At 40.6% G+C, this 131,840-nt stretch overlaps 3 protein-coding genes across 3 annotated transcripts; all 3 read right to left on the bottom strand.

The window, feature by feature from the left end:
* Positions 1 to 63,556: 63,556 nt before the first annotated feature.
* Positions 63,557 to 83,820, bottom strand: F11 (coagulation factor XI). Its single transcript, XM_043454639.1, has 15 exons — positions 83,502 to 83,820; positions 82,568 to 82,623; positions 79,939 to 80,101; positions 78,548 to 78,654; positions 77,492 to 77,651; positions 75,755 to 75,864; positions 74,886 to 75,045; positions 72,000 to 72,109; positions 71,744 to 71,906; positions 71,548 to 71,654; positions 68,603 to 68,771; positions 67,349 to 67,524; positions 66,458 to 66,553; positions 65,619 to 65,758; positions 63,557 to 65,069 (listed from the first exon to the last, which is right to left on the bottom strand). The coding sequence occupies exons 2-15, from the start codon at positions 82,620 to 82,622 to the stop codon at positions 64,908 to 64,910; spliced, it is 1,878 nt and encodes a 625-aa protein (XP_043310574.1). The 5' UTR covers position 82,623; positions 83,502 to 83,820; the 3' UTR covers positions 63,557 to 64,907.
* A 4,190-nt stretch (positions 83,821 to 88,010) lies between these two features.
* Positions 88,011 to 108,104, bottom strand: KLKB1 (kallikrein B1). The gene is made up of 15 exons (XM_043454255.1): positions 108,011 to 108,104; positions 107,361 to 107,419; positions 105,503 to 105,665; positions 103,810 to 103,916; positions 103,009 to 103,168; positions 101,426 to 101,535; positions 95,730 to 95,889; positions 94,567 to 94,676; positions 94,261 to 94,429; positions 94,054 to 94,166; positions 93,723 to 93,888; positions 91,827 to 92,002; positions 90,820 to 90,915; positions 88,921 to 89,060; positions 88,011 to 88,432 (listed from the first exon to the last, which is right to left on the bottom strand). The coding sequence occupies exons 2-15, from the start codon at positions 107,416 to 107,418 to the stop codon at positions 88,268 to 88,270; spliced, it is 1,893 nt and encodes a 630-aa protein (XP_043310190.1). The 5' UTR covers position 107,419; positions 108,011 to 108,104; the 3' UTR covers positions 88,011 to 88,267.
* A 2,552-nt stretch (positions 108,105 to 110,656) lies between these two features.
* LOC122432373 (cytochrome P450 4V2) lies at positions 110,657 to 127,283 on the bottom strand. Its single transcript, XM_043454254.1, has 11 exons — positions 126,771 to 127,283; positions 123,038 to 123,150; positions 122,568 to 122,653; positions 121,604 to 121,794; positions 121,134 to 121,203; positions 119,728 to 119,854; positions 117,936 to 118,127; positions 115,451 to 115,553; positions 114,336 to 114,470; positions 114,062 to 114,241; positions 110,657 to 112,943 (listed from the first exon to the last, which is right to left on the bottom strand). The coding sequence occupies exons 1-11, from the start codon at positions 127,006 to 127,008 to the stop codon at positions 112,771 to 112,773; spliced, it is 1,608 nt and encodes a 535-aa protein (XP_043310189.1). The 5' UTR covers positions 127,009 to 127,283; the 3' UTR covers positions 110,657 to 112,770.
* Between the last annotated feature and the right edge of the window lie 4,557 nt (positions 127,284 to 131,840).

Genomic DNA, 131,840 nt, shown 5'->3' with positions numbered 1-131,840 from the left:
GCAAACTCCGGGAGATAGTGAAGGACGGGGTACCCTCGTGTGCTGCAATCTGTGGGGTCTCAGAGATTCAGACAGGACTTAGTGACTGAACAACAACAACAAATTATAGTTTGTGGTGACAAGTTATAGTTGATGGTGATAGTGATGGGGGATATGTGTGTGTGTGTGTGTGTGTGTGTGTTTGTATGTTTGTAAGTTATCTCTAAAACTTTTCCCATCAAGTCATGTATGTGTTAAAGGTCTAGTCAGAGGTAAATTAAATAGTAAAGGTCATTTTAAAGCTAATGTTCCAAATTTCAGATAACTGAACATTCAAAAAGATTAACCATGGTAACGCCTTTTGAAAGATATTATACTTTGTTCTTGATGCTGAGGATTAATTACTGTGTTGGGAACTATGTGTAGTATGATTTCTTGCTCTTTATAGCATTTTATTTCATAATTTATACAATAGGAAAAATACTGCACAGAAACTATGCCTTTTAAAAATTATCTGCCAAGTAGAGTATCTCAACTGAAGATCAAGTATGTGACTTCAAAGTCTAGAAATGTTTTTCTTCTCTATCATCAAAATATTAGCTAGTTAAAAGAATGATAATGAAAAAGTAACTCATAAAGATCAAAGACTGATATTTTCCTCTATTGAAATCACATTGTAAAAGATTGTAAGCCTTCGAGACACAGATCAGCGGTGTTCTCACTGTAATATTAATAAATAGAAAATGTTTCTCTCCTGAAAAAAACCTCAGATAGGTAGGTAATATGCTGGGCCTGATTTCCCGAGTGTGTAAATCACTTTGTGAACTGTTTGAAAGATTAACTCTTTAAAGACTACTAGATTACTATTGATCCAATGATAAGTACTGTTGTATAGTACAAAATGAATAGCTGGCAATGTGTTGTGTTATTAAAGGGAACACATTTTCATCAGGTCTGCTATGTTAATTAACTATAAGCCTCTGATAAGGTAAACGTGTTTAATCTATCAGAATTACTTACCAGTGTAATAGTTTTTGTCAACCTTCCCTCTTTCTGTCAGAGTACTGGTGGTAATATGAGGGTTATTTAGCAGTGAAATGAAATGACATTTGAAGTGGCACAGTTTACAGATTTTATGAGTATTTGGTCTGTAGGTTGCATTTCACTGCCTAGGCTTGTTGCTTTGTGAAGCTGATAGCAACATCTATGTTGTAAGGTGAGGAAATACCTTTTTTTTTTTTTTTTTACCAGAATCTGGATATACAAGGTCTACACAAGACTGTTTGATGTAGGATAAGAATAGTAAAACAAAAACAAAACCCCAAAACTATCGTTGTCTTTTTAAAAAGTCAATTGCTAGAATCATGTGCAATTTCTAGCATAATATTATTTACATTCCTACACTAATATCCAGCTGTAGTGGACAGACTCCAGAGTCTGACCATTCTAATTTACATCAATCATTTGCATATTAACTCTGGAGTGTTTGCCTCAATTGTATTTCTTTCTGAAAAATTTAAATCACACAGAATTCTGGTTTGCCCCTGTTTGCCCCTACTGAATCTCACTTTTAAACATATGTTGTATTTCTTATACCTGTTGGAACATATTAGTTTGGGACTTTTATTGCCTATGTTTCTTTATGTAAGCATCATAATCACACAAAATAGGATTGTTTTTGTTTAAAACTAAGGAGTTAATATAGTATTGTGCTTTGAGGGAGGAATAATTTCAGTTTTCTACTTTATTTCAAGTTCCATTACCATATATTTGGGTATATAAATCATTTGTGTGCATAAACAACATTATTTCTTGACAAAGCAGCAGAACTACTTGATATTAAATATTCTGGGAAGCAGTGTGACACTATAACCAGTCTTGGATATTAAATCTATAATTGCTCATTGAGTAAACACATTCAACTTGAATGTTTTGTAATAATTTTGACCATTTTTTGGACTGCCTCTGATGCATTATCAAATATTTCATTGTGAATAAGCAAACACATGTGGCCCATAATAGATGCATATCAAATTTAAATGACTGAATGTTACATTTGAGAGTTACCTGAGCATAAGCGTATCTCAGTTATCTCAGCATAAGCATATTCCCAGGTATCTCAGTGGTAAAGAACCTGTCTGCCAATGCAGGAGACACAGGAGATGGGATTTTGATCCCTGGGTTAGGAAGATCCCCTGGAGGAGGAAATGGCAACCCACTCCAGTATTCTTGCCTGGAAAATTCCATGGACAGAGGAGTCTGTAGCCGGCAGGCTACAGTCCGTAGTGTTGCAAAGAGTCAGACACAACTGATCGTGTACACACACAATCTTCTTTAAGCAGCCTTTTTTTTTTTTTAAATAATTTTCAGAGTTTTTTTCATTGTTTTACTTTTCTTTACTCTTATGCTTGAAAGTAAATCTTTGTTTAAAAATTATTTTGTACAGAACAAAAAAAGCTAGATTCTCTACAAAGAGGAACAACAGTTTTGTTATTTTTTGTTGCAACTTTTGTAAATCTCTCAAAATAGCATGTTGGTGAAAATTTAGGGGAAAAGGGAGATTTCAGTTGGGTCTGATATTTATGTTACTGATGAGTGATTACTTGTTTTAGCAAGGGTCTTTTGGAACACCAAAGACTGAATGTAAAGGAGAACTGTAAAATATAGGAAAAGGCCAAAATATTTGGCCAAAGTCTTAATCTACATATAATGTAGCAATAACAAATAGGGTAAAATTTTAGGAATAAAATAAGCAGGTACCAGGAGATGGTCTGGTAATTGTAAGGTTTTTAGATAGATGTGATCTAAACTTTTGTGACAAGTTCCTGAAATGTGGAAGATATCCTAACTGGGTTCAGCTTACACTACCTACCCCTGAAGTCACTGCACAAGATGTGCAATCATCTTGTTTTGTTTTGTTTTATTCTCCGTAGCATGTGGGATCTTAGTTCCCCAACCAGGGTTCAAATCCACAACCCTTGCAGTGGGAGTGTGGAGTCTTAACCACTGGACCACCAGGGAAGCCCCTCAATCACCTTACTTTAAAGTGGCAAAGAGAAGTTTAAATTCCACTATGAGATATCAATCATAAAGGAATATATAATTACAATCACAAGACTTAATCACTTTTGTAGTATGTACCATCTTCAGAACAGAAACATTTTAAATTAGTAAAAACGATTATTTCAGTCAGTTTAGTTCAGTCGCTCAGTCGTGTCTGACTCTTTACGACACCATATGCTGCAGCACGCCAGGCTTCCCCGTCCATCATTAACTCCCAGAGTTTGCTCAAACTCATGTCCATCGAGCTTTCTTTATGGTCCAACTCTCACACCCATACATGACTACTGGAAAAGCCATAGCTTTGACTAGACAGACCTTTGTTGGCAAAGTAATGTCTCTGCTTTTTAACATGCTGTCTCAGTCAGTCAGTCAGTTCAGTCGTTCAGTCATGTCCGACTCTTTGTGGGGCCATGGACCACAGCATGCCAGGCCTCCCTGTCCATCACCATCTCCTGGAGTTTACTCAAATTCATGTCCACTGAGTGGTAATGCCATCCAACCATCTCATCCTCTGTCGTCCCCTTCTCCTCCTGTCTTCAATCTTTCCCAGCATCAGGGTCTCTTCAAATGAGTCAGCTCTTCGCATTAGGTGGCCAGTTTCAGGTTCAGCATCAATCCTGCCAATGAACACCCAGGACTGATCTCCTTTAGGATGGACTGGTTGGATCTCCTTGCAGTCCAAGAGACTCTCAAGAGTCTTCTCCAGCACCACAGTTTAAAAGCATCAATTCTTCGGTGCTCAGCTTTCTTTATAGTCCAACTCTCACATCCATACATGACCACTGGAAAAACTATAGCCTTGACTAGATGGACCTTTGCTTTTTAATATGCTGTCTAGGTTGGTCATAACTTTCCTTCCAAGGAGCAAGCGTCTTTTAATTTCATGGCTGCAATCACCATCTGCAGTGATTTTGGAGCCCCAAAAAATAAAGTCTGACACTGTTTCCACTGTTTCCCCATCTATTTCCCATGAAGTGATGGGACCAGATGCCATGATCTTTGTTTTCTGAATGTTGAGCTTTAAGCCAACTTTTCCACTCTCCTCTTTCACTTTCATCAAGAGGCTCTTTAGTTCTTCTTCACTTTCTGCCATAAGGGTGGTGTCATCTGCATATCTGAGGTTATTGATATTTCTCCTGGCAATCTTGATTCCAGCTTCTCATGATGTACTCTGCATACAAGTTAAATAAACAGAGTGACAATATACAGCCTTGACGTACTCCTTTTCCTATTTGGAACCAGTCTGTTGTTTCATGTCCAGTTCTAACTGTTGCTTCCTGACCTGCATACAGGTTTCTCAAGAGGCAGGTATTCCCATCTCCTTCAGAATTTTCCACAGTTTATTGTGATCCACATAGTTGAAGGCTTTGGCATAGTCAATAAAGCAGAAATAGATGTTTTTCTGGAAGTCTCTTGCTTTTTCGATGATCCAGCAGATGTTGGCCATTTGATCTCTGGTTCCTCTGCCTTTTCTAAATCCAGCTTGAACATCTGGAAGTTCATGTATTGCTGAAGCCTGGCTTGGAGAATTTTGAGCATTACTTTACTAGCTTGTGAGATGAGTGCAATTGTGTAGTAGTTTGAGCATTCTTTGGCATTGCCTTTGCCTTTCTTATGTAGTCTAGGTTGGTCATAGGTTTTCTTCCAAAGAGCAAGTGTCTTTTAATTTCATGGCTGCAGTCACCATCTGCAGTGATTTTGGAACCCAAGAAAATAAAGTGCTGCTGTTTCCATTGTTTCCCCATCTATTTGCCATGAAGTGATGGGACCAGATGCCATGATCTTAGTTTTTTGAATGTTGAGTTTTATTTAGGAATGTTTTTATTGTTGAGTTTAACATGAGAGAAAGTGTTTGTGTGTGGGTATCTGAGCGTATATGTACATACATATCGTGTGTTTTAACTAGTTGACTGCTTTTTGTTTCTTCTTTTAATCTCAATGATTTCAGAGAATGTGAATGTTCTCCACAGCTTTGAAAAGTGAAAAGATTATTTGGGTATTGTGCTCTGTTGTTAGTAATAATGAAATGATGCTTTGTCCGTAGGAAGCAGTACCTTTACTATGAGAACACATTACTGTTCTGATTACAAGAGGGCTATGATTAACATGACTGTTTCAAAACCAGTTGGTTATTGTTGCTTTGATATATTAGGTACTGATTCTGTCTTTTCATGGGTCATCCGGTGCTCTAATTCCTGATAAAACTGTTTCTTTGAAGTGAGTGATGTGAGCATATCTGTCTTAGTAACATAGAGGGGAGAAAATAGTTTTGTTCATTTAAAATAGAAAAAATTGTACCTTCTTTTGCCACGATGAGTGTTTAGCACTCTGACCATTGAGCTAAAGTTTAGACAAACTCAAAATAGAAAGTATCAACCTGAGTTCTGATATTTTTTTATACTTGTCACCATTTTCTTGTTGTTTGAGTATAAATTTAAATAAAAACCTAAAAAACCTGCTTTTTCAAAAAACAGTTTATTTTTATATTTTTGAAAAAGTAACCCATCATGTAATATACTTCATATTTTTCTTTACTTCTTTTTACCTGTCTGTACCTAGTAACTGCCAAAGATGAAATTCAGTGGGATGTTTGCTTGTGTTTATTTGTTCTAATAAAACTTATATGTGTATATATGCATATATATCAGCATATAAGATGGCTGATGTCTTGTCATTATTTTCAAGGTGGTTAGTAAGTGTTTCCTGTTATTTGTTGGAAATTATAAGCTGATTAATGATGGAGGGTCATTTGATAGTTATTTAAGATATATGCCTGTTTGTCAGCAATAAGCCTTTCTGTTTTTGGCATTTTACTTAGCAGAATATAAATTACATAGCTATTCATATGTGTGTGTGTGCTCAGTCGTGTCTGACTCTCTGTGGCCCTATTGACTTTAGCCCCCCAGGCTCCTCTGTCTATGGGATTTTTCCAGGCAAGAATACTGCAGTGGGTTGCCATTTCCTACTCCAGGAGATCTTTCCAACCCAGGGGTTGAACCCTCATCTTTTGTGTCAACTGCATTGGCAGGTGGATTCTCTATCACTGCATCACCTGGGAAGCCCAAGTGTTCGTATATCATATATTTATATATTCTTGTACATCATGGAAGGGAACTTAGATTAATTGAATATGATTTTCTCCAGCTTGATTTGTGCAACCAATAAGCTGTACTCTATTCCAAATATAAATTTGTTGCACTATTTAACAAATGTGTTTCTATAAAAAAAATTTTTTTTAAATCCCAAAACATTTTCTCTTGTTCCATATACATGCATGGGATTTAGTTCTTTATTTCTTCCTGAAACCTCTGGGGGTAGGGGAAAAACAGCTTATATTCTAGACCTTGGCATGACTGTTTCATAGAAACATCAAAAGGAAGTTCAAGGCCATGTTCAAGTTAGTCCTTGACTTGAATATATTAGTTATTTGTTACTCTGTAACAAACTACCCCCAGACTTACAGGCTTAAAGAAGCAACACTTTTTAACTCACAGTTTCTGTGGGTTGGTGATTCTGGTCTTTGGCTGGTCTGAGGAAAGCTCTTTAGGTTAGGGTCTCCCAAATGGTGCAAGTAGGTGTAAGCTGAGGATGCAGTCATCTCAAGGATTGACTGGGGGAAATTGACTTCCCAGCTTACCCACCTGGTTGTTGGCAGCATTCATTTTCTTGGGGCTGTTTGGACCCAGGACCTCAGCTCCTCATTATCTCTATTTGGAAACCATCTTCTCTTCCTCGTCCCATGTGCCTTTTTCTTAAAGCAGGTCCCAAGAGACCGAAGCAACCAAATAGAGCCAGAGAGCGGGAAGTGAAACCAAAGAAAGTCAACTGCTTTTAATAACTGGTGTCTGAACTAACATCCCATCACTTGTGCTGTATTGTTTCTGTTAAAAGCAAGTCACTGGGTCCAACTAATGCCCAAGGTAGGTGATTACTTTGGAGCATGAATGGCAGGGGGTGGAGATCATTGGAAGCCACTTTAGAACTACCTATCACATCCAGATACCCCTAGACCCTCTGGACATGAAGAAATGGTCCATTTCTCATGTGAAAGTCTGCTGTTCCCCCTCCCCCTTGCCTGAAGGTGAGGCAGAAGCCTCTACCTTGAAAGACAGCAAATGCCCTGCCCAGGCTCTATCCCCATCTTCCCTCCCCTCCACCCGAGTCATAATTAGAGTTAAAACACATCACCAGGCTAGGGAAGTGCTAGAAATAGTAAGAGAGGAAAGAGGGTGCAACCCAGAGAAATTCTAGAACATCGCTCACATGTGAATCACAGCTAGTTAGTGCATGTCAGGCTGGATCCTGAGGATTCTGGTTCAAGGGGAAGGAAACTTACAGTTTATCATATGAGAACATTCTCTGTTCTTCTGGGTGAACACTGAACACCCTGATAGGGGCTAATGGATTGGTAGTGTGGTTCTTAGAAGCTTGAAGAAAGTGATAGCCCATATGAAGTGTGAAGCAGAATGCTCAAATTTCCTTCGCAAATGCTACAAGAAGGTGTAGATAGATTCAGTGAGTGAATAGCTAGAGACACTGGATAGGGAATGAATGTATTAATGGGCAGAAAACCAATCAGATGACTGTGCTCCCCAAGACCACCACTTCATAGACCAAGTGTGTTAGCTGCTCAGTCAGGTCCAACTCTTTGCAACACATGGACTGTAGGCCGCCAGGCTCCTCTGTCTATAGAATTCTCCAGGCAAGAATACTGGAGGGGATTGCCATTCCCTTCTCCAGGGGATCTTCCCTAACCAGGGATTGAGCGTGGGTCTCCCCCATTGGAGGCAGATTCCTTATTGTCTGAACCACCGGGGATGCCCATAGGCCAAAGCTATCATAAATTCACCAGTGAGAAGGTCGTGACTGTGGTGCTCAGTGTAGGTGTCCAGTTCTATAAGCTCAGCCAATGTTAGGAAATGTCAGTACAGAACTGGACTCTGTGATAGCATTGGGAGTAACAGGGTGTCAAATAATAGTGCCTGGAGACTCCCCTGGCTGGTCTAGTGATTAAGACTTCACCTTCCAATACAGGGGGTGCAGATTCCATCCCTGATCAGGGAGCTAAGAGTCCATATGCCTGAATGCCAAAAAACCAGAATGGAAACAAAAGAAGCAGTATTGTAAGAAATTCAATAAAGACTTTTAAAATGGTCCCCATTTAAAAAAAAAATTTAAAAAAAAAACACACTGTTAAAATAAAAACAGTGCCTGGGTAGGAGCATTTAACCATTAGCAGCAAGGTGGGCAGAGTCATTGTAGAGCCTGGAAAGGTTGGGAAGAGCAGCTTTCTGCTCTGCTGACACTAACTTCTCTGTTGCTGCTTTTCTTCAACTAAGCTGAAATCTGTGTTATAATTCTGAACACCCATCATCTAGGACAACGTTGAGTACATCATAAATTCTCAGATGCTTGCAGTTTAAAGTAAAAAAGGAAAGAGCTCTCTTTTCTAGCTGCCTAAGCCAAAGAAGAGTTTAGAAAAAATTTAGGAAAGAGAGACAAAGTAAAAACAAATAAAGGAATATGCTGAGATATTTCCTAGAACCCATATCTCTAGTGCCTCCTCCACTGGCAGGCAGATTCTTTACCACTTTGGCCACCTAGGAAGTCCCAAATGAGTCAATAATCATACTTAAAACAGTACTTAAGCAGTGTACTTAAAACAGTGTTTGCAATGCAATAAGATTATAAGTTTGTTAAGGAAAACACTCTTTCCATGAGTTTTATGTTCTGTAAGTTGGAGACGCTATCCATTCTGAGGGTGTTACCCAGTCTCATTATCAAGGAGAATATCTGAGCAAGATGTTGTGTACAGAGTTTAGCCTTGATTGACTTCATCGCCCGTGGCTGAACGACAGACAGATCCCTGTTTTGACATTGATACCCGTGACCATCTGAAAAGTAAAAAGTGTGTTGTGCTAAGTCGCTCAGTTGTGTCTGACTCTTTGTGACCCCATGGACTGTAGCCCACCAGGCTCCTCTGTCCATGGGATTCTCCAGGCAAGAATACTGGAGTGGGTTGTCGTGCCCTTCTCCAGGGGATCTTCCTGATTCAGGGATCAAACTCATGTCTGTCATGCCTCTTGCATGGCAGATGGGTTCTTCACCACTAGCACCACCTGGGAAACCATAAACAGTGTAACTAGTTTAATTCAACTTTAACATGCCAATTCAACCTTTCAGTGTTTCTCTGAGAGGACTGAACTGTAGTAGATAAATCAGTGGGTGAACAAGCTCTTTCAAGTAAGAGCTGATATGTTGACTTGAAGTTTTCACTGAATTCCACATAGGGAGAGCCGCACGTTGTCAGCCATGCAAATGGCCAGGTCCAGTTTAACAGAAAGGACACTTAGAGGGTCCTCGGACAATTAGGATAATTAATGGGAACTACATAGAATAAACACACTCTTTTCTGAGAGGAATCATTTTCTATGGCTTTTTCCAGGTTTTCAATTTATATTTTTTATTATTTTTAATTTATTTTAATTGGACGATAATTACTTTATGATATTGTGATGGTTTTTGCCATGTATCCACATGAATAGGCCACAGGTATACATGTGTCTCCCCCGATCCTGAACCACCCTCCCACCTCCTTCCCTACCCTCGTCCTCTGGGTTGTCCCAGAGCAGCGGCTTTGGCTGCCCTGCTTCGTGCTTGAACTTGCATATGGTCATCTGTTTTACATATGGTAATGTACACGTTTCAATGCTATTCTCTCAGATCATCCCACCCTCACCTTCTCCCACAGAGTCCAATAGTCTGTTCTTTAGCCTCGGTCTCTTTTGTTGCCCTGCCTATAGGATCACCAGTACCATCTTTCTAAATTCCATATATGCGTTAATATACAGTATTTGTCTTTTTCTCATCTCATAAAGCAAAGAGTATAGTGTGTCTGCGTATGTGTGTGTGTTTAAAGTACTCATCATAGCAACTTCACATCTGAATTGCAAAAGTACAGCGGTTATCTACAAGTAGGTGAATTTCCCCTGTATCATAACGAATTTTCTTAAAATGTGGATTTTTGTCTCCTGATTCTTTCTGGGAGCTGGACTCACAGGAGCATTAGAAAGACTGAATCTAAAATGTACTGTATTATAACTTTTATAACCTAAGGATAAATATAATCAGACCATACCTTAGTCTTTCCTAATTCACCTCAAATATAAGACTTCTAAAAATAGTTGGCAACTGGCTTCCATTTCCTTTGTGTTTAAGTCTCTGTGTTGCAAGAGAGGGTAGAAAAATAAATTTAAATTAATTAATATGTGTTTTCATCATTGATAACAATTTCTCAATGTCCTGTAGGAATAGTCAGATTCTGAGAGCAGCTGAAATCAATATTTTAGGGTCTCATTGTTTCAGTAATCATGCTAACAAGAGTCACTATATATTAAGAATAATCATTAATTGGGGTGTGAGATAATAAAACATAATCTAAGGGGAAACAATAGTACTACACACAAAGCTTGTGATATATATTGTTCTCTAAGAAATGATATTGGTTAATTATGAAAATTCAGGTTTATTTTTTATTAAAAGATATTGTAAACTTCCCTTTTTTAAAAAATTTATTTATTTTAGTTGAAGGCTAATTACTTTACAATATTGTAGTGGTTTTTGCCATACATTGATATGAATCAGCCATGGGTATACATGTGTTCCCCACCCTGAACCCCTCCTCCCACCTCCCTCCCCATCCCACCCATGATATACTTATAACTCCAAGATGTGTCTCCAAGAAAAGAAAGAAGGTCTCCTTTGAAGGCCTTGATTGTAAGTTCTAGGAGAGGGAAAATTCTCTTTGCTGCGGTGTAGCAAAATGAATGCTGGACGTGTAATTTTAATACTTGTGTCAGATTTAAGTTATAGCTATATATTTTATTCATGTTTCTTTATGTGAACAAAATAAAATTATTCAACACTAGTTCCAATATAATTGTATGATTTCTTAGTTGCCAGTAAAAATAATGGTGTATGTTTCAGAGTGAAATCTTAGCTGTGCTAAACCATGAGGGAAAACATTGATGAGTAGTCTGTTTTGCTGGTTAATGATTTTTTCCTCCATAAAAAAACCCTTAAACTTAAAAATACCTAACCCCTTTTAATGAAAAACTTCTAAAGTCTTATATCATTAAAAATGAAGAGAATACACGCATGTGATTAAAATTTCAAAAGGAATGGGAAGGTATAAAATATCACTTCTACTCCCAAATGCTCGGTTTCATTCAGCTGTAATCACTATGAACAATTTATTGTGGATTTTTTAATGTGTTTTTATATGAATATAAGCTATAGTCTTTTTAGAAACATAGGAATTCATATTATAACTGTGAGTAAATACCAAGCCTGTCACTTGGTTCATTTTGAAGATTTTTCTATATCAACAGAGTTCCTATATCCTAACTTATACTCTAAACACCTGCCATTCCCATTATATAGTTCAGAGTTTAAACCAGTCCTCCACAAACAAAAATTTACAAATTTTTTCTATTTTTCACAAGTAGTGAAAATGCTAGAATGATCTTACTTGTACGTATTCCCACCCTAGGTGTGTGTGTGTGCATGTAGATAATTGCCTAATAACGAAAGTGGTATTTTTATCTTAAAATGATAGCTTTTCCCAACATTATATACAAATGCCTATTTCATGCCTTGTCAATACTAGGTTTTATTTATCTGTTCAGTTTTTACCAGCAGGAGCTGTAAAAGGCAGTAAATTACATTATCTTGGTTTTCATCTTGCCTGAATTTACATGGCCATACACTAATTGGCCATCATTACACCTTTTAATTTTCTATTAAATTTTGCTTCCTTTTGATGTGGAGGAGTACTGAGTACTTCTCTAAATGACTTTTTTTCCTCTAAATGTCATGTGTTTCGAACTTGAGAAAAGCCTGTGTTGTGCTTTGTTTGTAGGAGCAGGCTGTCGGGTGGGCTGACCGTATCTTCCGCCTTCAGTTGCTTTCATCCCTGTCTTTCCCTCTGTGTTAGTATTTCTGGTCCTTCCTTGCTGCCACCAATTTACTTTGCAGCTCTGATCGTTGTTTCTTGCTGTTTCTAATTTATTATGTTCCCAATGGCATTCAGTCTTCTATTTCCTGTCCTAAATCTCCAGTCTCCTGTTGACCCATTTTAACTTTTTGTTTGCTTGATTCCTGCTCTGTTTAACTGTTTTCCAGAGTACAAAAAGTGCATTAAATATATAATTCTTAGCTCCTTTGTATGTTTCCTCCTGAATGTGGGCCTATCCTGTATCTTGTATATACTTCTTCCTATGATGCTTTTGCATATTTACTACCCTCTAGTGCCTAAGAGGCTTATTCCTTGGAAGAAAAGTTATGACCAACCTAGACAGCATATTAAAAAGCAGAGACATTACTTTGCCAACAAAGGTCTGTCTAGTCAAGGCTATGGTTTTTCCAGGGGTCATGTATGGATGTGAGAGTTGGACTTTGAAGAAAGCTGAGCACCGAAAAATTGATGCTTTTGAACTGTGGTGTTGGAAAAGACTGTTGAGAGTCCCTTGGACTGCAAAGAGATCCAACCGGTCCATCCCGAAGGAGATCAGTCCTGGGTGTTCATTGGAAGGACTGATGCTGAAGCTGAAACTCCAATACTTTGGCCACCTGATGCGAAGAGCTGACTCATTCGAAAAGACCCTGATGCTGGGAGGGATTGGGGGCAGGAGGAGAAGGGGCTGACAGAGGATGAGATGGTTGGATGGCATCACTGACTCGATGGACATGAGTTTGAGTAAACTCCGGGAGTTGGTGATGGACAGGGAGTCCTGGCATGCTGCAATTCATGGGGTCGCAAAGAGTTGGACACGACTGAGCGACTGAACTGAACTGAACTGAGTGCCTAATACCCAGTAGCACAGCAAGATCTCCTTGAAATAGTTTTGAAAATTCCAGTGCCAGGGACCATTCCAGACCTCACTGACCAGGCATGGCCAGTTGCCCCAAGCTCTCCTTAGGGTTGGAAGCCAAAGGAGGGTTGAGAAGCTTGCCTCTTACAGTCCTCCATGCATCATTTTATATAAGGGTATTGAATATCTGTGGCATTTGGTATTCTTGGAGGGGAGGGGTTCCTGGCATCAATATAGGACCATATCCCAGAAGCATTTGATTTTTTAAAAAATATTTATTTATTTATTTTTGGCTGCACTGGGTCTTAGCTACAGCACGCAGGTTTCTCTCTAGTTGAGGGGTGCGTGTTTAGTTGCCCCACAGCATACGGGATCTTAGTTCCCCAACCAGGGATTGAACCCCGATTCCCTGCATTTCAAGGTGGATTCTTAACAGTTGGACCACCAGGGAAGTCCTCCAGAAGTATTTTTAAATCACTTAACAGATACAAACCACCTTTCGTAAAATAAACTATAAGAAGTTACTATATAGCACATGAAACTATATTCAAAATCGTATTGTAATTTACAATGGAAAATAATCTGAAAAAAAAAATATGTGTAGCTGCTCACTTTGCTGTAGACCCAAAACTAATCCAAGTAAATCAACTGTACTTCAATTTTCAATTTAAAAAAAATCAGTTAAGGCTCATTTTGTCTGAGTCAACTGACATTTCTTTAGCTTGCTAGAACATACCTTGCCGGAGTCTAGCTTGGGCTAAAGTAGAAACGAGGTCTAATCATGTGGCTTTTCACTCTTCTGAGGATTAATCTTAGGCAGTGTCTTTCCAATGTCTTCCCTTCCACTGGGGTGGCACATGCTCTGGGCTAGGAGGAAATGAGTGTCTTCTGTCTTACCCTGCCTGCAGAGTGGTCTCGTACCCTGGCTTATGTCCTGAGGGGTTGAGGAGTCCATTGTTCTTGTGGCTGTCCAGTCTCCTAGTCGTGTCTGACTCTTTGAGACCCCATGGGCTGTAGCACGCCAGGCCTTCCTGTCCCTCACCATCTCTTGGAGTTTACCCAAGTTTATACTCACTGCATCGGTGATACCGTCCAGCCATCTCATCCTGTGACACACTCTTCTCTTTCTGCCCTCAATCTTTCCCCAAATCAGGGACTTTTCCAATGAGTCATCTGCTTGCATCAGGTAACCAAAATAGTGGAGCTTCAGCTTCAACATCAGTCCTTGCAGTGAATATTCAGTGTTCATCTCCCTTAAGATTGACTGTTTGATCTCCTTGCTGTCCAAGGGACTTTCAGGAGTCTTCTCCAGTGCCATAATTTGAAAGCATCAATTCTTTGGCATTCTGCCTTCTTTATGGCCCAGCTCTCACAACCGTACGTGACTACTGGGAAGACAATAGCCTTGACTATATGAATCTTTGTCAGCAGAGTAATGTCTCTGCTTTCCAACACACTGTCTAGGTTTGTAATAACTTTCCTGCCAATAAGCAATCACCTTTTGATTTCATGGCTGCAGTCACTGTCTGCAGTGATTTTGGAGCCCAAGAAGAGGAAATCTGTCACTACTTCCACCTTTTCCCCTTCTATTTGCCATGCAGTAATGGGGGTGGATGCCATGATATTAGTGGGTTTTTTGTTTGTTTGTTTTAATGTTTAACCTTAAGCCGGCTCTTTCACTCTCCTCCTTCACCCTCATCAAGAGGCTCTTTATTTCCTTTTCACTTTCTGCCACAGAGTGGTATCATCTGCATATCTGAGGTTGTTGATGTTTCTCCTGCCTATCTTGATTCCAGCTTGTAACTCATGCAGCCCAGCATTTCTCATGATGTGCTCTGCGTATAGGTTAAACAAACAGGGTGACAGCAGAGAGCCCTGCCATACTCCTTTCTCAATCTTGAACCAATCAGTTGTTCCATACTCGATGGCATCCTCCTTTAGGGATCTGAGTAGTTCTGCTGGAAATTCATTGCATCCACTGGCTTTGTTAACGGCAGTGCTTCTTGAAGCCTACTTGACTCCGCACTCCAGAATGTCTCTGGGTGACTAACCACTCCATCATTGTGATCTGGTTCATTAAGATCTTTTTAATACAGTTCTTCCCTGTATTCCTTCCATCTCATCTTGATCTCTTCAGTGTCTACTAGGTCTCTACTATTTTTATCCTTTATTGTGCACAACTTTGGGTGGAACACTCCCTTGATGTTTCCAATCTTCCCCCGTCTTTCCCCTTTTGTTGTTTTCTTCTGTTATTAAGCACTGCTCATTGAAGAAGGCCTTCTTGTCTCTTCTAGCTATTCTTTGGAACTCTGCATTTAATTGGATGCGTTTTTCCCTCTCTCCCTTGCTTTTCACTTCTCTTTGTTCTTCCACTATTTGTAAAGCCTCCTCAGATAACCACTTTGCCTTCTTGCTTTTCTTTTTCTTTGGGATGGTTTTGTTCACTGCCTTCTGTACATTATTATGGATCTCTGTCCACAGTTCTTCAGGCATAATGTTAATTAAATCTAGTCCCGTGAATCTATTCATTACCTCTACTGCAAATTCATACAGGTTTTGATTTAAGTTATACCTGTTTGGCCTAAGTATTTTAAGCCTGAATTTTGCTATGAGAAGCTGATGATCTGAGCCACAGTCAGGTCCAGGTCTTCTTTTTTTTTTTTTTTTTGCTGACTGTCTACAGTTTCTCCATCTTTGGCTACAAAGAATGTAATCAGTTTGATTTCAGTATTGACCATTTGGTGATGTTCATGTGTAAAGTCATCTCTTGTGTTGTTGAAAAAGGGTATTTGCTATGACTAGTGCGTTCTCTTGGCAGAATTCAGTTAGTCTTTGTCCTGCTTCATTTTGTTCTCCAGGGCCAAACTTGCCTGTTATTCAAGGTATATCTTGACTTCCTACTTTTGCATTCCAATCCCCGATGATGAATAGAACATCTGTTTAAAGTGTTAGTTCTAGGAGGTCTTCTAGGTCTTCATAGAACTGATCAACTTCAGCTTCTTCAGCATAGTTGGTTGGGGCATAGACTTAGATTACTGTGATGTTAAATAGCTTGCTGTGGAAACGAACTGAGATCATTCTGTTGTTTTTGAAGATGCACCCAAATACTGCATTTCGGACCCTTTTGTTGACTATGAGGGCTCCTCCATTTCTTCTATGGGATTGCCCACAGTAGTAGATGTAATGGTTATCTGAATTAAATTCCCCAATTTTGGCCCATTTTAGTTTGGTGAGGAGTTCATTAGCGGTTCCTAAAGCAAGGTTCATTTGTCTGGCTGGCTCCAGGTAGGGGGATGAGGTAGGGTAAGATGTAGTAAGGGACAAGGCTGTCACCTCTCTCTGGGAAACGCCAACTGTGGTCCCAGCAGCAGCCTAGTGCTCCTTCTGGACGGGCTCCTTCACAAGCCTGCAGGAACATACATTTGCTTCCTTCTCCCAAGAGTCTTCTCCAGCTGCTCTGAGCTTCACTTTCTTAATGCACAGAGGCAATTAGGAGAACTCTTCCCAAACTCCCTAACCGTCCCTTCCCCGCCCCCTGGCAACCATAAGTTCGTGAGTTTGGGATGGACATGTACACACTGCTATATTTAAAGTGGATAACCAACAAGGACCTGCTATATAGCACATGGAACTCTGTTCAATGTTATGTGGCAGCCTGGATTGGAGGGGGGCTTGGGGGAGAATCGATCCATGTGTAAGTATGGTTGAGTCCCTTTGGTGTCCATCTGAAACTATCACAACATTGTTAATTGGCTATACCCTGATACAAACTTAAAAGTTTTTTTTTTTTTTTTTTAAAGAAAACTTAATTCTCAGAGCAATTGTGATAAATACCCAAGTTGACAGCTGGGTGTAGAAACGTAGCCTGCCCCATCTTGGAAGCCAGGAGGTAGAAACTATTTATCTGGCCCCACCATTAGTCAATAGTGAAAATGCTATACACTCCTTTCCCCTCTGCAATCTCAAATTCTTCATTTATGAAATTTAAGAGTTAAAGTCCTGTTTAATCCTCTATCTCTGAATTTCTTTTTGGAATCTGGGCTCAGTATACGTGAGTTTTTACTCCCTCTGCTGGTGGATGTAAGTAAAACAGCGAAACAAAATTTCTTGCAGAATTCTGGTTAGGTCTCCCAACCTAAGTTGGACAGTCCTCATGTAGACACATTGCTTGCTTGAAGTGGCTTTTATTGGCTGTGGCATGTTTATATCGATACCATCTTTTATGTTCTCTCTAGAATATGTAATTAAGATTTACTGAAATGTCTCAGCTCTTTTTATTTGACCATAATTTAGGCTTTTAATGAATAGTGTTTTAGGTCAGGGGCTTCCCTGATGGCTTCATGGAAAAGAATCTGCTTGCCAATGCAGGATTCGTGGGTTTGAACCCTGTGTCAGGAAGATCCCCTGAGAAGGAAACGGCAACCCCCTCCAATATTCCTGCCTGGAGCCTGGTGGGTTACATGGGGGTGGCAAGAGAGTCAGACATGACTTAGCAACTCAACAATAACAACTTTTAACTTAGAAGAGAAAGTAATTCAAATTTTAACTCTGTTCAATTTCACGGTTTCTTTAAATGTTATTTGACATTTCTTCATCAAAGAACTCAAAGAGAATACCAGCTTTGCCTCAGATCTAAATGATCATCAAGTAAAAAATAGTGGTATTCCAAATTATTAAACCATAAATGGCACCACAGTGGTTTAAATATAACTGGTAGTTTGGGAGCAATTTGGATTTATATTTCTAAAATATGTGAAAAGCTCTATTAAGTTCCTCTATAGTTTTATCTGCAAATGTCAAGTAAGTTTATCCAATTTTATTCTTCACCAAGTTTACTTGTTTTTTGCATATTAACTTAATTGTTTCAGTGTATTTTTGGGTTGATTACAACACTCATGTGACTATCTAGAATATGAATTTAAAGAGTTCATGACAGGATAGAGAATAACATGTTTGATTATGATGGCTTCAGAAGTAACAAACTATAATTGGAACTAGATAGACACATAAGAAAAGAGCTAGAGAAAATTATGTGACAGTCATTCTGTTAGATTCAAGGCCATTTTCATCAATAAGATTGCCTGGAATTGAGATAGAAATTTCAAACAGGTCATCTGATTGGTTTCTTTTTTTAGTCAGGTAGTTAAAAAGACTCAAGAAAAAAAAATCTTCCTTTGAAATGGGAAAAAAAGGAGAATAAAGGGATATGGTACTTAAGTTCTGTTACCTGATTTTACCTTTTTCACAATAATATATAAACCAGCTGTTCTCAAACTTTAATGTGCATGAAAATCAACCAGGGGGTTTATGTAATACAGATGACAGGGTTGTGCTTTCAGAAATTTTGATTCAATAGGAATGGGTAGGATTCAGGATTTCAAATTTTTTTATACCATCCTGATTCTCATGCTGGTGATTGTTGAACTGCATTTACAGAGGCTTTTACATCATAAAGCTGATGACCCATTATTATGCTTTCCTACCCTTTCATAAAACACTGCTAGGCAAAGTTGATATTTGGCTATATTAAGATATGTCAGAGCTAATTTCATGAGAAAATCTTAAGAAAATTTTAGATTCTTATATATGTAGTTTCATCTAATAATTCTACTAAATTATGACAGAAGCATTTCCTCATTTGTATACCATTATGAGTGTTAACGGGCTTCCCAGATGATGCTAGTGGTAAAGAACCTGCCTGCCAGTGCAGGATATATAAGAGACACAGGTTCAATACCTGGGTAGCGAAGATCCTCTGGAGGAGGGCACAGCAACCCACTCCAGTATTCTTGTCTGGAGAACCCCATGGACAGAGGGGCCTGATGGGCTACAATCCATGGGGTCGCACAGGGTCGGACACGGCTGAAGCAACTTAGCACACAGCGCACATGAGTGTTAACACACATTAAAGGTAAAAGTAAGTGTTACACTATAAAGATCTTTTCGTAGTTAACTATCGTAAAGCCATGGAAAATTCATGTCTAGCCCGGGAGCTTGGGAAGAGACTGAGGGTCTGCTATCTACTTTATTATTGCTTTTTCTCTTAATCAAAACTTTGTAGAGTACAGACAAAACTTCAGAGGTGTTGAGGGTTTGATTCTAGACCACCACAATAAGTTGAATATCGCAATAAGCAACTCATATGAATCTTTTGGTTTCCCAGTGCATATAGAAGTTATGTTTACACTTTATCATAGTCTAGTAAGTGTGTGATAGCATCATGTCTTAAAAAACTATGTTACTACCTTAATGTAAAAATGGCTTGTTGCTAAAAATGCTGCCCATCATCTGAGCCTTCAGTCAGGAGTTATTATTATTATTTTTTTTTTTTTTGCTGGTGGAGGGTGTTGCCTGGATATTGATGGCTGCTGACTGATCAGGGTGGTATTTGCTATAGGCTGGGGAGGCTGTGACAGTTCATTAAAATAAGACAGCAGTGAAGTTTGTCCCATCAAATGACTCTCCGTTTCATGAATGATTTCTCTGTAGTATGCAACCGTGTTTGATAGCACTTTGCACACAGTAGAACTTCTCTCAGAACTGGAGTCAGTCTTCCCAAACCCCGCTGCTGCGTTGTGGATGAAGATTATGTAATTTTCTCAATCCTTTGTTGCCATTTCAACAATCATCACATCCTCTTCACCAGGAGTCGATGCCGTCTCAGGAAAACACGTTCTTTTTTGTGTGTGAATGCTCCTTCATCTATTATTTGGCTGCCCTGGATCTTAGTTGCAGTACTCGGGGTCTTTCCTGGCAGTGCATGGACTCCAGTTGCAGCACACAGGCTCCGGAGCGTGAAGGCTCAGTGGTTGTGGCGTGTGGACTTAATGACTTATTTGCTCCACAGCACGTACGTTCTTAGTTCATGGGCCAGGGATCAAACCCCTGGCATTGCAAGGCGGATTCTTCACCCGTGGACCACCCAGGTAGTCCCAGGAAACCACTTTCTTTACTCATCTATAGGAAGCAATTCCTCATCTGCTACAGTTGTATTATGCAATTGCGGCAATCCAGTCATATCTTCAGGCTCCACTTCTAATTCTAGTTCTCTTGCTGTTTGTACCACATCTGCAATTGCCTCCTCCACTGAAGTCATGAACCCCTCAAAGTCATCTCTAAGGGTTGGAATTAACTTCTGCCAAACTCCTGTTAATGTTCCTATTTTGACTTCTTCCCGTGGATCACCATTGTTCTTAATGCCATCTGGAATTGTGAATCCTTTCCAGAAGGTTTTCCATTGACTTTGCCCAGATCCATCATAGAAATCATTATCCATGGCAGCTATAACCTTACAAAATACATTTCTTCAATAGAAATGCTTGAAAGTCAAAATTACTCCTTGATCCATGGACTTCAGGATGAATGCTGTGTTAGCAGTCATGAAAACCACACTAATCTCATATACCAGAGCTCTTGAGCAACCAGGTGCATTATCAATCAGTTGTAATATTTTGAAAGGAATCTTTTTCTAAGCAGGTCTCAACAGTGGACTTACAGAATTCAGTGAACCATGCTGTAAACAGATGTGCTTTCATCCAGGCTGTGTTCCATTTATAAAGCAAAGGCAGAGTAGATTTAACAAAATTATTAAATGTCCTAGAATTTTTGGAATGGTAAAAGAGCATTGGCTTCAACTTAAAAATCACCAGATGAATTAGTCCCTAACTAGAGACTTAACCTGTCCTTTGAAGCTTTGAAGCCAGGCATTGACTTCTCTCTAGCTATGACAGTCCTAAAAGGCAGATGGCATCTTCTTTCAATATATATCATTGATAACATCGATCTTAAAGGTTGAACTGACTTTGCACCTGCCATGGACAAATATTTACTGAGCATCTACTAATATTCCTGGGCAGTGTTCAAGGCAATAGGATTCAGCAGCAAATGAAACAGACCCTGTCAAAAAAAAAAAAAAAAAAACCAGTCCAAGGGAATTTAAGGTTTATCTCCAAACACTGCAAAGATGCTGAGGTAAAACAGAAGACATTGTATCAGAAAGTCTTTTAGCAACAAAACATAAACTAAAAACTCACTTTTTTTTGTAAGATAACATTTGGGTTCATATAAATGCAAAATCCGAAAATATACTTGATCTGAAGTTTTCCTCCGTATATCAAAAAGTCACAAGGACCCAGTTGGCATCTGTGTCACTAATCTGCTTTTCCTGTTACACACAGGACCCCTTGCAGGCTAAGAATGTCTCAACTGGCAGCAAAATGGTTACTATAGTTTCAGTTCTCCAACCTCACATCCAAGAGAGGATGCCTTTCAGAAGCTCCTCAAACCAGAAGAAAAGACTTTAGTTTTGCAGAATCCCCAGAATATACCACCTGGGTTTTTATTAGGTTATTTCCCCTCTCTAAGAAAATCTCTTTGGCAAAGGGATAAGAGATTTGGCTTCCCTGATAGCTCAGTTAGTAAAGAATCTGCCTGCAATGCAGGAGACCCCAGTTCAATTCCTGGGTCAGGAAGATCTGCTGGAGAAGGGATAGGCTACCCACCCCAGTATTCTTGGGCTTCCCTTGTGGTTCAGCTGGTGGAGAATCCACCTGCAATGCAGGAGATCTAGGTTTGATCCCTGGGTTGGGAAGGCCCCCTGGAGAAGAGAAAGGCTACCCACTCCAGTATTCTGACCTTGAGAAATCCATGGACTATAGAGTCCATGGGGTCACAAAGAGTCGGACACAACGGAGCAACTTTCCCTTTCACTTTTCAAGGGGTAAGATATGTTGATTGACTAAAACCCTTAACATTTTACCTTTGGAGTTGGAGGTGGGTTTTCCCCTCCACCCAAATCAGAGGAGACTGTCCTCCAAAAGAAAATTTTAAGAAAAACAATTAAAATATAAAGTGAAAGCGTTAGTCACTTAGTCATGTCCAATTCTTTGTGACCCCATGGACTGTAACCCGCCAGGCTCCTCTGTCCATGAAATTCTCCAGGCAAGAATACTGGAGTGGGTTTTCGTTCCCTTTTCCAGGGGACCTTCCTAAGCCAGGGATCAAACCCGGGTCTCCCGCACTGCAAGCAGATTCTTAACCATCTGAGCCACCTTCCCCGATGGCTCAGAAGTAATTAAAAGATACTATATATAGTAAAAATAGCATGTCAAACACTAGTACCTTCAGGCCACCTGAAGTGTGAATTATCATATTGTCAGAAACATGAATAGAGTTTGTCGGTTTTGATCTCCTTGGCCACTTACAAGAAAGACCTGGCCTCCGGGCTTATAAGGAGTATGATAGGTCATCTTAGACATTCTCAAAACATGTTAATATTTTTAAAAATATAGTAAATGAATGTTAGGACATCTGGAATCTTTTATAATTAACACAGTTATTCCTATCAGTTCAAAGGAAAAATGGGAAACATATTTAACAAGGATTAAAGTATCTCCTTTTCGTGTTCTATTAATTTTTAATAACTCACAGAAATTTCTTGGTGACATCAAGGTCTTCACTCTGTTTCAACAAGGTAAATTGGGAGAGAAAACTGTTTTCAAGGTAAGTGAGAAAATAACAGACAGTAAACCACTGCATAGATGCCTATGGTAGATTCTGGAGAAATATGTAGATTGAAGGCTGAAACTTACAATGTTTGAGAATAAACAGTGTTTAAGTAACTGCCATGGATTATGAGAAATGCAATAGTTAACATATTTTTTGAGTGATTGTGTAACTGACTTCTAAGTTTTAGGTTTTTTTCTCCAAACCTTTCTACACGTAACTTTTTTTCACATGTATAATCTTTTACTTTCAAGTGCATGTCTACAAAATAATTTAGGCCACAGTTCAAAAAACTGAAGGCCTTATTAAAATTTGTTTCTCTTCTTCAGAGGAGGATGAAAACAGGAGACTGACAAGAAGGGGCTCTGAATTTTAGAGTCAGCCTGAGTCAAGCCACTGCAGATCCTCTTTCTATGTCTCATATGATTATACTTTCATCTCTCGGATTAAGTGGCAATCTGTCTAGTGACGTCAGCAGTTTCATCTGTCATGTAGATGCTCCTTTGCCGTTTTAACCTAAATCCCACCAGCGTCTAGCGGTAACTTAATCAGGTTCTTCCCTCCTAGATCCTCAAGAGAATTTAAGGACAGCAATTCACCCAGGGATCTCAATTGCAACTCCTGATGACACACAGTCTCCTCTATGAGGCTGGTTGGAGCAGAGGTGTCTCAGTTACCTACTGCTGCATAACGGACTGTGCTAATATTCAGTGGCTTAAAACAACAACCATTTTATCAACCATCCTAACTGTTGTCGTTGTTCAGTTGGTAAGTTGTGTCCGACTCTTTCTGACCCCGTGGACGGCAGCACGCCAGGCTTCCCAGTCCTTCACTATCTCCCAGAGTTTGCTCAAACTCATGTCCATTGAGTCAGTGATGCTATCTATCCACCTCAACTGTGGGTCATGGATGTGGGCTGTGCTTCTGTGGGCGATTCCGTAGCACACAGCATTGACTAGGGACAGCTGGTGGCATTTTGTGGACCACTGGTCTGATCTGGAGGATCTAAAATAGCTTCACTCTCAGGGTTGGCACCTTGGTGGGCACAATGGAAGGCTGAGCTCAGCTGGGCACCTACTCCTTTCCATGTAGTCTCAGAGTCTCTTCCTGTGTCTTTCAAGCCAGGTGGTTAACACAACCGCTCAAGGCTCCAAGAGAGACCCTTGTTCCACCAGGGACCCTAATAGAAGCTACAAGACTTCTTCTGATCTCACTGTGGGAGCTCTTCTTCCAAGTTGCTCCTTCTGTATTCTACTCCTCAAGCAAATCACTAAGGCAAGGACAGTTTTAAGGGGGAAAAAATTAGACTGCATCTTCCAATGAGAGTAGAAAGGAATTTGCAACCATCTGTATTCTGCCTTAGGCAGCAAATCCATGGATTGCTAGGCATTCATCCAAAGCCATACTGAAAAAATAAATTAGGTGAATCACATCCTTCTCTTAGCAATCTGGAATTGGGAAAGTGATAAGATAGGACAGGTAGCAATGATGAAGTGAGGCACAGGTGGCTATTAGAGGACAACTTTGAGAGAAAGAGCATTTATAGATCCACCTTGCAAGGGATTACTGGGCTCCTGAGAGATGGGAAGATGGTGAGGCCAGCTGCCTAAGTCCTGCTGGCCTTTTAATACCAATCCTCTTGTACTTTTTTAAAATTTATTTTGTTTATTTATTTTTGGTTGCACTGGATCTTTATTGTCGTTCACAAGCTTTGTCTAGTTGTGATCAGGTGTGGTGCTTAGACTTTTCATTGTGGTGACTTCTCTTGTTGGGGAGCACAGGCTCTAGGGTGCATGGGCTAAGCCACCCTGCAGCATGTGGGATCTTCCCAGATCAAACCGGGGTCCCCTGCATTGCAAGGTGGGTTCTTAACCACTGGACCACCAGAAAAGCCCAATCCTCATATATCTTGATGATGAACCTTGCTATCTTGGAGGTTCGTTACATGAGCCACTATTTCTCAAAACCAAAAATTTACTGAACCAGCTCTTCACTACCTGTACACCATGTTTTTGCAGAACAAATTTGACTTTTAAAACAAAATACTACATCTTACTGCATCTTCTGCAGCAACATTTACTTCTTAAAATATTTCTCATGTGGAATCATACTAAACAAACTCTTTAGAGTTATGGATCTACTTTAGTGTTTTTATTTCTCTCCAACCAACGTTGTATCCAGTCTCAACCACATAATGTGTTTATAGTTTTGAAAAATGTTCAATCTGAAGAGAAAGCATATAACAAGTATAAAAAGCACACTGTCCTGTCGCCCATTTGCAGAGATTTTAGTGGGATCAACAGAATCCATCCTAAGTAAAATCTACATGGCAAGGCTGGGAGGTGGGAACATCTCAAATGGTTCAAACATCATCTCCGACTTAAAGGACACTATATTCAGGCAAATGGTGCTTCATGCACCCTTTCTGGAAGAGAAACCATCACTGCCATTACAAAGCCTTCGTGTTCTTTCTTGCTTATTAGATGCCATCTTAACTTGACACTGAAACAAATGTTTATCTTCTTATACAGAAGCACAAAACTGAAGGTGAAATTAAACTATGCATTTTTTATGTGCCACATACTTAGCTGATTGCTCTCTGAGTATTCTCTTTGATGCATATATGTGTGTTGAGAATGTGGGCATGTTGTGCTTAGGGATGATCCTTTTCTGTGAATGTAAACTGTTTAAGGTAGAGACCACGGTGGAGGGCTGGTCTCAGAAGAGGGTGCCAGGCCCTGCTTCACCAGAAAATGTTGCAGAAATTTGTAAAGGTGGGGAGGGTAACCCCCCCTGCCAAATGTGATTTAATGAATAATAGAGTCTAGCCACTGGGGATCAAATGAAATTAAAATTTTCTACATTTTTGCTACTTCTGCAAACAGAATCTTTGCTTCTGAGGCAAAGATACTGTCATTTCCACCTTATGATTGAACGTTTAATTAAACAGAATGTTACCCTAGTTTTTACACCATACTAGGAACATTGCAATTAGTCGTGAGGATGAGGTCTCAAAAAATTGTTCTATATAGCAACATAGTGTACTCACCAAAAACCGATTGCCACAGAAAATATTATTTCCAATAAATACAAATTAAAACATATGCAAGTAGATGTTTCTGGTCTGAGCATTGCTGTATAAATCATCATTTTTCTCCATCTCCTGCTGGAAATCATAAAGGAAAACCCTCCATTTCGAGCAAAACTGGGAGATGGATGTAATCACTATAGTCAAAAATACCTGTATCACATGTTAGACGCAGTTGGGATCTAGCAGAAATATGTAGGCAAACCTGAAGCATAAAAACATGAAGAATTATTGGTACCTAAGTGGCCAGATCTCAGGAAATGGCAAGAAAAGTACACCTCCTGAAAATGGTGACCTCAGCCTGGTCTTTTGGGTTTTCATGCAAATGGATTTCTCCCCAAGAACCCTGTTCTCTCACTGGCAGCTCTCTTATTCTCCCCAAGTGAGAAGGAATTACTTACCTAATGCGTGATTTAGAGAAACCTCCCCCCCCTTTCCTGCAGAGGGCACCAGCTCCCCGCCTCCCACCCCGGCAGGGTCCTAGGCTCTGTCTGTGGAGCATTGCCCGTGAATGGTGGGTGAGCCTGCCCAGCCCTGTTACTTGGTCTGTTCGGGCAGCTGTAGCAAAACACCACAGACTGGCTGACTTATGAACAACAGAAATTTATCTCTCACAGTTCTGGAGGCTGGAAGTTCTAGATCAGGTGACCCACATGGTCAGATTCTGTGTCTGGTGAGACCTTGCTTCCCAGTTAATAAATGTCTGTCTGTGGCTGTAACATCATGTCGTGGAAGCATCTCTTTTATAAGGGCACTAATCCACCTGAGACGAAGAGCTGACTCATTGGAAAAGACCCTGATGCTGGGAAAGATTGAAGGTGGGAAAAGAAGGGGATGACAGAGGATGAGATGGTTGGATGGCATCACCAACTCAATGGACATGAGTTTGAGTACACTCCGGGAGTTGGTGATGGACAGGGAGGCCTGGTGTGCTGCAGTCCATGGGGTTGCAAGGAGTCAGACACGACTGAGCGACCGACCTGAACTGAACTGAATCTCTCTTCTGAGGGCTTTGCTCTCATCCCCTAAGCACCCAAAGGATTCATCTAATACCAGCACAGTGAGCATTAGAATTTCAACATATGAGTTTCTTTGTGGGGGCTGCAGGGGAGGCACACAGACATATAGCACCCAGGGTCTGGGAGTTAGGAGTTTTTTGTGGTCTTAGAACCAAGTCATATTCTTAACGGCTCTATCAGTGACAAAAGTTGACCTTCTCTCCATCTGCTGGGTTCCTTTACTGATCTCTGGGTTGGTTCAGGACTGAGGAAGTGTGAAGCATGGCCTCCCTTTCCCTCTCGCCTCCCCCTCCCCTCCCTCATCCCCTCCTGTCCTCTCTTCTGCTTGCCTTTCCTCAGGGTCAGAGGGCTCAGTCCTCATGGCCTTCAGTCCCCAGCACCTCATCATCACTGGGCCACCTGAGGACTCTCTCTCTAATTTTATTTCTCACCCATGTGTGTGAGTGCTCAGTCACTTCAGCTGTATCTGACTCTTTGTGACCCCATAGACTGTAGCCTTCCAGGCTCCTCTGTCCATGGGATTCTCCAGGCAAGAACACTGGAGTGGATTGCCACGCCTTCCTCCAGGGGATCTTCCTGACCCAGGGATTGAACCTGTGTCTTCTGTATTGCAGCTGGATTCTTTACTGCTGAGCCACAGGGAAAGCCCTTCTCACCCACTGACCCCCTCAAATCCCAACCAAACTCATCACTTTACACAAATGTAGAATGATTTGTTCCTTCCTTCTTCAAAGTGGGAACTTTCATTGGAAGCTCATAGTGTGCCTGGAGGGAAAACTGACCATTTGCCTCCCTCTTAACCCTTCCCATAGGGACAACTCAACTAAACATGCAGGATATCTAGGCATTAAACTTCATTGAAAGGGAGGATAGAACAGGCCAATCCATGGCCATTTCTTTCACGTGTCTTCCCCTATGGATGTTAAGGTACAGCTTCTTTTTGGCCATAGCTTCTCTGTGTAATGCCCTAGATCAACCTCATACACAGAGCAGGCGGAGGATAGACCCAAAGGACAGTTTTGTTGTTTTGTTATTCAGTCACTAAGTCATGTCTGACTCTGTGACTCTATGGACTGAAGCACGCCAGGCTTCCCTGTCCTTCACTATCTCCCAGAGTTTGCTCAAATTCATGTCCATTGAGTCAGTAATGCCATCCAACCATCTCATCCTCTGCCACCCTCTCCTCCTTTTGCCTTCAATCTTTCCCAGCATCAGGGTCTTTTCCAATGAATCAGCTCTTCGCATCAAATGACCGAAGTACTGGAGCTTCAGCTTCAGCCCTTCCAATGAATATTCAGGGTTGATTTCCTTTAGGACTGACTGGTTTGATCTTGCAGACCCCCAGGCAGAAATACGTCGACTACCAATGCCAAGGCTCAGAGTAGAGGAGGGGTCCCAGCCTTTATGGCCCTTTTCTCCCACCTTCCCCTTCAGACCAAGCAGCCTGCTGTTGACTAGTCCATATACCTCAAAGTTACTTTATTCAACGTGTGGGTAATTCTGAATTGGTTCATGTACTCCAAAACTTTACTCATTGAAAGCCTGATCGAGCTGATGTAGTGCTTCCTTGAGCCCTAAATCTCTTTTTTCAATTCACATCTCCTTGGAAGGTAAACATCTCTAATACTAGCACACACCATTTTTTTTCATTCCTTTTTACCCCAAGGGTAGAAAATCATGACAATACTATTGAGAAGCCCACACCCCCCTGCATCCACTTTCTTGAACAATTTATAATATGGTATTTTACACAGGAAATGTTGACATCCATTGCTGTCACACGCCTAATTTCTTGTAGTTTCTGCTTTGAGTTTACCTCCTAGTGAAGTTAATGGGATGGCTAGCTTTCCCTCAATCATGCCAGTTGTCCATAGCATGAGACTTTTAGGACACTCTCTTCTATCTGTTCAAGTAGAGCCATTTCTGCTAGTTAAGAATCTTCTAGTGCACAGAGTCCCACTGAAAAGGAAAGTGAGACACACAGGAGAGAAGAGAGGAAAATGAAGGCTTCTTTTAGCGCTTCCTTTAATGCCTCAATCTGTGAACCCAGGTTTTGGAAAAGAGACGTGTCCCACTCTAAGTCTGCAGTCATTTCTAGTGTGATTGTTTCAGACAAAGAAGCTTTTTAGAGATTCAGATGGCAGGTACTTTGTTTTTATTTTTGTTTGGTTGGTTTTTGGTTTGTTTTGCTTTACTGTGTGGCCTGAGGGATCTTACTTCCCTGACCAGGGATTGAACCCATGCCCCTGGCAGTGGAAGCACAGATTTTTAACTACTGAACCACCAAGGAAGTCCCAAATGGCAGGTGCTTTCAAAGTTAAAAAGTTGAAAAGATTCCCCTCTAGTACAAAACTATCTTTTGTCAGATCTGGGCAAAATAGGAAAATAGTATTCCAGTTTGACCGGACATATCAACAATCAGATCTAGTTGCAGACGCATTGGTCCATGTTTTTCTAATTTATTCAATGGATATAGTTTGTAACTACTGTTATTTATTTGTTTTAATGCTCAAATTGCCCCCAGTTTAGCAAATAGAAGCCAATTAAAATTGGCTCTCTGTTCTTTTATATATCCTATCATTTTTGAGCACTTCTTCATATTCTGGTACTAGATGTTCTAGTTTCATCTTGCACTTTCCTACATTACACCTTGTACATATTCTGCAACTATTTTTTCCAATAACTAGTATATACTCAAAATGGAAATCATAAAATTTTTTCTTTCTCATCTTAAATCTCGTAGGCACATTTTAAAAATAAACTACTTGAACCAGATGTTCTTCCACTAAAATTATGATAAAATGTATAGCAAAAAGATATGAAAGAAAAAGCAGTAAAAGAGCAAAAGTTGTTTTTGCAATTAGGTGTTGTTTATAATAACTTAGTTCCTGTTATTGGTAAGGACCACCTGTCTGGGATAACTGCTCAATTTAAGTAAGTAAAAGCATAATCTTAAGTGAATAGATCAAATCAGTTACAGGAAGTAGCTCTTAAGGATATTGTGGTTTTTAGCAATGTTTACACATGTGCAGTGTTGAGTCATTACATAATAGTCATAAGGACATTTTTATTGTATAGATAATTAATATCTAGGCAGAGCATGAGAAGTTTGACTCAGGGAAATAAGAATTGGAAAAAGTAAAACTGGTATGAAGTAAAAGACACAAAACACCTGCATGAGGAATAAATGCATAAAAGAAATGTATGTCGTTCATTCAAATGTTTGTTGATTACCCAGTGTGTGCCAGGCACATAGTGGTTCTGGTTCTCTGGAGAATGCTGACTGACGCATTGGCTGAGAGGCAAGACTACTTTGATGGGGAGAGTGGAAGAGAGGAGCAGGGATGGGCAAGGGCATCCTTCAGAAGAACTGGACACTAGTGAGAACCTATGTACAACTCAGGAAACCCCACTCACTGCTCTGTGGTGACCTAAATGCAAAGGAAATCCATAAAACAGGGGATGTTTGCGTACCGATAGCTGATTTGCTTTGCTGCAAAGTAGGAGCTAACGCAGCATTGTAAAGCAACTATATTCCAATAAAAATTAATTTTAAAAAAAAGAACTGATCAGAAACATGACCAGCGGCCAGCATTACAAGACATGCAAAATAGGGATGCAATCATTTTTCATACTTTTTACTTTCGATAAAGTCACTTCTCATCTACCTTATCTCCCACTAACTTCATCTTTTTTCAAATAGAAGTATTTATCTCAATTCATTAACAGTAAAAGAGAAAGGTAACCTTGAATTCCTCCTATGAGAACATCCTTGTAGTTGTCATATCTACTAGGAAGACAGAGCTGAACTCCAGAGAAAGACCTGTTCTTGATCTAGCAATTTCTGATTTTTAATATTCGAACAGCCAGCCACACAGTTTGGGGTCATAAAATGAGGTCTACAAACTGCAGTGATTTTGAAGTGATCCAGAATCCCATAACAACAAAATGTCATAACCAGAAGTACGTTAGATATTCATTTATTTCTTTAGACTGAAGTCATATTTTAATGGAATTGCAGTTGGTTCAAGATGAACTGACACTTTGTTACTTGTTTCATCAAATGTTCTATTTCCTGAGTTTTGTTACTTCTTTCATCAAATGTTCTATTTCCTGAGGAGACAGAACAGCAAACATATACACATTTGTATATATACAAACATATATTCATTCCATCTCTTTTTTTTTTTTTTTTTTTTGCCACACCATCCGGCATGTGGGATGTTAGTTCCCTGACCAGAGAGCGAACCTATACCCCTTGCAGGAGAAGCACAGAGTCTTAACCACCAGGGAATTCCCATCTGTTCTTTCTCTTTTAAACCATATTCTTTTATTCTCTGACTTTATAGAAAATAATGGGATAAATTGCTATATGTATTTGCTATCACCCTTAAGGTAAAAAGTTTAAATCCGTAGTGTAGGACTCCCCTGAATTCCCAGGCTCTGCTCACCCTCTTCCCTCTGCCCAGAATGTTTCCATCCATCCTCATCTTCACCTGGCAAAGTCACGTCCCTGCTCCAAGACTTAGTGTCACATGAATCAATGTGACTTAAATGTCACACTGTCAAAAACCTCTCATATACCCCTCCTTCCCCCCAGCTTCTGCAACCAAGGTAAGTCACAGCCTTACACACTCCTCACACCAAAGTCTAACTTGGTCAATGAACGTGTCCAGCACTAACCACAGTCTTTGGCACATGTTAGGCACTCAGACGTTTCTGTCACATATCAATATAGCTCCAAAGGCTAAAAGCTGGAAACATATTTATTATACAATTAACACAGGTAATCTTTGATCCCAAATGTCTTTTTCACTCAAAGACCTCATGGTTAAAAAAATATGCTTGTGATGGTTCATTTTATATGTCAACTTGGATAGGCTACAGTGCCCAGTTGTTTGGTCAAACACGAGCCTCGATGTTGCTAAAAAGGTATTTTTGTAAATGTGATAAACACTTACGGTTAATTGACTTAAAAGTAATGCTAGCATTGAAATCTTGCCTGTATTTTCAGACTACTGGTCTGACTTACAGATTGCAGTTTCAACACCATCACTTGAGTTTCCAGTTTTCCAGCCTGCCAGGACACAAAGATAAATAAATAAATTTATTAATTCATAAATGAACAAATCCAAGTGAAAATTTATCCATAGTTCTTTTTAAGTAATAGCATTATCTCAAACATATGTCAAACTCAATCAATGTTATATATTTCCTTAAGATAGCATAGAAAGTAAAAGAATAAAGGATATTCACTTTCTATTTATCTTTCCATATATTTATATCTAAATCCTTTCTGTGATCTTTTAGGGTAATATATAACATTGACCAAAATAGAATATATTTGTTAACTCAGAGCAGCTCCAAAATCTGAAAATATATTTTGAATTATAACTCTTTGTACCCATTATGTGATAAATTTTAAAGCTTTTCTGCATTATTTTCATATCATTTTATTGCTGTCTTTCCCTTAATATGTAAGATGTCGGTGTGTACCTGGCAAAAATTATAGTCTTCATCCCCATTAATAAATTTTAGCTGACTCACCACCCTAGAAAACTCATAAAAACAACTTCATTAGCATATGGTATATGAAATTTCTTAACAATGTTATTAATATTTTCTTTGAAGCTTTTAAAATTCCGTGGTTCTAAGTGTAACATCACTATATTTCAATCTTATTACCCAATTTTTTTGAGGTCATGAAAATAATTTGACAACCACAAAAAGAAATCTGGTTTGTTCATATAGCATCACACAGTGTCAGTGTCTGTCTTGAATAGATTATTCTATGAGAGGTAAAACCTGAGAGTTTCCAAATTGCTGCTATTATTGTAGACTTTAAAACTTTTATTATGAAAATTAGTGTTTTCAATACCCTATATTGAAATAGCCATTTCAAACACACATAAACTCCAACTTAATGGTATAATAATCCCTGTATTCTCATCATCCTGTTTCCAAAGTTATAAGCTCAAAGACAATCTTGTTTTATCTACCCCCTTCCAAGTCTCTGCACTCATATTATTTTAAAGCAAGTGCAGACATTCTATAGGTTTAATCTGAAGTGTTTTTGTGTGTATCTCTAGAAGATAAGAACTCTGAAAATAAAATAACCACCAACTTCTCATTTTGTGTAAAAATGTAATAATTCTTTAATTCATAAAATGTCTTGTCAATATTAACTTTTCCACTTGTCTTATAAATGCTATTTAAAATTAGTTTGCTCAAATAAGGATCTAGTTGGGATCTTCTAGAGTGATTCGTTGAGATAGCTCTTAAATTTATATTAATCTATGGATTCTCCATCATCTCCTTTCCCCCTCTCATTTTATTTCTTGAAGCTGGATTATCTTTCCTGCAGCACTTCCAGTGGTCTGGATTTTGCAGACCATTGGACGTTTTCTAATGTCTGTTTTCATCTGTCCTCAATGTTTTTGCAAATTAGTAGTTGAGTATACAGTCTTGATGTGATTTGCTTGAGTGATTTATTTAATTTGGGGAGGAGAGGCAAGACCACTTTAGAAGTTTTCTTCATCAAGAAGGATTATTTGTTTTCTTTAAAAAAAAAAAAAAACCAAACTGTTATTTTACATTGGCGTCTAACCGATTATCAATGTTGTGATAGTCTCAGGCAGAAAGCAGAGCGACTCAGCCATGCATATGTGTGTATCTGTTCTGCCCCATTCTGCTTCCCTGGTGGCTCAGATGGTAAAGAATACACCTGCAAGGCAAGAGATGCAGGAGACCAGGGTTTGATCCCTGGGTCAGGAAGATCCCCTGGAGACGGGAACGGCTACCCACTCCAGTATTCTTGCCTGAAGAATTCCATGGACAGAGGAGCCTGGCCAGCTACAGTCCGTGGGGCCACAAACACTTGGACGTGACTAAGCGACCAACATTCTACCCCAAACACCCCTCCCATCCAGGCTGCCACATAACATTGAGCAGAGTTCCCTATGCTGTCCAGTAGGCCCTTGTGGGTTAACCATTTTAAATATAGCAGTGTGTACATGTCCATCCCAAACCGCCTAACTATCCCTTCCTCTCACCCTTCCCCTATGGCAACCATAATATGGAGAGAAAGCTCATTTCTGATTGTCTCTTTTTGTGGTGTTAATAACCATTTTAACTATCAATAACATTCATATTTGTGCCTGTGTGCCATGTCACTTCAGTCATGTATGACGCTTTGCGACCCTATGGACTGTAACCCATCAGGCTCCTCTGTCCATGGAATTCTCCTGGCAAGAATACTGGAGTGGGTCACCATTTCCTTCTCCAGGAGATCTTCCCAACCCAGGGATCCAACCCACATCTCTTTAGGTCTCCTGCACTGGCAGATGGGTTCTTTACCACTAGCGCCACCTGGGAAGCCCTCATTAATTCATGAGAAGTCGCTAAAGGGCTATAATCTAATTCTATCATTTCTTTCCATTTACTAGCTGGGATATTTCTATGAGTAAATTTTTTTCATTTACTGCTTGGACATTTGCTGATATGGTTGGTAAAGAAATGGCAGGATACATGATTGTTCCCCTTTATTTAGAAGTTTTCAGATTATTGAATTTATCACCCACCAATCATGACCCTTAGAATGTGTGTATGTTTGGGTGTGTGTGTTGCAGTCTGAAGAAAGACCGCTTGCAAGAAAGCCAAGTAGGCTTTCTTCATGCAGGAAAAGCTGACTGGCTTTACCCTGGCAAATCCAACACAAATCAGGGGTGGGGTTTTCAAAATGGAAGATTCTGAATCTGATCTGACAGCTGACACCTCCTGGTGGATAGACTTACCTTATTAAAGGTCATAGATTTGAAATATGAAAACCAGAGGGTGGTTCATCATTTTCAGTGAGAAAGAAAACTCTCCAGCCAATAGGAGATTTGTGATCACTGGCCAGTGTTTTCTGTCCTGGAGAAAAATTTAAATAGGGAGTTGCAATAGTAAATGAAATTTGTTTGGTGGAGCTGGTGTCGTGACAGCTGTTAGATAAGTTGTTAGCTGGCGTCACTGCCCCATGCACCCGATGCATCTCTCTGCTCTAGAAATATACTTGCAAAGGAACTGTTTTGTTGAACCAGAGACAGTGTTCAGACAGTTATTTCCCCTGTACTCCTTGGATTGACACATTTTTGTCTTTCAACTTAACAACCAAGGGTTGGTTTGATAGACTCATTTTATTCTTTAAGGATGACTTTTTCTTATCTTCACTGGGAGCTGGAGGGGGAGCAAAACATTTCAACCTGAGAATGAAAGTTAGAAAAACCTATTGATATGTTCATCAGAGAGGCACTCACCAAGACCTGCTGAGAGAAAAGACCATCGGGCTCAATAAAATCGGAAGGGGATGTACAGGGAGGGAAGAAAGTGCTGGACTTAGGGTTAGAATCCTATGGAGACTCAATTCCAGCATACACCCATCATGAACACACGCGGCAGTAGAACAAGATCAAAGCTGAACCCAGAGCCCACGCCGTGAAGCCCAGCACAGGGCATGACTGTGGTGTGGGTGGGAGCCAAGTGGTCAAGGACCCCCAGGCAAGTGGAGATGTGTTCACTGGACCAGACAGCATGGATTTTGAACAGTTAAAACTACCAAAACCCCTGTGCAACTAGACAAATCAGGCTCCCTTCTTGTTCTTGCTCTGTGGCCCTGGAATTCAGAATTGACCTTTTAGCCCTCAAGACCACCTGCTGCTGCTGCAGCTAAGTTGCTTCAGTCGTGTCTGACTCTGTGCTTTAATTTGCGGGGTTGGGAGTATGGTCTCAGAGAGGAAGAAAGTCTGCTTCTTTTGTATAAGGCATCTGAGAACTAAAGTTGGTGACCAGAAAAAATAAGAAATTTTATCTGCATTTGTACCATAAATTAGTGATTTAGGTTGCACTGGTTATAATCAGCTTCATCCTCTACTTCATCGTCATCATTTGAGCTGCCCTATGTACATGGTACTGTGGTAAGAAGTGGAATATTTCCTGCCACATAGTAAACAAGGGTGTCACAGTCATCAGCAATTACAGCCACCATGGGTGGTGAGCTGGTGAGCCCTGAGAGAACTCAGGAAGGAAAGAATACCTGCCATCTAGCAGCCATCAGACTGCAGCCACTCCCTGTGGTGAGCCTTGGGGAAACCCAGGTCTGAAAATTCAGGATACTGGCCCAAGATAGGTGAGGTGCATATCAAAGGAATGAGTTCTGTGAGCCCAGACTCTCGCATCTCCCCACACATAGAAAAGCACTACATTTCTTGAGATATCTGGTTTTCTTTAATTTACAATAATCTTTTGATTTTTCAGACTACCTTCCCTTTGTTGCAAAATTTCTGTATATCCTAGCTCCCCACCTCACCTCCTCCGAGCAGTTCTCTCAGGGTTACATGAGATGCTGCCTCCTGGGCTTAGAAGTCCTAGAAATTCCCACTGAATAAAACATAACTCTCAACTTTTAGGTTGTGAGTATTTTTTAAGCCTATAGTGGTGAGTGTTAGCTCACAGAAGTTTGTAAGTCACATCCCTAGTAGAGACTGATATACTGGAAGGGGTATTAATAAAATTTAAGGAATAGCAAAATAAAGTATGAGGAAGATGGAAACAAACAAAAGGGTAAACAAAAGTAACAAATATACATATATATATATATATATATATTTTTTTTTTCAAATGAAGACTAGAGGAATTTGGAGTTACTGAAGGTGGAGGTGGCCAGAATAAGCCCATAGAACCATGCCGGTTGTGAAGGAGCCATGCAGATGGACTATGCTAAGGAATAAGGAGACCATAATCTTCTTTTGAAAATATGACTTAAAAACTGGACACAGATTGCCTTTCTGTCAATGGCCGATAATATTCCAGATGGCTTCTTGGTGAATTTTTATCCAATGTTTAAAGAAAAAGTAGCAAGTTGTTTCAAAAACTTTCAGAAAATAGAGGAGGAGATGATAATCCACACCTCATTCTCTGAGTCCAATTTAACTCTAATATGAAAAGCCTTCTACTTACTATGGTTTCATTCTGTTCTTGCACAGAAGCAGTGGTGATTGGCACCATGCAGTTATGTGTCTGCTCGTCTGAAAGGGAAGGCAAGTTGTTGTCTTGTGTAGTTTAATATACAGCCCAGGTTATTTGATAGCTAATGGTAAAGGGGAATAGATTCGATAAAAGTTATATCCTTCATTCGCAACACATGCAGTACCTTTTTTCAAAAACTCCCTCCCGTTGTCTTGTAACAAAACCTAGCAATGCAGAATGAGGCTGTTTGGACTCAAATGTAAATGAAAATATTAGGAGAGCACATGGGAATTGAACTTGGCATGCCTGTATTAGAGAATCCTCCACAGTTGCTTGATTGGGGTTGAGGATGAAGCAAATGAATAGGGGTATTATGGCTTTTTGCTATTTTACCTCTGAATCAAATGAGATGTGCTCAGATGAAAACTCCCACATATGTTTGTAGCGCTGGGCAGGAAGTGACAGTAGATCTATTAACTTCTCAAAGAACTCAGATCAGAAACCCATACAGAGCAACTGACTCAGAAGTGCTGACTCATGCAGCAAACTTTGTGTTCTAAACAACTGGGGAATATTTCAGCCACTGTTTGTTCCAGGTAGAAGACTTCTAAAACCAAAATAAAAGCTGTCCTGGCTTTTTACTTCAGTCAGTTCTGCCAGCAAGTTGGACTATAAAAATCATCACAAAGTCACTTTTTTAGCTTTATTGTTCAACTTTCCTGTCAATTGGAGTTGTTGTTCAGTTGCTCAGTCATGTCCGACTCTTTGCGACCCCATAGACTGCAGCACGCCAGGCTTTCCTATCCTTCACCATCTCCTGGAGCTTGCTCAAACTCATGCCCATTGAGTCGGTGATGCCATCCATCCATCAATTCTAGAACCATCAATCTGTCAATTCCTGGTGTAAGGTGGATGCGTCTAAGGAAGTTTCTGATAGCAGGCAATGTTCTAGGATTACAACTCTTCTGGAATTGAGTATCTTTCTTGGCTAAAATGCTATTTGCTGTCTCTCCACAGTGAGAATGGAATCTTCCTGATGACAGGTACTTTGTCTTCTGTTTTCACCCCTGTGTCCCTAGCACGTGTAATAGAGTCTGGTCCAAAAGTTCAAGCTCAATAGATCCATGAGGGTATTAGTGCGGTCTACCAGGTATTTCCAGTTCTACTCTCAGGCATAGGGAAACACTACACTTCCATGCCACGCCACTTCCTTGGATTGAGGTCTAGTCATGTGACTTCCTTTGCAATAAAAGTAATCTATGACTCTTTATTTACTGTACAATAGGCATTACTAAGAGGATATATAAGATGAGACTGGATCCTCCGCATCACATAATCCATAAAACTCAATTGAGGTGGCTCATGGACTTAATTGTCAAACAAAACTAAAAATCAAAATAGAAAATACAGATGAATGTTTTTTGAATAGGAAAAGATATATTAAGACATAGAAAGTATTGATTATACAAGAAACAATGGATACATTTGACATATATATTAAAACTAAAACCTAAAGGCAGGGGCTATAATCCTTATTTCATTTTTAAAAATTCTCTATAGGTTTATTTTTTAAAATGGTATCTCTATTCATAAAAGGTACTTAATAAAATTGCATGAGAAGTGGGAACACCAAAAGGAATCAATTTATTTGCCATGTCTAATATCACTCACAATTGCAAGTCTGCATAAAATTTAAACATTACAAGAATGTTTGGGGGATTAAATCCTCCTAGGGAAGTCAGGCAATGTATGGAATGTATGAAAGTAATAAAACATCTCAGGCACAAGATTAAAACACTCACTTCACTTGGAAGAAATAGATATGCTATTTTCCAAGGCGAATAATCACTAGTATAAATGGAAGTGTTTTGTTTCTTCTTGCTTCCATTGACTGAAGTGTAATTCACGCCAGACAGTCAACGGGCAGAATATCAGTCTCATGAAAATGGAATAATTCTGGGAGAATTGTTAAGCTGAAGAATTCTAAATAGATGGGCGACATTTTTACTAGCAGGGATTGAACAAAATGTTCAGATGGACAGGTGCAGGCTTAACGCCTTGAGGGACCTACCGTGCATGTTCCTCTTTGACTTGGTTGCCCTAATTCAGACACTGGGGTGTGAAAGGTGCTCTCCTGTTATTGTTCATTTTTTTAAAGAGACTAGAGTCCACTGCACTCTGGTGCAATCTAAAGTTTGAACATCGCTGGCAAATAATTGCCTTTGAGTGGCTTGTATTTGGAGACCAGTCATTCTCAAACTGTAGCGTACAATGGGAAGCAACTGAGGAGCAAGCCAAGTGCAGAATCCCAGGCCCCCTCAGTGATCTGGATCCCCCAGAACGGGGATGGGAATCAGACTATTTTTGAGATACTGACTTGAACCTACAGGGAAAACCCTGAGAAGAGCTTTTCCTTATCATTTATTCCTGCAATCGAGGTTAACCTAGACTCCCCAGTGAAGCATTCTTGGCCAATCTATGGTCCTCTGTGCCATCCTAGGGCTTCTCTTCTGTCTTCAAAGTTAATTTGTTGTTGTCCAGTCACCCAGTCATCTCCAACTCTTTGCGACCCATGGACTGTAGCATGCCAGGCCTCCCTGACCCTCACCATTTCCCAGAGTTTGACCAAGTTCATGTTCATTGCATCTCATCCTCTAATGCCCTCTTCTCCTTCTGCCCTCAATCTCGCCCAGCATCAGGAACTTTTCCAATGAGCCATCCATTTGCATCAGATGACCAAAATACTGGAGCTTCAGCTTCAGCATCAGTCCTTGCAGTGAATATTCAGGGTTGATCTCCCTTAAGATTGACTGGTTTGATCTCCTCGCTGTCCAAGGGACTTACAGGAGTCTTCTCCAGCCCCACAATTTGAAGGCATCAATTCTTTGGCATTCTGCTTTCTTTACGGTCCCGTTTTCACAACCGTACGTGACCACTGGGAAGACCACAGCTTTGACTACGAACTTTGTCGGCAGAGTAATGTCTCAGTTTGTCGTTGCTTTCCTGCCAAGAAGCAATCATCTGATTTCACGGCTGCGGTCACCAATCTGCAGTGATTTTGCAGCCCAAGAGAAAGGAATCTGTCACTGCTTTCACTTTTCCCCTTCTATTTGCCATGTAGTAATGGGAGCTGATGCCATTATCTTTGTTGTTGTTGTTGTTTTTAATATTTAGTCTTAAGCCAGCTCATTCACCCTCGTCAAGAGGCTCTTTAGTTACTCTTCGCTTTCTGCCACTAGAGTGGTGTCATCCACATATCTGAGGTTGTTGATCTTTCTCCCACCTATCTTGATTTCAGCTTGTAACTTTTCCAGCCCAGCCTTTCTCATGATGTGTTCAATGTACCAGTTAAACAAACAGGGTGACGGCAGAGAGCCCTGCTGTCCTCCTTTCTCAATCCTGAACCAGTCAGTTGTTCCATACAGGGTTCTGACTCTTGCTTCTTGACTCACATACAGGTTTCTCAGGAGACAGGTAAGATGGTTTGGTATTCGCATCTCTCTAAGAGCTTTCCACAGTTTGTCATGATCCACACAGTCAAAAGCTTTGTTTAGCATAGTCGATAAAATAGAGATAGATGTTTTTCTGAAACTCCCTCGCTTTCTCCATAATCCAGCAAATGTTAGCAATTTGGTCTCTAGTTCCTCTTCCTTTTTCTAAACCCAGTTTGGACATCTGGAAATTCTTGGTTCACATAATGCTAAAGCCAGCATGCAAGATTTTAAGCATGACCTTACTAGCATGGGAGATGAGTGCAATTGTCTGATGGTTAGCACATTCTTTGGTACTACCCTTCTTGGGACTGGGATGAGGATTGACCTTTTCCAGTCCTGTGGCCACTGCTGGGTCTTCCAGATTGCTGACATATTGAATGCAATACCTTGATGGCATCATCCTTTAGGGATTTGAATAGTTCTGCTGGAATTTCATTGCATCCACTAGCTTATTAACAGCAGTGCTTCTTAAGGCCCACTTGACTTCCCACTCCAGTATGTCTGGCTTTGGGTGACAAACCACACCATCGTAGTAATCTGGTTCATTAATATTTTTTTATACAGTTCTTCCGTGTATTCTTTCCATCTCTTCTTGATCTCTTCAGTGTCTACTAGGTCTCTACCATTTTTATCCTTTATTGTGCCTGTTTTTGTGTGCAGTGCTCCCTTGATGTTTCCAATTTTCTTGAAGAGATCTCTAATATTTCCCCTTTTGTTGTTTTCTTTTATTATTAAGAACTGTACATTGAAGAAGGCCTTCTTGTCTCTTCTAGCTATTTTTTTGGAACTTTGCATTTAATTGGATGCAACTTTCCTTCTCTCCCTTGCTTTTCACTTCTCTTCGTTCTTCCACTATTTGTAAAGCCTCCTTAGAAAACCACTTTGCCTTCTTGCTTTTCTTTTTCTTTGGGATGGTTTTGTTTGCTGCCCTCTGTACAATATTATGGGCCTCTGTCCATAGTTCTTCAGGCATACTGTTAACTAGATCTAGTCCCTTGAATCTATTCATTACTCCTACTGCAAATTCAAATGAGATTTTATTTAAGTCATACCTGGATGGCATAGTATTTTCCCCAGTTTTCTTTGGTTTAAGCCTGAATTTTGCTATGAGAAGCTGACGATCTGAGCCACAGTCAGCTCCAGATCTAGTTTTTGCTGACTGTGTACAGCTTCTCCATCTTCAGCAACAAAGAATGTAATCAATGTGATTTCAGTATTGACAATTTGGTGATGTTCATATGTAAAGTCATCTCTTGTATTGTTGAAAAAGAGTATTTGCTATGACTAGTGTTTTTTCTTGGCAGAATTCAGTTAGTCTTTGTCCTGCTTCATTTTGTTCTCCAGGGCCAAACTTGCCTGTTATTCCAGGTATATCTTGACTTCCTACTTTTGCATTCCAATCCCCAATGATGAATAGAACATCTGTTTAAAGTGCTAGTTCTAGGAGGTCTTCTAGGTCTTCATAGAACTGATCAACTTCAGCTTCTTCAGCATCATTGTTTGGGAATAGATTTGGATTACTGTGATGTTGAATGGCTTGCCTTGGAAACAAACTGAGATCATTCTGTCATTTTTGAGGTTGTACTCAAGTACTATATTTCAGACTATTTTGTTGATAATGAGGGCTGCTCCATTTCTTCTGTGGGATTCTTGCTATATAATGCTCATCTGAATTAAATTCTCCATTCCCATCCATTTTAGTTCACATATTCCTAAGATGTTGATTGTTTACTCTTGCCATCTCCTACTTTACCACATCCAATTTACCTTGATTCATGGACCTAACATTCCAGGTTCCTACACAATACTGTTCTTTGCAGCATCAGGTTTTACTTTCATCACCAGACACATCCACAACTGAGCATTGCATCCTCTTTGGCCCAGTCGCTTCATTCATTCTGGGGTTATTGGTAATTCTCCTCCACTCTTCCCCAGTAGCAATATGCTCCTTCAGACCTTGGTGACTCATCTTTTGGTGTCATATCTTTCTGGCCTTTTATACAGTTCATGAGGTTCTCACGGCAAGTATACTGGGGTGGTTTGCCATTTTGCCATTCCCTCCTCCAGCGGATCACGTTTTGTTAGCACTCCCCACTATAACCCGTCCATCTTGGGGGACCCCGCATGGTATGGCTCATAGCTCCATTGAGTTACGCAAGCCCCTTTGCCATGATAAGGTGGTGATCCATAAAGTTTTTTTTAGCCCTTATCAATTTGTGATAAACAAAATGAAACATGTAATTTATCTTGTGAAGAGAGGAGCCCAGGAGCTATGAAATTTCCAAGGATAGCTTAAAACCTGGAGGAACAGGAAAAAAAATTACTTTCCTTCTCCCAGGAGCTATCTAAGGTGATTCAGAATACTTTTGTTTCGGTCCTAACCAATTTTGACTTCAAGCTTTCTCAAATCTAGCTAAATGCACTCTCCTAATCAAATGGATTAATTTTCAAAGACATGCACAATAGAAATTTGTTTTAATTTGTGCACTTTTAAAAAAAGATTTATTTATTTATTTACTTAAATTTTTTTGGTTGCAGTGGGTTTTCACTGCTGCAACTGCAGTGAGCAGGGGCTACTTCTCATTGTAATATCCAGGCTACTCCTTGTGGTGGCTTCTCCTGTTCTGGAGCACAAGTTTCAGTGGGGTGTGTGGGCTTCAGTAGTTGCAGCACATGGGCTCAGTATTTGTGTCACAAGGGCTTAGTTGCCTGTTGGAATGTGGGATCTTCCCAGACCAGGGATCAAACTGGTGTCCCTTGTCTTGCAAGGCAGATTGTTAACCACTGGACTACCAGTGCTAAGTCATTTCAGTCATGTCCCAAATCTTGGTGATCCTGTGGACCGCACCCTGCCAGGCTCCTCTGTCCATGGGATTCTCCAGGCAAGAATACTGGAGACTTGACGACCAGTTCAGTTCAGTTCAGTCACTCAGTCGTGTCCAACTCTTTGTGACCCTATGAACTGCAGCACACCAGATCTCCCTGTCCATTACCAGTTCCTGGAGCCTACCCAAACTCATGTCCATTGAGTCGGTGATGCCATCCAACCATCTTGTCCTCTGTCATCTGCTTCTCCTCCTGGCCTCAATCTTTCCCAGCATCAGCGTCTTTTCAAATGAGTCAGCTCTTCGCATCAGGTGGCCAAAGTATTGGAGTTTCAGCTTCAACATCAGTCCTTCCAATGAACACCCAGGACTGATCCCTTTTAGGACAACCAGGGAAGCCCCTAATTTGTCGACTTTTATTATTAATATGGTACTTAGCACCTTTGCATGTTATAAGCTATTTCAGGGTGAAGCTGACAGTGACCTGGGTTTGTTGACCCTGGGTAAGAACTAAATGCTTTTCACACAGTGGAGGGAAGGTTTGCAGCAGCTGGTATTTGTTAAACTGACTGTCTGAATCAACTGCAGTGATCTGCCACCATCATCCCTCTGCTTCCCTGCAGGCCTGGGGGTGGCTTGGGGGGACTTCATTCTCCAACACAATGGAATTTAACTGCTAATGTCCACATCACTTATTCACGGATGTGATAAGTCCAGTTTTCTGCTTGTTATGTCAATTCGTATAACGTAAGAAAAAAAATGCACAAGATAAGTAACACAATTTTAATACACTTAAAAAACATTTACTCCATCTTGGCCCTAGTATATGGGGCTTCCTTGGTGGCTCACTGGTAAAGAATCCATCTTCGTTGCAGGAGACATGGGAGATACATGTTCGATCCCTGGGCCTTAGTGTACAAAGTCATCATTTCACAGTAACCTTCAGTTTTTTAAAAAATTAGACGTGAAAAGGTTTACCATTTCTTCCTATTTGGATATCATTACCAGTCCTACTGTGATTCTAGAAGGAAAAATATGGAGGCAACAGACCTGGGTTGTTGGGGAGCCCCAGGTATCGGACTCCTGCCCAAAGTAAGACTTTGTCTCATGGGCTGTCTTGACTGCCAGCTGCCCCACAATAATTTTTAAAGAAATTCTGTGTTGTGTTGATTCATATTGATGCATCTCTTTGCATACTAATCTCTGAACATTTTTTGGTGATTTAAAATGTCTTGGGAACAGTAGGAAATTAAGAATGAGTTTGTTAGCACATCAATAAACTCATTAAAGTTGGTTAGTGAAAAGCATTGTAACGATTCACTTCCTAGAAATTAGATCTTTTTTTCAGTAGTACTCCTTTCTGCTGAGAAAAACAGTAGCCTTTTCTTTTACTCCTGTAGTTGTTATTGTGCTTGTGATAATAGTCATTAATATTAACCATGCCTAAGACCCAGAAAAATGAGGTGATAAACTCGGTTGAAGTGAGAACAAGAGAAGGTATTTTAAGTGGGAGAAGTAACAGTATGTGGTACACTGATGGGATGACTCAGTGGATCTTGAAGACAAGATGATGGAGAAGGGGTGCAGCTGCTGAAGTGTGTCTTTCGGTGGGGAGTGGGGATGAACCCTGAACACGGAGGAGAGTTGGCATTACGTGTGACCAGGGACCATTCATTTAAAGCAACTCAGTTAAAAGCAAGTTCTTTGGTGTTGAGGTACCCATGTCGGAGTTGTGTTGCTGAGTGAGGAGGCTGTCTTTTTAGTATCAAGGCTACTATTTTGATAGCTTTTGTTTTCTATGTCATTATTTTAAGTTTTACTTAGTGTCGGAATCATGTTTTGTTTACAATGTGTCTTTCATCATGCCATCTCTTTTCTTTGCTCATTTTGGGGAGGGGGATTTGGGGAAGGTATCCATTTATTTCTTTACCCAGTAAGTTGACAAACCTGCTTTGGCTGTATATTTCAATAATATTTTTTCAATCAATCAATCAATTAATTCAACAGTGACATAGATGTTTTATTTTGCTGGACAGTTCCGTAAATCTTAACACATGCACTGGTTTGTGTAGCAACCACCACAGTCGAGATGCATAACAATTCCATCAGCCCCAAAGCTGCCTTTGTGCTAGCCCTTTATATTTAAATTCTCATCTCATCCATAACCTTTGGCAACAACTCCTTCGCATTTATTTTAAAAAAATTAGACTACACTTCTGTTTTGTAATTCTTTGGGATTTTAGAAAGGTTTGCTTTTTTTTTTCTTGGTGGTAACTTTCATATTAATATTGCAAAGCCCTTAGCTTCCTTTCCCCTGACTTAGGTGTTCACTGTTTGGTTCATTATCTTCTATTATCATCTATTCTCCATACAGCAGTCAGTGAGTTTAGTCTGTTTTCTCCCCCTTTCTCTCATTTTTAAAATGGAATTGTTTTCACTTTCTTGGAGTGTTTAACATCTGCACACCATTCTTCCATCTTTATCCCAATCTTGTTTTAATCTTAGATTTACATGTAAATATATTTAATGCTCAGTACTTTGTTCAAAGTTTCTCCCATAGCCACATGTTCCGATGAAGCTTGTCTTATAGTTGATTTCTCAGGAACAAATTGTGATCGCAATATTCCAAATGGTCTATGTGTTTTAAACTATTTTCCAAAGCCTTGGAAGTTGCAAAAAAAGAAAACTTGGCTGGATAGAAAGTAATTGAGTCGTACTTTCCTTGAGTTTCTTGAAAATGTTACCTCATTCTTTTGCTTTATATATGCTATTGAGAAATCTAAGGTGAATCAAGATTTCTTTCCTCTGTAGAGGTGCAGAAATACATTTTTCTTGATCTGTAAACATTTGTAGTTTTACTGGCATATGTTTCAGTGTTGAGAATTATGGGTTCTTTTTGCCCAGATCCTAATGGGCTCTTTAAATGAGTATTACATTGAATAAAATGAAGTTGACATTGATAAACGTACATAATTTTGAATATTAGCAACTTCATGTGGTTCAGCTTCATAGATTTCAGTCTTGTTTTTACTTCAAGAACTTTATTTTGAATTATAACTTAAACTTTAGAGTTCAGATGTTGACTGGAATGAATCTCAAAAACAGTGGGGTGATCTCCTAGCTTTCTTCTGATGTAGTTGTAGCTATGGCAACTTGACCAGCTTGTTGACCTGGCTATAAGCAGCTCTCATAACAACCGGGTGACCTGAGTGACCTAGGACTGTCCATTCCCCTTACTCCCAAAGGCAGATGGATTGTTATACAGAGGGTGCAGGATTCACTCAGAATTGAGGTCAAGTTCAGAATGTATTTAAATCGTTCTTTAATAAACCAGGACTATTCTTACTAATACATCTCTATAAATACATTTGGGGCCTCAGTGGTAGATCCTATGGTGCTATGGGCTAAACAAAAAAACAAACAAAAAAGGCAATTAACATCTTAGAACATTTAGTTCGAAATGATGTACTCTCGGGCTTCCCCGTGGCTCAGCGGTAAAGAATCTGCCTGCAATATAGGAGCTGTGGGTTGGTTGCCTGGGTTGGAAAGATCCTCTGGAAGAGGGCATGGCAACCCACTCCAATATTCTTGCCTGGAGAATCCTGTGGACAGAGGAGCCTGGCGGGCTATAGTCCATGGAGTCGCACAGAGTCAAAAATGACTGAAGCAGCTTAGCATGCACGCGTGCACTCTTGACCTTACCAAGGAATCTGTCTGCATATAAATACTATCATATATTTGCATGTCAGAGCTTTAGGGAAGCAGTTGACATCTCTGAGCCATCCAAATCCCTCTGAAACTTATGGTTTTCTTTTTCTCAGCAAACCTGAGTCCTTTTTTCTTTTTTTAAGTAATGCAAGCATACAAAGAAATAGTGTCAGAATAGTCCATACAGGTAATGCTGTCAAAGAGGTGAATCACTCTGAAGCAAAAATCTGAAGGCATAAAGCTCGCTGAGATGATGCAGCCAAGGTGTGAGGAGTGTTTATATGACGATCCACCTTGCCTCCACCATCACCTGGGTTTGTGAACAGCTTCATCAGGGCTTTCTGGTAACAATATGAAACCTGGAGTATCAAGCTCGGCACGTACAGAAGGTGACTTGGACTACAGCCTGGCTGAATGAGGGAATCAATGACTTGGAGGTCACCAGGCAGGATAATGAATAGAAGTGGGACAGATGCAAGCAAAATTGGCTGGAAAACATGAGAGCACCAAGAGTGGGCAGCCAATGGCAGGGCACAGCCGCAGGAAGTTGTGGAACCGGCGCACTAGAGCCCGACCTGGGAGGTGCTGACTGAGAGGACCATGCTCTCTCTTGACCTCTTTTTTTAAAAAAATTAGTTTATTTATTTTTGGTTGTGCTGGATCTTTGTTGCTGCGAGGGCTTTTCTCTATTTGCAGAGACCGGGGGCCACTCTCATTGCAGCTGCTGGGCTCCAGAGCTCTCGCTCAGTAGTTGTGGCTTGCAGGCTTAGTTATGCCATTCAGTTCAGTTCAGTCACTCAGTCGTGTCCGACTCTCTGCGACCCCATGGACTGCAGCATGCCAGCCTCCCTGTCCATCGCCAACTCCCGGAATTTACTCAGACTCATGTCTATTGAGTTAGTTGGTGATGCCATCCAACCATCTCATCCTCTGTCATCCCTTTCTCCTCCTGCCTTTGATCTTTCAGGGTCTTTTCCAGTGAGTCAGTTCTTCGCATGAGGTGGCCAAAGGATTGGAGCTTCAGCTTCAGCATCAGTCCTTCCGATAAATATTCAGGACTGATTTCCTTTAGGGTGGACTGGTTGGATCTCCTTGCAGTCCAAGGGACTCTCAAGAATCTTCTCCAACACCACAGTTCAAAAGCTTCAATTCTTCAGTGCTCAGCTTTCTTTATAGTCCAGCTCTCACATCCATACATGACTACTGGGAATATCATAGCTTTGACTAGATGGACCTTTGTTGGCAAAGTAATGTCTCTGCTTTTTAATACACTGTCTAGGTTGGTCATAGCTTTTCTTCCAAGGAACAAACATCTTTTAACTTCATGCACCAGGGATCAAACCCATGTCTCCTGCCTTGGCAGGCAGATTCTTTACCATTGAGCCACCAGGGAAGCCCAAACTTTCCAAAAACTTACAAAATCTCTGTTGACCAGAAGCTAACAATGGTCATTGCCACAAATCCATGGTCACCAACAGCCCTTGCGTTTTTCAGAGAAATATCTGGGAAAAATGTCAAACACCACCCTAGTCACTACTTCCTGTGCCAGATATCTGAATGTGACCTGTATCTCTAGGTTACACACGCACATAGGAAATGTGATGCTGGAAAGAGGTGCTGAGAAGTGGTGCCTTCCCAAGAAAGCACACCCCAGGGATTTTCATGTATGTTTGCTAAATAGTCAGAAGGGCTTCCCAGGGAAGTAATAGTTGAGCTACAACTGGAAGAAGAATCGATTCCTGGGAAAGGTGATAGAGGGCTGTGTAGAGAGGTCACGGAAGGAGACGCGTGCTGAGAACAGATGGCAAGGGGCGGGGGGCTCGTGTTTGAGAGGAGACTGCAGGGACCGTCAGAGGCCAGGTGATGCTAGGCTCCGGAGGCTATCGGAGGAATTGGGATCTTCATCCCACCACCACTGAGGAGCACTTAAAGGGTTTTAAGCAGAGTGATTACATATTCAGGTTTTCTTTATGAAAAGATCATTCAGGAATAACTAAATACACTTAACAACCAAAACGCTCCCCACCTACACATTTTACAATGTGGAAAACAAGGTCATCCCACAAGAAAGGCGGCCCATAGGATGATGCAGTTTCAAGGAACCACATGTGTTAGCTCCAGCCATGCAGCAGAAACACAGGGAAATCTTTAAGGCCAGAACAAGAGTTTTTAATATGGTTTTATTTTCATCCGTCCAATAGGGATTAGTGTTGGCAGGCATCCCGCTGCAGAGCTAACCCCTCTCTGGTTCTGTTTACTGAGACAGAAGCCGAGCCGAACCCCCAGCTGAGCATGAGGCTAATTACCCGTATTATATAAAGAAGCTTTCTGTTCCCCAAAGCAAAACGTGCCAATAGTTGATAGAATATGTGCTCGGGGTGCCTGCAACCGGGAAGCCATTGCATCTCTCCAGCACGTCGTTTGCATTCTTCTTCTTGGTCGCTGGTGCACAAAGCCTTTTTGTGTATTTCCATGTCAGCAATTACTTCAGAAAGTTCCCTCATCCCATGGTGGTCAAAGTTATACCCTCAGGGGAGGAAATTCTTCACAGTGGACTTTTACAAGTGTTAGTGGTTTTACATAGGATATTTTGGAAGCAGAAAGAGCCACACATAGCTCTCACAGAGTTTATACAGTAAAGCATTGCCTAATTCATGCCTGTGTCTGTCGCAATACAACATCTTAACATTATTAGATTAAATCTAAGCCTTGATAGGGCTTCCCTGGTGGTGTTAGTGGTACAGAACCAGCCTGCCAATGCAGGAAACATGGGCGTTGCAGGTTCGATCCCTGGGCGGGGAAGATCCCCTGGAGGAGGTCACGGCAACCCACTCCAGGATTCTTGCCTGGAGAATCCCATGGACAGAGGAGCCTGGCAGGCTACAGTCCATGGGGTTGCAAAGAGTCGGACATGAGTGAAGTGACAGCATTGCACGGCAAGCCTCTATAAAAGGAAAACTAATTGTTACCGTGTTTGGAGAAGTGGGGGCACTGCTTTGATTATGGAATATCGTTTGTCTAGCACTAAACACAGTATAGAAAGACATCTTGCAGGCAAAATGTCCTTTGGGAGGGGAATGGATAAATAAACTGTTGTACATGCAGACAGTGGAATACTAGTCAGCACCAAAAAGAAATGATCTGTGAAGCCTTGAAAAAACACGGAGGAAACTTATTATGCCATCTATAAGAAAGTTATCGCATCAACTCATACTAGAAAACCAAGTGAGCACTGGCATGATTTTGAGTTTATTTCATGGGAGAAATACAACCCGTGGGGAGTAGGCAGGAGGCCACCGTGTTGGTTGGAAGGGTGTGTAGGAAACAGGGTCTGGTATGGAACCTTAGGGCAGATGAATAGAGTTCGGGGCAGGGTCAAGTCATAGTTGGCAGGAGTGGTACTGAAATCTTAGGTGGAGGAAATTGAAGCCTAATATCACTGAGATGAACTGGTCCAAGCGGTCCTCCCATTAACAGTGACCATAAAAATAGTAACAGCTGCCATCTAGTGGATGCTTTGGTGTATTACTGGAGCATTATCTTGTATCATCTCATTTGCATTCAATTTTTACAATAACCCAATGAGGTAGTTGGGCTTGCCTGGTGGTGCAGATGGTGAAGAATCCACCTGCAGTGCAGGAGAGCCAGGTTCAATCCCTGGGTTGGGAAGATCCCCAGGAGGAGGGCATGGCAACCCACTCCAGTATTCTTGCCTGGAGAATCCCATGGACGGAGGAGCCCGGCGGGCTACAGTTCATGGGGTTGCAAAGAGTCGGACACGACTGAGCGACTAAGCACTACAGCACAATGAGGTCTCCACTTTCAGAGATGAGGAAAGTGAAATATTAGAAGATGTGGTAGGTTGGGCGAAGTCACACAGCTTAGTAACAAGCCGAAGTGGGATTGGAGCAAGGCTTTCTGACTTCCCACACCCGTCCTCTTGGCCGCATGAGACACCACTGGGGAGTCAATTCTCTGACAAGCTCTGTCCTGCTTAGAATTGGATGAGAATCCAATGACCTGAACCAGCTGCTGGCGTTGTTGGAGATTTTATTAAAGGACTGAAATATTCTCTTTTTTCCATGTTGTTCTTCAGTCGCTAAGTCGTGAAGTCTTTGCAACCCCATGAACTGCCGCACACCAGGCTTCCCTGGCCTTCACTGTCTCCGAGAGTTTGCTCAAACTCATCTCCACCACCCAACCGTAGTTCACGGTATGCAGTCCAGGACAATTCCCTGTTCATTTTGGCTGGTTCGGAAGTCAGGAAGATTAAGGATTAAAACAGCAATAGCCACAGCAAAACTTTCTCCTCTGTTGCTCCATGATGAAGTTGTATGCTGCTTGGGAGAAAGGCAATATTGCCTCCAGAGAGGCAATATGCGATGCATCTTCTCATAAATCATGAGCCTCTGGGACCCGCCTGGACTCGCCATCTGTATGATTTTAAACAGTTGGCCAATTATGTCATTGACAAAACATAATAAATGTACATGTAACTTGAGTTCGACATCCAGCGGCTAGCCAGATGAACTAATTCAGCTTGTCTTTTCCGGGATTCCCTATTCCCGTGAGTGTCTGGCATATAGTAAGCTCTCAGTAAAAGTTGGCAGCTCTTATGTATGTTGTTATTATTATTATGTACAAAGTCATCAGTGTTACAGCTGCCAAGGTTTTAGACTGAGAACCTCCATTAAAATGCTTCTGTATTTCTAGTGGCCGTTAACCAGGACATCATTTAGAGACTTTGGAAAAGATTAGCTAATGAGCAGCTCAATTCATTAATGAGACAACTCAGCTGTGCTTTTTTTTTTCCCCTTAATGGCAGATCTTCTTACTCTCCAAGGCACCATTTAAACTATTAAAATAACTAATGGGGTCATTACCGTTGTCAGAAAAGTTCTAGCCTGAGCAGATATCTTTACTAGTAAAAGTAAAGTATTTGTTCCTCTAGAACTTCTCACACACTTAGTAACACCCAAGAAGAAGCAGGTAACAGCTGAGCAGAGAGAGGCAGCTCCAGGACTTCTGGGTCCAAACAACTACAAAAGTATATTAAATGAACGTTACATTTTTTTCAGGCTGATGGGCAGTTGGAGTCCTTCCTTCTTGTGAAGACAATTTCAGGTTGAATTTCTCTATGATTTTTAAATTGAATGAACACAAAGGCCTTAACTGTCAATCAGATGCACACAAAACACATTTGATACCCAGCAAGACTGTTATTGATGATAAATAAAATATACAATAAAAATAATAGCATGCACAACAAATCAGTACCCAGGAGTGCCCGAATCCATAACATAGAACTACCCAGTCCCCTTTTCTGCCAGAATGAGGTTTGGTTTCTGAAAGAGAACCTTGTAGGGGGGAATAGATTAGTACAAACCTGCCACTGAGTTTAAGGGTCTTTCAGCTTATTTATCTTCCATATCATGTAGCTTTATCTGGCCCCAACATTTATTCTTCAACACAGCTGCAGTCCACACGTCGCAAGTTTGTTGACAGTAAGTGATCTGTTCTAGACAGACAAGGAGTATCTTGGTAGAAGCATTTCTAGATGCAGGTGATACCACTTTAATGGCAGAAAGCAAAGAGGAACTAAACAGCCTCTTGATGAGGGTGATAGACTAGAGTGAAAAAGCTGGCTTTAAACCCAACGTTCAAGAAATTAAGATCATGACATCATGCCCCATCATTCCATGGCAAATAGAAGAGGAAAAAGTGGAAACAGTGACATATTTTATTTTCTTGGGCTCCAAAATTGCTGCAGACAGTGACTGCAGCCATGAAATGAAAAGACACTTGCTCCTTTAGAAGAAAAGCTATGATAAACCTAGACAGCATATTAAAAAGCAGAGACATCACTTTGCTGACAAAGGTCTGTCTAGTGGAAGCTATGGTTTTTCCAGTCATGTATGGATGTGGGGGCTTCCCTTGTGGCTCAGCTGGTAAAGAATCTGCCTACAATCCAGGAGACCTGGGTTTGATCCCTGGGTTGGGAAGATCCCCTGGAGAAGGGAAAGGCTACCCATTCCATTATTCTGGCCTGGAGAATTCCATGGACCGTATAGTCCACGGGATTGCAAAGAGTTGGACATGACTGAGCAACTTTCACATGTACGGATGTGAGAGCTGGACCATAAGGCTGAGCGCTGAAGAATTGATGCTTTTGAACTGTGGTGCTGGAGAAGACTCTTGAGAGTCCGTTGGACTCTCAATCCCAAAGGAAATCAAGCCTGAATATTCACTGGAAGGACTGATGCTGAAGCTGAAGTTCCAACATCATTGGCCAACTGGTGTGAAGAGCCGCTTACTGGAAAAGACTCTGATGCTGGGAAAGATTGAGGGCAAAAGGAGAAGGGGGTAAGACAGAGGAGGAGATGGTTGGAGGGCATCAATGACTCAATGGGCATGAGTTTAAGCAAACTCTGGGAGATAGTAAAGGACTGGGAAGCCTGGAGTACTGCAGTCCATGGGGTCTCAGAGAGTCAGACATAATTTAGAAACTGAACAACAACAGATGAGTGATTAGTATATGGCAACCCTGAGTGACCCCAGTTTAACAGTTGATGTTTGCAGGGGTTTCTGCTCATGGCCAGGTTTGCTTCTGGTGTTCATAAGGAAGGAGAAACTGTTTACAGACCTCTAAATACCCATTTCCTTTCTAAGAACAGAGAGAAGTCAGTGGAATGTTAAAGACGTTTGAAATACAGAGCCATTATTCTTATCAGAACATCAAGTGCTATGGAGGGTCAGCCATTTAAGTTCTATTTTAACCTGAGTGCAGCAGAGTATGAAAATCACCATTGTTTGATATCACAGTGAATCAAAACTAAGCTAAATTTAAGTGTGGTGGAACTAAAACTTTCTTCTGCCCTTCTTTTTAGAATCAGAATAAAAAGCAGTGGAAGTAAGCAATGAGAGATAGGTCTCTAAACACTTTGAACTTCATTGGAAGATATTAAAAACAATTATTGACCTGCGATTCATTTCCTGACATTGATTTGTCATGACTTATTTGTCTTTGCGAGTTAAAGCTACCACTTTTGGACTGATTTTTATGAGCCAGTGTGCTGTGCTAGGCATTTTTTATCTTAGTCAAACCTACAACAGCTTTGTGTGATAGGTAATTTATGTCTGATTTGCAAAGAAGAAATTATTCTCTCAGAGGAAAATGCTTGTCAACCAAGATCCAAGAAGCGACAGGCCAGAATGTGAGCTTGTGTTCTTCCTGTTCCAATCCACTGTCGTCAAAGCCACAGCATCTAATGGTCCTCCTGCCCGAGAAGTTTCTCTTGTGCTTATCCTGGAAAATTCCTACGTATTTGCTATCTGACTCAAATATAATTTCTTCTGTTGAGTCTTTCTTGACTGTCAGGCAGAATTCATTACTGAGGGTAATGAATTCTTATCGTCTTGAGAATTTTGTATATGCATGCCTCTTTCAAAGTACTTTTTACATTCCTCCAACTGTCTATCTATTCCTGAGACTCTGAGATCCCATAGGGTAATCGTTCATTTTATTGTACTCCTAATATCCAGCATCATGTATACTTAGGGCAATCACAACCAACGTTTATTATTTGAAAGAAAAAAAGGTAAAAGCTCTTTCACAAATGAGATAATATAGAATCCAAACTGTATGTGCATGCAGTGTAAAATCAGATAGAAAGCAATCATAAGTGCTAATTAGGCTGCCTTGTGTAATTGGAGCTGGCCTCTCTAGGCGAGGCTGATGAGTAATTTCCAGATATGTCTCTGGCCTTTAGAATGAGCTGCAATTCACCTACTTGCCAATTTTACATATTCTTGTGGGTGATGCTCCCAAAGATATTTGTGTTTCAATTTATTTGTTGTATTCAATAAAAGTTATGTATAAACCAAGTTACAAATGACTTGATAAGATCATATTTCTGATTTTGAAAAATATATATATTCAAACCATGTAAAAAGGAAGCAAACTGTCCTCTTTACTTCCCTTGTCTTTGATGAGTTCCGTACACCAAACATTTGCCAGGCTGAGTAGCTGACATAGAGGTGAATAGGGCTCAGTGTTTCCTTTCACGGGTGGTGGGTGACAGGACCTCTCAGAAAGAAGTCTGAGAGCAATGCTCAAGGGCAGGTTCACATAAGCAAAGGAGAGCAGAGGGAAGATAGGAGCGTGATCGCAAGTGAGAAGCACCGCTGCTCATTCCAAGGTCCTGGCTGCCCCGTGTGGACTTCACTGGAGCTCAGTAACCATTTACAAGGTTCTTCTTTCAGCAAAGTGAGTGCACAAGCAAACGTGAAAAACTATATGGTGCCTGCTTGCATTGAGCATTCCCCAAAGCATCGCTGTCAGGTTGAAATCGCCTCATTTCACCACTCCCCGATGGGCAGATGTGTGGAAAACCAGAAAGGACAGTGTCAGTGTCAGCCTTCATCACTGCCCACCTCAGATAAGCCTACTGCCAAAGAAAGAAGAACGCCCTTCAGCCGCCTTCCATCAGGATCAGCACTTCCCTGGATTTTTTTTTTTTTTTTGTAGCAACTGGGAGCCATGAGTGATAGTAAGTGGCTTCCTAAGAGTTAGCCTTGAGATATTTACTTTTGGCAGAATGTCAGACTGGATATTCTCAAGGACCGTTTCACAGGGTGGGGTTGGGGAGGTCGAAACACCTCCAGCCTGCCCTAAACATCTTTCAGAGGCACACGTAATAAGCATTATTCACATAAAAGCAAGGTTCCTCTGGAGATCCGCTGCCAGTAGGCAAACCAGGGCCAGCAGAATGTGCAGCAAAGTGAGTGCAGCCCCCGGACTGCACTCGCCCTCACCTCCCTGAAGCTGAAGGGGTTCTGAGGCAGAAGGGCTCCCTGGCTGCAGGTAGGAGAAAATGCCCTTCCTCTCTAGAGAAAAAAACATTGCAGCCACTCAGGCTCTTCAAATATTAAATTAAACCAAATATTTTTGCATTAAAATGATTGAATCTGTAATCAAAATTCTTTGCACAGAGAAATTAACAGGCCCAGATGGCTTTCCAAGTAAAATCTACCACAAAAGCCAGATGCTCAGAAATACATCTAGTGAGAGATGTTTAGGGATAGCATGGAGAACATTAAAAACTGTACTGAAAGACAATAATGAAGACAAAAGCAACGGAAAAATTCTGTGTTCCTAGCTAGGAAAACCCAATATCATAAAATACTCAGTAGTATTCACTACTGAATACTCAGTAGTATTCACTCTCCAAATTAATCTAGAGTCAACCCAATTCTAGTCAAACACCTATAGGCTCTTTTTTTTTTTTTTTTTAAGAAACTTGACAATATGGTTCTAAATAACATGGACTAGCAAACACGTAAGAATAGATAAGATGCTGAAGAAAGACCATTTGAGAAATCATTTCCTACCAGAGAGGAAGACATTTTGCAAAGCCATGGTCAATTAAGAAAATGTGATGCTGGTACTAAAATCAACAAATCGGGAAGAGGAATGCAATAAAGAGCAGAGAACTAGACTCACACACACGAAAAACCACAATATAAGTGATGGTGGCATTGCCGATAACTGAAAAAAGGATCAAGGTTTCAAAACAGCCCTGGGACAGTTGGTTATCCACGTGGGGAAAATTGATCCTTTCTATATACCATATACCAAAATAAGTTCCTGATGGATGAAAGACTTCAATGTGATACCAAAAAACCTCAGATATTTTAGAAAACAATTTTATAAAATTAATAGTGAAGAAGCATTTTCAATAAGACCTAAAACTACTAATCATAAAAGACTGATAGTTTGATATAGAATTATATTAAATTATTTACTTAAAGTACATCAAAGGACTTACTAAAGAACATAAAATCGACAACCGCAAGCTGCGAGAAGATTATACAATACATATTTAAGGGCTTCCCTGGGGGACACAGGTTTGATTCCTGCTCCAGGAAGATCCCACACGCCCGGAGCAGCTAAGCCCGGGAGCCACCGCTGCTGAAGCCCATGTGCCCCAGAGCCTGTGCTTTGCAACACGAGCAGCCACCACATGAGAAACCCAAGCACCGCAACTGGGGAGGAGCCCCCGCTCGCCGCAACTAGAGAAAAGCCCGCGTGCAGCGACGAAGACCCAGGTCAGTGCTGTGCTGAGTCGCTTCGGTCAAGTCCGACTCTGTGCGATTCCATGGATGCCAGGCTCTTCTGTCCATGGGATTCTCCAGGCAAGAATACTGGAGTGGGTTGCCATGCCCTCCTCCGGGGGACCTTCCCAACCTAGGGATTGAACCTGCATCTCTTAATGTCTCCTTCTTTGGCAGCTGGGGTCTTTACAACTAGCACCACCTGGAAAGCCAATTTCTACTTCTAAGTTAGATCAATTATCAGGAGAAGGATGCGGCTGACTAGCCACCAGGACTCCAGGTCAGCTGGAGAGAGACCTGTGTGACTGCAGGGCTGTCAGCCCCGGAGCACGAGAGGTTCTATGTACATAGGGCAGGGCCAGGTGACTGGACGGAGAGCCTGGAGGAAACTCCATGATGGATGGTGGTGGTGGTTCAGTTGCTAAGTCGTGTCCAACTCTTGCAACCCATGGACTGTGGCCCGCCAGACTCCTCTGTCCATGGGATTCTCCAGGCAAGAATACTGGAGTGGGTTGCCATTTCCTTGTCTAAGAAATCTTCCCAACCCAGGGATCGAACCCTGGTCTCCTGCATTGCAGGCAGATTGTTTATCAACTAAGCTCCAAGGGAAGTCAAATGCAAAGATGTAACCTCTGCACAGAAATTTCCCCCTGTGCTTCTCTGACAACCTCACCGGAGCTGGACAACCTTTTTTTTTTTCCCCCAATAGAAAAGAATCAAGTTTTATTCCATTATGAACAGTATCGAGAATCTTCTCTAATGTTCTGTTTTTGATGAACCAAAAGTAAGGCCATGGGGAGAGGAGTTTTGGCTCCACAGATCAGCCCCTCAGCTCCAGAAGGTGATCTCTTGGGGATCTGCAGGTGCCGGCAGTTTTCTGGGGTGGCAGGTGGAGGGCAGAACACAGTGAAGATGAAGCAGCTGAATTCCTAGGCCAGGCTCTTGCCAGCAGAGAGGCAATGTCCCACACAGCGTCTGTGGCTCTAAATAAAGGCTTGAATTATTTAGCTCATATCATTTTTTCATTTTGCAACAAGGTCTAGTCAAAGCTGGTTTCAAATTGGATTTTTTAATTTCCTTTGTCGGGATGGGAATTCACGGTCTCATCTCATTCTGATCAGGGCATCGGCACTGCCAGAAACCAGCCTCGCTCTCTGGAAATCGGCCTTTTTTCTTCTGCTGGCAGTGTGGATCGTTATATCATCCTTAGCAGCCAAAGGAAAACAGCCTGTCTTCCGTGAGATGCAGGGGCTTCTCTGATAGCTCAATTGATAAAGAATCTGCCTGCAATGCAGGAGACCCCAGTTCGATTCCTGGATCAGGAAGATCTGCTGGAAAAAAAAAAAGGAAGATCTGCTGGAGAAGGGATAGGCTACCCTCTCCAGTATTCTTGGGCTTCCCTGGTGGCTCAGCTGGTAAAGAATCCACCTGCAATGTGGGAGATCTGGGTTCGATCCCTGGGTTGGGAAGATCCCCTGGAGAAGGGAAAGGCTACCCACTCCAGTATTCTGACCTGGAGAATTCCATGGGCTGTATAGTCCATGGCGTCGCAGAGTTGGACACGACTGAGCAGCTTTCACTTCACTTCACTTTCTGTGAGAAGCATCTACTGCTTCTACAGACATTCCTTATATGTTCTAATAATCAAAGAGGCAAGTTCAGACATTCCTTATATGTTCTAATAATCAAAGAGGCAAGTGGCACCAAAATGAGGCCCCAAATGAGAGGACAGCAGAACAATGGTTGCGACTCATCCCTATGATCAAAAGTAGAATAAATCTAAAATATAGCTAATTCATGAACTTAAAAATAATGTCAATTTCTTTAAAGATTTTTTTGATGTATGTCTAAAAATGTGGTTATTTTTCTATCAGTGGATCCAGTCATATAAAATGCCCATTAAATATTTCATTATGTGTTTCAGTGCTAAAAGCTTTCTCTTCTTAACTGGGGGAAGCTTTTGGCTTATGTTCATGTTCAAATGATCAAGAATAAAAATTTAAGTCTTAAATATTTAGGAATTTTAATGGTATTTTCTGCATAGAAATATAAGACATATTTCTTGAGGAAACTTGTAAAATACATCAAAATACAGAGAGAGAGATGAATAAAAATCCCTTCCACAATCCCAATGCACTGCTCATATTCTGACTTAATTCTTTCCAGTCATCTTTATATTTCTAGACCCCAATTAACATAGCTTAAAAGGGAAACTTCAGAGCAATGTCAAATTTGAAAACAGATGGGAAAATTCAACATGAAACACAAGCACATGGAATCCAGATCTGGATTAAAAATTGAGATAAATCATGCTGTTAGATGTAAATGTCAGGTTCTTTTGGTAAATATTCCAAAGTTCTGTGCAGTCAAAGCTATGGTTTTTCCAGTAGTCACGTATGGATGTAAGAGACCGTAAAGAAGGCTGAGCACCAAAGAATTTATGGTTTCAAATTGTGGTGTTGGATAAGACTCTTTAGAGTCCCTTGGACAGCAAGGAGATAAAAGCCATCAGTCCTAAAGGAAATCAAGCCTGAATATTCCCTGGAAGGACTGGTGCTGAAGCTCTAGTACCTTGACCACCTGATACAAAGAGCCAACTCTTTGAAAAAGACCCTGATGCTGGGAAAGCTTGAAGGCAAAAGGAGAAGGGGATGACAGAGGATGAGGTGGTTAGATAGCTTCAGTGGACATGAATTTAGCAAGCACTGGGAGATAATGAAGAACAGAGGAGCCTGGCGTGCTGCAATCCATGGGGCTGCAAAGAGTCAGACATGACGTTAACAATTGAACAACAACCCTCATAGTTAGAGGAAAGTGTTTGCTTTATACTCCCTGTTCCCACTAACTCCCTATAAGATGGTATGTGACAGAGAAAGTAAATCTTAGACCAAATTATGCCAAATAAACAATTTAATGGCTTATGTTGGAATAACATGACTTCTGGAGGCCTTATTCCCGCCCCCCCGCCCCCAGATATTTCAGGGCACTGAAATATCTGATGAATAGGCCCCTCTTACCAGGGGGCCGCCATCTGAACTCAATTTCTAAAAGGCCCTATTTTTTTTTCTTCCACAGAAAGCGATTCTAGTTTAGTGATATAGTGGCTGAACTGCGGAGGTGTTTCGAGTCCATCCCTAAGATGTCCAGGCACAGCTAGGGGGACAGAAGTTTCTAAAGGGCTTTGTGGGAGTCAGAGACAGATTTGTGGGAACCAAAAAAAAAAAAAACCTGGAAGGTAGTACCTATAACTGTCCACGGGCTCTACAGAACGGGCCCTCCACAGCACCTGAGTATATCTGATTAGTAGGAATTGCAACTTTGTTATGTGATGCTCAAGCTAATACTGGACTCCAGTAATTTTTGGAAACTCGAGGCCTACAGATTGAAGACAGGCTAAAGTTGAGCTGAGAGGAGAGTGAAACGAGTTTTCTAAAGTGTCTCAGTTCTAGATTCTGGATTCTAGATTAGTCTTCGGTTCACAGAGTGACTGCGCCCTCTGGTGGGCACCCGTGGAAGCTCTGATGGTTTCACACTTCTTGCTTCTCTTGCACCTACGTCCCCCTTCCCTAGACTTTCTTCCCACGGGTTTTTAAAATTTTTCAAGTCCCTAAGTCAGCTGGCTGGCTTGTTAAATACTGTCCATGACTCAGGGCAGGTTTGTACCTCAGACTGTCTTTCTGTCTCATGTAGTGGACAAACCCAAATGCTAATGTACCTAATGCTAATGGTAAGCCTCCCTAAGAGGCTTTCTTCGTCAAAGCTACAAAATAGTAAAAGCTTCCGCCCCAAGCCCACTGGTCTCTGCAAGCTGGGGGGTTCAAGGAGACACACGGCCAGTAGGGAAACCTCTGTGGAACAACTGGACTCACGGAGACTTGGAGTAACTGTATCCTTAAGTGAGTGAGTGAAGTTGCCCAGTCGTGTCCGACTCTTTGCGACCCCATGGACTGTAGCCTACCAGGCTCCTCCGTCCATGGAATTTTCCAGGCAAGAGTACTGGAGTGGGTTGCCATTCCCTTCTCCAGGGGATCTTCCCAACCCAGGAATCAAACCCGGGTCTCCCACATTGCAGGCAGACGCTTTACCGTCTAATCCACCTGGGAAGCCCAGTGTATCCTTACCCACTTCCAGATGTGGGGTGTGTGTGTGTGTGTGTGTGTGTGTGTGTGTGTGTGTGTGTGTGTGTGTGTGTGTGTGTGTGTGTGTGTGTGTGTGTGTGTGTGTGTGTGTGTGTTGAGGGGAGGTGTATTTCTCCTTTTTTTCTCTCACCAAGCCTTCAGAATTCAAAGGTTTCTGCTTGTTTGTTTTCAATATTGCAGTGTAATCTTTAAAATACTCTGAATAATCAAGGGAAGGGGATTGTGTTCACGTGTGGACCAAGCAAGGTGCGGGGAAGGGGGGACATATATACAGCTGAGGGTTGGGAGAAGGGGTTACAGCAGCTGAAAGGAAACCACAGGGAGACGGCAAGAAAAGGTCCCGAGGGACATACATGGTGGTCCAGTGGCTAAGACTCTGTGCTCCCAATGCAGGATGCCTGGGTTCGATCCCTGGTCAGGGAACTAGATCCCAAATGCTGCAACTAAGAGCGGGCATGCCACAACCAAAGATCCCGCCTACCACAACTAAGACCCAGTGCAGCCAAATAAATGAATAAATATTGTTTAAAAAAGAAGTCCCAAGCCATGTGACTCAACCAGATGGCAAGTGACGGGGGATGGCCTTTTAGAAGACAGGTAAGCACTCCGCCTGCAGCACTGGAGGTCTTTGGGAGCGCACCCAAAGGCCCAGTGTCACCTACTGCTGGGGGCTCCTGTAGTTGGTCACTAAGGGGAAGTGAAGTCCCCAAAGCTGGGGGGCTCTGGAGCACATGGTTTAAAGGACAAACTACTGTCTAGGGAGTAGATATTTGCAACCATTATATTTGAAAAGTCATGTGAATTTGAATTGAAGCAGTTGATTTGATTTAGTGTTTCCAGATATATATCAATACACAGAATTTGTTTACATATATCATAAATTAAGTGCATTCTGTCAGATCCTAGGGTTTAAAATGAGGCCAAAGTGCCATCTAGAGGGAACGTGGAGAATTGAGAGGAAAATACTTGCAAGGTGTTTTGTCCTTTTCTTTTCCCTGTGAAAGCAACAACATGATATTAGGCTATAATGGGGATAATAATACCTTGTCTTACATGGAGTAACAAGGAGTACAAGGTATGACAAGAAGTAAAGCACACAGCAGGCATTCTGCAAGAAGGACATATTGTAATATTCTTAATTGCATTATTTTCTTCTCTTGTTGGGCTTCCCTGGTATCTCAGACAGTAGATACTCTGCCTGCAAATGCAGGAGAACCAGGTTCAGTCCCTGGGTTGGGAAGACACCTTGGAGAAGGGAATGGAAACCCACTCCAGTATTCTTGCCTGGAGAATTCCGTGGACAGAGAAGCCTGGCAGGCTACAGTCCATGGGGCCTCAAAGAGTCAGACACAGCTGAGCGACTAACACTTTCACTTACTCTTGTTAGCCAAAAATGATGTTCCTATTATTATTAACATCACTAATTGCTGACTGATGGGCTGACTGAATTTTAAGTCTAGGATATCCACTTAGCAAGCTGTTAACTCTAGGATGTCCATTTTAACTCTTTTGGATTGAATGAAATGATAGAAATGATATCCTTAAGGGATTGCTTAAATGGCTGCTCCAGAAGCTCCTAATTGAAGAATTCCCTGGTGGTGCAGTGGTTAGGACCCTGCTTTCACACCCGAGTGCCCTGGGGATCTAAGTGAAAGTGAAAGTCGTTCAGTCGAGCCTGATTCTTTGAGACCCCCCCGGACTATACAGTCCATGGATTTCTCCAGGCCGGAATACTGGAGTGGGTAGCCTATCCCTTCTCCAGGGGATCCTCCCGACCCAGGAATCGAACTGGGGTCTCCTGCATTGTAGGCAAATTATTTATCAACTGAGCTATCAGGGAAGCCCCCCAGAGATCTAAGATGGCCATAATTTAAAATTTAGAGACCAGGAAGGAACCGCCCCTGGGGGCCTTGGAGGAAGCATGACCCTGCTCAATCTTGATTTCAGGTTTCCAGCCTTTAGAATTGTGAGAGAAAGAGTTTCTGCTATTTTAAAGCGTTCAGTTTGTGGCAATGTGTTACCCAAGCCCTAGGAAACTAAATCTGCATCTGAAGGTGAGGGATCCTCAAGACCCAGACAGGCAGTGAAGCTGAGTGAGTGTTAAGTGTTGTGGTTATCAGAAACATTCCTTTTCATTCATTCCCGCCCGCCTCCCTAGACATGAGCATGCACGCGCGCGCGCACACACACACACACACACACACGCACACACGCACATTCCTAGTTGAAAAATTGCTTGGAAGAGTTAGTTTCAGTCTGTAGATGGCCTTGGGAAGGACAAAAGGAAAGAAAGAAGCTTGCCTGCTCTGACGGATGAACACTGCATACACACTCTTGGAGGGAAATGGGATGGATGCTGGGAGGGGCCCCCAGAAGCCCCGCCCCCCAGGGTACCAGGCAGCCTCCGGCAGTCTAGGGGAGAGGCGGGCTGAGAGAGGAAACCACGCCCCCAGCACGGGGCCACCCTTCGCGGCTGCTGGAGCCTAGGGCAGTAGTGAAGTCTCCACATGTGAATTTCGAAGACCTTATCCAGAATGTGGGAAAGTCTCTTGCAACAGGACAGGGACAGGCCCTTTCTGCCACAGTCTGATGTAGGCCGTGGGGAAAGCCCATAAGAACAGAAGATGAGAGGATGAGGAGGACCCAGGGGGTGAAGGGAGGAGGGGGTCCAGCAGGACCAGTCGGGACAAGCCTCTTCGTCAAAATGGAGCAGTTTCCCTGAGTTTTTAATGAGGCGGGACAATAGCCAAGGTCTTAATGCCATTCTTTTTTTTTTGCTTTTGTTTTTCCTGTGTCTTCCTCGGAAAATTCCTTTTTTATCCCAATCTTTGAACCTGCTCCAAATTCTCTTTTCCCCTTCCTTCTCGTAGAACCCTATGCTGCCTCCTCATTTCCATTTAAAATTCTGTATTTTATACATGTGTAATTATTTTCTTTTTGTGGCTCCTGCTAACCAGACTGGAAGCTTCAGGAAGGTAGAGATATTGACTGGTTCACCACCGTATTCCCCCCAGTTCAGTCTGCTCAATCAATACTGTGCATATTAGATAGAATCTTGACACAGGTTGTTGGCATGGATTGAAAACTGGTGGGGATAGTGCAAATTTTAGCTTATTAGACTATATCAAAAACAATCACCATGTAAATATTTGCATGGCAGGGAACATCCCAGTACTGAGATTACAAGGTGCTGCTTTGAAAATGCTGAAGACACTACTGTACCCATCCATGTGTTCCCAAATCATTTTCACCTGTAGGATTGGTGTATGTTACATTGATTTCTGTCCAATACATTTATCATGTACAAATGTAGATTTGTGAACCCACACTCACAGAGTGTGGTTGTCTTAGAAAGTCTTTAGTTTACCCCCCTCATCTTCACCAGCCCTCCTGTGCCCAAAACTGTGTCAAATGCAGATGAAGTCCACGCACAGAGGACCCACTTCAGGTGGATTGCTGCTTTTAATCCTTTTCCTTACAGAAATTCTGGAGTCCACATTCACACTCATTCATAGCTTGTCTCCACCCAAACCCATTTAAAAATTAACGACAAGAATTCTTGATTATCCTGAAACTGGCCATCAAATTCAGTTAAGTTCTTTCTTCCCAAAAGAGTTCCCCATACACAGAGCGCAGAACCTAGCAAATGGATGATGACTGTCTTGGTTCCTATTTTCTCCTCTTCCCATATTTCATTTACCACACCTTTTTACAGTGGTTTCTTTGAGCAGTTCTACCCGATCCTTTGGTGCTGCCACTGGATTCTTTTCTGGTCTATCTGGCTATGCTTTCATCTTTAAATATCTTAATCTTTATAGTATTTCTTTGGTTTAGAAGAGGTATAGCCAGCAGAACAGAGACTGGATACTGAAGTCAGACTCTGATCATCACAGAACCCTGGGAGCTTAGGGATCCTGACAGTTTGGTTTTTCTTGGTGGGCTCTTACCAATACCCAACCCCTCCATCTGTTACAGTCTCAGAATTCTAGCCTGTGGAGGAAAATGAAGGCGCAGTGTCTTCTTCAGTGAAATCCAAACCCTCTTCAGGGAATGATCTGATTTACCCTTCAGGAAGTCGAATGGTCTCTGAGGACCCTTTCAAGGGCCTTGCGTTTTCTCCAGAATCCAGTCCACGTACTCGACCACGTTGGTGTAAACACCTGGCTGCTCCCTTTGGCCGCAGCCTTCACCCCAACTCGTGATGCCCACCAGGTGCCACACCTCGTTGTGTTTACAGGACAGGGGCCCCCCGGAGTCCCCCTGTGACAAACAGGGAAAAGAAGAGGGCACGCAGATCAGTTCAGACACTTCGCATCTTAAATGCATTGTCCTGGGAGTGATTTCACCTGAGATTCTGTCTTGGCCTTTTAATAAACTTCAAAGAAGCAGATGACCTGCCCCCCACACCAATCTATCCACGGCAGATTTTAGGGTAAGGAAAAAACAAATCCACTGTGTTCCCTGCTCATTGGCAGAAGACTGTTTTTTACAAAATGCACCAAACAGAGGACTTCCCTGGTGGCCCAGTGGTTAAGAATCCACCTGCCTATGCAGGGGGGACTCGGGTTCGATCTCTGGTCTGGGAACTAAGATCTCACATGCTGCGGAGCGACCGAGCCCATGTGTCACATTAACTCGGGAGTAGTCCCCGGGCCCTGCAACTAGAGAAAGCCTCTGCGCAGCAACGAAGACCCAGCGCAGCCAAATATAAATAAATTAGTAAAAAAAAATTAATTTAAAATTTTTTAAAAAGTTTGCTGCATTAAACATTCTAATTTGAGTTTTTCAAGTGGCTGAAGACAGGGTTACCTTACAGGCGTCCTTCCCTCCTTCTCTGTAGCCTGCACAGACCATCTTATTGGTTATTCTGTGCCCTCTGTATCCTGCCTGGCATTCTTCATTTGTCATCAAGGGTACCTTGGCTTTCTGGAGAGTATTTTGTATTTTGTCTAAAAAAAAATTTTTTTTTTGGTTTATATATGGAATAACCACATACATATAATATAAATTTAAATATACGCACATATATTTAAAATCAAAACCACACCTATGTAAAAATCCAGAAGGAAAAAAAAATCAGGATTAGTTCACAGACCTTTTGTAATTACAGAGTGTAGCTACTGCTGCTAAGTTGCTTTGGTTGTGTCCGACTCTGTGCAACCCCATAGACGGCAGCCCACCAGGCTCCTCCGTCCATGGGATTCTCCAGGCAAGAGTACTGGAGTGGGGTGCCATTGCCTTCTCCGTACAGAGTGTAGAGAAGATGTTATTCTCACTATTGTACCATTTTATTCATGTTAATTAAGCTCAAAATTAATTATGGCTCTAACTGGAATTATTTCCCAGAGAAAATAATTGGATAGCAGCCTAAGACATCTACTGAAAAGTGCTAGGTTTTGAATTAAATTTCATTAAAAGTAATGAGTCTTTAAAGAGATTGTCATATTTAAAATTTCCAATCAGGCGAGGTATCATCTTCATTTGGGTGATTTTCGCCTTTCCTTCCTCATGAATATGCTTTCTGCAATTGAATAATGTTATTATTTTACTCTCATTTTAGCTGTGCAACTTGAGATAGCAGAAAGCATTGTGATTAAACGGTGTTCTGTGTCTTCAGCTGTAGCACACAGAGAAATATAGTTTCTTACCTCTTAATTTTCTGTATCCCCATCCAGTCACCCAGCATTCAGTATACATCACATTTCTATCTCCTTTGGAAGGTAGGCATATGGGCCGTTGAGAATCTAGATTTTAAAAATCACAGTTTAGTTGTCAGAAACAGAATACATCACATTTCCCAGGAAAGACTCTCTTCCTTCACTTTCTATGATCAGGGTGTGTTCTCAGTTTATTATATTCGGGTTTTTTGTTTTGCCTCTTTGTCATACGTTTTCATCCCTCACTTTCAGAGTTATCTATCACACATCAAGGAGGAGGGAACAAGAGAGAACCTCCTCCATTAACTGTCACTCTCATGAGATCTGGGATCCTGTAGAAGCTGCTTCATCATTCCTGACCTGCCATCCTTTCTTCCTTAAAGAGGAGATATAAATCATCTTTAATATTATGATATATTATGAAGTCATGTCATCCTGTGCATCTGAAGAAAACTTGCCATTTTAACCCCTCCCCACAAAAAAATAGATTCAATCATCAGGACAGCATGTCGGTCTTTTATATGAATATGCATTTTTTTTTAATGTGGACCATTTTTAATGCCTTTATTGAGTTTGTTACAATATTGCTTCTGTTGTTTATGCTCTGATTTTTTTTGCCTGTGGGATGTGGCATGTGGGATCTTCACTCCCAGACCAGGGATCAAACCTGCACCCCCTGTATTGAAAGGCAAAATCTCAACCACTATACCACCAGGGAAGTTCCCAGCACTCAGTCTTAATGGACTGAAAGGGGAGCTTTGCAGCCCCACTCCCTTTTTAATGACAGTAATACGTGGAGGGATTGCCAGGGTCAGGCCATGAATCTGGGAGTGTGAAGCTGGGCATCACTCTAGACAACTTGCTGTTTAAAATTTTCCATACCTGTGTAATTCATTGCGGTTTCTAGTTTCAACAAGGCAATATCATATCCACTTTCTGCCTTTTTATATTGATCATGAATTATTATTTCTTGAACCCCAAAGAAAGATGTATCCTCTTTTATTTCTGATTGATTTAAAATGCTGCTATAGACACGCAATACATTAGGTGACTCGACCCTAAGGAGTAAGCAATAGAGGAAAAGAGAATTCCTTTAGCAAATAATTCCCAACCTTTTGCGATACAGTGCTATTTAACTAACTATTCCTATTTGGCTAATATTTTCTGCCAGTGGGGGGCTTTTAGGTAGAAAGAAGTGATTTTCTGCTAAGATTTTGCAGTCACATAGTCCTCTTTTATGGAAGGTCCTGGGCTATCATTTACCTTATATGAAACACACAAACATCAATGAATACTTTTTCCACCCTTCAACACACACACACACACACAGAGTTCTGGGTTCTAACTTTCAGTGCCGCTGTTGATTGGCTGTGACCCTGAGAAATTCACTCATACTTTCTGGCATCCCACTGTCCCATATGTAAAAGCTAAAAGAGACTATTGACCTCAAATCTTTGAGTTATGAGTAAGCTGCATACTGATAAAAATAAACCAAGAAAACCACAAATCTGAGTCTAAAAACAACCCAGAAGATACTGCGGTGCAAAGAGGAAGTCTGGTCAACTAAAATTCCCTGGGATACACACCCTTTGTATGCTCTCGATGGAGCTTTTATATTTGGCCGGTAATGAAAATGACTGAAGTAGGGAATCCAATATGATGATGTATAATAAACCCTTCTTTCTGTGTCTGGAAATAGAGTGAGGGGTGGGGAAAGAGGTAGGGAGAGAGAGAGGAGAAGGAGGAGGAGGAGGAGACAGAGTCAGAGGGGAGAGGGAGAATAAATGGGAAATTACATTCGGGAAGCGGGAAATTCTCTTTGAGTTTCCTGAATCCAAAGCCCACGACAGTGCACAGAAGGTGATATACTCAACAGGAAGTAACCAGAAGTCCCCTGGGGATGTGCATACATTTAACCAGAAAAGTAGAATATTATGGAGCCATGTTCCTGCACCTCTCTGATGCTGGTATAGAATATGAACAGTTCTTCCTTTTTGCTTTTCTCCCCCCACTAAAACAGAAAATTAATTTAGCAAATAGGAAAGTTTACATCTTTTAAATAAAATACTAGAGTAGATTTAATATTAATATATGTGTGAGCGTGGTGAAGGAGTAAAACCAGCAATGGTACTGAACTCGTTGAAACAGTGAGCAGCTGTTAATATCCACTGGTTTCCGATGATGGCGCCTCCGCACAGGTGTCTCTGGGTGGGTGATATCACGTGCAGAGTTATCTGCCATGGCCACTCTCCGTGAACAGACTGGGTTCCTCCAACAATTCTGGTCTTGATCTTGGTTGTACACACTACAACAGAAGGATTGCAGTGAGAAGCTTCCTAAATTTTCATTTTCCATCAGTAGCTACATTCCTTCAGGCTCACGGTATAGAACACCTTCTCTGGGTTCAATAATGTACCGTGACCTTCACTTGAAGATACTTTAGACTCAAGTTGGCAAAGCACAATATGAACATAAAACCTGAATGGGTGGATCACCTTGTAATTGCACATCCCCAAATAATGCCTCAAATAATAGAGACGGGCCAGGCATCCTGGCATGCTGTAGTCCATGGGGTCGCAAACAATTGGACACGACCGGGCAACTGAACAACAATAAAATAATGCCTCATCTGGGACTTCGAGGCTTACCCTCCCTCAAACAACCCCAGTGGTTCTTTTAAAGTGATGGTTGTCAAGTGTGGCCCCCAGACCGACCTCCCAGGCATGACCTGAGAATTTGTGAGAGATGACCACTCCTGAGCCCCACCTTGGACGTGGTGAATCAGAAACTCTGACAGCGGACCCTGCCCACCTAAGTTTTGATCCGCCTCACCAATGTTTGAGAACTGGTTAAAGGTGAGCGCCGTGCACTCACTTTGCAGCCTTTGTCCAGTTCCTCCCACTGCCCTCCACCCCAGCTGCCCTCTGGGGCCCGTCACTCCAGCTCCACCCACATCCCAACCTGGCTTCTCTTCTGTTTGTGAACTGCTTCTGCCCTTTGGTCTTGTTGACAGACTGGGGTTTTATGCGCGACCCTTGATATTTCCGAGGACTTTGATTCAAACTCACCCCTCAGTTCCTTTCTTGACTTGGAAAATTAATATGTCAGCAGTAACTAAGCTATATTAACAACACGTAAATAAAGACCTTGTTAAGATGAGTTATAGATCTCGGTGTTCATTTCTCAGTTCAAAGTGCTGAAAATATCCATGCTTGGCCTTGCATTTTGAACTAATAGATGTTTCTTTGGATGGCAATTGCTCTGTGTCTTCAGAAAGTTAAGTTATAGTATAAACCAATGACAGTATAAGATATAAACATCTCAGTCAGATATTCCCTTGTATATTAGCACATTTTTAATCTAATGCAGCAAAATGTAATCAATTCATTTCACTTATATCAGAAGGTGCATAAAAAGACATAAGATTTTATTTTCCTTTACCTTATATTTTCTGTTTGGCTGTCAGTCTACACCTGATATAGTCTGCAACCTTTAGAGACCAGAGTCCATAGATTCATTAGAAAGGAACATAATGAAGGGAGGAGGGTAGAGAATGGATTCTGCAACTTAGGGTGTAAGTACTGCCTCCCCTTTTTAAAACTATGTCACCATTACTGACGATAAAATCGGCTGCATCCTTTCTATTGCTTGGTAGCACCAGGACAACAGAAAGATTGTAAATGCTCCTTTTTGTCTTGGGTAAATTTATTGTTAAGGAAAACAGAGAAGGTATGAGATACAACTCAACTGACTGTCTTTGTGAAGAAGATAGAATCCTCCAGAGTCCCATCAGAGCCCCTCTAAACTCTAGGAAGGCAGAATTTCCCAGCTAGAGGGGTAATATTGGACACAATGTAACATCGCGTGTTCTACAAAACAAGTTCTAGGAACCTCAGGATTTATTTCACCTCTCAGTACAGCCAGTATTTCTGACACAGAAGTTTTTCATACTTTGAAATCTACTACAAAGCATAATTATCACTTCCATTTCACTCATTAAATCTCAGCTGCAACTTAATTTATATTGCATTGTAATATTGGGCAGTAAGCGATAAAAGTCCAGAAACATGCAGTGTATGTAAATCAGTGAACACTAAAGTCGTCATAGGTTATTATGATAATTTAGGGAGGAATGCGTGTAGGGAGAATGCTCCTTTTCTATCTCTTAGACAGTCTTCTTTGCCTACAAACCATCTTTTGTTACTATGCTCAGAAACTGGCCACTGGAATGGAAGTACTGCTGATCTGCCATTATCCTTTTTATATTATTATAGGTCTTGCTTAATATAGATAATCTTTTTATTTCCACTCTCTCATACTCATTGTTACAAGTTAATAAGGTTTTATTGTAACTTTTGCTAATATTCATAAATACTCATAAACACTTGCAGGAAATTTGAAGGCCCTGGAGAAGGAGTTACTGAGTACTTCTTGCATAGATAACATAATTTTCCAAACATAAGATGATTATTTATATTTCAATTAAAGATCAAGTAACAACAAATAGAAAGAAAATGACTAATTAAGATGCTGGTTGATATTTCTATTATAAAGGATAATAAGAAAGATCATTGACCTTGATATCAACAAACAGACATAAAAATGTTACCTAAGCCTGAGCCTCACCAGGAAATACTGGTTATATAAATGTATCAAATTTTTATAAAATGTTTATAAACATTTATAAAATGTTTAAGCGAAAAATGTCAGTGGTGTCTGACTCTTAGCAACCCCATGGACTATAGCCCACCAGGCTAGGCTGCTCTGTCCATGGGATTCTCCAGGCAAGAATACTGGGGTGGGTTGCCATTCCCTTCTCCAGGGGATCTTCTTGACCCAGGGATTATAACATATATTTAATTAATGCCAGGCAATGCAGAGTTCAGTTAAAGCCCAATATTTACCTTTAAAACAGGTCAGCCTGATTGACAGCAGTGAAAATAACAGAAAATTGCAACTAGATTCATTTTTGTACTAATTTTCTCCCCTCTGTGGCGATTATTGATTCTCTTAGTCATGACATACTCAGTATAAAATAATTCCTTCAGGTTATTACTTTTTTCAAGTGACATTAAACTCACCATTATCCATTTTACATAACCTTAACGTGTATCCGGAGATGCTTCCTGTCCCATGAAGTATTTTAGTTGGAGATCCATTTGCAGAAAGTTTTAAGTAGCATTTACCCCTGCAGGTTGGAAGCAAAATGGTATAAACATAATGCATCTCTCAACAAGCTGGGACAGGAGCGTCTATGGAACTTGACATATGTCTTACTTCCCTCTGTTGCATGATTCTTGAGATGGAGAATAGGTAAAGAATTGGCAGCGGATGCTGTTGGTACATGTTTTCTGGCAGGCTTCATGTCCGTCCACGTCTACGATGTCCAGTTCTTCTCCCAAGAAATCAGTGTTGCGATAGAATGAAGAATGGCAGAACACTGGACAGCAGAAGCACATATTGGGATGTGAAATGCAAAACCCTCTCACCCATTTGTTGACCTTAATCAGAAGAAAGAGCTTGCACTGATTACCTGGGACACTGTGCCGGCAGTTTTGTAGACTAAAACCAGAAAAGGCTTTGTTCTTTCTAAAGCGTGCGCTTGGCAATCCACTTGAAGATGTTTTAAGGAGACACAGATTTCTAAGAGTGAAAAAGGGAAGTAAAGAGGCACCATGTAAAACATATCAAAGAAGACATTTTCATAGTGCATATAGAAATCAGTTCCTGTTGGTATTTAATAGGGAAGGCGTTCCCATTTTGAAAGTATACCGAGTCAGACTCTAGGTTGCAGACAAATTTTCCAAACTGCCTCTAAATTTTCTGAGCTTGCTCTGTTCAACATCACCGTTCCTAGCACTTTCCTTTTTCATTTCCTTTCTCTCAACTTTCCTAGACTATCTCAACCATCCAAGAATTTTCATGCTGTCTAGAAATCTCCGACTCAGAGTTGCTGTAGGCTTAGTGAAGTCGCTCAGTCGTGTCCGACTCTTTGCGACCTCATGGACTGCAGCCTACCAGGCTCCTCCATCCATGGGATTTTCCAGGCAAGAGCACTGGAGTGGGGTGCCACAGACAGAGATAAATGCAGGCTCCACACCCAGGCGGCATTTCTCTGCGAAGAAGTAACCTTTCCTAACCACAAAATCCCAATCCGGGTCAGTGATGTCCAACAGAGTTTTCTGCAACGAAGTGAACACTCCGCATCCATGCTAGTCACTACAACAGGCACCAGCCAGCCATATGATGAGTACTTGAAATGTGGCTAATACAGCTGAGGAAATGAAGATTTAGTTTTATTTAATATTCATTAATTCGAATTTAAGAGGCCAAGCCTTGGCTTGTAGCACCCATGTTCTTCTCTCACCCTGTAATGATGATCAAATACCTCCTCTTATAGGTATTGATTGGGAATTTTATAAATGGAATATGAAAGAAAAAGAACCATGATTAAGACAAAATAACGCCTTACAAAGGCATCTTTATAAGTTCTGAAATTTTTAATGCCTTGAGGCTCAATCTTTGCCCTCCTTCTTTCTGTTCAATTTTTTGATGATCTCATCAGTTTCAGCAGCATTAATTACCAGCTGGGGATACCTAATCACTGACTTAAATCTCTCTTTTTAACTGCCAATTCAATATTTCTTTCTCATTGACTACCAGACACCTCTTCCCTCTGGAAATCAACTCTGTGGGAAATCTTCCCTCATCTCTTCATTGGTATTTCCATCCTTCCAACTTTCTTGAGCCAAAAATTGTGCAGCCATCACTGACTTTTTCCTTCATGCTGGTATTCAATCCATCAGCAAATCTTACTGGCTCTACATTAACAATATATCCCAATCTGATCACTTCTCTTTTACTTCCACTCTGGCCCAAGTAGTACAAGGTTTTTAGTCTATTGAGCGTACTTATCATGTCCCCATGTTAGAACCATATTGAGAACATGAAAGTAACAAACATATTCTCATGTGACAAACCTAGTATTGATACTTCTGTAGTTCTATCCTCCTGAGTCATTTCCTAGGCAGGTTGATAAGTCTAGGGGTGCCCAAGGAGAGAGGGGTCTGGAATTCTCAAGGAGGAGGAAAGGACAAACTTTTTTTCCCCTCTACATTCCTTAGGATTATATAACAATAATGTATCCTGCTTGAGGACAGTCTCTGGAAAAAACCTTCTGGCTCATCCTGTTATTTTAAAATGTAAATTATGGGAGTAGGTCTAGTGAGGTCTTTACAACCTCCAGACATCCCTTTGATTCACTGTAATAGCTAATTAGAGTATATAACGCCATTGCTAACACTAGCAAGGGGGTACTCTTTCTGCCCCCTTCTGATGCCTATGTCAGAAGCTTTCTCTATCTCCTCTATACTTTAATAAAACTTGATTACACAAAAGCTCTGAGCAATCAAGCCTCGTCTCTGGCCCCGGATTGAGTTCTTCTCCTCCAGAGGCCAAGAATCCCGGCGTCTTTTCATGTGTCAGCAACAACCTTACCCCTAACCCTAACCCTAACAACCTTTCACTCCCTCGATAAAAAAACAGTCTTGCTTGATGGACAGGAGTTCAAGGGCTTATTTTGGCTGAATTGCTCTGGGGGACACTCTCCCCAGGAATGAACAGCCATGTCAAGCAAATGCCAAGGACTCTGAGAATTCAGATTCAGATAATACCTACAATCTAGATTTTTAAGCAGTCTTAAGATGATTTTTTAAGTGAATTTTGTTAATGGGGGCAACAAACATCCTTTTGATGATCATAGCAATTTCCCATGCTTTTATTACAGTTTCCTGTGTTAATATCCATCAGTAGGGAAATGGCCTAAATTCTCAAAGCTTCCTCCACCATTATCCCCATTTCTTTTGATGAAGGCCATCGTTTCCACCGCTCTCCACTTTGGATTTGACAGGTCACTGCTATTTCCAGCCTTTTGTACTCCAGGGTCAATGATCTTAAACCAGGCATTGGCCTGAGATACCTCTCAGTGACTATCATTATTTTCTTCCTTCTATTCAGAACTAGCAACTCTCTCGTTCTTGTCATTGTTGTTCGGTCACTAAGTTGTGTCCGTCTCTTTGGGACCCCATGGACTGCAGCACGCCAAGCTTCCCTGTCCTTCACTATCTCCCGGAATTTGTTCAAATTCATGCCCATTGAGTCACTGATGCTATCTAATCATCTCATCCTCTGTCTCTCTCCTTTTGCTGAAGGCAAAGACCTCCCTAACCTAAAGAAAAGCAACAGTCCTGCGGTCAGTAAGTGGGAAATGGAAAGAGAGGAGCTAGGATTCTTCCTTGCAGTTTTTGTCTATTCTAGACAGACATTTAGATAAAATTTGTAGTTGCTTAGAATTTTCAAGGGTGGGTTTTGATCAACTGTTTTAAAAGGTAACACATGACCCTTAATCTTAGCTCCTTACCTTTCAGATGCTGTTGGCCATTCTTCAGACAAGAAGGTGAAAAACAGACAGCTGGGATGGTGAGTACAAATGCTGCGACAGACAAAGGGATCTGGGGCCATGACAGTGTCGATGGTAATGTCCACAAACGCCGTTCTAGGGAAAATGTCCCTAATACAAGCTGCATGACAGAAGAAATCGTATTCAGGTCAGTTCATTGGTAGCACTGGTAAAGGTAAAACCCCACTCACAGTATTCGTAAATTCCATATAAAAATTTTTTGGGAGATGAGGGAGGGGTGAACAGGCAGAACACAGAGAAATTTCAAGGCAGTGAAAATATTCTGAATGGTGCTCTGATGATGGAAGCATGCCACTATGTATTTGTTCAGACCCATACAATGTACGACTCCAAGAGTGAATTGTGATGTAAACTGTGAACTTCGGGAGATTATGATGTGATTATGATGTTGGTTCATCAGTTGTAACAAATGTACCTCCTGGTGAGGGATGCTGGTAATAGGGGAGGCTGACTACGTGTCTGGGCAGGAAATAAAGGGAAATCTTTATCCTTTCCTCTCAATTTTGCTGCGAGCCTCAAACTGCTGTAAAGAAACAAGGTCTTACTAGTAACTTTTAAAGATTTATTTATCCCAAGATCTTTTACACTTTTTAAAATTAGGATAACTGTGAAGTGATTGTTTTAAGCTTTAAATTCCAACATAAATTTTAATCATATAGAACATAATGAATTTTTTCTCACGAGGAAGATAAAAGGTCAATGGGTCCATTTTTCATCAGTGAGCCCAAATTGGTATCCTAAGTAAGGCCCATTGTACGTATCATTAGCATTAAATGGCTAAACTACCTCATTAAGAAAATAGTAGTTACCCAGGTTAGAAAGGCCACAGGACTTCAAAGAAAATCCAGATACCACTTCACGGAGCTTCGTTATGCTGTTTGGTGTCCCTGTTTGGGTGTTCTTCAACAGACAAATGTTACTGAATAAAGACCAAAATGGAAAAATATTTTATCTCTCCAAATGCAAGTAAGGAAAAATACAAGATAATAAAAAATTCACATTTAGAGATGGCCTGCGCATGGAAGCTAAAGAATTGCTCGGAAAACATTGATCTGAGAGACTAGACAGCTCGTGAGTCCCGTCTCTGCTGGGAGCTGGTGGTCCTGTGAATTTTGTCAGTTTTGTTTTTTCATCAGTAAAATGACAGCTTTAGATGGGTAGTGACATCAAGAGTGGGGATGTAGGAATTAAAGACTTCTCAAGCTCGTCTCAATTTTAGCATTTTAACTTTTCAAATAATACTTAGCAACTCCCGATGTCCTGACTTGCTGTTCACTTTGCTTTGAATCTTAACACATAAAATATGTAAAAAGGTGGGTTTGAGCTGAGCTAAAGATAAACCACAAAATCTTAATTATTGATTTGAGAGCCTCATCTTGTGTTATCATCCATTGCTTTTCTTCAAGTAAATCTTTGACACTTCATTTCCTCTCATCTCCTTTTTGTGAGTGTGTAGACCGGAATGTTAAAATCCAAATACTAGTCATTTTGAGTTCTTCTTTCATTGTTGGATTTCAGATAAGCATAGTGCGTGTGTGTGCTAAGTCGCTTCGGTCATGTCCGACTCTCTGCGACCCCATCGACTGTAGCCTGCCAGGCTCCTCTGTCCATGGAATCTCCCAGGAAAGAATACTGGAGAGCTTTGCCCCTTCCTTCTCCAGGGGATCTTCCCAACCCAGGAACTGAACTCACATCTCCTATGGTTCCTGCATTGCAGGCAGATTCTTTACCCCTGAGTCACCAGGGGAGCTCCAGATAATTGTAGTTCCCTATACAAATCCAGAATATCTCAAATATTTCTAAATTAAAAAGTTAATGATATTTTCCCTAAAAATATTTCTTAAGAGAAAAGAGGTTAATCAGGTTCAAATCAGATCCTCTTATATTTTTTACATAATAGATTTATTCCTGGAATATTTCAAAATCTAGTATGGGGACAAATTTTAAAGTATTTCACACTGGTTTCAGTTACTTTGTCTCAGGTGGGGAACTGTTATTTGGGAAGATATCTAAGTAGGTTTTTCTTTTTGATTCTACAAGTTCAGACTGTAACATCCTTTAGGCTGAGAATGGAACTGACTGACCATTGCAACTGTTTTAAAATTGCCAGTTAAAAAATGTAGCACTCTATAAATTAGCAGCAGACACAGGTTCAGTCCCTGGGTCAGGAAGATCCCCTGGAGAAGGAAATGGCAACCCACTCGAGTATTCTTGCCTGGGAAATCCCATGGACAGAGGACCCTGGCAGGCTATAGTCCATGGGGTCACAAAAGAGTTAGACATAGCTTAAGAGACTGAACAGCAACAATAATAAATTAGCTAGGAGGTGGATTTAACATTTTTGGTAAGTGTCATTGAAAGGCTGATTCTGTATTATAAAAAGAAGTGCATCCAAGTTAAACTTTAAATACATTTTTCACCAAAAAATCTATAGTATTAGTATTTTTAGAATTGTCTTGTATGGGTTAAAAATAAAATTTGACATCAAGTTGATAGGAAAAAAAAAGAATTCCATTTTGTTTTCCATCAGCCCACAGCTCACTCACCGATCCTTTATGCTTGGAAAGTGTTTTGTGGCGAATGTAAAAAAATGACAATGCGTGTCATCTGTACACCTCTCTTGGCATTCCTGAGCACTCTGGGTAACAGAGCTATTATAGTTCATTCCCTTCATGTTTAGGTCCACATACACATCTTTGTTGCAAGCTGGGAATAAAATCAGAATATATGATTATTTTCCAGTCTCTGGGGTCAAGTCTGATAATTCAATCTCAGCCACTGTTCCTCCAGACTTACTCTTTCACTGATTTTTTTCTCAGAAATCCTCTAGTTTCATTTTAATCTGCTTAATTCCTACTCTTCCATGGAAACAGTAAGAGAATGCCAGGGTCCTTCTTACATTGCAGCAATATGAGACGAACATTTCTGCTTCAATTTTATGAACTGGCCTCTCTTGTCTCCTTAACTCCACTAATGGACTGATTCACTAGTTAACCTATACTAGTATCTATTTCACTCTTATGGCAAGTGTCATCTCAACCTTTATAGCTGCTTTCCTTGATTTGAATTAATATATTTAATAAGGACTTTCATATAAAACTTTAAGCTGGAAAGGAGGGGGGAAAAATGAATGATGAACTGATGTAGTTGGATGTGTCTGATGAGATAAATATTAATGAACTGTAATAGGGTGGGGCTTCCCAGGTGGCATTAGTGGTAAAGAATCTACCTACCAATGCAGGAGACAAAAGAGATAGGGGTTCTATCCCTGGGTCGGAAAAGTCCTGTAGAGTAGGAAATGGCACCCTCCTCCAATATTCTTGCCTGGAAAATTCCATGGACAGAGGAACCTGGCGGGTATGTCCATGGGGCCACAAAATGTCAAAAACATGACTGAGTGATTAAGCAGAAGCAGAACATAATGCAGTGGTGGGGAAGACATGCATGTGTGCTCATTTTTACTCTATGTGAAGGGTACTTCACTGAGAGGCTTTGTTTCAGTATCGCAGGGTTTTATTTTATAGCCATAAAACCATAGCTGGTGTAACTACATGTATACATCACAGTAACTAATAAATATCAATTCTAGAAAGACATCTTACCACTTATTTGGTGCAAGCATTGCTTGGAAGAATATCCAGAAATTGCTCCTGTCATATTCACCATTGGCAGTGTTTCTGTAACACTGTCTTTCAGGATGCAATTATACCTGTTTTTTTTTTTTTTTTTAAAGAAATAACATTATTGGGTGAAAATGTATGTTTTAAAATAATGGATCTTAAAAGTCAGCCCACAGAGAGTCAAAGAGAAGGAAAAAAACTCCTCTATCTCATGACAAAACAAATATTTCTTAAGAGACTGTGAGTTTGGTTTTCATTCCAACATCCTGACATTGGAAAGAGGACATAAAATTTTCCTTCCAAACAAGAAATAGGAGTGGGTGAACTATGACCTTTTGGTTAAATGCAGCTCTCTGCCTGTTTCAGTATATAATTCATGAGCTAAGAACGGTTTCTGTAGTTTTCAATGATTATATTTTGAATCATTATATAAGTATTTATATAATATCCTTGATTTTGCTATTGGATCCACAAAGTCTAAGATATTTACTTTCTGCCTATTAAGAAAAACTTTGCCAACCTCAGTCATAAATTCTAGAATAGTAAATTTTATAAGTTCAGGGAACTATGTAAATACTCTGAATGCAGCAATAGTGCATAAAGATGTTGATAATGTCATTCTGCAGTAAAGCTTTATTATTAAATGTTAAACTCAGTGTGAAAACAAAAATGGTCGGTGGAATGTCCCAAGATTTTTAAGAATATGACTATAGAGCCAAAACCACCAAATGTAATTTGTGAATCTTGATAAGATTCTGGTTAATTGCTGTAAATTACATTGAAAGGACAACTGAGATGATATAAAGGGATTCTCGTTAATTTTTAATGTCTTTTGTGTACAATAATGTATGCTGAAATATTTAAGGGTGAAATATTATGATGGCTTCAAATTATTTCAAATGGTTAGACATCTACACATAGATGATAGAGAAGACAAAAATGGCAAAAAGTATTGGGATGATATGAAGTCATTGTACTATTCTTTCAAATTACCTTTATAAACAATGAATTTTTTTCTAATAACATCATTGAGGGAAATGTACTAATTTGAATAATATAAAATATCAATAATCAATGAAAGGTAAAGAACAAAATGATGAACTGGCTTTAAAGTAGAAAAAAATCAGACAGAGAGTATCATTAATATTGAGACCACAAGAGAAGTTGGAAAGTCCACACTGAGGGGCATGTCTGTTCCCCCTGCCCTGCCTAAACGCTGCTCTTTCTCCTGTAAATATTTAATATTTCAGTTGAACAAAGATACATTTTCCAATGTTCACATTAAGTTTTATAAAATGGTAGGTGACTATTCATTGTTGGTAATTGTCTGTCATATACAATCTAATCCTCTATGTAGAAAAGCAAACATTTACCACTTGGTAGGATCTTCTGACGATGATTCAGTCATAAAAGTGAAGAACAAACATCTTGGATGGTGGGTGCAGATGATCTGGCAGTGCTTGGCATTTGGCGTGAAAGCCACAGTGACGTCTCCTCCTTTAAAGTAGGCATCTTGGAACAGCGTGGTCACACACTCTAGGTTGTAATACATGACACGTGTGATTTTGGATTTTCTGGGGCACATGTCCGATCAGGTAATAATCTCACAAAGGCAAGTGAAATAGGTCTAGTTAACAGGAACTATGTCAGAACTTAGAAATCAGGGCCATCAACACTTTTAGTTTACTGGATAAGCAGCCACAGATAGAAAAGAAAATTATAAAATGGCATGTGTGTCTCAATAGAATGGTGCTTCTGAGTGATTGTCTGGAGATGTGGGTGCTTTGCGAGTAACTGATTTGTTTCTTAGATCTTTTCTGGCAAAAATGCCCTCTAGGACCCCATCCAGGTCTAGAATGGTCTCTGCTTTTCCTTTCCCCACCGCTTCTCTGTGTCTAAACGCCACGCTTGTGTGAAACAAAGGCTCCGTGTAGCCTTTGGGTAGCCACTCAACTTTGTGTACCTACAGCTTTGGGTAGCTTTTGATGACCCTTGATGGGATAAGGTATCACATTACTTCACTCTTTTAAATGGACCAGTTCAGTTGACCTACAACACTAGGTTAGTTTCTGTTGCACAACATAATGATTGGATATTTCTGTACATTTCAATTTCTCATCATGACAAATCTCGTTACCATCAGTCACCATACAAAGATAGTACATAATTATTGACTATATCCCCACACTGGACAGTTGATTACTATGAATCATTTATTTTGCAGCTGGAAGTTTGTTCCTCTTAATCACCCTCACCTGTTTCTCTCTTCACCTTCCCACCTCCTCTCTGGCAATCACCTGTTTGTTCTGTGTTTCTATGACTCTATTTGTTTCATTATGTTTGTTCATTTGTTTTTAGGAATTAACATAGCATTGTACATCAATTATACCTTCAAAACAAACATTTTTTAAAAAGAGATCAGATTTGTGTATACCAGAGACAGTCACTGGAGGAAAAGGGTATTGGATATAGATAGTCAAAAGGGGGATTTCCCTGGCAGTCCAGTGGTTAAGACTTTGTGCTGCAATTACAGAGGGCATGGGTTCGATTCCTGGCTGGGGAGCAAAGACCTTGCATGCTGCATGGCATGGCCAAAAAAAAAAAAAAATGTCAAAAGATGCAAACTTCAAGTTATAAGATAAATAAGTACCAGAAATGTAATGTACAACATGATAAATATAATTAACATTGATGTACATTATATGTGAACGTTAGAGTAAATCCTATGAGACTGTATCATAAGGAACACATTTTTTTGTTTGTTTAATGTTGTATCTATATGAGATGATGGATGGTCACTAAATCTATTGTGGCCATCATTTCATGATGTATGTAAGGAAAATCATTGTGCTGTAAACCTTAAACATATACAGTGCTGTACATCAATTATGTGTTAATAAAACAAAACCAAACAAATAAATAGGTCATTTTAGTAACAAAAACTTTAGACTCTTGGAAAAATTATTGAAGCCCCTTCTACTGAAGGACTTCCCTAGTGGCTTAGACGGTAAAGCATCTGCCTGCAATGCAGGAGACCCGGGTTCAAACCCGGGTCAGGAAGATCCCCTGGAGAAGGAAATGGCAACCCACTCCAGTATTCTTGCCTGGAGAATTCCATGGACAGAGGAGCCTGGTGGGCTACAGTCCATGGGGTCGCAGAGTCGGACATGACTGAGCAACTTCACTTTCACTTTCCACTGAAACCATAAATAAGTTAAAAATACAAACAAAACTAAATTACATAAAATTGAAATTTTCTTCTGTTTCTAGAATGAAACATCTAATATTCCAGATTTTGGATTTTTAGGTCATTATTATTTAATCACTGAATAAATGTATTGGAGTTTTTAATCTTGGTATATTTTCCTTGACAAATACTAAGATACAACCCTTGGTCTTCTTAAATATATAAGTGTGTATATATATATATATATATATATATATAAAACAAAAATTTAAATATTTGAGCAGAACAAAGTATAACTCAAACTTATTGTAGCAACAAAAAAATAAGTAAAACTAAAAATAAGTAATTTTATCACAGTAATAATCAACATGTCAGTAAGTATGTGGAAAAGTACATAGGTAAAGAACAGTAGAAATTATCACTAGAGGCTTATAGGATTATGTAGTCCATGGACTTAATGGGGAGAAATTCCAACTTTATTTTCACTAACTTCTAACTAAAATATGGCATATCTTTCTATGACTAGTATAAGAGCAAAATGCATTAGTGTCCACAGGACCTGTGCCTTTATATAATAAAAATAGCAGATTTGAAAACTCTACAGTTTCAGATATCTCAAAATATCATTATCACTCATTACTAGTTTGATGGTAATTACTATGCAGGTTTAGACTCACCACTAGACCTTCTTAAATAAAATATTAATAAGACAATGTGTGATTTTCCCTTTGGGGTTTATGCCCTCCTGTTTTCTAATCCACAAGTCAGGGAACCAAGCTATTTCCAGCCCACACTAAATATAAAAGTCTACTTACCACCAGCAACTGAGGCAAATAAAGTGAAATGTACCATTTGATATAATAAAGTCATCCTACAAAAAATGAAAAATGTGCATATGTTTAGCACATAAGACATGAATTTGTAATTGATTTACTGACATCAGAGTTTATAAGAAATTTGGAGGGAAAGGAGTAAATATTTCAATAGTGTTCACAGAGCTCCTTATCATAGTGCTGAATTTTATCTTCCCCCCAATCCTAGAATATTCTTCAATATGGTTATTTGTGCAGTGGTCAACACGTTCACAGTTGGGAGGAACCAAGGAGTTAGAGAGAAGGGTTGTCCCCTTTCCTTCCTTCGCTCCCTCTCTTTTGCCTCCAACTCACTACTTTTTTTTTCCAACTCACTATTAATCCAACATTTCTCATGATTATCTGACCCTCTCTCCATCTCAATTTTTCCATGTTTATCTTCTCTTCCAATTCATTTCCTTTCTTTCCATTGTTGAAGTTTCTTTTCTAAATTTATCAAAGAAGCTATAACTGATTTTCTACTTCTAAAATTTTCTATTTTTAAAATGAGATTGCAAATATATTCCTAGATTGTCTTGGTCTTCTACACACATACTTATCCCCACAAAGCCCTGAATTGACATCTCTATGGAAAACTTGAGACAGTTCTCCTGTCTCAAGGAACATCTATGAGACAGATCATCTTCTGATGTGTATATATTATTCTTGAATATCTTTGTAATTTCTAAAATACTTGCTACTGAGTACAAACTATTACTCTTCTTCCATTCTGCAGTCTCCTCCCACCTTGCTTATGGATATTAACTAAAAACTTCCAAAATATTAAATCAGACATGTTTTATTCTCTATCGTAAAAAATTTTTAACTCCACAGAAAAAGAAACTTCAAGGAATAATTGTTTGAGGGACATCTTAAATGATAATTTTTGAAATCATACCTGAAACACCTTGTTTGTTGCAATTCTTAATAAGAATGTTTTTTGTCTTCCAAAATGGCCATCCTCTTCTAAATGAGTTTTTGCAGGTACTGTTCACTTAACTTTAATATTTACTTTTACTGATTCCCAGTGTGATGTAACACTGTTTCCTTATGAAGAATGCCTGTGAAAGTCCTTAAAATCTTTGCACGTCAAACATGTACTCTGGTAGAGGTGCTTGCTTTTTCAATACACTGATTTTTTTTTCTCTCTTGCTTTACTGTGTATTCAAACAAGTGACCCAGAGAGAAGCTTAGAGAACTTAAATTTGCCCATGTACCTTAACCACTGGGCAAACTCAACATGAGGATGCCTGCTGGCCAAAGCTGCACTTAACCACATTTTCAAATAGCAACTGTTAATCATTAATTCCAGGCTAACTGGAGTCTCATCATCTGAAAAGAAAACAAGGGAAGTCTGATGAACTTACTGATGTTTGGAACAGTAGAGAATTGCAACTCAGCTGTTCCAGGGTTGTGGAGTGGGTGGGGCCGATTGTAGATCCCTGCTCTTTTGCAAGCCCATTTCCCTTTATACAGTGTTACCTCCTTGGAGACCTGGAAAGAGAGGATTAGTTGTATTGAGCACTAGTAACTCAGTGGTAAAGCATCTGCCTGCAATGCAGGAGACCCAGGAGGTGTGGGTTCAGTCCCTGGGTTGGGAAGATCCCCTGGAGGAGGAAATGGCAACCCACTCCAGTGTTCTTGCCTGGGGAGTCCCATGGTCAGAGGAGCCTGGTGGACTACAGTCCATGGGGTCACAAAGAGTCTGACACAACTGAGTGACTAACACTTTCACTTTCAGGGAACTAGATCCCATGCGGTAGGCCCAAAAATAAATAAATAACAATAAAAGTACATTTCAGCTACACAAAAACCATACGTCTATAATGCACTGTTTTTTTCTGCAGTTCAAACATAGAATAGCAAATTTATGCCAGGAAAGCTTTTTGTGGAAAACCGATACATGAAATTATGTAAGGTCCTTATATCCTTGTACTGTTTACTTCATGAAACCCTATCTCTATCCTAAAGCCTTAGTACAAAGATTATAATGATAAGCCTCCAACTCTATTGAGAGAAACAGAAAGACTCTGACAAGTGATATACATCATTGGGACACCAAATAATATTTTCCTAAATTTGGTCTCACTAAATTAGTGAAATTTCTAAAGCTTTCGAAATAATATAAGGATTCTGAAATATTCTTGTCTATTCAAATGAAAATAGAATAAGAGTCTTACCTGCATAGGAACTCTTCCATAGTAAACAGAGCTTCTTTTCATATAGACACCAAGTATTCTAAGAATTCTCTTCAACCAATGTTTTGCACATTAGAATTCTTATGTTAAATGCTTTTATCTTAAAGTTTTCTCTCCCCCTACTCCCACAGTGAAACAGAATGCTTTTGAAACTTAATGAAAATATGGAATTACTGGACAAAATCTCAGGAAAAATCCAGAACTTGGTCTAGAGAGACCCAAGGATAAGTCAGAAGCTGGAATCCTTGGTGGTCTAAAGTTCTCTGTCTGGGACAGGAAAAACACACAGGGGCACTTTCTCAGTCCCAGCCAACATCAGCTTTCTCTTGGCACTCCCTTCTTATCAAGATTCACTTTGAAGAAAAGCACAGACTCCCATGTCCTGAAATCTCTTCCTTGCTGTCCCTTTTCATTCTCTTTTAATACTGACCTTTCAACCCTGGCATTACTAATATTTGGGCCAGATAATGCTTTGTTCTGAGGAGTTGTTCTGTTCATAGTAGGTTGTTTACCAACATCCCTGGCTTCTACTCACTAGTACCCACATCATCTAGGTGGATATTGCCAAAAGTCCCCTGGCTGGGAGTGTGTCCAACTGAGAACCGCTGCTTTAAATGATAATGAAAATAGCGAATGATGGCTGTACGTGCTCCTGTCATTTTTTATCTTCCTCATAATACAACATGATACGGACCTAGGATACATCAGTTCAGTTCAGTTCAGTCACTCAGTCGTGTCCAACTCTTTGCGACCCCATGAACCACAGCACGCCAGGCCTCCCTGTCCATCACCAACTCCCGGAGTTTACTCAGACTCATGTCCATCGAGTCGGTGATGCCATCCAACCATCTCATCCTCTGTCGTCGCCTTCTCCTCCTGCCCTCAATCTTTCCCAGCATCAGGGTCTTTTCACGTGAGTCAGCTCTCTGCATCAGGTGGCCAGAGTATTGGAGTTTCAGCTTCAGCATCAGTCCTTCCAATGAACACCCAGGACTGATCTCCTTTAGGATGGACTGGTTGGATCTCCTTGCAGTCCAAGGGACTCTCAAGAGTCTTCTCCAACACCACAGTTCAAAAGCATCAATTCTTTGGTGCTCAGCTTTCTTTATAGTCCAACTCTCACATCCATACATGACTACTGGAAAAACCATAGCCTTGATTAGATGGACCTTTGTTGGCAAAGTAATGTCTCTGCTTTTTAATATGCTGTCTAGGTTGGTCATAACTTTCACCTAGGATATGAATGCCAGTCCTAGTCCTGACTCTGTCCTTGCAGGTGACCTTGAACTAGTCTCTTTACCTCTTTGGGCCGCCATTGCTTCATCTTGAGTATAAAGACGTCCTCACTCATTAGACATGAATGCCCATTTATAATGTATGAGATGTGAATGAAAGTGGCTCCCACTTTAATAAATTTTAAGTACACCTTAGAGGTTTCCCATACCTCGGTGAGGATTGAGACAGATGCTGGAGCCGCCCTGGACTAACCTCATATCAGATGTGTACATGTGCTGGGCGTTATGTGGGTTCCTATGCTGGCAGCTCAGTGCTGGCTTCCCGGCTCGGTGCTGCCCCACGCCTCCCTGCCCATTTGCCCTCGTGAAGCTTAAGTCATGCCAGCCTCTGGCCCTCTTAGCCTCTTACACACATCTCAGTCTGTTGACGCTCTTACTGTGTGAAATGCTGGTTCTGTTCCCCCTTGTACTGAACACGTGATTGGTAATAAAGAGACCAGTCCAGCACCATTGGTTCCAGTTGGCAACTTTAAAATGATCAGCATATCCTGGAGGAGCTTCACATTTAAAGCTCTCCTCTTTTGCCCAAAGGAGATCATTCCCTGACCAGCAAGAGCCCAAGGGTAAAAAAAATAAATAAAAAAAGCCCAAGGATTACACTGCAAGCCCTTCAAGTCCTATTCAAACATCCTTTAGGACACTAGTAGCCAAGATAAAAGATTTTCACTGCAAACCACTTTTTTTCTTTTTAAATATAAAACAATACCCACAGTATCTGTGTTGCACACTAAAGTCAAAGTTGAAGTTGTGGGGTTTTGTTTTTTTTAAATCATTTCAGGGAATCCAGCCGGATATTACAAAATCTGGGGAATTTATTTGTGGAGTAAGCCCTTAACCCTTTAGTCTCCTACTGTGTGGTTTATGAATAACTCAGACCTTTTGGTTTTCTTTCCGGCAGTCCCCTCCATCTTTAGTTCTATCTACCTCTCAGTGTGTTTGTGAGCATAGAAGGAACAACTCAACCTCTTTTAGGAACTTTGCTTTTCTATTTTTCTAATTCATTTACGCAGTATTTTGTGAATGGTCAAATTCTGTGTCAATGTCAAGTCAGTTTAGTGGAATGGAATATAACTACCTGATATCAGTTGTGGTGGTTGGTCACTGACAAGTTTGGAATTTATGTTACATAAGAATTGATATTCATTCCAGGACTGCTTCTAACCACCAGGAATTTACCTGTTACTGCCTTTGGGTTATTATTGCAGAATCCAGTATCCGCTATGTGTGCTAAGTCACTTCAGTCGTGTCCAACTCTTTGCAACCCTATGGACTGTAGCCCGCCAGGCTCCTCTGTCCATGGGATTCTCCAGGCAAGAATACTGGAGTGGGTTTTGAAGCCCTCCTCCAGGGGATCTTCCCAACCCACAGATCAAACCTGTGTCTCCTATGTCTCCTGCATCAGCAGACGTGTTCTTCACCACTAGAGACACCTGGGAAGCCCACTGAACCCCCAGCAAATCAGATCCCCTGCCTTTCACGAAGGCCACATGACGGTCTTGTGGCAGAAGCTGCGCCCAGACAATTGCAGCCCCACAGGTCTCCCCTGCAGGGCCAGTCTGGAGCCCTGTGGCAACGCCCAGGGAACCAAGGTAAGAAGCCTGCATGGAAAGCTGCGCTGCTAATCTTCCAGGTTCAGATAACCCATCTCTTCCTGGAAAAAGTGCATATTTCACTGGTTTCTTCCATTCCACTTGGCAGAACAAAATCCAAGCTCGCCGGCTCTTCACCCCAAATGAGGCAGGCAGTAGTGGGTATGGATGACCATGCAGGTGAGGCTGAGAGAAGAATTTATTATCCCTGGGATAGCCCGAGTTCTGGAGGCAGTGCTAAGGTTAGAATGATCCCAGGCAATGTGCTACAACCTGGGGTCACTTGTCCTCCCTTCTGTTTCACTATCAGAGTAAAACACGTTAATCACACTCTTTGGCCATTTTTATTTCATAACACACAATTGTGGAGATAGTCGGTTGTTTTTCTCTGCCATTACGGTATTATTACTGAATGCTGACAGCGCTATGCATTGTTCCTTTTACGACAAGGACAGGAGGTGGGGTTTTGGCAGATGAGAAACCCCAAGGTTCAGCACGTGAATTGAATGCAGGTTGTTAATCGAATACTCCAAGGGGGAGCTCTTCCCCATGTCTATGAAGCTTCTCAAGCTGGCTACTTCCTCAAAGGCTGTCCTGGGTTTTCTCTAAAATCCAGTCCACGTACTCAGCAACTTTGGTGTAGACTCCTGGTTGTTCCCTGCGGGCACAGCCTTCACCCCAACTGGTGATGCCCACCAAATGCCATGTTTCTTCGTGTTGACAAACCAAGGGACCGCCTGAATCACCCTGTGTCACAGTGGGTGGAAAAAAACAAAATGAGAGAAGGTTATGATGGATGTGCCTTTAAAATTGTGTAGTCATACCACACACACCATGCAAACAGTTTCTCATAGCTCTTCAGATATTTCATGGGTCTCACGAGCTGTCGGACGTGGTAAAAGTGACCTAATTCAACAGTATATAGTTGGCGTTTTCTGTTCATTCCAACACATCATCACATCCTAAGGTGAGATAAACTTAACATGCTTGTATTTTAGCACAATGATTGCACAATTATCTTCCCTTAAAGATGGCATATGCCTGCTGTGAGACAGATGATATTTAAAAATTATAGGTGCATATTCAATATTTTTTAAAGATTTTCTATGAAATTATCAGATTATTTGGTTCCAAGTCATTTAGAAAGCTATAGAGAACTACTCTTGGAAAAACATATTTTGAAATGATTTTTCTCAAGTGGCCTATTGTGTGTTTTTCATCCTCCAATGCATTACCTTGCAAGCATCTTTTCCTCCTTCTTTATAGCCAGCACAGATCATCTGTTTGGTTATTTTATAATCTCTGTAACTTTTCTGGCATTCTTCATTTGATATCAAAGGAATATTTGCCTTTTGTAGGGTATTTTGGATTTTACCTGTGAGGTAACACCAGAAGGAGGCAATAAAATAAATATAGAAGTAAGACCACAGTCTTAAATGAGAATGATGAAGTTTCCATGAAGGTCATTTCTTCATATAAATATTTTTGTATGTCTGTATCTGTAATAGGGGCTTCCTAGCTGGTGCTAGTGGTGAAGAACCTGACTGCCAACGCAGCAGACATAAGAGATGCAGGTTCGATCCCTGGGTCTGGAAGATCCCCTGGAGGAGGACATGGCAACCCACTCCAGTATTCTTGCCTGGAGAATCCCATGGACGAGGAGCCTGGCGGGCTACAGTCCATAGTGTTGCAAAGAGTCAGACTCTACTGAAGTGACTTTACACACATGCATCTGCAACAGATGATGAATGCTAACCAAATTTATAATAGTGATCATTTCACAACATATATAAGTCAAAACATCATTCTGGACAGCATAGACTTATGCAGTCATGTATGTCAATTATATCTCAATTAAATTGGAAAAAGTATACATATGTGTGCTCAGTCACTCAGTCAAGTCCTACTCTTTGTGACCCTATGGACTATAGCCTGCCAGGCTCCTCTGTCCATGGGATTCTCCAGGCAAGAATACTGGAGTGGGTTGCCATGTCCTCCTCCAGGGGATCTTCCTGACCCAGGGATCCAACTCTAGTCTCTTATGTCTTCTGCCTTGGCAGGCAGGTTCTTTGCCCCTAACGCCACCTGGGAAGCCCCTCAACATATATAGTAGGTCCTTATTGGTTATCTACATATACACACTACTATACATAAAATAGATAAGCAATAAGGATGTACTGTATAGTACGGGCAATGCTACTTAATACTCCGCAATGACCTGTATGGGCAAAGACTCTAAGAGTGGATATATGTATAACTGATTCGCTTTGCTATACAATAGCAACTCACACAACATTGTAAAGCAACTAGACTGCAATTTTTAAAAGTTTTAAAAAATCTATAGTTCTCAATTTGTCAGGAATGAACTATACAATTTATAATAAAGTTGATTTACATTACTTGTTAAGAAATAAAGGCTTCCCTGGTGGCTCAGATGGTAAAAAGTCCACCTGCAGTGCAGGAGACCCAGCTTTGATCCCTGGGTCAGGAAGATCCCCTGGAGGAGAACATGGCAATCAACTCTAGTATTCTTGCCTGGAGAATCCCATGGACAGAGAGGAGCCTGGCGGGCTACAGCCCAAGGGGTCTCAAAGAGTCTGACATGACTAAGCTATTAACACTGTCATTTTCAAAGTATTCTGGTAAGTTGCAGTTTCATTGGTTCTCTTTGTAATCCTATGTGTTTTATTTATGGGTGTAAAAGCATCATTAGAGAAGAGGTTCATAGGCTTTACCAGGTTGTAGGAAGGATATGTTTTTAAAAAAAGATTTAAAAGCCTTCCAGAAAGAGAGATGACATGTCTGCCTGTACTCCTGGTTATTAATGCAAGGGATAACAGTGGCCTTGGGAGATGGGAACTCTATTAATTCTGAGGACAGGATGGGCTTGGGGAAGTTGTTAGTCCTGTATGGGACCAATCCTTTAGAAGTCAAACAAATGATCTTAAGATGCTTAAGAGATTACCCTATGAATTTTTCCAGGACCAAGCAAAACTCTGTCTTCTCAAGAATTACTGAATACATATCTGGGAATGAATAGTTAGGAAAAAAAATCACGAATCTGGATAGAACTTTAGAGGCCAATTAAACAGATCCACTCTGTATGTTTTAACATATAAAATGTCATGTGGTACCTTTTTCCTCTGTGAAGCCCCATCCAGTTATCCAACAGTCAGTGTAAACAGGTTTTGTATCATCTTTGGAAGGTAGGCATATTGCTTTTTGCAAATCTGAAAGGGAATTTTTACATTAGAGTTTGGCTAGATTTAGTTATGGACATTGACTTTAAATATACATACTGTCTCTGCCCCTATATTCTCTTTCTCTAGAGTAGCACCAAGTAGAATACACCTTTTACTTTCCACTCAGTTCCTAAGGTCAATGACTCAAGAAAATGTCTCACCATCACAGTCATTTTTGGTGTTAAATTTTCTGGATTAAATTTTAAAACTCCAAACCCAAATTTACTGTCAAGAGCCTTTACAAGTTCTTGTGTATGATTCCCTTGATTGTAATAGCAGAGGGGTCTACACTGCTTTAACCATGATTTTTAGGCACTTTAGCTTATTAACTGATTTTTAACAATAATCCCATGGCATAACAGGAGGCAAGGACATCCTGCCTGAGGTCACAGAAGCTTTAGCAGACCCAGTGGGCATCCAGCAACTGTGAAGAATTTGTACCTCCAAATGCAGCCCGTCCAACCACAAAGCTACTGCCTCCCAGAACTGCCTTGACCAACAGTCTCTTCCCTACTCAGGCTTCACCTGGAAATTAATGTTTGAATGTGCTTGCCCTCATATACTCCTCATATGATATGCCTATGCCCAAGGCAATGCTAATTCTGCTACTCTTGTCAAAGGAAGACATGCTCCCCTCCATGTCTGTTATTATCTCAATAGTATAATATGCAGTTGTATTCCTTCCTGAAAGAACTGAGTAACACATCTTGGCCCTTAAGTAGAAGACATTTTATGTCAAGTCTCAAATTATTTTTCCTGGCAATACTCATCTTTCCTGCAACTTCACTAACCAGAAAATACAGACAGTCTCCTTAGAGTCTGACCCCTCCTTGAAACTGATGTGAAAATTTAAACCAATACAATTCAGCTATACACGTCACCTTAAATATGCTACATACCAGTAAAATTCAAAGGAGCCTCAAGTTTTATTATGGCAATGTCATGACTGCCTTCTGAGACTTTATAATTTGGGTGGACAATGATCTCTTTGACTTGTGAGAAAGATGTCTCTGTCGTTATCTCTGACAGATTTAAAATGCCACCATAAATGCGCCAAATATTTGACAAGAGAAGCCTAGGAGGGAAAAATAAGAACTGATTTGAAACCAGAAAGATTGGCCTTTGATATTGTTCTTTTCTCCTTTCACTTTACCTTTCAAAAAAGAATTGGGAAGAAAATACTACATATAATGTATGTTTACATACCTAATTTCTCCTCCTTGCAATTTAGCACCAACAGCAGCAGTGCTGAACTCTGAAGATTTAGTTTAAAGTATTAGAAATTGCATAATTATGTCGTGTTTTCTGTAAGTGAATATACAAGAATGTTGCTGTCTCTTTCTGAGAGAAACTGTGTTCGGGAGATATCTCGCAGTTTATCATAGAAAATCATGCTTCATTCACGAAGTTGAAAGCAATCACTTCCATCAAATTCAGAACTGGCAAGAAAGAATGACTGTATACAAGTCTCTCTGTAACCAGATAGGATGGGGGTTCCCAGAGAAAGAGATCCAGGCATGGTTTTCTTGATATAAAAGAAACCATTTTTAGCCTAAGCTATTCCGTGATCTAAGCCGGGCCACAATGGTAGTCCTTGAATGTGCTCAGTCGTTTCAATTGTGTTGGACTTTTTGCAACTTCATGGACTATAGCCTGCCAGTCCATAGGGTTTTCCTGGCAAGAATACTGGAGTGGATTGCCATGACCTCCTCCAGGGGATTCTCCCCATCCAGGGATCAAACCTACGTCTTTTGCATTGCCGGCAGTTTCTTTATAGCTAAACCACAGGAAAGCCCTGTCCTTGAATAGGTCTCAGTAATTAATGATCTTAAAGGGAATAAAAGATTGCAGAGACAAAGGACTATTACAGGCAAGAGAAGTAACAATAGCAAAGATTATGGATCAGCTGTAAAGACTCCTAGTTGTCTTTTGATGGCAAAGATTAGCCAGAAGCACTCAACCACCAGATCAACTGGAACCTAAGGCATGATGATGTTGACCTCTTCTGACCCTCATGACTTCAATCAACTAAGGCCTGGACTCAGCCCAAGGCCCTTCAAGAATATGCATGTACCCTTAGCTTAAAACTTCTCCAGTTGTGCTGTTTGGGGACACAACTGCTTTGGGAAAGATCCCCAGTCTTCTCCTTACTCGCTGCAATAATAAATCCTTCCTTCTGCCAATCTTTGGCTTCGTTGTGTCTTTTGACTTGACATCCAACCAAGAGGAAAACCCAGTTTTTATGTAACACCTCTAATAGTGCAAATGAGAGGAACCTCAGCACTATTTAAATTATATCTATATTTTGGGAAGTGTGAGAATTTAAATTAACTCTTTAAACATGGATATATGCAAAATAAGTCTAAAATTCCTTAAAGTTATAGGATAAATAAGTTCTGGTTATATATAGCATGGTGACTACAGTTGACAATGGCATGCATGCGTGCTCAGTCACGTCCAACTCTGTGACCCCATGGACTGTAGCCCACCAGACTCCTCTGTCCTTGGAATTTTCCAGCCACAAATACTGGAGCAGGTTGCCATTTCCTCCTCCAGGGAGTCTTCCCAACCCAGGGACTGAACCTTCCCTGGAGGCAGGAGGGTTCTTTATCCCTGAGTCACCTGGGAAAGTTGCTGAGAGAGAAAATCTTCAGAGTGTTTACCACCAAAAGCTATTGTAACTTTGTGGAGTGATAGATATTAATAAACTGACACGATGATGGAGAAATTGATTATAGAGTCTTCAAAACGAAGAGGCAAGATACGACTCCAGATAAGATGCAGCCAAACCTTACCCATCGAAGCAATGGGCAGCAGTTAAGACCCACTGGCGTCCAATGATTGACCCTCCGCACAGGTGGCTCTGAGCTCTCAGCTTCACTTGCAGGCTGACCTGCCAGGGCCACTCTCCCCAAGAAGCATCTGTTCCTCCAACAATGCGTGTCCTTTTTGCTGTACAGACTAAAAAGAGAGCATTGAAGTTAATGGTTGGGATCAGGGGGTGAATCACAGTCCCCTTCATTAAGGAAAACAAGACACATAGTTCCATTATAGAAGATTAAAAAAGCTATCTAAACAACTCAGACATCCCTCTACAGTTTTATGAAAAAAGTGAGATTTACTCACCACGGCTGTCCCCACGTTTACACAACCTCAGAGAATAACCAGAGCTTGCTTGTGTCCCATAAGTAATGTTAGTTGGGGAGCCATCCAAAGACAAGCGTAAGGAACACTTACACCTAGACAAGATGATCAGCATGAGATTAAACCTCAGAGGATGAAAGCCCAGGAAATTATCTGCCAACTGTCTTTGAAAAATAAGCATTCACTAACTTTTCTCCTCTACAGTCTTCTGGGAATAAAGAATAAGTAAAAAACTGACAGCGAATCATCTTTGTACAAGTCTCTTGGCAATCATCCACTCCTTTAACGAAGGTCACATGCAGCTCCTCTCCTTCAAAAGCAACTTGCGGGTAAATTTTGGAGTGGCAGGGCTCTGTGCCTATGACAAACATAAAAAAGATAGAAAGTGCAAATGATAAGCCACACGTATACAACTTTCTGGAACATTGAATCTTGTTAGAAGATCATAAAATGTATCACATTTTGGGTAATATTTTTTTAATCAAATCACATTACCAGGCAGAGTTTGTTTGCAGGTTAGAAGGCTGTATCCAGAGATGGCATTTTCCTGAGGAGTAGGGGAACTTGGGCTCCCACTTTGGGAAGTCTTAAGGAAACAAACATTTCTATTGTCAAAAACAAGCAAGAGAAAGAAAGAAAACTCCATTAAAGGCAAATACAAGAACACCTCATATAAAAAAAACACCCCCCTGCAAATTTTATTCTTCTGAGAAATTCCCTCCAAAGAACATCAGACTACAGGACTCCAATGAATTACAGAGATTAAATGTAAATGAAGCCACATCTCCCTCTGAAGAAAACTTACAGATCCAGATAGCCCAAAAAGAGGAGAAAGGTAAAGTTCTACCTTCTAATTAAAAAAAAAACAAAGAAGAAGAAAGAACAGATTCTGGGGATTTATAGTGCTGATACTATTATAACTTGATATCCTTCTCTTAGTTCCGTCTTGTGTATAAAGAAAAGGACAGGTTATCTCAGGGTCAAGAGTTGGAACCGGAACCTTGATCAGGATAAACAGGGCTCTAGTTTCTAAAACACTGGGGTCAGAACAAAGGAGCTTAAAGGATATGCTCCCAGTGAGTGGTTTACTTCAAGCTAATACAAAAGATTAAGATTAGCAGGAAAGGTATCCATGGCTATTGTTTCATTGATTGGATGGTCTGTTTAAGTAAGAGAAGATGGGTAGGAAAGTCCACTAATCTCTTAACTAATCTGCACCTGGTAGAAGAGCACCTATTTAAACTGAGTTCAAGTGATTTTTGTTTTTAATTAAAAAAAATTATTTTATATTGGAGTATAGCCAATTAGCAATGTTGTGATAGGTTCAGGTGGAGAGCAAAGGGACTCAGCCACACATATCATATATGCTTCTTCCCCGAACTCCCTTCCCATCCAGGCTGCCATATAGCATTGAGCAGAGTTCCCTGTGCTATACAGTGGGTCCTTGTTGGTTATCCATTTTAAACATAGCACCATGTACATGTCCACCCCAAACTCTCAAACTATCCCTCTCCCCGACCACCTTCCCCTCTGGTAACCATAAGTTCATTCTAGGAGTTCAAGTGTTTCGAGGGAAATGAATTAAACTTAGGAAAAATTCAAAGTATAAAATTAAAATGATGTCAAGACAGTAGCAAATGTGACACATGCCTACTGACCTCTGTGAGTCATTCTTCCATGCATTTGTATAGAATGTGAAGAAAAGGCAGCCGGGGTGATAGGTACAGATGGTTCGACACACAAAAGCATCTGGTGAGATAATTCTGGCAACATCCACATCTGAAAATGCACGATGTTGGAAAATGTCCATGCGGCAGCCTGTGAACCCACAGGGGAAGATGTACATGTCACAAGGCTACATATGCTTGTACTTCGTCATCATAACTAAGGAAACTATGACTGTTATTTGTTCACAGAACTACATATCCGTAGTGAAAAAAATGTCTGTTGAAACATCCCCAGGCTTGTTGTTTGCCATTTGGGAGAAGAAAAAATTGGTCTCAATCTGATAAAAGACAGATTCCCACGTCAGAGAAATAAAATGTCTTAAACTGTGCTTTATCTTACTCAGTACAAAATACCTATGCTACTCAGCTTGTGTTTATATTTTCTTTATATTTCCCTGACCCTGAAATTTAGGCCTTAGGAACATAGGTTTTGTTATATTTTCCTGAATGTTCTGAAAAAATTTTAATAAAGAGATCAACAAAAACCTGAATTTCTAACAAAAATGCCATGTACCCATTGAAATTAGAACAAGAGGAAATCCACTTTCATTTTCCATAACATAATTATATCTCAATTATACTTTTACTTATGTTCTTATTATTTACTCAATTTACTCAATTTGATAACACATAAAGTATTTCAATTCCTGGGTTGGGAAAATCCACTGGAGAAGGGATAAGCTACCCACTCCAGTATTCTTGGACTTCACTTGTGGCTCAGCTGGTAAAGAATCTGCCTGCAATGCGAGAGACCTGGGTTCAAACCCTGGGTTGGGAAGATCCCCTGGAGAAGAGAAAGGCTACTCACTCCAGTATTCTGGCCTAGAGAATTCTATGGACTGTATAGTCCATGGGGTCGCAAAGAGTCAGACACAACTGAGAGACTATCACTTTCACTTTAAAAGTCTACTAGGGCCTCTCAGGTGGTTAAGTGGTAAAGAATCTGCCTGCAATGCAGGAGACACAGCGGGAGCCACAGGTTAGATCCTTGAGTCAGGAAGACACCCTGGAGGAGGAAATGGCAACCCACTCCAGTAGTCTTGCCTGGGAAGTCACATGGATAGAGGAGTCTGGCAGGCTACAGTCCATGGGATCACAGAGTTGGACATTTGGAAGGAAAGTTATGACAAACCTAGACAGCCTATTAAAAAGCAAAGACATCAGTTTGCCAGCAAAGGTCTGTATAGTCAAAGTTATGGTTTTTCCATTAGTCATGTATGGATGTGAGAGGGGGGCCATAAAGAAGGCTGAGTGCTGAAAAATTGATGCTTTGAACTGTGATGCTGGAGCAGACTCTTGGGAGTCTCTTTGACTGCAAGGAGATCAAAGCAGTCAATCCTAAAGGAAATCAACCCCGAATATTCATTGGAAGGACTGATGCTGAAACTGAAACTCCAATACTTTGGCCACTTGATACAAAGAGCTGACTCATTGGAAAAGGCCCTGATGCTAGGAAAGTTTGAAGGCAAAAGGAGAAGAGGGTGGCAGAGGATGAGATGGTTGTATAGCATCATCGACTCAATGGACATGTTTTTGAGCAAACTCCAGGAGCTAGTAAAAGACAAGGAAACCTGGTGTGCTGCAGTCCATGGGACTGCAAAGAATTGGACATGATTTATCCACTGAACAACAAAAACAAATTCTATTAAAATTATGTAAGCTTAAAGAATAATGGTAGCAATTATGAGAAATACAAAAAGAATCCAAATGTAAATGAACATGGTTGAATCAAGAGAATGTGCCTGCCACACATGATATCTTCAGATGGGAAGTTTAGGAAATTAGACCTCAACTAATTTAATCTTTTTTTAAAAAAAAAATCAGACTTTAAGCTGGAAGAGAATTTATGGGATTCCATGTCTACCTACAACTGCATCCTCTCAAGTAGTTCAACCTTTGTTTCAGACATTTATAATGACAAGGAGCTGACTACCTCATGACTACCTCACTTCTGGACCACTCTAGGAATCAGAATTTTTTTCTTATTTTCATCATAGTAGTATCTATTTTATGAAAGCACGCAGATTAGTCTAATCCTTTTCCCAATGACCATTCTTCAAAAACAACAATTTAAAACAGTCATCCTGACTTTTTCAGGTTAAATGTCTAATCTGTTTCTTTAATGGTATCTTATTTTCCTATATTTCTAGATATCTCAGGATCTTGGTTACTCTCTTTTGACGTGTCTATTGCTCCAAACAAAATATGGATCACATTGCTGAGTACAAAGTGCAGTCACAGTCTGACCCGTCCAGATGACAAAAGAACAGAGATTAACTATGTTCCAAAGACCATGTTGCTTTTTAAGCTAGTTTCATTTCCTTCTGTTTTGTTTGTCAAAGGCGCTATAAGATGTCAGTAGGAATGACAGAGTAAAGACCTTCCAAAACCCTTTCCTCCATTTAAAAAAAAAAAAGAAAGAAACAAGAGCATTGGCCAGACTGTCAAAATTAATGTCATTTCAGAACTCTAGAAATGAACCAAAGGCTTATAACAACCCAGGGAGTTTTTAATCCAAGAACAACAGCCAAATCTCAGCAAGAACCCTGAGTTCTGTGAGGTTTTAACTTTCCCTCTCATCCCCTCTCCACAGCTCCATGGAAGCCTTGAAAATACCCACAATCATGGGGAAAACCAGCAGCCTAACGGCCTCAGGAGGGGGCAGAACAGAGCTGGAGCTATGCTCAAGCCCTGTCCCCAGATAACTGCCGTTATTTGACTGGAGGTTCTCAGGAAGACCCCACTCCCAAGGACTGAGTTTCTTTGACCTGATTCAGAACTTTCTCAGTGTTAACAGCCTTTTCCTGGAAAATGTTTGTCAAAAAAAAAAAAAAAGATTGTGACTATTATACAACATTGTAGCCGTGTAAGTCAGGAGTAATAACAGGGGCATACCACAAGCCCCATTAGAATTTTAGAAGGAAAACCAAGGATTGAAAATCTCTGAGATATCCCTGGGAATCTGGAAAGCCATAAGCTTGTATGGAGCTGATTGTGTGCATGACAGAGGCTCTGCACATATCCATAAGAGATCTGGGAAAGCCCCGAGCCCTCACCGGGGACTGACTTTGACCTCTATGAGCTCTGTGGCAGCAGAAAGTGGAGGCCAGGGCCGGGCAGTGAAATGCATGCCCTAAGTCTCACCAAAAGCCCCTTGTCCAAGGCTGGGAAACTCACTACTTCTAGGCACCCAAGGAAACTTCTGCCCTGTCCTTAGAAAACTGTGGAGGAAGCTGAGCACAGACATCCGTGGTCATGTCACAACAGAGACTAAACACTGTACATAATTAGCTCAGGGAAGTCGCCAAACAAACAGCAACACAAAATAGTAACAGCAACAATAAACTCTGAGGAAGGAGGGAATTTGATGTCCAGAGTTTGTCACGTGCTTGTATTTAAAAAGTCTAATTTTTTTTTTCCAAAAAAATCATGAGACATGTCAAGAAACAAGGAAATATGGCCCATCCACAGAAGTAAAGTTCAATATAAACCATCACTGAGGGAGCACGAACATTGGATTTACTATACCAAGACTTTTACATCAGCTATTTTAAATATGTTCAAAGAACTAAAGGAAAGCATGTCCAAAGAACTGGAGAGGGAACTTCCCTGTTGGTCCAATGGTTAAGATTTCGCCATCCAATGCAGAGGATGTGGGTTTGATTCCTGGTAGGCAAGCTAAGATCCCACATGCCTCATGGCCAGAAAAATAAAGCCCCCAAACATAAAACAGAAGCAATATTGTAACAAATTCAATAAAGACTCTAAAAATGATCCACACACCAAAAAAAAAAAATCTTAAAGAAAGGACTGAAGTATGAAAACAATGTCTTACCAGACAATGTCAATAGACAGAAATTAAATTACAGAAAAGAACCAAATGTGAATATTAAAAAAATAAATAATACTTAATTTGAAGCAATAAATCTAGAGCACCCCATGGAGGAGGTGTGTTGGGAGAGGCTGGGAACCAATGGGAAAAGAGAGGCATTGCTGCCAACTCCCCAGTCTTCTAAGGCAGGAGCCTAGCCTAGCTCCCCATTCAGGGCTTGGCACAGAGTCAGCACTTGATACTGTATAGAGGTGGCTATTGATAACTTGGTTTCAATAACATGTTATCATTGACATGCTGATGTGCTAAATAAGAGAGAATATCTTAGCAAATTTTCTGGCTCTTTCAATTAAAATTACCCCTATATCTGAAACTACAGGGTTTCATTGATTTATTATGCTAGAGTCCTTTCACTAGATAATAGACACCACCAAGAAATGACCATATAGTTTTCTCTACAATGTAACTGTACTAGTTTCCTATGGCTGCTTAAAAAATTATCCCAAACTTAGTGGCTTAAACAACACAAATGTATTATCTCCCAGTTCTGAAGATCAGAAGTCGAGAAGTCTGAAATGGGTCTCTGTCCTTGTTGTTTAGTCCTTGCATGATGGGACTAATGTGTAGTGCTTAGTCATCAGTGTCTAACTCTTTGCAACCCCATGGACTGTAGCTCGCCTGGCTCCTCTGTCCATGGGATTTTTCCAGACAAGGATAGTGGAGTGGGTTGCCATTTCCTTCTCTAGAAATGGGTCTTACTGGCCGGGCTTTGGTCCTTTGGGAATCTCTGTAGAACATTTGTCCTTACCTTTTCCAGATTCTAGAGGCCACCTGCATTCCTTGACTTAGGGACCTTTCCTCCATCTTCAAAGCCAAAAGTATAACCTCTTCTAATCTCTCTCTCTCTCTCTCTGACTCCCTGATCATTCTGCTCTCTTTCTTTTATCAGGACCCTTGTGACTACATTGTGTCTATCCATATAATCCAGAATAATCTCAAAGTTTTTAACATAATCACATATTTAATCAAACCTTTTTTGCCCTGTAAGGTAACAGATTTACAGATTCCAGAGATTAGGATGTGGGTGTCTTTGGGAGGCTCTTTTTTTCTACCTACTACAATCACACAGTGAAATGTGTGTGTGTGCATGCATGTATGTGTGTGCGCTCAGTCATGTTCAACTCTTTGTGACCCCACAGAATGTAGCCCGCAAGGCTCCTCTGTCCATGGGATTCTCCAGGCAAGAATATTGGAGTGAGTTGCCATTTCCTTCTCCAGGGGATCTTCCTGACTCAGAGACTGAGCCTGTGTCTCCTGCATCTCCTGAAATGCAGGCAGATTCTTTACCATCTGAACTATAAGGGAAACCCTTAATTCTCCGTGGTGCAAATCAAATGAAGGACTGCATAAATATCTGCCCTCATTAACTTTCTGGTTGGTTACCTTCCTTATGGTACAGTGTTTCACTGACTGATGTGAACATTATTCAAATGTGCGTTATTCTACAAAGTCAAGGTATTTAGCATAACAACTAGCATTCCCCTGTTAATTGTTTAGTCACTAAGTTGTCTCTGACTCTTTGCAACCCCATGGACTGTAATCAGCCAGGCTCCTTTGTCCATGGGGTTCTCCAGGCAAAAATACAGGAGTGAGTTGCATTCCCTTCTCCAGGGGATCGTCACGACCCAGGGATCGAGCCCGGGCCTCGTGCATCTCCTGTATTTCAGGCAGATTCTTTACCACCGAGCCACTGGGGAAGAAGCCCACACAGTGAAGTAGGAGCCATAAAGATTACCAATTTTCGAGTTTCCACACGCCTTCAGTGAGAATCCAGACTCCACGTCAGTCAGCACCTTTATACGCGTAGGTGTCCCCTGTGGGCTGTGTTTTAATAGGCAGTTGTTCCTGAATGTGAAAAACAGAGGTTACTTTGCTTCCTAAACTTCAAGGTGCCTGCAGAAGTCCATTCCTTGTTGAAAATGATCCATGGTCAGTGGAAAATAAACAAAGCAATCAGAACAGTGACGTCAGTGATGAGTGAGTTAGGGATTGTGTTATTCATCAAATAGACATTGAGGGTGCAGTAGGAGCTGTTCTTCTATGGGACATTATTCTACTGAACCCTGACTCTACAAGCACAGGGTATTTGTGGACCAAATGGAAATTTTTCTCTTCAGGAAAAATGATGCCAAAGTTGAATAAAATAATAAGAAGACTGTTGTTCAGTTTCTAAGGCCTGTCTGACTCTGTGACCCCATGAACTGCACACACCAGGCTTCTCTGTCCATCACTATCTCTCTGAGTTTGCTCAGACTCATGTCCATTGAGTCAGTGATACCATCCAACCATCTTACCCTCTGTTTCCCCCTTCTCCTCTTGCCCTCAGTTTTCCCCAGCATCAGGGGCTTTTCCACTGAGTCAGCTCTTTAAATCAGATGGCCAAAATATTGGATCTTCAGCTTCAGCATCAGTCCTTCCAATGAATATTCAAGGTTGATTTCCTTTAGGATTTAACGGTTTGATCTTGCTGTCCAAGTGACTCTCAAGAGTCTTCTCCAACACCACAGTTCAAAAGCATCAATTCTTTGGTGCTCAGCCTTCTTTATGGTCCAACTCTCACATCTGTACATGACTACTACAAAAACCATGGGTTTGACTATATGGACCTTTGTCAGCAAAGTGATGTCTCTGCTTTTTAAAACACTGTCTAGGTTTGACATAGCTATTCTTCCAAGGAGCAAGCATCTTTTAATTTCGTGGCTGTAGTCACTGTCCACATTGATTTTGGAGCCCAAGAAAATGAATTCTGACACTGTTTACACATTTTCCCCATCTATTTGCCATGAAGTGATAGGACCAGATACCATGATCTGTTTTTTGAATGTTGAGTTTTAACCCAGCTTTTTCACTCTTCTCTTTCACCTTCATCAAGAGGCTCTTTAGTTCCTCTTCATGCCATTAAAGTGGTATCATCTGCATATCTGAAGCTGTTGATATTTCTGCTGGAAATCTTGATTCCAGCTTGTGATTCATCTAGCCTGGCATTTTGCATGATGTACTGTGCATATAATTTAAGTAAGCAGGATGACAGTATACAGCCTTGATGTACCCCTTTCCCAATTTTGAACCAGTCCATTGTTCCATGTCCAGTTCTAACTGTTGCCTCTTGACCTGCAAAACAGGTTTCTCATGGGCAGGTAAGGTGGTCTGGTATTCCCATCTCTTTAAGAATATTCTTATTCTCTTTAAGACTAAGAAGACTGATTAGACCTAAAAACTTTCTCTGATTTTCAGTTGGGGGAAAAATGGTTATGAAGAAAAAAAAGGTTATGTTTCTGAAAACACCATCAGAAAGAACAGACACTGAATTTTACTTACCGGTACTCTGCATTGAAGAAGGTTTTTGTGGCATATGTGAAAAACTGGCAGTGAATGTTGTTGGTGCACCTTTCTTGGCATTCTTCAGCACTTTTCACCTTAGATACATTGAAATTGACTCCTCTCATATCAATTCCTTTATAAATGCTTCGGTGGCAAGCTGCCCAAATAAAACATATAGAGCAAATTCAATTAGCTTCCCTTCTGGAAGTGAATCATCAATTTGGGCTGGGTAGCTTTTTTTTTTTAATTTTATAGTGGACTTAGCTGATTTAAAATCTTGTGTTGGTTTCAGGCACAGCCAGTTGATTCAGTTATACATACACGTGTATCCATTCTCTTTCAGATTCCTTTCCCATATAGGTTATTATAGAATATTGAGCAGAGTTCCCTGTGGTATACAGTAGGCCCTTGTTGGTTATCTATTTAAATATAACAGTGTGTACATGTCCATCCCAAACTCCCAATCTACCCCTCCCCCCATCCTTCTCCATTAGTAACGGTTAAGTTTGTTCTCTGTGGGTCTGTTTCTGTTTGAGAATCAAAGGCAGACTATTGTTCAGCTGTGTATTTACTTTTTGTACATCTTACACCAAAGTGCTAGCCTCATAAACAATGGAGGCTCCTCAAGTATGAGATGACTGATGAAGATAAGAGGGTGTGTCCAGTATACAACCCCATCTCTGTTATCTTTCTAAGTTTTCCGTTCCAAAAGTGCATGGTGCTACAGAGTTTGAGCAGAAGCTGTTCTAAGGTAGACCCGCTGTCCATTCAAACTGAGCTCAGAAATCCACACCTTACCACTAATTTGACGACCACATCGCTTTAGGGAATGTCCCGAAATTGCACCTGTCCGTGACACTCTCGGCAGGGTTCCTGTCACACTGTCCTTCAAGAAGCAACCAAACCTATTTATTAAAAGTAGCTTAATAAGAAGTAGAATGATAAACACACATTGAGGAAATGTCTAGCATTTCTATGCACTCATGAATACAGCCAGAAATAAGGAAAATAATACAGCATGCCTGACTCCTGCTGGGAAAAACATTCTGAGAGGCAATTCCTTAATACCTAACAATCTTTGTAATATCTAACTTAAGCATTGTTTTCCTTTGTTTCAAACAAAGAGGGAATGATTCTTCCTGCATTCCCAAGCTTTGTGGGAATTATGTTCCCAGCTGGTGATTGTTGTTATAAATATTTTCATTTACTTAAGAAATTAAATCAGTCATGAGAGTTGCATCTATATTTGCTATTTATCCTGATTACTAATTCCTTACAGTCCACACCTACTAAAAAACTTCATTCTGTCTTTAATGTCAACTTTAATGTAATTTTCTTATTTAAGAGGATTCTAGAACCTAATCCAACTTTTTAAGTGAAAAGTTGCTGCCTCTAACATACAGTCTGGGTTTGCTATACAAGTTTCCCTGTAGAGGGCTTCCCTGGCGGCTCAGATGGTAAGGAATCCACTTGCAATGCAGGAGACGTGGGTTCGGTCCCTAGGTCGGGAAGATCACCTGGAGAATGGAATGGCTACCCACTCCAGTATTCTTGTCTGGGATAATTCCATGGACAGAGGAGTCTGGTAGGCTACAGTCCATGGGGTCTCAAAGAGTCGGACACAGCCACATGACTAGCATTTTCACTTTCACTTCCCTTGGAGAATCAGGGAATGACAGTCTAATTCCTAGTTTTTAATTCAAATAGAATAAAGATAAAGGAAAAGAATTATGGATATGGAAATGGGAACAAGGAAGAAACATTCATTCTGGATATTTGATCAAAATTTAAAAAAATTATAATAAAACTATGGTGGTACATGAGCAACTTTATGATTGAATAAGACTTTTCATTACCAACTACTTTTCAAATACTTGTACTTTTCCAAATTACCAGTTAATAATAAATATTCATGTCCACACATGCGTGCACACACACACACACACGTATGCATGTACATGCAGGCATACACATATCATGTATACTATAGGTGCCCAAACTGTCTCATTATAGGCATCATTCAGACCTACCTTCTCCCAAGGTTACAAGATCTGGATTTTAATTATTTTCTCAACAAAATGCTTGCCTTCTACAGTTAAGAACTATGCTATCCACAAGTGTGATCATGCATCAGACATAAATAGCTTTCTTGTTCAGGTGAAATATTCACCTGTTATTAGACCCTTTCTTGAGATAATCTTGTAACTCAATCATTTTCAAGTGTTTTCCTTGAGGTCTTGGATAGGAAAAGACTACCTTCTATGGCTCTAAGTGAATGAGGTCATTGTTTAAAAATGCAGATTTCCAGGCCCAAGAGACTTAGGTTTGATAGGTCTGGGCTTGAGCCTAAGAATCTGCTTAGATAAGAACTACGCAGGGTGATTCCGATGAAGCTGGCCGTTTAGAAACAAAACCTCGCTATGTGGTGCACACAACTGATTCCATTTTGAAAAATGACTGGCTTCTCCAATAAGGAAATATCAGCTTTTACCTTTTGTCTGCGTCACTGGTTGAATTTTCAGGAAGAAAGCTAAATAGCAAGCACCTCGGATGGAAAGTGCACATCATCTGACAGTATTGGGCATCTGGGGTGTACATGGCAGATACATCCCCGCCTCTGAAGAAGGTGTTGCTATATAGTTGAGTCAAGCATCCTGTGACAGAATCATTGAAAAAAGGCACATTAATTTGGAAGAAATAATAATTTTAAAAGAAATGTGTCTGCGTTCTAAACCTTCTTACTTTGTCTGTGGAATACCCAAAGATCTTATGATGTAACTAAATGCAGAAGCAGGATGACATATACCTGCTGTGCAGTGTGTGGGATCTTAGTTCCCTGACCAGGGATCGAACCCATGTCCCTGCAATGGAAGCACAGAGTCCTAACCACTGGACAGCCAGGGAACTCCTGAAATAGTGATATATTAGGGTGTGATGTGCGATGTTGAAATTATTTTATGGGCACTTATGCATAAAAATACTTGGTTGATTTTCATTTATCGTGCTGAACCATAATAATTTGTACATAAATTATTTTCCCTCAAATGTGATCTTAGCTTGGTTTCTCCCTATCTTCTAACATGGGAACAATTTTTCTGGAAGATAATTTGATGATATATATCATAAAACCTTCAAAAATATGCACACCTTTACTATATCTGGTGTTTTAATTTCCAAAAAAATTTTTCTACAGACATAAGCATGTATATAAGAATGTGCATACAAAACTATCATGGATAGAGAAGAATATTAAGCTCCAAAAACATGATAAATATTTATCTGCATGAAAGATCACTATAAATGGGAAGCATAAGTTACAAAAAAAAGTATCTAATAACACCTTTGTTGAGTGTGTAAAGACACATGCAGAAAAATATCTGAAAAAGTTATTTTGAACAAAGGCTGTCTCTGTATTATAAGACTATAGATGACAGGTATTTTCTCATTTTCTGCTAATTTGCACCTCTAATTTCCCTAGCATGATCATAATTTTTTTCAAAAATAATAAAATTGAAGTGACCATGGTTCACAGCATCTCTGGCTTCTACTCCTCAGCATTCAATGTATTTGTAAGCAGTAATGATTTTGGCTCAGAAGAGCAATTTGGAATGAGGGGACAGATGGAGGGGAGTTTGGTTTAGGGGAAAAAAACTTCTTCCTTAAGAATTTATATTTTTTGCCAAATGTAATCCTTACCCTAGACACCTGGAAGTGTTTGTCTTAGCCATAAACATTGTTGTGATGTGGTCTTCTTAAGTCAACAAAGACTCAGAAACCACCCATAATGGTGGCATCCTGAAAACTCCATTCTACAATGATTAATGAAAAACAATGTCTAAAATCATTCCTATTCTGTGAAATTTTAATGGATAGAAAGAGAAATAAGATCAAAGCCTGATGGTGAAACGCAAGACTATTCAAATGGATGACTTCCTAAATCAAATATAAACTAGGTACTTTTCTGAAATGATTCCCCAGAAGTCTAAAACAATAAAAATATGTACTGAGTACGTATTATCATACTTGGGTTGGACCCAGATGCTATAAAATACCTAGCACTCTTCTGATTCAGATAAAGTTGATTTTTTAATGTTGATAATAAAAAATAGAGGGCTGATTGTTTTAAGATCTGCTTTGTAGAGAGTCTTTTCCAAACAGAAGTTTCTGTCGACACCTGCCAAGACATTCTCGTTTCTGGGCCCCTCCTTCTGGCGTGTCTAGGATGATATATCTGCCAAGTGGTAGTTGGTGCTGAACCTTAAAAGGATATGTGTCCTGAGGGTCAGATGTCTTGCTTAACTACTCTCCCCCTCACCCTTAACTTTGCCTCTTAGAGATAATCCACTCACCACAGGAAACTGTAGCAAACAAGCAAGTGAAGTAAGCTGCTTGCCTGAGTGCAATCATCCTAAAAGAGAAAGCAACAGGCACATAACTCTGCTGTTTATAGATCATATTTAACACGAATCTTAATTTAAGGTAGTCCAGATTTTCTTGTAAATGTCTGGATAGCAAATCTAAGCACACAATTATCAGTATAGAAAGCAATGATTTTCTGAACATTTTAATTCCAAGGACTTGGCATGAGATACAAATTGAGACCTCTAGATTACTGTGGTGTTTATTGTCCATTTGGCACCTATGTTCTTAGCAATTATGGGAAGGGAATTGGTAGAGAGAAATTAAACATTTGTGAAACCTCTTGATTTGAGCAAAAGGAAAATTATTGTAAACCATGGCAATGGTATCTGTCCAAAATCCCTAAGGAAAGATATTCAAAATATTCAAGCCTGTTTTAAAATTTTTAATCAATGTTCTCTTTGATTGAAAAATATCTTGCACCTATATGTTTCCATAAATAAGAGCATCAGTTCCTTCTACATTCTCTAAATACACAGGAAATTAGAATGTCAACTAATAGTTGCTTTATAAAGTAAAAACAATGCTTAATAAAAAAAAAAACTATTTGGAAACGATCAGAATAATAGAAATTCTCTACCTGAAAGCACATTTGCTTCCGTGGTTCTGGAGCTGAGGGTGTTTCTTGCCATTGAAAAATGGCCAGTCTTCAGGCTTTCCCAATAGGGCTCTGCACTCAGTATTTGCTTGGCTCTGATATTGACTTTGGTTTTCTGCCAAGAGTTTCAACTTTTTGTCCTGTCAACATATTCTATGAACATCCCATTTCTGTGTTCAACTATTTAATATGTTTACTATTTCATAATAGGGCCACAGAATTCATGTACATGGTTCCATTTTTAAAAATGTCCCCAACATTCCTAGCTATTTGGGGCTCATAATATATCTAACTAGATGTTTCCAATATAATGACCTGGATGCATATGAATAAGGGGGTGGAAAGGGATTCATCCTCCTGGAAGTCATGATGAGCCTTTTAGCAAATGCTATCCATGCCTTCCTTTGTCCCAGTGAAGGATTCCTGTAACAGTGAGGTTTGTAGGATGGAATGGAATTGACCAATGTTTAGGACTTCCTCCCATCCATTTCAGGAAATAAAACATAGCAGGGTTTGACAGTTTGTTCACAGACCAAATCTGGTACAGTGCCTGTTTTTATAAATGAAGCTTTATTGGAACACAGTCATGCTCATTCACTCCTGTATTATCCATGGTTGCTTTTACCCTATAGAGTTAAATAGTTGTGATAGAGACAGTATGGCCTGCAAAGCTGAAAAGATTTACTATCTGCCCCCTTCAGATAAAGTTAGCACTCCTAGCATAGAGTGTAGTCTTCTCTATCAGGACACCTAGACCTGAAAGAAACATACTGGTTTTCCTAGGAGCCTATTCTTGTTCAGGGAATTTTATTTTTATTTTTAAGAAAAAAATCTCCCTATATACTGAAATATATCTCCTTGCCACTTCTATCCATCATTCTAGATTGACCTATTATATCTATACAAAATGATTTACTCTCTTTCTTGTACTTTTAAAAATATGTAAAGACTACAGTCCCTTGCCCACTAAATCTCCTTTGTTTTCTAACTATTCTTCAAAGATGCAGTACATCTTTCTGGCTAGTAAATTAGATTTTTAGGGAGTTCTTAAATAAATATTTAATGCATATTACTGCAATGCAGAACTGTGTTTACTGAGAATGTAGGAAAATGTTGCCAGTAAAACATTTTTTCTGGCTGTAATGAGGTAGCATATTTAAAATATTCATACTGCATATTTAAATATCCATTTAAATTTGGGATATACCAGCATCCAGTATATCCAGTATATACCAGTTGGGATATACCAACTGACATAGCAGCAAACAACAAAAGGGAATCCTCTGACTTGTGCAATATTAACGAATCTAAATTGGTGATTTCATTGGCTACCAGCCTCATCAGGAAAAAAAAGGTGACTGGAAAAAACTGCCCTCTCTCCAGATCACAGCAGAAACCCTCAGAGGTGGTTTCCCTAAATGGTGCGATTACCGGTTTAAATCTATTTAAATATACTCCTGTGTTTCTTCTGAATTTTTCTTATAGTGGAACGTATGTTCTCGTAATATAATAAAACTAAAGATTTGCTTGTGGATTCAGAAGGAGCAGATCAGAAGGAAATTGGAAAGAGGCAATGGTAGGCAGAATTCTAAAATGTTCCCCAAGGCTTCCCTCTATCATCCCAGACATCAAAGAAAATGGGATACCGCATTTGTCCATGATTACTTTTATGTTACAGGACAAACACAATTTTGCAGATGTATTAATAATTAAGGTTACTAAACTGTTTTAGTAACTAATCAAATGGGGATTATCTGGCTGTGCCTAATCTTACCACTGAGCCCTTTAAAAAGAGAGCTTGCTTCTGCTGTCAGCATAAAAGTCCTAGAGATTCAAAGTGTGAGAACCTTTGGGCAGGAGGGGAGCTCTCCATGGCTGACTCTAGAACCACATATTTACAGTGTGTGTGGTTTAAAGAAGCAAAAGGAGGAGAAGAGAAAGTGGGGGTATCACAGGATAATTCTAAAAATAAAGAAGGTGCTGTTCCTAGAAAGAGGGAATCTCTAGGCAGAGTAAATGAAGTTAAATGTATCTATCAGTATTTCATTAGATGCTGGAAATAAATACATTTGGTTGATCCAAATACATTCCAGGGTAAAAACTGACCTTTTTATGACCAGCATCTCTTTGTGAGACAGGTCAGGTGTTCAGAAATTGACATTCATTGGTTGTCTGTGACGGAGAATAGAGTGTCTGTTCAATAGGTCCCCTCCTGGAGAGGTTTTTAGGCTGTAAACCCCTGGGACCCAGTGATGCTATGGTTTTTGCTTACTCCCAGGGAGCCCTTAAGAGGGATTTTACTTTTTGCTATCAGATGAACAAAACGTTCTGGGATTTCTGCTTCTCCTCTAGTTTATGCTTCAAATTATGAGAAACTTGAAATCAGTCTATGATAGCAGCATAAGGATCATTTTGTTAGAAAGTATGAATGACACTAATGATGTCAACTCAAAAGTACTAATACTTTTATTGCATTATGAATCAGTAATCCACTAAATTATCCTTTAAAGTTATCCATATTTCCAACTGATGTCAACTCTTAGGATAAAATGTAGCACCCATGTTTAAAATGTAATTTATTTTTCTTGAGTTACCTCTTTTGAGTAGAAGACAGGTAATAGGGATATAGATATTTGATCATCCTTGTACTTAAAAAAATCAGCATCTGCATTCCCATATTACAAAAGATGACTTATTTCTCAGTTCCAACTCTGACACAGTTTCAGAGAATTTCCAAGTTAAAAAAAAATAAATTATTCTGAGGCTAAATGAAGATTTTAGATCAAAAGACAACATGTAGCAATATTTTAATTTACATTTAACTTACATCATATTGTAGGGTCACTTAAACGCACACAAAGGTTTACATATAAGTGCATGAAATTCAGAAATAAGACCAATTTCCACAAATAAAATCCCAATTATCCAGGATCATTGGGGAGCAAGATTTCTACACATACCCAGTTTTTAAGTAAGAAGGTTAACCATAAGATGGAAGTCTTTTCCTTATGTCTTATATGTTCTTGACTTTTTCTGCTCAGCTTAGGGCCTGGGTGGTCCACACTGGGGTCTCTGGGATATGAAAGTGGGGAGATCTGCTGACCCTGCCCTTAGTCCCACAGCCTGTGGTGCTTCCCAAGTGGTTTTGGTTTTGTAACCTCTTTATTTGATATCCATTGAAGTATACATCATGCATCTTCTTAATTTGTTGTTTCTATCGGTTATTGTCTTGGAAAATTGAAGAAACAATTTTATTAAAATTATTTCTTAAAAGACGTTTTTAAAAGTCACTGAGTGAAGGACTAGAGATGTTGTCTACGGCATTAAAATTTGGGGAATGGGTGTCCGTTATCAGCTTGACAGGTATGTCCTGGAGGATTCAAGTTACTAGAAGTCTAACCCTATACTAAGTGAGATGTGACTGGGTTACTTAATATAGATGAATGGCTTCTCTTTTCCTTTAATAATGGAAGAGGAAATATGCCAAAATCAGAGGCAGAACATCTATATTCTAATAACATATCTAGACATGGGTGCCATGAAGCAAGACCCTGTTGTGGAAGTGTCACCATATTGGGAGTGGAGAGATTTAAAGATCTCCATCGCCAGCCTCATCACCCACTAGTGGTATGGCTTTGGGACTTACCTTTCCCCTGAACTCAGCCTGTTCTATTAAGAGGGAGTACCCCTCGGTATCCACAAGGGATTAGTTCCAGGATCCCCACAGACACTAATCTATGGATGCTCAAGTCCCTTATACAAAATAGTGTAGCATTTGCACATGGATCTGCACATTCAACTCTATACTTTAAATCATCTCTAGATTACTTACAATACCTAATACAATGTAACTGCTATATAAATAGTTGTGAATACAACGTAAATGCTTTCTAAATAGTTTTGCTTTCTGGAACTTCCTGGAATTGTTTTTTCAAATAATTTCAATCAGTCCTTGGTTGAATCCATGGATTCAGAACCTGTAGACAGGGAGAGGCCACTGCATAACTAGAAAATCTCTAAGGTCCTTAGACCTTCCAAAGCCTTAGAGCTCCCAATCAATTCCCTGAGGCATGGTAAGGGACTAGAAGTTACTAGGAGGAATCTCTCCCAATAATATACAATATAGAAAGGTAATTGTGATGCTCTGAAAAACGAAAGGAAAGCTGTAAGTACACAGTCCAAAGGGAAAGAGGAACAGAACCTATGAGTGAACTTATAAATGACCCACTGTATATGATTAACCCTTTGAAAAGTATCATAAGGATTATTCTCCCCAAAACTGATGCCACTGATACAATTCTTGAAATTTAAGCTCCTTAAGTCATAGTGCTTAATTACACAGTCTTTTTGAACAAATGTATATGTGTACATGCAAATATTTATTCCTGAGTCAATAAGAACATCTTAAAGATATTCTAGAACTTCATTTAAATATCTTTTGGCTCTGTTGATTGGAATGGAATTGGCCTGTGGATCCTCCTGTGGAGAAGTTTTTATATGTTCATTTGCATATGGTCATCAGCTAATTTATCTTTTGGGATCAAGACCAGCAGTCAAAGCTATGATGGTGATGAAGATATGGAAACTCTTGCTTTGGTAGACTTGACCCTAAGCTAAGTGGGATAAGAAAAAAATTAAATTGAGGGATTAAGAATACTGAATCCATGATCTACAAATTGTACATGAAAAGTTCCCTTTAAAGAAAGACCTTTTTATGATAAGAGCATAACCCAGTAAAACAGTTAGGATTCATCTGTGTTTCTCCTCTTCAACTTGATCCAGATGCCGTTACTTGGACGAAGAATTAGCTCTCCTGCCAGACCAAGTTCTTCTCTTTTTTGATTGGATTCTACCCAAAAGTGCCTCAGGATGCAGGAAAGAATGGTCTTTTCTTCCATTATGGCAAACTTTTGACCTTCAAATTAAAGTAAATACCAACATCATTAGATAGATATATACCTTAAATGTGAGAAATCAGAAGTCTAATCAGAGGAAGCAAACAATTTTGTATTTTTGCAATGGGCCCTGGGAGAATCAGAATCACTTGGGATGCTTGTTAAAAATGAAGATTCTTGACTGCCCTTTCCTTCTCCCACCCAGTACATCTGAACAGCTGAGATGGGCCAGGAATTTATATTTTAGCAAAAGCCTAAACGAATCCTGGGCTCATTCAAGTCTGAGAATCACTACTCTAGATTACTTTCTTATTGAGCCTTTAATTTAATTTACTACAGAGTCACCAAATAAGCTTCAGACTCACCCATTTAAATCTGGTCTTATTATATGAATGCCTGTATTTGCATAAACGATAAAATGTTAGAGATTCTGAAGCTGAGCGTGTTTATAACACTTGGTGATGTGCATTCGCTTTGTTTAAGCACTTCAGCTGGCCTTGTGGTATTTTGTGTTTTGGTTTTCCAAAATGAAGTTCTTAAAAGCAACAAACAGAAATTAAATATAACAAATCATTACACATAAGTTTTCTACCGTATGAAGTATATCCTCTTTTCATCTAAAAGCTATAATATTGTCAGCGGTCTACCAAGGAAAGAATTATGCCTGTGTTTGGAGACAGGATGTTTAAAGAAGTAATTAAATGGAAATGGTCAGATGGGTGGATCCTAATCCAATCTGACTGGTAACATTATGGAAAGGAAAGATTATAACACACCCACAGAGGCCATGTAGGGATGCAGGGAGAAGAGCAGCAGGGATCCAACAAGCTAAGGACAGGCTTATTACAAATTCAGTTGTCACCTTGATCTTGGACTTCTAGCCTCCAGAATTGGGAGAAAATAAATTCCTGTGGCTTAAGCACACAGTGTCGGGTACTTTGTTAAGGCTGCGCCATAAAACTAATAAACTTTATGACAGTCACATTTTAAAACAATGTGTAGCAAAGGGGAGGGGAAAGGAAGTCAGTTTTTTAAAAGACAGTTGCCTATGGGATGCTATATCTCAAGAAATTTTTGTAAGAAAACCACGACTCCTCTGCTAACCTGAAAGGTGAGACTAGCTCTGGTGGATACAGACCTATACAGTTTCGGGGGCCCGCAGAGAAGGGCACATATGCGTATGTATGGCGTCCTTTCGAATTCTCAGGAAAGAACCGTTCTGGCTTGAATTCCTCAGGATCCGGGAAGTACTTTGGATCTCTATGCAGTGCATAGGGCAGGATGATTACTTGAGAGCCTTGCACGATTTTGTAACCCACTGTCAAGAAGTAGTCAATAGGCCATGAGGATGGAGCAAGACAGACCATAAAAATAACCCACTCTCCCTGCTATTCAAATTATACAATCCTCACCAACTTCACAGTCTTGGGTAAGATTACGGGCAAAGAAAGGAACAGGCGGGAAAAGGCGAAGGCTCTCCTTGATAACACATTCCAGATATTTAAGTTTCTTCAGGTCTTCTAGGGTAACAGGACGGTCAGACTTCCCTGGTTTTAACAGAATACACAGAATAAAAATTAAAGTATTATTTGAGCTTGGGAGATGGGACATTGATGAAGAATACACATCAAAACACTGAATGTTAAATATCTACAGCTAAAGTAGAATCTCTAATATTACCCATAATCAAAATAAAATGAGATCTATTCAGTGAAAGAAACCAGACACCAACAATCACATATTTGTAGGATTCAATTTATAGGAAGTACTCTGTTGTTTAGTTGCTAAGTCATGTCCAACTCTTTTGCGACCCAATGCACTGTAGCCCGCAAGGCTCCTCTGTTTGTGGGATTTCCCAGGCAAGAATACTGGAGGGGGTAGCTATTTCCTTCTCCAGGGGATCTTCCCTACCCAGGGATCCAACCCACATCTCCTGCATTGGCAGGTGGAGTCTTTACCACTGAGCCACCTGGAAAGCCCAGGAAGTACCCAGAACAGGTAGTAAGTCCCACTAGAGACAGATTAGAGATTGCCAGGGCCCAAGGGAAGAGAGGAGAGGGGCCAAGTAATGAGACAGGGTTTCCTTTTGGGGTGCTGGGAATCTGATGATGTCACTGCTGGCATCAGCCTGTAGGTTGCTGGCTGTGTAATAGAAATGTACATCCTAGCAGCTTAATGCATCTTCTCTCTCATTTGTGGCTAGATGCAATGAGGGATGAAACAGGTTTCCTTGACCCCATGACTCAATGCTTTTGCATGTACATCTACTTCATCTATTAAGCAGTGAGATGCCTGAGGATCGTACCATTTATCTGTGCATCATATGCCAGGCACTTAGCAAATGCCTGTATTCTTAGCCAGGCCTTGCTAAGAAAACTGGTATTAGAAGGAACCCCACCTCGGAACCTTCCTGCCTACTGCAGTACCTTTAGAACAGATCCTACTGCATACCCTTTCTGAGCAAGAACAACTCTTGCTTCGGTGGACATGATACCCACCGTGTAACTAGTGAAGGGGCTGAACATACCAAACACTTCTTCCAGTTCACTGTCCACTTTTTGCTGGACTTCTGGATATGAACCCAATAGATATAAGGACCAGTTTATTGCAGATGCAGTTGTATCGTGGCCCTACAAATGCAAGGAAAAATGGCTTAGCAGAGTCGTATGGCAAAGATTAGAAGAGAGAACTCCATTTTGAACTGTCTGGATCTGACAGCTGCACCGTGACTCCAAACATAATAAATTAAGTGGGTGCAGTATTTCACCTTGATAAGAAACAAAAGAGTCCCTTCAAAGGGGAGATTCATGCTTAGAGAGGCATTTCAACGCCACACAAGGTTGCATACGTGGTGAGAAGTGGCTGCGTTGTGATAATAAGGGAGCCTTTGGGCTTTCTGGTGGCTCAGAGGTTAAAGCATCTGCCTGCAACGCGGGAGACCTGGGTTCGATCCTTGGGTCGGAAAGATCCCCTGGAGAAGGAAATGGCAACCCACTCCAGTATTCTTGCCTGGAGAATCCCATGGATGGAGGAGCCTGGTGGGCTACAGTCCACGGGGTCGCAAAAAGTCGGACACGACTGAGCGACTTGACTTTCACTTTCACTTTCCCAAGGGGATAAGATGCTTTGTTAGACAGTTTTCAAGGGGAAATGTCTGACTTTCATGAGCCAATCTGCCAGACCTGTACTCCTCCACCTTCTAGCCTTTGTAAGGTGGGCTTTACCTGTGGACCCTGGAGGCCAGGAGTCTATGTGTGGTTCTGAGTAACATCTTCCACATCCAGAAGTTGATGCATCCCCTCCTGTAATACTGGCTGAGCTTTAGGCAAGATATTAAGTACTTTGCAGAAACTAACTCAATTATTCTTCAGAAAAACTTCGTGAAATACTTGATACCGCTGTTTACATTTTAGAGATTAAAAACAGATCCAAAAATTTTTTACCTGAGCTCTTCAGAAAAAAAAAATTATTTGAAAAATCAATAATAATAGTATAGCTCTATGAATAAGACTTTTAGGGGGCACTAAAGACAAAATTATTCCTCTGTGGAAGTACTTACTTTTCCATTTTCTCTATGCAACGCAAGTGATGATTATCATTTGTCTTTCTCTGGGCAGAAATCGCCAAAGCACCTGCTTCCTGAAACAGCTTCTCAGTTGAATTTGCTGTTGCTGTTGTTGAGTGACTCAGTCGTGTCTGACTCTTTGTGACCCCGTGGACTGTGGCCTGTCAAGTTCCTCTGTCGATGGGATTTCCCAGGCAAGAATACTGAGTGGGTTGCCATTTCTTCTCCAGGGTGTCTTCCCGACCCAGGGATTGAACCCACCTCTCCTGCATTGGCAGGAAGATTCTTAACCACTGAGCCACCAGGGAAGCCTCTGAGTTGAATTGTTTGAGGCTTATTCTGCAATTTTATACAACATGTATCTTTGGAGTCCATGATATTGGTGTCCTTGCCTCTTCTCAGGCTTGCGGTGCCTTCACGGAAGTCACTCTGAACTCCAGACAAGATCTGGCCCCTTTCACTCAGCTGTTTACCAAAGCCACAGACGGAAGTGCTCTTGCTAAATAATTCTTAATAACTGCTCTTGAATTTGTAAGTGGAAGCCTGATCCAAACAACTAAGAGACGCCTGCTGAGCATAGGGAAGCTGTGACAAGGATCTGGGGTGACAGGCAGCATCTCATAAGGCTAATCAGGAGCGAGCCAGAAGGAGAATTCAGGTCTAGGGACACTCAAAACAGCCTGCTTTCCTCCACTGCGCCCTCAGGAGCACGTGTGTTCGGCACTGTCCCCAGACGCCTGCAGGCAGGGCGGCTCATACCACCCAGGGGCGGCCTGCACTGAGCCATCCTAAACTACCCATGCACTTCACTTTCCTCCCGGGATATTACCAGGTGGCGCTTTTTAAAACATTTCTTCATCGTTATTTGGCAATCCATCCACTGAAAGATTCATTCTTCATTCTTTATAATATTTAATAATACTAGAATTACCTTTTGTAAAAACCACAGCTTTCTTTTAATGATGTGAAAACCAGAAATCCCTTTAGAATCCACAAACTAGTTAAATTCGCTATCAGAGGGCTCTTGCTAATCTTCTTTAGTTTGGGCAGCTCATAGCAGGAGTTCATTTGCTAGAACTTCAAAAAGGAGGTAGTGAAAAGACAGACTTGTGGGTTTCAGAGTTTTTGTTTTTTTAAGCATGAAGCAATACAGGGAACTGCGAAATTTCTGGCTGCTTTTCTACTTGGAAAAGTCTGATGGGTTTTAGGTTATCCTGAGAAAACTGCTTTACTCAGCACAAGTCAAAGGCTTTTTCTAAAGAAGGAAGTTGATCTGATAACTTAATCAGGTTCTTTTGTAATTTCTAGTTGTAATTTAGTGACTCATCCTCAGTTATATGAGGCTATTTTAAAAACAAATAAACTTTTAAAAATAATGCTAAACATTCAAAAACGTAACCGGAATTTTTTAAATGATACCCAAAAATGATGTGACAAGATAAAATACCTCAAACATAAAGGTGTCGACTTCTTCTCGAATATCTTCGTGACTCAGCTTGTTCCCTTGGTCATCAGTCACGTTTAAAAGCAAGTCAAGAAAAGCCCTGCATTTAGTTTTGTGTGGAGGAAAGTCCTTCTCCTTGTCGTTACTTGTACCTTCTTCATGTCTCTTCATTTCATTGACCCGTTCAGTGATGACCTGTATGATTTAAATAATATGGTCTTGTGTGGAGTTTGATATAGCCCTGTAATACATTTTCCCATGAAAATATTCTAGTTTCTTTCATGGATTTTTTTCTTCTAAACCTTTTCTATTCTGACTCAACAATAACTTAGGCTGTTGTGGAAAATATAGAAAAGCTTCCTGTTAACATTTTAGGGCATTATTTGATAAGACTTTTAAAAACAAATTTAACGTCAGACAAATCCAGCATATTCAAGTGCCATCCTTCTAACACGGGAATAGACTTGGTAGTCCCCTAAATGGTGCCCTAGAGATTTGAATGAGCTAATGAGAAAAAGCTTGGGTGGTGAAGAGAATGCAGTCATTATATAACAGGCTAATTATGGATCGCTCTCATTACTGGATGGATTGGAGAAAAGAAACATCAAGTTCATAGCTTACGTCACCGATGTGGTCGCTATTCCTGTTGCCTATAAGTCTCTCTCTTCAGATGCCAGTGTGGCTGGCTCCCTCCTTTTTAAAGGTTTGTCCCCTCTGCACACTATCAGAAAGACCTTCCCAGATCACTGCTACCCGGGTCCCCAGCACTCACTGTCTTCCTAACTCTATTTTTTTCATTTCACTCACCCCCTGACATTATATTATACCTGCTGTATAATATAATGCATACCTTAAATATAGCATCCCCATGGCAGCAAATCTGTCTTTGTTCACTGATGTAATTCCCACCCTTCCCTTGTGGCTCAGCTGATAAAGAATCTGCCTGCAATGTGGGAGACCTGGGTTCGATCCCTGGGTTGGGAAGATCGCCTGGAGAAGGGAAAGGCTACCCACTCCAGTATTCTAGCCTGGAGAACTCCATGGACTGTACAGTACGTGGGGTTGCAAAGAGCTGGACACCACTGAGCAACTTTCAGAGCACTGCCTGCCATTTAAGGATGTTCGTTAGATCTTTTCTGAGTGAATAAAAGAACTAAAGCCCATAAACTTAATTTGGTCATGTATTTCAACTTTGTCCTCCTATCAAGCAATTGACCAAACCTGCTGCTAAGTGGTCTGAATGAATGGATCCTAAGTTCTTTGGGGACAGAACACCATATTTCTCTTCATCCTTGGGGAAACTCCTAGTGCCAGGCACTCAGAATGCAATTTTCAATATTTATTAAGTAAATAGTATTGTCCATCCAATTTATAGTTCATTAATTATTGGTACTGATAGTAATGCATGTAATTTGAGAAAATAATTAATTACAGTTAAAAGATACAAACTGTTGGTCATTCTCCCACCACCCAGTAATGGAGATTACTCTGTCTTCCACTGTGGCCACCTTGATCTAATACGTCATTCATCCAAGGTCTCCTGTCAGTAACCACATACATAATGCTAATACATAATTAAGATGCAATCATGCTGTCTACTTTTTCCCATTATTATTCACCTTTCATGAGACATAGGTTCCAGACTATGGTAACACAACATAAAAATCTCAGACTTGTCAAGATCTGGACGTGGAGACTGGCTACGGTTCACAGCATCGTGAATGCACTTAATGGTAAGTTTTATGTTGAGTATGTTTTATCACAAGTAAAAAAAAAAAAAAAATCAAGGGCTTACATTGTTGGTAAAATCATGTACAATCTTTAGGCTCCTTCTGTGTTCCCGTCCATCTTTAAACATATAGAACACAAGGTCAAGCCAGAGCCAGGGCGTCTTCATTCTTTGATGTATCGAATCACTCATCCTATAATGATAAAAACACATCAGCTGACACATTGAAAATGTGTATTTCTTGACCCCTGATGTGATGCCCCGTCTCGGCGTGGGTGATATAGGGAATGGTGATGATTCATTTTAGAGGCTATTGAGAACTCCAGGCTTTACCATCAACATGAAGTCATGGACTATTATACATCTAGGGAAGCTTAAACATTGAATGCATTCTTGGGAGGGATGAAGAATCCATGATAAAACATTCTTACCAGATGACCATCTGATCTCTGCTTCTTTTTCTCCAGGGAGAGCTTTTGCCCTCCCCAGGCCACGCATGGCTCTTGCACCACAAGATCATATGAAATCTGCCTCTTTTTAATGTCCACTCATTCGCTTGCTCACTCCTCTGCAGTGCCAACAAAACAACTGACTTCCCTCTTCCACGGAAAAGTGCTCATTGATCCCCATCTGTCACATAGCTGTCACGAGCACCACCCTCAGCATTTCCAGTGAAAAGCAGAAAGACCTACATAACCTCCTCCTTTGTGACCAGCTTAGATGCCAATTCCACAAAAAGGACTTTTCATGGCCACTCAATCTGTAAAATGTATCCTTGTTTCCCCTCTCACATCAACTTGATCTTTTCTTTTCAAGTCATTATCTTATCAGTTGCTTCAATGCCTGTCTCCCCTTACTCTGTTTCATGTGCCCATTTGAAACTAGTCCGTACCTTGTGCAGTGAATGGCAGGTTAGATGCTCAACAATTAATAAGATTAAGTGAAATGAGCAGTGGATGAAACATAGGATATGTTGAATCAGATCCTGGCTCTGCCTCTTAATAATCATGAGCAATTTTAAAAGTAAAGTTGATTATTTCTATTAAGAAATGATACATACTCAAGTGTAGAAAATATAGGAAAGGAGAGTGAACCACAACAAAAATAAAACACAATAAGAAAAAGAAGCACACACACAACAACAATAAACACAGCTAACACTTTGATGTGGTATCTTCTCATTTTTCCATGAAAATGTATATCTTTCTCTTACAACTTAGCATCATAATATAATCTCTCAGTATAATATAAAATAGTCATTTTAAATTACTGTGTAATTTGAATGTGTTATAATTTACACAACTCTTCCTCTACTATTGAAATACATGCTTTAATTGATTAGGTTGATTTTTAGTATAATGTTTCATTTTGAAATGATGAAAAAGATACAATATAGACAGAAGTGATTTGCAATAATTTTTAAAGCCCTAATCAATAACAGTTTTAGAAATAATTGAAAGGATTTAATTTACCTATAAACGGCTCGAACATACTCAGAATCATTATTGCTTTGAGCACCAATGCTCTTTCCCATAGCTGTTTCTGTAAAATAGAGTGAGAAGTAACCATTCAATTCATGCACACATCTTGGGTACACTTTCCAGTGGCAGACACTTTAAAAAAAGACATTATGTCCTGTTCTGATATATTGCAGAATTCTTCTTTTCTCTCTTCTCTCAAATCTTCTGCTTTTCTTCCTCCCAGCTCCTGCCCTTCCTTCCCCCTGACCTGCTGGTCATGTTGGCTCCGTAACTGCTGGGTTTGAAGTCTTATGAATGGCCACTGCTTCTTAGGAGGCTAATTTAGCAATAGGACTATCCAGATGAACCCAAAATCCCTTCTAAATACCACCCCCCCAACACACACACCATGAACTGTTATTTTCTATTTGGGCCATTTTATCTTTACAGCCTAACTTTAAAAACAAATCAGTGAGACTTACCACAGATTATATCTAAGGTACAAAGAGTGACGTAAAAAAAGCAGTTAAACGCTTCTTGGTTAACATGCTTTTCAAGCTTAGTAACCAATATATTTGCTTGTTCATTCATGACATCTAAGAAATCCTCCAGAATTGTAAAATGGAAAGTGGGTGTTAACATTTTTCTCCTAGAGCGCCATTTGTTTCCAGTACTAGAAATACAATACATGGTTACAAAGAAAAAAGAAGCAACATCTGAAACAGACAAAATATAGTCAAGTCACCAAGTTCTCCTGAAATGGCTTATTCTGTAGATTCTCAATTGCTTTGATCAGAATGATAAAGACTCATGTATAGCTCCAGAATTGAATATTTTGGATACTGTTCTATATTACTAACATTTACAAAGGCATTTATTAAAAATGGAAACAATTAAAATTTTTCCTAAACTTCTAAGTTCTGAGGTTCTAAAGATTATAATTTTTCTCCCTTTTATCGATACTATAGTCCTCAGATGATCTGCTGCTCCCTGATTTACTTTAATCTCTATTATCCTTGAATTATCTAAAGTCCCCACAAGGGTCCTGTCTTTCTGGAGTCCTGTTTCTGAACCGACTCAAGAATTGAGGTCCCTATGTTTGATATACTTCTTTGGGGGGATGTGACTGCTTTTTCATTATATTTTCAAGATTTCCCTCTTCCAAACTATGCTTTATTCCATTCATGTATCAGTACCTCCTCATTGTTCTTGGAACACTAGTGATTATCACTATTGAATACAGTGCCTAGACATTACCATATATCCAGGACTCCTGTCAATCAAAGGCCCATTGTTAACTAGACTTTTCCTTCCACTTTCTCCCATAATTCTCAAGAGCTCAGTCTTGTTATTGGAAGAATACTTTGGGTCAGTACCTGAAATAACAAGTTACCCAGAGAAGAAACTGTTTCTATAAGACAGCTTTACAAATTTCCACTGACATACCTTGTAAGAAGTCCTAGTCCAAGCCATGGTTCTAAGAACTTGTACATATAGGATTTTTCAATGTGCTTTGAACTGTTTAAAATTACCTTAAAAAGAGAAAAAAAAAATTTGAGAGATATAGACATCAAAATGATATCAATTATAAGAACATCTGGCTAGAACACAACTACTTTTTAAAACAAGATTTCATAATTGTTATTTCTCTGGGATTCATTTTTATTCCTGTGCCTCAAAGAAATTCAATGAAGAGTTTTGAACATATAACTGTCATTCAGTCTTGAGGACTAAATGCAATTGAAAGAAAACACCCAAGATGATTCCTGGTTTCTGCCACCAACTAGGAACTGAATAGAGAATTTACTGAGGGAAATGGGGAGAGGCAGGTGAATGTGGAGAAAGACCACATCTAACGAGATTCCCACACCATCAGACAGACAGTGGAATATTAGCCATGTTTACCACATACTCACTTCCACATTTTCTGCGTTATAAAGGACCACGAGAGGTACGGGCCCGAGCCAGAGTTTCAGCAGTGGCAGATGTCGGTATTCTTCAGTGTAATCAATGATCTGCTGAAAAAAATCTGGGAGAAATATTTAACCTTAAAATCAATCAAGACAAGAATGCTGTCTGATAAGGATCTACCATAGAGCACAGGAAACTCTACTTAATACTCTGTAATGACCTATATGAGAAAAGAATCTAAAAAAAGAGTGGATATATATGTATATATATACATATGAGAGAGTCATTTCCTAAGCAGGTTGATAAGTCTAGGGGGTCCCCAAGGAGAGAGGGGTCTGGAATTCTCAAGGAGGAGGAAAGGACAAACTTTTTTTCCCCTCTACATTCCTTAGGATTATATAACAATAATGTATCCTGCTTGAGGACAGTCTCTGGAAAAAACCTTCTGGCTCATCCTGTTATCTTAAAATGTAACTTATGGGAGTAGGTCTAGTGAGGTCTTTACAACCTCCAGACATTCTTTTGATTCACTGTAGTAACTAATTAGCGTATATAACTCCATTGCTAACACTAGCAAGGGGGTACTCTTTCTGCCCCCTTCTGATGCCTATGTCAGAAGCTTTCTCTATCTCCTTTATACTTTAATAAAACTTGATTACACAAAAGCTCTGGGCGGTCAAGCCTCGTCTCTGGCCCCAGATTGAATTCTTCTCCTCCAGAGGCCAAGAATCCCAGCGTCTTTTTGTGGTTCAGCAACAACCTTTCACACACACACACACACACACACACATACACACATATATATGTATAACTGATTCACTTTGCTGTATATCTGAAACTAACATAACATTGTGAATCAACTATACGCCAATACTTTTCTTTTAAAAAAAGACAAGAATTTTGTAATAAGTTCCTTATTTTAGATTCCGCAGAGAAGTGAGATCACACAACATTTATCTTCTTTGTCAGACATTTCACTTAGCATTAATGGCCTCCAGTTTCATCCATGTTTTCACAAATGGCAATATTTCCTTCTTTTCATGACTGAATAATATTCCAGTGTGTGTGTGTGTGTGACATTCTCTTTATCCATTCATCCAGGGATGGACACTTGGGTTGCTTCATGCCGATATACTGCCTCCCTCAGTCTGATCTGACAGAGGAGAAAGGGAAGTCTGAATCTGTGGCTTGAAGGTATCAGGCCCAGTAGCAGGCAGCCGCCGAGGAAGACAGGTGATGACACAGAAGCAAAAGCAAGAGTCTACTAGAGTTCAAGAGGCTCATGGGAAGACAGCCACAAAATTCAAGGCACAGCCTCCATGTGAGACAAGATGCCGAGGACAGGAAATATTTCTCAGAATATTCTGAAATCTCCGATTTTGTTGAGCTCAACACTGGGCACAAAGCAGGGCCTCGATAAATGGATGATTGACAATCTTAAAGAACTTATTCTAACCAAGTTTGGACAGCGCTCTAAATTTAACCACAGGCATTAAATTTAATCCTTAAAATTACTCTGTAATACTTCAAGTCCATGCTTAAAAAAAAAAAAAAAAAGAAACCACTCTAACTTATAATTTTAAACAAATTTCCCAAAATCAAACAACTTGATTGCAAAGCTGGAAATTGAGCCAAGGTTTGCCTGATGCCAAAATCCAGTATTTATATGCTGGATTAAAATGGCCCTTTATGAAAGACAGTACCCTGTCATTCTCTTCACTCAGCAAGTAATTCCAAAGACAACTCACAGTTTGTTTTAAAATAGGTCTTATTCAGTGGAGATTTCAATTATTCTCAAAAAGAACATGAGACTCCTTAAGCGTACTGTTTCTTTAGTGGGGATGGGAAGGTCTCTATTTTTACATAAATTTTTTGTTTAATATTATAAAGCCTTAGAATAGAAAGGGAAGTTAGCTCAGCTTTTAAGTATTAGGGACTTCTCTGGTAGTTTAGATGGTAAAGAATCTGTTTGTAATGCAGGAGACTTGGGTTCAATCCTGGGTGGGAAAGATCGCCTGGAGAAGGGAATGGCTACCCACTCCAGTATTCTTGCCTGGAGAATCCCATGGACAGAGGAGCCTGGTGGGCTACAGTCCATGGGGTCACAAAGAGTCGGACACGACTGAGCAACTAACACTTTCAAGATGAGTTTACAAATGTGGTTCTGATATAAATAAATGTGTTGTTAGATCACTTGTGACGTTAGTCACTTTGATGTTTGGCTGGTGAAAAATTTACTTGGATTTCTTCTGCCCTAAAATATGTTCAGTATTTTGGTAAACACTCTCCCACGAGGCCTCGTGGCATTTTTGTGAGTTTAAGATGACAGTATTGTTTTGCTTGGGAAAACAGAGGAAAATAACCCTTCAAGCATTGCAGTTAATCTTTAGCCTGTAAAACCACTAGTATTTACAATTAATTGGAGGGGGAATTGGGTTCCGGTCCCTGACTTATTTTAAAATATGTCATATTGAGCAAATCTTTTCAGCTCTGGGTAATTCAATTTATACCCCCATGACAATAAAGTATGTGTGTTCTTAGTTGTGTTTGACTCTTTGCAACTCCATGGACTGTAGCCCACTAGGCTCATCTGTCCATGGGATTTTTTTCCAGGCAAGCATACTGGAGTGGGTTGCCATTTCCTCCTCCAGGGGATCTTCCCAACCCAGGGATCGAACCCCAGTCCCTTTGATCCCGTTTCTTGGGTCTCGTGCATTGGCAGGCAGATTCTTTACCACTGGTGCCACCTGGGAAGCACTGAAAATAAAGTGTTCATATCTGTTAGTAATTCATCCTCCCTAATGGAGAACTCCAAATCTCAGATACTTCTGAGACTTTTCTAGCTTACAGCGATCTTTTCCACCAGCAAAACAATATAAATCTCTCTTCAAAAACATGATCTCAATAAAAATAAATTCACTCTTAAATAAGTAAGAATTTTGAAACTTCCTGCATGAGTTTTCAAGAAGGCCTGGCCATAAGTGTTGTTATTACATAACCTCTTTAAAAGGGCTAAAATATGAAAGTCAAGAAGGAATCAAAGTTGTGGTCAAGTCTTGTGATGTCTGGATGGGGAAGAACCTCAAGGGTCTTTTGAGAGAGAGAGACAAAGAGAGACTTCTGTGTTCTAAGGGATTTCTCTTGTTCCAGGTGGTGCAAGTGGTAAAAAAACCCGCCTGCCAACGCAGGAGATGTAAGGGACCTGGGTTCCATCCCTGGGTTGGGAAGATCCCCTGGAGAAGGGCATGACCACCCACTCCAGTATTCTTGCTTTGGAGAATCCCATGGACAGACGAGCCTGGCGGGCTACCGCCCATGGGGCCACAAAGAGTAGAACGCGACTGAAGCTGCTTAGCACGCAGGCACAGGGAAGTTTCTGCCCTTAAAGGCTTGAAGAGCCCAGACAGAAGCAAAGACAGCAGTGTTCTGAGGTGTGGGGGCAGCTACGAGGTGGAAAAAGAAGCAGAAAAGCAGGACAAGAGCCTAGAAAGCTTGCGATCTATGCTGCACAGGCAGAAAAAGTTCGTTTGGACCAGAGGCACCCGCAATTTTGCCAGGTGTCATAGGGAACCTGGATAGGACTGGGAATCCGTCTTCTAATGAGTGGCTTACAAATTCTCTCTCTCCCGGCGTCGGCAGGCTGGGCACTTCAGTGTCCAGACTACATCCACGAGGGCCAGCCGGCGGCACGGGCCGGAAACCCGGGCCCTCGGATAGGGACGCGGCCGGCGCCCTTACCTCTTGAGTCCGGCTTCAACATCAGCGCGTGTCCCACCACGGGGTAGGGGTCCCCAACGGTCGGGACAGGACGCATCTGATGCCATTTCCGCGCGAAGCTCGCCACCATCTGCAGGAGGTTCAGGGTGAGGGTGGCGCCTGCCAGGGAGACGGCGCACAGCCCGCCCCAGAGCAGCAGCTTCAGCCCGGCACTCAGCAACCAAGGCGCCAGCATCGCGCCAGCGGGGCCGCTGTGCATCGGGGCCGAGACCTCGGGGAGTGCGCTGGCGCGGTCCAGCCCCCCGAGGTCAAGTTCGCGGGCGCTGGGAGGTGTTCCCGGCCTCTGGGCGGTCCCGGAGCGGAGGAGGGGGCGCGCCGGGCCGGGTCACTTCCCTCCTCCGGCCGGTGGAGGGGGTGGGCACCCGCCTGGCTCCCACCGTGGTCTTCGAGCCTACGACGCCCGGCCGGGCTTGTTACGAGCCGGGTCAAAGCCTTGGTAACGCGCACCGGCCTCTGTTGTGCTTCCAGCGGAAAACGAAAGTCCGGAAAGCGGCTTGAGCGCTCAATAGGCTGCGTGGGTGTAAACGGAGGCGCGCTAGTGGGTGGAGACGGGCGGATAATGAAGGTGGAGTGGAAGGAAGCAGCTTAGTGATGGAGAAGGTGTCCAGGGGCTGGGGGCGCTGCGTGGGTTATGCCCAGCAGCTGCTGGGTCCTGGACAACTTCGGAGTACAGCGAGCAGGATGTTTTAAAGTGGGGGTGAGGGAAGCGTCTGGTTTGAAGCTCAGCCTCTGGAGCTCCGTTTGCGCCCCCGGCTGGGTATCTAACCTCGCTCCCTTGCACTCCGCTAGGGCCGGCTGCCAGCCCGGATGAAGATGGGTTGCTTCTTGGCTTCCACGTTAGGGTCCCCCGGGCAGCTACCTACGTTGATCCTGAGTAGCCTTAGGGGCACGACCTTCGGGGCACCAGTTACCAGGCTGCACTGGGCGGCCGATTGCGACACAGGTGAGTTGAGTAATCCAAGTTGTGATCCAGGTATTTTTCAGAATATTTTTCGGGACCTAGAAAAGTTAGCACCCCAAGAGAACAAGACAAGGGCGGGTGGGTGAGGATGAAGGTGGGCGTCTCTGAAAGCAGTGGAGGTAAGTGATGCTGGGAGAGGAGGGTTTAATAAGGAGACAGCAGTTGGGGAGCATGCTGAAGAGGGGAAGACACACCAATGAGTCCGCAGAGGGAAAAGGCAAGGACAGTGAGAAGGACGCTCCGGTTCTGCCCAGGGCCTGGGTTCTCTGATTCTCAATTCCGCCCTTTTCTCCAGGTACCCAGTCCTGACTCTCATTTCCTTCTCTACTCTGGATACTTCCTCGAAAAGGGGCTGAGAGGGGAGTGTGCCTCTCCTAGCAGCAGGTCCCTAAGCTGTAGAAAAAGTGCCAAGGAAGGTGAAGCGTTGCGAATACCCTGCATTTTTTTTTCTTTTTTAAATTATGAAAGTATGATAACACATTTACAGGAGACGTGAGAAATACAGAGCAGAGTTACATTCAGTTCCACTATAAAAATTATTTTTAAAGTAGATAAATTAAGATTTTTACTTGGAGTTTCAATATCAAAAAGTAGATAAATTAAGATTTTTTTGGTTGGAATTTCAGTATCAAACTCTCAAAAATTAATAGAATAGGCAGAAAAGTAGAAGGACATAGTAGACCTGAAAAGCACTATGAACCAGTTCAACATAATTAAGATTTATACAATTTTCACACAACAGCAGGATGCAAAGAGAATACCCTGCATTTTTACTTTGCTTAATTGGATTAGTTTGTGAGCTACTGTATAGTTTGTTCACAGCCACTTGCAGAGAAAACCTAAGACTTTTCTCTAACTGAATTTCTTCAAGTCATCAACATATCCTGACATAGAACAATGTTTGTGAAATATTAAGTGAAAAAAATAAGCAAGTCGCAGAACCAAGTATATAACCTAATGCCCTCTTTGGGAGACATTTTTTCCTCTCTCTCTACCGCTAGACTGATACCTGGAAAGAAAAATACTGATCAACTTGATCATTTGGGAATGGAGAAGAAACTTGCACTCTTATGTGATTCACGTCTATATTGTTTAAGACTTTAAAAAAGTGTATCTGTGCAATATCTGTTAGTATATCTTCCTGGGCTTTCATTTCCTCCTCTCTAAAGGATTGAGGGTAGAACTTCCCGGTGGCCCCGTGATTAAGACTGCACTTCTACTTGGTCAGGAACTAAGATCCCACATGACTAAGATCTCTCCAAAAAATGTATCGAGGATGAACTACAAGGCCAGTTATACATATAAATGTACCGGGTTTGTATATATCTGACTCCCTGCTCATCTCTGTGGACAAAACAAGGACTATAACATACAAGCGCTGCCCTCGGAAGTGGAGAAAGAGGGTGGGCGGGGAGTGGGGGTGAGTGATCCCGGGAGCAGCAAATGTGAGCCAAGAAATGTCCCCACTCAGGGGAGGATATGAGAGATTCAAAAGTCAATAGAGGGTCTCCTGTTTGCAGCACAGGTCAACTCATAGTGACAAGAGCAAGATAATTTGACTGGTGGCATGGAGCAAGCTGAAATAGAGTTTGACTGCCAGGTTTAAACATTTGATTTCTATTTTGAAGGCAATTTGTGAGTGAGGAAGAGGCACTGAAGTTTTTTTTGTTTGTTTGTTTGCTTGTTTTTAAAGGGGCAACACAATAAGAGCCTTCTATTTTGTTCCTTTTCCTCTTTCCTATGGTTTCCTTGTTACCAGATGGGACCTTCTCATACTGCCTTGGAATATTGAAATTTCAGATGAAACCAGTCAAATGGCCAGGCCTGCAAAAAACGTACAACACCATCCTTCTTTCCTGGAGACAAAGTACACAGTGAGTCCACCATAAAGTGGAAGGATCCTCTGTGTAGGGAACAGTGCCCTGCCAAGGTCAAGACTATCAACCTTTGTAACCGTGTTGATTATCAGCCTCGCAGAATGAATCCGACTGAGTAGGAAGGTGTGAACCTTCCCTCCTGAAGATTCATTTTAGATTAAAGGATGAATTCCTTCTCACTTGGAAGGTCTTTGTTTGCTACTTTCTCCAGCTTGAAATAAGTGCTTTTGACAGTTAAAGTTGTAGGCCAGAATATTTTATAAACTACAGAAGGGCTTTGTAAATGTTGACACTTGGACTTACTTAAATTTTCTGTCACTTGGAATGGTTCCCAATATGAAAAAGGTATTTTAGACTGAAAAACAAATTCTGGCTGGATACAGAACTATGGTATCTATATACTCTCACACATGAAACATCAGTGTTAATTCCTATTGTCTTCAATTCCTCTCCATGTATTCTCTCCTGAAGCCTCTGCAGTCAAGAGTTTTGCCTTGACTATTCTAGCACAGATCTTGTCAAGATCACCAATATCTTCCATGTTCTTTTTTATTTTAAGTCACTCAGTCCTGTCTGACTCTTTGTGACCCCATGGACTATATAGTCCATGGTATTCTCCAGGCCAGAATACTGGAGTGGGTAGCTTTTCCTTCTCCAGGGCATCTTCCCAACTCAGGGAAGGAACCCAGGTCTCTCGCATGGAGAGTGGATTCTTCACCAGCTGAGCCACAAGGGAAGCCACAAGGGAAGAATACTGGAGTGGGTAGCCTATCCCTTTTCCAGGGAATCTTCCTGACCCAGGAATCGAGCCAGGGTCTCCTGCATTGCAGGAGTATTCTTTACCAACTGAGCTATGAGGGAAGCCCTATCTTCCATGTAGCTAAACCTTTAAGTCATTTCTCAGACCCTATATAAATTGACTTATCAACAGTATTCAACATACGTGAGTGCTTATTACTTCCTTGAACCCCTGCCCCGTCTAACTTTGAGGATTCCATATTCTCTGGATTGTCTTCTCCCTCACCAGTCATTCTTTCTGCTTTGCTAGTTTCTCTTCGAACCACACACCACTAGATGTTAAAATACCTAGAGCTCGAACTCTCCCTTCACACACACACACACACACACACACACACACACACACACCTGGGGGTATATGTATCTATATGTATATATATTACCCCAGTCTGAACCTCCTCTCTAAACCCCAGTGTAACATCTCCACTTAGACATCTAATAGGCATCAAACAAACACATCCCAACATGCTTCCAAATCTGCTTCTCTTGAATTCTTTCTGATTTTGGTAAAGGTCAACATCATCTTTCCAAGTATTAAACCGAAGCCTTGGGGTCAACCTAGATTCCTTTTGTTGTTGTTGTTACCCTCCTCATCCAATCCAACAGCAAATCCTATTGGCTCAAATTTGAGAACACACCCAAAGTCCCTGACTTGTCACCAGCTGCCCTTCTGTCATCTAATCTGAAACATCATCTCATATCAGATTATATCACTCTGTCCTCAAAATTCTCCAATGGCTTCTGGTTTCAGGTAACTTATAACTCCCACTGCCAAAAAGAATCTTAATCCCTTGCCCCTGTTACTTTACTGATCTCCTCTCTTATTATTTATCCCCTTGATAAGTCCATCCCGTGTCCCACCAGCCTCTTTACTGCTCTCTAAACCTCCAGGTATGCTCCCGTTTTAGACTGTGTGTTTTCCCCTCTGTCTGGAATTCTTTTTTCATCTCTTTATGACTTCTTTTCTCATTTTCTTTGAGTCTTTGCTCAAATACTCTTTGCAATAAAGCCTTTCCTGATTATTCTGTCTAAACTTGCAACTCTTTCCATCCCGTCACATGGCCGTATTTTATGTTTCTTTATAGCATTTATTATTATCTGACCTTATATTTCTATTGATTTGTTTATACTGTGTCCTCCATGAGAATATAAATTCTATTAGGGCAAAGTCTTTGTCTTGTTCAGCCCAATGGTCCAGAATCTTACACGAAGAAGGTGCTTGATAAATATTTGGTGAAGTAATAAATCCAGGATGACTGTCACACAGATGCTTAGGGCATGTATTCACATTAATATATGAAAGTATATTATTTATGAATATGCCTTTTTATCTAGCAGTATATAACTGTCTTGACTTTTTTTGGTCTTGTTCTATTGTTAATGCCATCAAAATCC

The sequence above is a fragment of the Cervus canadensis genome, chromosome 31 (genome assembly GCF_019320065.1).
Source record: "Cervus canadensis isolate Bull #8, Minnesota chromosome 31, ASM1932006v1, whole genome shotgun sequence".
NCBI classification, from domain to species: Eukaryota; Metazoa; Chordata; class Mammalia; order Artiodactyla; family Cervidae; genus Cervus; species Cervus canadensis.
Note: the sequence above shows the minus strand (reverse complement) of the source record. Positions and strands in the feature narration are given on the sequence as shown.

Excerpts from the sequence above, each read along its gene's own strand:
- F11 (XM_043454639.1), bottom strand. The coding sequence starts at position 82,622 with ATGACTTTATTATATCAAATGGTACATTTCACTTTATTTGCCTCAGTT. Across the intron at positions 67,525-68,602 it reads GCTGCTCACTGTTTCAACGA|GGTCGAGTCACCTAATGTAT; the intron begins GTTCAGTACCAT and ends CTTACTCCTTAG. Across the intron at positions 65,070-65,618 it reads GAGGGAAGGACGCCTGTAAG|GGGGACTCCGGGGGGCCCCT; the intron begins GTAACCCTGTCT and ends TGTTTGTCACAG.
- KLKB1 (XM_043454255.1), bottom strand. The coding sequence starts at position 107,418 with ATGATTGCACTCAGGCAAGCAGCTTACTTCACTTGCTTGTTTGCTACA. Across the intron at positions 101,536-103,008 it reads TTCTTCAATGCAGAGTACCG|GAACAACTGCCTATTAAAAC; the intron begins GTAAGTAAAATT and ends TTTCACATTCAG. Across the intron at positions 94,167-94,260 it reads GAAGACTGTAGAGGAGAAAA|GTGTAAGTGTTCCTTACGCT; the intron begins GTTAGTGAATGC and ends CATCTTGTCTAG.
- LOC122432373 (XM_043454254.1), bottom strand. The coding sequence starts at position 127,008 with ATGCACAGCGGCCCCGCTGGCGCGATGCTGGCGCCTTGGTTGCTGAGT. Across the intron at positions 123,151-126,770 it reads GTTGAAGCCGGACTCAAGAG|ATTTTTTTCAGCAGATCATT; the intron begins GTAAGGGCGCCG and ends TATTTCTCCCAG. Across the intron at positions 121,204-121,603 it reads TACCTTAGATATAATCTGTG|AAACAGCTATGGGAAAGAGC; the intron begins GTAAGTCTCACT and ends TCTATTTTACAG.